The sequence below is a fragment of the Oncorhynchus tshawytscha genome, linkage group LG23, assembly GCF_018296145.1.
Source record: "Oncorhynchus tshawytscha isolate Ot180627B linkage group LG23, Otsh_v2.0, whole genome shotgun sequence".
In the NCBI taxonomy this organism is placed as follows: Eukaryota; Metazoa; Chordata; class Actinopteri; order Salmoniformes; family Salmonidae; genus Oncorhynchus; species Oncorhynchus tshawytscha.
Window position 1 is genome coordinate 4567044 of NC_056451.1, and position 144179 is coordinate 4711222.

At 44.2% G+C, this 144179-nt stretch overlaps 1 protein-coding gene across 1 annotated transcript; it reads left to right on the forward strand.

Moving 5' to 3' along the window:
• The first annotated feature begins 5475 nt into the window (after positions 1-5475).
• LOC112223128 (zinc finger protein 516) lies at positions 5476-72697 on the forward strand. The gene is made up of 6 exons (XM_042304466.1): positions 5476-5656; positions 50853-53202; positions 62090-63445; positions 66622-66726; positions 68065-68132; positions 69533-72697. Exons 2-6 carry the CDS (start codon positions 51408-51410, stop codon positions 69590-69592), a joined length of 3384 nt encoding a protein of 1127 aa, XP_042160400.1. The 5' UTR covers positions 5476-5656; positions 50853-51407; the 3' UTR covers positions 69593-72697.
• Positions 72698-144179: the final 71482 nt, after the last annotated feature.

Here is a 144179-nt window from a genome sequence, read left to right on the forward strand (position 1 = left end):
TGTCCTCAGCCACATACGATGAGGCCATCATCGAAAGAGAAACCATGCATGGCAAGGAATGAGAAAGTACTTCCTGCCTCTGTGCTCCAAAACAGGATATGTATACCATGTATTCAATAAGCTGTAAAGGTAGGGTACGATGACAATGTGCAGTTCACCTCCTCAGCTCAGGAATCATATTACCCTCTTTGTATCTTTGTATAAAACACATACATTCACGTCATAGACTCCTGATGTTTCGTTTTTGTTGTTTGTTCTTGCGGCACCTGGTCTGTGTGCATGCTTCTCTTGCTTTGAATGGTCTCGTTCCTATACGTGCGGCAGCCGGGACTGCATGTGTGAGTGAGATAGGGGGGATACAGTGGTTTTGCAGAAGGGAGTATAGTGTGTGTGTGCATGTGTGTGTGTCTGCATGTGTGTTTGTGCCTGCGTACGTGCATGTGTGTGTGTGCCTGTATGCGTGCGTGCGTGCATATCTGCATGAGTGAGTGTGTGCCTGCATGCAAGTTGGCGTGCAGATGTATGTCGAGGAGAGTGGGTTTTAGACAGTGATAATTCTGGTGAAGAGAGGCAGAGGAGGGGTAGGTGGGTGGAGAAAGGAGAGCTGAAGAAGACAATGTCAGCGCTGCAGTGGCATCACTGTGTGCCATATCCATCAGGCTCCCTCCTCCTCCTCCTCCTCCTGCAGTCACTGCTGTTAAAATGCACTGCCAGAGACACACACACTCACACACTCACACACAGCCCCCACAGGAAATGGGTTCACTTCCTGGGTTGGCTGCTGGCTGCGCAGGAGTCCACTTTCTCATCCAAGATAGGATTAGCATGATATTACATGATTACACCACATGATTATATTAGCGGAGGAGGATGCAACCTGGGACTTCCCAATCAATTGCCTTATTCCCTATCTGAGGCAGTACTTGTCAACACAATCACACACCCAATGAACAATGACGGGCATCTATTCATATTACACAATAATGTGGACCTGCATCAATATCCACTTCAATAGTAAAATGCAGACGAGACCAATGTGCAATGCCTAGATGTCAAGTATCGTCACCTTTTTATTAATGGTGCATAACACATTTTTACAAAAGAACAGCATTTTAATGTCTGTGTGACGCCGTATGGTGTTCACTACCAACCCCGGTTGGTTGCCTGTTCTGTTGGCATTGATAACAGGGGTTGTTGTGATGTAATGCTTTGTGTTGCATGTCAAGGCCTGTGGTCGGATGTGTTCCCCGTTCCTGAACGACGTGGCTAAAATAGCATGATCAATGATGGGGGCGGATCCCCTCTCTAAGGCCACAGTGGAACTTGATAAGAGGGAAAATCAAACAGTGCTTTAAAAAGACAGCGAGGTGGAGGAGAGATACAGAGAGAAAGGGGGTGGAGAAAGAGAGGGGGGGGCAGAGAGAGAGAGAGAGAGAGAGAGAGAGAGAGAGAGAGAGAGAGAGAGAGAGAGAGAGAGAGAGAAAGGGGGCGTTAAGGAAACTGATAAAAAACAACGAAGGATAAGGGATAGAAAACAGAGGGTAAATAGAGTGTTAGTTATTTGGCTCTTATTCAAAACAAGTAATCTGATATATCACATGAATATTTGATATTGTATAGCCTTATGGTGGGGATTGCGTGTGCTCATGATGTGGTCATTGGCCGTGAGGTAACAAAGCCCTCCCCTTCAATCCCTGTGGAAAGGCAGTAAGGTTATCGGTGCACACCAAACAGCTGACAATTAGCAAGGTGTCAATATTGCACTGGGAGCTAATTGAGCACAAGGGGCTGTGGTGTCAGTCAGTTGTGTAACACACCTTCACTGTTACTACAAACTAACTCAACTGAAGGGCTTTAACAAATATAGTCTCTGTCGCGTTCCTGTATGAGTGGAATATTACATAGCGTATGGCATTGTGGTGAATACAAGTAAAAGCTATAAAAAGCCTGTCCTGAGGTTAGGACCAGCATGTGATTGTGTGTGTGTGTGTGTGTGTGTGTGTGTGTGTGTGTGTGTGTGTATGTGTGTGTGAGTGTGTGCGTGTGCACTACCCTAGTTACTTGTGTGTGAGTATGAATGAAGCCTAGAAGGCTAGGGTGACATTGCTTCGAATGACTCGTTGAAGTTTTGTTTACAACCCTGAAAGCAGCGTTATTGCAGTGTGAATAAATAACCTGCAACAGGACGTTTGACAAATGACAGGGAAGCCTCTTGAATGAGTGGCTTACAGAGGACACCTTGTCTCTTGACCCTCCCTGCCTCTCAGATGGTAGAGATAGAGGGAGCATGGAGTACGACCCCTCTATTGTGACAAGATGCATCTCAGAGCACTAGTCTAAGTCACTGCAGAAAAACTTAAAGAGGAAGGGAGCTCTACAGCCATGGTGTTATTATATGATATTGTGTGTACTGTACACATGTACAGTGCATACACATTTTTTTAAAGGGTAAGTACCTCTCCCAAAATAATGGTTTATTCGCTTGTCTTTGTGTATGTGTGTGTGTGTGTGTGTGTGTGCGTGTGTGTGAATATACAGTGCCTTCAGAAAATATTCAGACCCCTTGACTTTTTTCACATTTTGTTACGTTACAGCCTTATTCTAAAATTGATTAAATCGTTTTTCTCCCTCATCAATCTACACACAATAACCCATAATGACGAAGCAAAAACAGGTTTTTAGAATATTTTGCAAATGTATAATTTAAAAATTATATATACTGTATATTACATGTACATAAGTATTCAGACCCTTTACTCCGTACTTTGTTGAAGTACCTTTGTCAGCGATTACAGCATTGTGTATATTTGGGTATGATGCTACAAGCTTGGCACACCTCTGCAGATTCTCTCCAGCTCTGTCAGGTTGGATGGGGAGCATTGCTGCACAACTATTTTCAGGTCTCTCCAGAGATGTTCGATTGGGTTCAAGTCCGGGATCTGGCTGGGCTACTCGAGGACATTCAGAGACTTGTCCCGAAGCCACTTCTGTCTTGTCTTGGGCTGTGTGCTTAGGGTTGTTGTCCTGTTGGAAGGTGAACCTTCGCCCCAGTCTGAGGTTATGAGCGCTCTGGAGCAGGTTTTTTTCAAGGTTTTTATGATCTCTCTGTACTTTGCTCCATTCATCTTTGCCTCGAACCGACTAGTCTCCCAGTCCCAAATGCTGAAAAATATCCCCACAGCATGATGCTACTACCACCATGCTTCACCGTAGGGTTGGTGCCAGGTTTCCTCCAGACGTGACGCTTGGCATTCAGGCCAAAGGCTTCAATTTTGTTTTCCTCAGTCCAGAGAATCTTGTTTCTCATGGTCTGAGAGTCTTTAGGTTCCTTTTGGCAAACTCCAAGAGGGCTGCCTTTTACTGAGGAGTGGCTTCCGTCTGGCCACTCTACCATAAAGGCCTGATTGGTTTAGTGCTGCAGAGAAGGTTGTCCTTCTGGAATGTTCTCCCATCTCCACAGAGGAACTCTTTAGCTCTGTCAGAGTGACCATAGAGTTCTTGGTCACCTCCCTGACCAAGGCCCGATTGCTCAGTTTGGCCAGGCAGCCAGGTCTAGGAAGAGTCTTGGTGGTTCCAAACTTCTTCCATTTAAGAATGATGGAGGCCAGTGTGTTCTTTGGGACCTTCAATGATTCAGAAATGTTTTGGTACTGTTCCCCAGATCTGTGCCTCGACACAATCCTCTCGGCACTCTGCGGACAATTCCGTCGGCCTCATGGCTTGGTCTTTGCTCTGACATGCACTGTAAACTGTGGGACCTTACATAGACAGATGTGTGCCTTTCCAAATCATGTCCAATCAATTTAATTTACCACAGGTGGACTCCAATCAAGTTGTAGACATATCTCAAAAAATTGTCAAAACGTTGTCGCTTTGTCATTATGGGGTATTGTGTGTAGACTGCTGAAAAAAAATATTTGATCAATTTTAGAATAAAGCTGTAAACTAACAAAATGTGGGAAAAGTAAAGGGGTCTGAACATTTTCCAAAGGCACTGTATATGTGCATGCCCATGGAAGCCATTGTGAGCTGGAGGGTGGTGTGTCAGTGCATACCGATTCAAGGGCTTGTGGTTGATAAGATGTGTCAGTGACTTAAATCACTGGTACATCAGAAGTTAGGAAGAAGGCTTCTTCCCTATGCATGCTAAGAAAACACCCCTATCCATGGCTTACTCACTGCAATGCAGATGTGAATCTACCCACAATCTAAATTTAACTCAAAGTGTAACAATTTAAATGTATTATCAAATTATCTAGGCCTCTTAGTTTAAATTCAACCTACCATAGACTAAAGTCAATTTAGGCTGTTCAAGAAATAACCCTCAATTTATATTTCAAATCGGTGTGCTTATACATCCTTCCTATGCTAGTGAGTCTACAAAAACCGGCCAACGCAGATATTTTTTTCACTGAAAAAATATAGTATTATTTTGACCTCATAACACCACAAGTTGATTCCACTGTATCAAAAATAATAAATTAGGTTACAACATATCCTGTATTAATGCAATTGACAAATTAATACACTTTGCTTTTAGCAATTTTTACAGAATAAAAATGTAATTACACCTTTGTAAAGGTTTTAATATAGCTAATGCATGTTTAATGAAAGATATTTTAATACAATGCCATGGTGTTGCAGCGAACGGAGGGACCGGGAAGCTTACTGGGTCTCTGGAAAGGCAAACACCGTATGCACAGTACCAATAGGGTTAACTCACTTTGTGGAATTGTAATGTGGCTCAAATAACGAGGGCTTCACTGCCCCGTCCGAGCAGGAAGGTACGTCCCCATGCAACACCCATACTTCGACTAACTTCAGTCTCACGATGCAATCCGATGGCCCCACTGCCCCCATCCCATTTCTGACACCGATATAGCTAACGAGGGGCGTGGGAAGCGAACCAGGGCCTCTGTGATAGGCATACAACCAACGCATCTTGCCAATATGTTAACTCGATGGGAATTGAAACGTGGCTCATATAGCGTGGGTCGCTACAGTATATTACTTATAATTACCTAGGCCAATTAGAAGTTAGGCTAGTTCAACTAGACTATCTGTTTGGGATTTATCTGATTCCTCTGTCTGTAACTGCGTGCATTCCAAACGGCTGTTGTCTATGACGTCCGTAAGCAGGTTTGAGAACCTGTCTGAATTGAATCCAAATGATAACACATTGATACTCAATATTTTGGCGAATATACAAGTGTTAGGCCTACATGTCATGTCGTCATGTATGTCAACCGAACACTTTATTTAGTATAGTATCAATAACTTTGTGCTGATGGAGACAATAGTAAATAGTTCATTTAATGCGGGAGAGACCATCCACAGCACTGAAAGGTGTTTCTATGAAACGATCGAGGCGCAAACGTCTTGGTTTTGCTCATAATGTAACACAGTCCAGGAAATAGGCTATACTTAGGATTTAAAGAAGCAATTGGAGACTTTGCTTATCTTCATTGCTCGAGAGGAATCAAGCTCTTAGTACATTGAATGCTTGGAGACCGATGACTATCCCTATGTCACAGTGGTTTCGACTCACTCAATCATATGCACTTCAACATACAGCGCATGCTGCTTTCGCCTTTGCTTTTGCCTATTCTTTGGGAGTGCTTGCAGGATATGTTTCGAGACACACACTTGCACACAGGTACGTAACTATATTAGATTACATTGATGTTTCGCTTCCGTGTGTTTTGGTGAGGGTTTTGAATGGCAGCCGAGTCGAGGAGTATGAGTAGGAATATGAGCGAATACGAACCTATTAACGCACTCGAGACTATATCAAACAAACCAACAAACATAATACACGTTCCATTAGCAATAGTCTGTATCGGTATCAATGACGACATTAGTACGTGGTTATATCATATGGTTTTGATAGAGCTGCCCTAATATAGGCTACCTTTGCTTTGTCATATTCTTGAAAATGTGAAGTTGAAAACGTTGCTCTGTTATCATGCAACATCAAAACCCAATGGATGAATCAGTTTGGAGGAACGTTATTGGAAGAGCTTGGTTGACTAGATGCATGACTGTTGTTATATAATCATAGTCAATTGTTAAATGGCTATTTAATAGACTTTGTTGTTTGTTCCTTAAAACAGGCAGAGACAGAGGAAAACATCCATATTAGGAAGTCAAATGTCCTACACATAGGCCTAATGGACATGCCATAGCTGTCATTTAGTTAGAGGAACATGGCACAAATGTCATGCGTTCATAATAGCTGATTTTGAGATCGCCGACTCAAAAGTCCCCAACATCTTAAATAGCCTACCATCAAAATTAGTTGGAGCTCATTAACATGTGGCGGGGGTGGGGAGTCGAAAGATGCGGGCTGAGTGGGGGTGTCGGGAAACAGCACAACTTTTGAACCACATGGTATTCATGTTTTATTGTCCTTCATAAACTTCAATAAACCATTGTGGACGTATGTCCTATGCTCTATATGGGGAAGCCTAAATCTCCTATACATGGAGATGTGTGTGACATTGTGGAAGGAAGAAAAGCAGGAGGGCTGTGCCTTAACAATCGCAAAGTAGTGTCCACGTAGCGCAAGGGAGAATATCACAAGTCTGCGCACAGATTTCCGGCAATTAGGCTAAGCGTAGCCTATTCAAACCTCATATATAAAAAAAACATGTATTTACATATTTGACTTGTTTTATTTACTGGCACAAAGGCTATAGGCACAGTACCCAAATCTGTTGCCGTATAGGCTAACAATGAAAGACGAAGGCCTAAACAATTTAAGCCAGCTGCGGGTTAGTATACAATGAATCATGTTGATAAAACTTTTCTGTTTCCCTTTTTTCAACCTCGAGCTGCCTGTCCTCGGTTCTAGTTGCAGGGACGTCACGCGGGTGCTCTACATTCTTAGCGCAAGTGACACGAGAGAGAGAGAGAGAGAGCGGGTGACAGACAGGGAGACAGACAGACAAACAGACAGGGAGAGAGCGAGCGAGAGAGAGAGCGAGCGAGCGAGAGCATGGAACCTGTACAGTCCTACGGCAACAAGAGAGCAGCGCGAGGAAAGTACGCTAGAAACGTGTCATGCAATGGAACTAATAATGCATAGAATAAAAATATGATAGTGGAACCGGCACTCTCGAAATAGTGCCCCAAGTCGTCTAGGCCTATCTTGAGTAATTCCCTCATACTGCATAACCATATCTCTCCTAAGGGAAAACGGTTGTCCACTGTCATACCTGGAAGGAAGTAGCTAAATACATATTATTGGTCCTGGTTGCAGGTCGGAATGGTATTATAGCCTCAGACAGACTTCTTTGACTAGCCAAAGATTCAAAGCATTCATTTCCTTGCCCCTGTGAATAAATACAGTGTTACAGTGTTAGTTTTACTTGATGAGGAATGGGAGTGGTCATTAAATTAGGCTACTATTTAGTTTTATTTTTCTTGTGCCCTGATTTGAAGAATGTCATAACATCAAAACATGGCTGTTTTGTTTCGAGGACATTGCAACAATGTATCAGTATAGCAGTGTACTTGTCTGGCTCCATTTCGGGCAACAATGTAGTGTACAATCAGTGAGTGTTTTGAATGACCCTGCATGCTGAAAAAAGTTATGATGTAGTCCTACAACAAGACAAAACTTGAAAGATGGAAAAATAACCTGACATGTTTGATACAAAGCAGACTTTAGCAGGCTTATAACAGTGCAGCGGTCAGCATTGGGGACAGTTTCCTTAGCCTTGCACACCTGTTTCACAGGATGCAGTTGTTATCTCTGGTGGAGTCAGGTTTCAGATTTATAGGAAAATTGTATTCACCTTTCAAAAGTCCGCTGATGAAAACAGTTTTTTTTGCGACCCACAATCTCTTCCGTGACATTTGGACACGATTGCAACACATGACGTAGCCTAATTGTATTCTCCCTCAGAACTGAGTAGCCAATGAAATTAGAATGATAATCCACTGGAGAGCCGCCGCCTGATGTAATAGGACTACATATTATCTTCAAATTCATTACAGTGAAAAGGTATCCATCCAACCTTTTTATGAGAGTAAATCACGTCGCATAAAAAAAATGTCATGACAGGCCTGATGGAAACGTCAAATATGTCGGTAAACTTTCCAAATGTCAACTAAACAAATAGGCTATGCAAGGTGGGATCTTTTTGTGTTGGTAAAATGTATTATGCGAGAAATTGCTCTGGAAATGCTTTTGTGCGCAAATATTGATATAATAACCGTTATATCAATTTGGAGTCACCAAATGAGATGTTATTTAGTCCTCCCACTACGACTCGGGAAAGCATGCAGTTTAGTAGGCTACAGGTGAAAAAACAGGCTGGTGAAAGTGCAAGGTGGCAAAGCAACATCCAATAACAACATTCACCTTTCCAATAAACATCAAAGTGATTATTCTGGTGACATGGTGATCAATGCTTGGCTGCAGTTTGACAAATAATCATAATCTCGCTCTTTGGTCCTTAATAATCTCATCATGTAGGCTATACCTGCGCTGTAGGCCTTGTACGCAGTCTGTTGGTTAGAGCAAATGTGCATGTGCTAATACCGGATTGGGCACATTAGCTAAATGAAGCTTCTTTTTTTGCTTGTGACAAAACCATTAGTAGAGTTGAAAATGCGTCGGAAATTCTTTTCATTTGTATTTTTATCAGGTACATGGGAATTTAACCCTCTATGGAATTACTTTTTTTGTCGTCGGGGAAAATGATATGCTACGAGGGTACTGAAACTCCAAGGTTTTCTATAATACATATAAGTGGAATAAGGAAAACAAGCAATATATGCATTAGAAAAAGTTTTATTTTGACAAACATCAACCACAAATGGTTCCGACCAATCACATTTAGAAGCTTTAAAAGTCAAAACATCAAACAATCAAATCAACAAACCACTACAAATTACAACTAACACCTCATGTATAAATGCTTCTCACATTTCATATGAGCATATAAACCAACATCCAAATGTCTGTGTGTGTTTGTGTGTGTGGAGGGGTTAGCCTGTGTGTGCGGGTATATGTGCGAGTGTGTTTCAGTGTGTCTGAATGTGTGTTTGTGTGTGTGGAGGGGTTATCCTGTGTGTGCGGGTATATGTGCGAGTGTGTTTCAGTGTGTCTGAATGTGTGTTTGTGTGGGTGGAGGGGTTAGCCTGTGTGTGCGGGTATATGTGCGAGTGTGTTTCAGCGTGTCTGAATGTGTGTTTGTGTGGGTGGAGGGGTTAGCCTGTGTGTGCGGGTATATGTGCGAGTGTGTTTCAGCGTGTCTGAACGTGTGTTTGTGTGGGTGGAGGGGTTTGCCTGTGTGTGCGGGTATATGTGCGAGTGTGTTTCAGTGTGTCTGAACGTGTGTTTGTGTGTGTGGAGGGGTTAGCCTGTGTGTGCGGGTATATGTGTGAGTGTGTTTCAGTGTGTCTGAATGTGTGTTTGTGTGTGTGGAGGGGTTTGCCTGTGTGTGCGGGTATATGTGCGAGTGTGTTTCAGCGTGTCTGAATGTGTGTTTGTGTGTGTGGAGGGGTTAGCCTGTGTGTGCGGGTATATGTGCGAGTGTGTTTCAGCGTGTCTGAATGTGTGTTTGTGTGGGTGGAGGGGTTAGCCTGTGTGTGCGGGTATATGTGCGAGTGTGTTTCAGTGTGTCTGAATGTGTGTTTGTGTGGGTGGAGGGGTTAGCCTGTGTGTGCGGGTATATGTGCGAGTGTGTTTCAGCGTGTCTGAACGTGTGTTTGTGTGGGTGGAGGGGTTAGCCTGTGTGTGCGGGTATATGTGCGAGTGTGTTTCAGTGTGTCTGAACGTGTGTTTGTGTGTGGGGGTTAGCCTGTGTGTGCGGGTATATGTGCGAGTGTGTTTCAGTGTGTCTGAACGTGTGTTTGTGTGTGTGGAGGGGTTAGCCTGTGTGTGCGGGTATATGTGCGAGTGTGTTTCAGTGTGTCTGAACGTGTGTTTGTGTGTGTGGAGGGGTTAGCCTGTGTGTGCGGGTATATGTGCGAGTGTGTTTCAGTGTGTCTGAACGTGTGTTTGTGTGGGTGATTGTTTGAATCAGTGTTTCTCTTTTTGACAAAGCATACTTTGATTTCCTATTCTGTGTGGATCCTCAGGAAGCAGTTGCTGGTGGATGTGAAACAGAGGTGGACATCACATTTCCAGGCACTTGGCTTTTGGTGTACATGTGCACCCTGGCACCTTGCATCTCCCCTTTCTTTCAGCCATAATCATCCAGTAGGCTGTGGCATCCAGGCACACATCAGGGACTAGAATTGGAGCAGCGGGCCCTTTTCTCCTCCTCTCCTCATACTCACCGGCAATTGTGGAACCTCGACGACCTATATTGCGCTCCCGACTCTTTCCACTTTGGCATAGGCCTTCAGCAATGTATAACTTGAAGGTTTGCAGCTTCATTTGTTCCTTCTTTCTCATGCCAGTGCCTTCACAATCTCTTTCGGTAGAGCCGCCAGGTGGTCACAATGATCATATCCAAGAAGTGGAACACCAGCCGGTGGTACCACTTCTTTGATCCAATTTTGTTCCGGTACAGTGCAATCAGTGAGTCAAGCAGATCCACCCCACCCATATTCTTGTTGTATTCTTTCACCACAGCAGGACAGGGGACTTTGGTGATCATCTTTTGAAGACAACGTTGCCACTTGCTCCCACATCTGCTAGCTCAGGGTTGTACAACTCTCCCTGTGCAGATTTCTAAGTTGTGCGGGACGCCATCAGAGCCAGCCAAGACGAGTATCTTGTAGCCCCATTTCTTTGGTTTTGATGGCAGGTATTGCTTCAATCTATTTCTTCCCTTGAATGCGACCATCTGCTCGTCAACAGCCAGCTAGATAGACGTCAGTTTTGAGGTTAGATGAGTGACCAGTGGTCGGATTTTGTGGAGTGGATCATCATTTTCCTCCTGTCTCTCTTCATTGTTACTGAAGTGCAGGGAATTTTTTGATGGCCTCCCATCTATTCAGTATCATGGTGCCAGCTACTTGGGACACTCGGCAGGCTTTGTTCCAAAACATGAAGGTGCCTGGTAAACCAAACAATGACACGTACACCACAATACTCAGGAACTGCTCCAATTATTTTGTAGTGAGGTTAAGGGGCTTGTTTGCATTACATTGTATCACATATAGATTTGACTGCCCTACAATAACTTCCAGAATGTCTTCAGATAAAAACTGCTTGAAGTACTGGAGGGGGAACATGATATCATCAGATCTTGAAAGCAGTTCCTGCCATTCTGAGTAAGCATTGAAGTACGCATTGTGGGGTGTTCTCCACCAGGGTAGGCGTGGAACATCAATCTCTGCTAAATCTTCATCCTCAGACTCAGTCTCATTGTCAACAGACATATACCCATCTTCATCCACTGACATGCATACAGACACACACACACACACACGTTACTTTGCTGACTGACCCCTAACTGACCCCTGACCTCCTAACTGTCTCTCAAACCTGATTCGGGGATCCACTCTTCCTGACTCTCCTCAAGCTCTGTCCTCACTGTCAGAGGGAATGACCCTAACTGCTTGATCATGTTACTTCCGCCCATAAAATGTTCTTGTGTCCATTTCCTGTAAGTATCAGTAGATATTAAAGTAAATACATTGACTATTGACTATGGTCAAGCACATCTCCACACTTTAGCATGATATTGCCAGAACAAAAGTGGTCTAACTGCACATTGTTGCCCTGTGGCAATGAACCAAAAAAGAGTTTTAGTATATAAATAAAAACGAAATAAGTCTTTAAACAATCAAACATACTTCTATACATACTCATGCACATATATATATTTTTTTATATACAGTTATTTCAATTTAAACATGTTAAAATTGATTTTATCTTACCAATTGGTGGCTCTGTGTCCCATGCGGCTTTGCTTCCTGAAAGGACTGCTCCACCCCCAGACAAAAGGCCAAACCAACTTCAGCCCCTTATTTCATTGGACACAGACATGTCAGGTGATATTATATATATACATATATACATATATATTTAAATAAAGGGGTGGTGTGAGGTCCAAAAAGGTAGTTTGTTACCTGAGGGCAACACCATGCCATTGAGGGTGAACTGCAAAAGTAATTTTATGTGCACTAGAAAGGCTTTTATGCACAATTTTCAATTTGATGGAAACACATCTCTGATGAGGAAATGTGTGTTTTATGCAGATTTTAGAATATTAACTGTTGCAATTGGATGGAAACCTAGCTACTAACCATGTTTCCATCCACTGTTGTTATGCGAGTAAAGTCATACCATTTGAAAAAATTAATATTGACAGCTGTGATTTTCTAAATGTTGACAGATAATTTTTCATTTGACAATGGTGGTGGAAAAGCCTTTATGCAATATTTTGATATGATAACCATCATATTCAATGTAAACTTGAAGTCACGCGATGATATGGTGTCTGGTCCTCCCACTATGACTTGAGAAACCATGCAGTTTATTAGGCTACAGATTAAATAAGTTATGCACTTCACAGGGTGTTGAAAGTGCACAGTGATTTTGATGCTTTTCTATAAATACCGAGGGTCTTATTCTGGTGACATGATGATTGAGGCTTGACTGCCATTTGACAAATACAAATATTCTCGTTCTTATCCATAATCATCTCATCATGTAGGCTAGCCTACCCGCACAACCAATCTGCGAGCTGTCGGCTAAAGCTCACATGCCAAGACCACAGTAGCCACATTTGCTATTTAACTCAACAGCCTTTGTGACAAACTCTCAGTAGAGTTGAAAATGCAATGGAAACACATTGAACTTTCAATTTGTTTTCGGTACATGAAAACGTAAGTGACAAAGTACATTTTGCGTGCACTATGTCATCACGGACTGACTTTTTTTCCGCAACAAGTCTGTTTGGTCGGAACACGTCAATGGTGTTCTTTATGTGGAATTTAGAATATTCACATTCAAATCTGTCGCCAATTTAATGGAAACCAAGCTTGTGACTCAATGCGATAGATTTGTATGGCTTTGTGAGAATGACACTTGATAGGCACATTTACTAGTCTTTTTTACAAGAGTAGGGGATGTTATTGTTGTTGTTGTGTAAGTTGAATTAAAGTCTGACATGAATTGAAATATTATGGTCATAATAGTCTAAAACTAAAGTACAGTACCAGTCAGAAGTTTGGACACACCTACTCATTCAAGGGTTTTTCTTCATTTTTACTACTTTCTACATTGTTGAATAATAGTGAGGACATCAAAACTATGAAATAACACGTGATGGTGCTTTCCTTGTGACACTGTCTGTGATTTATTTAGAATTCAAGGCACACTTAACCAGCATGGCTACCACAGCATTCTGCAGCGATATGCCATCCCATCTGGTTTGCGCTTTGGAGAAAAAAAAAGATTTCACCTTTATTTAACCACGTAGGCTAGTTGAGAACAAGTTCTCATTTACAACTGCGACCTGGCCAAGATAAAGCAAAGCAGTGCGACACAAACAACAACACAGAGTTACACATGGAATAAACAAACATACATTCAATGATACAATAGAAAAAAGTCTATATACAGTGTGTGCAAATGAGGTAGGATAAGGGAGGTAAAGGCAATAAATAGGCTATAGTGGTGAAATTATTACCATATAGCAATTAAATACTGGAGTGATAGATGTGCAGAAGATGAGTGCAAGTGGAGATACTGGGGTGCAAAGGAGCAAATTAAATGGGGATGAGGTAGTTGGATGGGCTATTTACAGATGGGCTATGTACAGGTGCAGTTATCTGTGAGCTGCTCTGACAGCTGGTGCTTAAAGTTAGTAGGGAGATATGAGTCTCCAGCTTCAGTGATTTTTGCAGTTTGTTCCAGTCATTGGCAGCAGAGAACTGGAAGGAAAGGCAGCCAAATGAGGAATTGGCTTTGGGGGTGACCAGTGAAATATAACCTGCTGGAGCCCTACGGGTGGGTCCTGCGGGTGGGTGCTGCTATGGTGACCAGTGAGCTGAGATAAGGTGGGGCTTTACCTAGCAAAGACTTATAGATGACCTGGAGCCAGTGGGTTTGGCGACGAATATGAAGCGAGGGCCAGCTAACGAAAGCATACAGGTCGCAGTGGTGGGTAGAATATGGGGCTTTGGTGACAAAACAGATGGCACTGTGATAGACAGCATCCAATTAGCTGAGTAAAGTGTTGGAAGCTATTTTGTAAATGACATCGCCGAGGTCAAGGATCTGTAGGATAGTCAGTTTTCTGAGGGTATGTTTGGAACATGAGTGAAGGAGGCTTTGTTTTGAAATAGGAAGCCGCATTCTAGATTTAATTTTGGATTGGAGATGCTTAATATGAGTCTGGAAGGAGAGTTTAGTCTAACCAGACACCTAGGTATTTGTAGTTGTCCACATATTCTAAGTCAGAACCGTCCAGAGTAGTGATGCTGGACGGGTGGGCAGGTGTGGACAGAGATCGGTTGAAGAGCATAGTTAACACAGTATCCAAAGAAGGGCCAGAAGTATACAGAATGGTGTCGTCTGCATAGAGGTGGATCAGAGAATCACCAGCAGGAAGAGTAACATCATTGATGTATACAGAGAAGAGAGTCGGCACGAGAATTGAACCTTGTGGCACCCCCATAGAGACTGCCAGAGGTTTGGACAACAGGCCCTCCGATTTGACACACTGAACTCTGTCTGAGAAGTAGTTGGTGAACCAGGCGAGGCAGTCGTTTGAGAAACCAAGGCTGTTGAGACTGCTAATAAGAATGTGGTGATTGACAGAGTCGAAAGCCTTGGCCAGGTCGATGAATACAGCCGCACAGTATTGTCTCTTAATGATGGCGGTTATGGTATCGTTTAGGACCTTGAGCATGGCTGTAGTGCACCCATGACCAGCTCGGAAATCAGATTGCATAGCGAAGAAGGTAAGGTGGGATTCGAAATGGTCGGTGATCTGTTTGTTAACTTGGCTTTCGAAGACCTTAGAAAGGCAGGGTAGGATGGATATAGGTCTGTAGCAGTTTGGGTCTAGAGTGTCTCCCCCTTTGAAGAGATCGATGACCGTGGCAGCTTTCCAATCTTTGGGGATCTCAGACGATGCGAAAGAGAGGTTGAACAGGCAAGTAATAGGGGTTGCAACAATTTTGGCGGCTAATTTTAGAAAGAGAGTGTCCAGATTGTATAGCCCGGCTGATTTATAGGGGTCCAGAATTTGCAGCTCTTTCAGAACATAAGCAATTTGGATTTGGGTGATGGAGAAATGGGGGAGGCATGGGCAAGTTGCTGTGGGAGGTGCAGGGCTGTTGACTGGGGTGTGGGTATCCAGGTGGAAAGCATGGCCAGCCGTAGAAAAATGCTTATGAGAAATTCTCAATTATCGTGGATTTATCGGTGGTGACAGTGTTTCCTAGCCTCAGTGCAGTGGGCAGCTGGGAGGAGGTGCTCTTATTCTCCATGGACTTCATAATGTCCCAGAACTTTTTGGAGTTTGTGCTACAGGATGCAAATGTATGTTTGAAAAAGCTAGTCTTTGCTTTCCTAACTGCCTGTGTATATTGGTTCCTAACTTCCCTGAAAAGTTGCATATTGCGGGGGCTATTCGATGCTAATGCAGTACGCCACAGGATGTTTTTGTGCTGGTCAAGGGCAGTCAGGTCTGGAGTGAACCAAGGGCTATATCTGTTCCTGGTTCAAAATGTTTTGAATGGGGCATGCATATTTAAGATGGTGAGGAAAGCACTTTTAAAGAATAACCAGGCATCCTCTACTGACGGAATGAGGTCAATATCCTCGCAGGATACCCGGGCCAGGTCGTTTAGACAGGCCTGCTTGCTGAAGTGGGAGGGAGCGTTTGACATTGATGAGGGGTGGTCGTTTGACCGCAGACCCATTACGGACGCAGACAATGAGGCAGTGATCGCTGAGATCCTGGTTGAAAACAGCAGAGGTGTATTTGGATTACAGGTTGTTTAGGATGTAATCTATGAGGGTTCCCATGTTTATGGATTTGAGGTTGTACCTGGTCGGTTCATTGATCATTTGTGTGAGATTAAGGGCATCAAGCTTAGATTGTAGGATGGCCGGGGTGCTAAGCATGTCCTAGTTTAGGTCACCTAATTGCACGAGCTGATGGGGGCAATCAATTCACATATGGTGTCCAGGGCACAGCTGGGGGCAGAAGGTGGTCTATAGCAAGTGGCAATGGTGAGAGACTTGTTTTTGGAAAGGTGGATTTTTAAAAGTAGAAGCTCATTGTTTGGGCACAGACCTGGATAATAAGACAGAACCCTGCAGGCTATTTCTGCTGTAGATTGCAACTCCACCCCTTTTGGCAGTTCTATCTTGTCTGAAAATGTTATAGTTAGTGGTGGAAATTTCAGGGTTTTTGGTGGTCCTTCCTAAGCCAGGATTCAGACACGGCTAGGACATCCGGGTTGGCAGAGTGTGCTAAAGCAGTGAATAAAGCAAACTTAGGGAGGAGGCTTTTAATGTTAACATGCATGAACCCAAGGCTTTTACAGTTACAGAAGTCAACAAATGAGAGCGCCTGGGGAATGGGAGTGGAGCTAGGCACTGCAGGGCCTGGATTAACCTCTACATCACAAGAGGAACGGAGGAGTAGGATAAGGGTACGGCTAAAGACAATAAGAACTGGTTGTCTAGTACTTTTGGAACAGTGAGTAAACGGAGCAGGTTTCTGGGCACTGTAGAATAGGTTCAAGGCATAATGTACAGACAAAGATATGGCAGGATGTGAATACAGTGGAGTTACATCTATGCATTGAGTGACGATGAGAGACATGAGGTCACCCCATGTGTGGGAGGTGGAACTAAAGGGTTAACTAAGGCAGATTGAGCAGGGCTAGAGGCTGAGCAGGGCTCGAGGCTCTACAGTGAAATAAAGCAATACTCCCTAACCAAAACAGCAATGGACAAGGCATATTGACATTAGGGAGAGGCATGCGTAGCCGAGTGATCATAAGGGTCCAGTGAGTAGTTACACGGTGATTCAGACAGCTAGCAGGCCGGGGCTAGCAAGCTAGCAGAAGGGCCTGAGTGGGACGTCGTGACCGAAGATGTCTGTTGTGTAGCCCCCTCGTGCGGTTACGTCGGCAGACCAGTCGTGATGGATCAGCAGGGCTCCGTGTAGCAAAAGGGTCCAGGCCAATTGGCAAAATAGGTATAGTGGCCCAAGAAATTGGCCAATGGGCCGCTTCAGCTAACAGTCCGATATGCTCTAGACAGCTAGCAGGCCGCGGCTAGCAAGCTAACAGATGGGCATTCAGGGGACGTCGCGACGGAGGAAAAGTTTGAAAAAAACCCTTGGGCAGATTACGTCGGTAGTCCAGTCGTGATGGATCGGCGTGGCTCTGTATCGGCAGTTAAAGGGGTCCAGGCCAAATGGCAAAATAGGTATTGTAGCCCAAGGAGTGGCTGATGGACCTCTTCAACTAGCCGGGAGATGGGACTAGCATAGACTAGCTCCAGGGAAATTGGTGCTTGCCTCGGGACAGAGATGTTAGCCAGGAGTGGCCACTCGGGTACTCCTGAGTGGCCACTCGGGTAGCCACTCGGGTAGCAGCTAGCTAGCTGAGATGATCCAGGTGAAAAGTTTCAGAGCTTGCGATAGGAATCCAGAGAAAAATAAGTCCGATATGCTCTGGTTTGAATCGCGCTCTGCGGACTGGCAAGAGTTGTCCGGGCTAAAGGTTAGCCGATGACTGCTAGCAGTGGCTAGCTGACTACTATCTAGTAGCTAGTTAGCTGGCTATCTCTTGTTTGGGGTTCCGGTTCTAAAGTAAAGAATATCGCAGATCCATACCAGATTGGGTGTGAGGCGGATTGCAGGAGAGTATGTTGAAGTTGAGATTAAGAGAAATATAACAAAAAAAGATATGCGAAGAAAAAAGATATATGAAGATATATACACAGGACACGACAAGACGAAGACAAAGACGTCTGACTGATTACGCCATCTTGGAAATCCAAATCCATTTAAGGATCAACATTGTAGCAACATACCATGATCCACAGCTGATCCTGTTGGAGCTCCAAAAATGCAGAGCTTCACAAAAGAAAGCCACTGGTGGAAAAGCCTGTTGCAATGTTTTATATTCATGAATTCACACAGTGGCTCATACAGTACATGACCGAACAGAGATTTTATTTGATTGGGAAAGGGGGATACCTAGTCAGTTGCTCAACTGAATGCATTCGACCAAAATGTGCCTTCCACATTTAACCCAACCCCTCTGAATCAGAGATATGCAGGGGGCTGCCTTAATAAACACCCACATTATCGGCACCCAGGGAGCAGTTGTTGTTTGGGGACAATTGCCTTGCTCAAGGGCGGAATGGCAGATTTTTCCACCTTGCTGGCTCAGGGATTTGAACCAGCGACCTTTCAGTTACTGGCCCAACGCTTTTAACCACCAGGCGACCTGCCTTTTACCAGCATGTGTTTTTTGACTCCAAATGAATGATGAATAAAATAAATCAATTGAAACATTGGTTTTTCTGCACAACTTTACTTTCCATCTCTTGGCTTATCACACTTAAACTTTACACACTGTACCACGAAATGTCTTTCAAAGATGTTTTGTTATAGTTCCCCCTCCCTTTCTCTATTTGTAGGAGTCAAATTAGCGATTTCATTTTTTTTGACCCGAACGTGTTTTATCGGCCTATGTGAAACAATGAGGACAAGGAAGGCCTTTGTGGTGGCTGCAATGCATTTTGAACTCATGTGAATGGTGCCTCACATTCCACAGCAGCAGGCCCTAGCTGAATGACACCAGTAACTCCCTCTGCTGTTTTCATTGCTGATTACTCTGTTGGGCTTTTTGATCAACACACACACACGCGCGCACACACACACACACACACACACACACACACACACACACACACACACACACACACACACACACACACACACACACACACACACACACAGGAGTCATACACGTCTTAATATATCTTATATCAAGTCATTATGGAAGATCCATAGAACCCCATTTGGAGACGCTGGTTATGCATCTTCATTTCCTGTGTATCCAGTCTCTTTGTCCAGATAAAAGACACACAGCTGGTGTGTCTTTTGTTTCCTCCATTTTTGTCTACCATGGCGACACCTTTATGGGCTAGTCCGATGTGGTAAACACACCACACCTACAGTCTAGGATATATAAGATACGTAATGTTGTTGCATAACCTGTATCCAGAGTAGAAAATACTTCCTATCGTCTTTTATCCATACACACAGTGTTGACTCTTTTCTTTGTGGCTCACTTGGTTTGGGTAAAACAGCTACAACAGCTATTTGTTTTTATTAAATTCATTTACTGTAATGGAATCTCTACCTGATGGCTATCGACAGACAATCCCATAATTAGTTTATCGTCAGACTGATAGGAAGTGGTACCGGGCTGTGTTAAGTTTGGGGCCATGGCATTGATTTCAGCTGCACAGTGGGACTCCTCATGTGAAAGGGCAGTCTCTCTCTGCCAGCTCAGAAAGACTGTGGCTCCTGGATTAAATTATAAATGAGCCCCTCCATAGGAAACTCATTGCTTATGTCCTCAGTATAATCAAAAGGAATGTATTTGGCAAAAGACTGACTGCAGTCCCTTTAAGGCACTGCTGTATCTTCTCTCATCATCACTACACACACACACACACACACGTGTGTTTTCTCCAAATTCTGAGCAAGGGGCAACAGCTGGGTGTGTAATCCCCATATTTGGGTCACACCTGTAACTCCATGGCTGGATCAATAAAATGCCATGCTTCGTAAGCATGGGCTTGATAGTAAGCTATCTAGCAAGATATCTGGCCAAACTGGACCGAAGAAAATGATTTAGTCACCGGGGGATTAGGGGTTAGAGGAAAGGGGTTGGAATGAGGTTGGGGGGAGGCTGTGGCCAAGGGATTTAACGTGGCACATTTGAGACTGCATGGTTAGGTAGTGAAGAGGCTGTGCTGTTGTGATGGGGGCTCAGTTAATATGGTGTATTGGTAACACTTGATAACACACATTCATGAATAAGCATAAAAAAATAAACATTAGAAGCATTATATTTTGTAAACATTAGAAGCATTATATAAAAAAATGTGTTACTGTTGTTTTTCAGGGACTGTTGTTGCGAGACTGATTTTGTAATGATGCATCTGAGACTGAGTGAGGAGTTTCAATGGAAGGTTTGATTGGGGGATTCCGAGACTGCCTGGTGTGTGTTAGATTTATCTTCTTACACATATAAATGATTCCTTTCCAATTAACACATCATGCCTATTATTGGTCATTCATCTCACATGAGAGAGCGAGAGAGAACGATTGAACACCATGTTGATTATGCATCTGTCCCACTCCTGGTGAGTCAACATCTTACCCCCACAGCAGATCACAAATACATTCTTAAAACACTACTTTGATTAATACTTACAGTAATTATTTGAATCTCCATCGGTTGTGGTATGCTATAATAAAAAGAACATAAATCTAATAGATTTTTTGCCTGCTCTGTGAACCAATGGTGGCATTGTTTCTCTGATTGCTAAGGGATTAAAGAAGAGAAATACGATTAGGGAGAAGTAGCCCTGAGCCACGTGGATGCAATCGGGGATTGGAAAGAGACTCCGTGTGTGTGTGTGTGTGTGTGTGCGCGCGCTGGGGCGAGCTCATTGTCCAGCCCAGATGTCACTAGTGACTAGCTCACTGGTATTATTGATCCTCTTTTTATAGACCCACTGCTCAATAGAATAATGACATTATAAGCAGACAGTGTGTTGAATAGGACCGACATGATACAGTAAAAATTACTGTTGGTAAACGCTCGCTAATAGAATCATATTTTCTCTTTGATCAGTTACCTTCTTCCATTGCCTTTTTATTCAAATGACAAAGGTCATCAAATGAAATGGATTCAATTATAGGCCTTTCGCTTTTGAACATGACTTTTCCGTAAACAAAGAAAACCTTTTGGTAAAATGTACCAGTCGATCAAATGATAATCATTAAATCAATAATAAGTGGGACTTGAAGGAGGCCATTGCTCCTGTTTTGTCTACATTAGCAGGTAATATGTCCTCAATATATTTGTTTTACCCTTTGTGGTATCTCTCTATGCAGACACAGATAAAAACAGGTTATCTATCATCCTGTCCGGTGGTGACTGTCTTGACTGCATCAAACCAATGTAAAGAAGCTTGCTAAACTAGCTACCTAGGCTACTTGAAGCTATTCTGTTGCGCTTTCCATCCTTGTCCACAACAGCTCCATTGAGATTAAACAACAGCCTACCTGATGGTTGCTCATTGTAGCCTACTCCTTCTCATTTAACTAACTTAATTCTAAAATTTTAACTCCATTTTGCATCGATTAGAGATCTCTCACGTTGGTTGCTACACATGGAGCCACTGACAGTGCCACTTTGATTTGCCAACAATAGCAACAAACGCGTGAAACCTGTGTAGGTTTCGCAAATAGTCAAACACTAACATCCGTTCGGATATTCGAATAACCGTGCCCATTCCTACCTAACACTACTAGTGCCCTAACACTATTCCCCCAACACTATGCCTTCCACTGGCCATGCCTCTGTGTCTGTCTCTGCTGTGTGACTGAGGCCGTGGCCTTCCTCACGACCTTGTTCATATTTGATGAGCCACGCGAGTCGCTAAGCCCCAGCGAGCTCTAAACACCCACTGTCAGGCCTGAAGAGAGGAGAGGTGGAGGATGGGAGGGGTGCAAGGGTGCAGGGGTAAAGGGGAAGAGAGGTGGAGGGATTGGGGTGAAGAACTTAATCCAAACTCTGTGTTCTAAAGGGAAACAAAGTGGGGTGGGGGTTGGGGCAACGATTCTCAAAGGAACCTCCTCTGTCCATGGTTTTGGCCTATATCGCACTCAAATCTCGAGAGGTGACCACAGTTTTTAATGACAACCCTTGTTTAAAAATACATACTACTGTTTTTCTGCCACGGAAGTGGTGCTTCGAATTCCTTTGAATCCCAGTCGGATACAGAGCTCTTATACTTGTAAACAAACACGTCATTTAGCTGAGATTTATGTAGAGTGGGACAACTAGCTGGCATGTTATTTTTGCTGGTCCATGAAGTGAACAACAGGAGATGTGATCCTGCTGTGAGTGAGGCTGCTTGATGGTGGTTAGTGAATGTTCTTATTAGATGAGATTAGCACTGCATCGTAGGCTGGACAGGCTCACACAAAGACCACACCCAACAGTCACAGTCATACATACAAATAGCACAGCAGACTCATTGAAGCATATTTAAAGTGGCTATACAGAACTTTTGCCTCTGGGTTGCACTTGAGCCAAAAGGGGTCCCGTAAAATAGACTGAACTATTGTCAAGAAAATACCTAATTGGAATGAAAGGGGCATATATTTCCATACCCGTGAGCCAAAACATATATTGTTTCCCCAAAACAAAGGATCTGTTTGGTCATCCCTAATATTTGTGGATGACAAATGTATTTCATATATTTTATTTAACCTTTATTTAACTAGGCAAGTCAGTTAAGAACAAATTCTTATTTACAATGGTGGCCTACCAAAAAAGCAAAAGGCCTCCTGCGGGGACGGGGGCCTGGGATTAACAATAAAAAATAAATACGATATAAATATAGGACAAAACACACATCACAACAAGAGACAGCACAACACTACATAAAGAGAGACCTATGACAACAACATAGCAGGGAAGCAACACATGGCAACACAGCATGGTAGCAACACAACACAACAACAACATGATAGCAACACAACATGGTAGCAGCACAAAACATGGTACAAACATTATTGGGCACAGACAACAGCACAAAGGTCAAGAAGGTAGAGACAACAATACATCACACAAAGCAGCCACAAATGTCAGTAAGAGTGTCCATGATTGAGCCTTTGAATGAAGAGATTGAGATAAAACTGTCCAGTTTGTGTTTTGTTGCAGCTCGTTCCAGTCGCTAGCTGCAGCAAACTGAAAAGAGGAGCGACCCAGGGATGTGCATGCTTTGGGGACCTTTAACAGAATGTGACTGGCAGAACGGGTGTTGTATGTGGAGGATGAGGACTGCAGTAGATATCTCAGATAGGGGAGAGTGAGGCCTAAGAAGGTTTTATAAATAAGCACCAACCAGTGGCTCTTGCGACGGGTATAAAGAAATGACCAGTTTACAGAGGAGTATAGAGTGCAGTGATGTGTCCTATAAGGAGCATTGGTGGCAAATCTGATGGCGAATGGTAAAGAACATCTAGCCGCTCGAGAGCACCCTTACCTGCCGATCTATAAATGATGTCTCCAAAATCTAGCATGGGTAGGATGGTCATCTGAATCAGGGTTAGTTTGGCAGCTGTGGTGAAAGAGGAGCGATTACGATAGAGGAAACCAAGTCTAGATGTAACTTTAGCCTGCAGCTTTGATATGTGCTGAGAGAAGGACAGTGCACTGTCTAGCCATACTCCCAAGTACTTGTATGAGGTGACTACCTGTAATAACACCTGTGGTAAGAGGGGCATTATTCTTACCAAACCACATGACCTTTGCTTTGGGGGTGTTCAGAACAAGGTTAAGGGTAGAGAAAGCTTGTTGGACACAAAAAATGCTTTGTTGTAAAGCATTTAACACAAAATCCGGGGAGGGGCCAGCTGAGTATAAGACTGCATCATCTGCATATAAATGGATGAGAGAGCTTCCTACTGCCTGAGCTATGTTGTTGATGTAAATTGAGAAGAGGATAGGATCGAGCCTTGGGGTACTCCCTTGGTGACAGACAGTGGCTGAGAGCAGATTTTCTGACTTTATACACTGCACTCTTTGAGGTAATTAGCAAATCAGGCCAAAGACCCTTCAGAGACACCAATACTCCTTAGCAGGCCCACAATAATGGAATTGTCTACCATATCAAAAGCTTTGGCCAAGTCAATAAAAATAGCAGCACAACATTGCTTAGAATCAAGGGCAATGGTGACATCATTGAGGACCTTTAAGGTTGCAGTGACACATACATAACCTGAGCGGAAACCAGATTGCATACCCAAGAGAACACTATAGACAGAAAAGAAAGCCAGTCAGTTGATTATTGATAATTTTTTCCAACGCTTTTGATAAACAGGGCAAAATAGAAATAGGCCTATAACAGTTAGGATCAGCTTGATCTCCCCATTTAAATAAAGGACGAACCGTGGCTGCCTTCCAAGCAATGGGAACCTCCCCAGAAAGGAGAGACAGGTTAAACCAGTTGGAGATAGGCTTGGCGATGATATGGGGCAGCAACCTTAAAGAAGAAAGGGTCTAAACCATCTGACCCAGATGGGTTTTTGGGGTCAAGTTTAAGGAGCTCCTTTAGCACCTCGGACTCAGTGACTGCCTGCAGGGAGAAACTTTAAAGAATAACTCGAAAACAAAATAGGACAGAAGTTATGTTTCTGCTTTCCACTTAACTTGAATTCTATGATGATGATCTAGTTTCTAGATAAAGACACTGAGTAGATGTGGGCTTTGAGAGTGGAACAGGATGGATGTAGGCCTAGTTATTGTGCTCTTTGAAGCCTGGTGATGTTAGATGTCTGAATGACTTAGGGAAACAAGCTGGAAATGTCTCTGGGCTACAGCTAATCATTCACCACAGAGGAACTGATCGTTAGCCACTGATGTCAACCTAACCTTGCCATGATGGAGGGGGATATTTCTGTTCCTATTTGTATGGGTGTGTATTGGGTTGTGTGTGTGTGTACATGCGTGTGTGTGTGTGTGCATTCGTGCTTGCGTGTGTGTGTGGGTGTGTGAGGGAGGGGCCTTCCCCAGTAGCCAGGCCCAGCTTTTGTTAAACACACTACTTCACTAGAATTGTGTTTCTGTGTGTGAGTGTGTGCCTACGTGCGTACATATGTCCCAGTAGTACAGAACAGTAGTTCTGCTTTTACTTACTGTAATAAAGTGCTTTCATTATAGTCCCCCAAAAAAAAAAAAAAAAAATGAAATGTTCGTTGTGGTTGTGTTCTCTCTTAGTTAGCATCTCTCTCACAAAGCTACTCATGTGGAAAGCCAGACGGAGGGAGGGATAGTCTAGGATGGTTATTTTATTTCTCTGTTTCTGTCAGTAGCTGTGTCTGCATTCTCAGAATGAGGGAGAGAGATTGAGACAGAGAAAGGGAGAAGGAGGGAGTGAGAGTGAGAGAGGGAGAGAGATAATCCATATTTATGTTTATTTAGGTTGTACTTTAACATTTTCTACATCATTACAACACTGTATATAGACATAATATGACATTTGAACATATGTTTCCCATGCCAATAAAGCCCCTTAATTAAATTGAAATTCAGAGAGAGAGAGAGAGAGCGAGCTGTGGAAAAGGGAGACAGCGGCAGACTGGTTTTGAGGTCACTGAGGATGGGGGTGAGGATGATGACTGCCAGGGGCTAATGAACTTGCCCCATAGCCACGTGTGGAGCTGAATGTAAAGCTGGACAGAGGTAGCTACCACATTATCCACTGACTATGCTGGCCTCTCTCCACTACATCAGCCAAGGCAATGAAACATCACTGCTTCCTGAGTGGCATTTCTCACTTCCACCCACCCCTCATCCTCTCTCTTTGCCTCCCCCCATCCTCTCTGCTGAAAGGCTCCACTATTGTCCCAAACTAGGCTTTTTATTTTTTTATTTAACTAGGCAAGTCAGTTAAGAACAAATTCTTATTTACAACGATGGCCTACTGGGGAACAGTGGGTTAACTCTCTTGTTCAGGGGCAGAACAACAGATTTTTACCTTGTCAGCTCGGGGATTCAATCCAGCAACCTTACAGTTACTGGACCAATGCTCTAGCCACTAGGCTACCTGCCGTCCCTGCTGCTACTTGCCACACTCGGCTTAATCTGAGTCTGGGAACCCGACCCTCTATGATTTCCACCTTCCTCTAGTCCAGATTCTGTCTTCTACCTTCTGTCTTCGATGGGCTACTGCTGCCAGCGACCAGTGTTTTCCGCTGGGGTTGCACGTTTCCCAGCTGCTGCCTCTGTACCTCTCGCCCTGTGGCTTGGTGGTGTAGTAGAGGTTCAGAGAGGGGAAACCAACGTCAGAGAGCTCTTAGCAATGACCCCCGACCCCTCCACTCACCCCTCCTCATTGGTCCATTGGTGTTTTTTTAAAGATCTAGATCTCCTTGCACTCCCCCCGTATACTCCCCTACTCCGCTGACCTCGGTGTCCTATTCCCACATTATATCCAGATGTGTGTGTGTGTCCTGTATATGTATGTGTGTGTGTGAGGGAGGGAGGGGCCCCCCAGTAGCCAGGCCCAGACTCAGATGATCTGAAGCTGCTGTTAAACACACTCATTCACTAGACTTCTCTGTTTACCCTACTACTGAGAGAAAGGAAGTCAGATTTCATCACGATGAACTGACTACCATGCCCTCTTACAACTCTTTCAATTTACATGTATTTCCATATAAATAAACATTTGACATTTTCCAGGGTCGAGCAGGAACCTGCCAGTAAGCATTTCGCTGGACATTGTATACCATGTGTATCCTGTACATACGACTACTATTTTTTTTTAAAAGCATGCTTCCTTCCCCCCTTCCTTGAAGCAATCACTTATCTGGCATGACAATAGGTGAATGGAACTCTTGCTGTCACAGTTAATGTCAGAACACTGATAACTTCAAGGATGGTAGAAAGGGTACTTTAAGTATTCAAACAGGGCCCTAGAGATATCTAACCTAGCTTCTCTTAGCGCTACTGGGTTATAACGCTTTGGGAATCACAACAAACTCTTTGTCGTGGTCTCGTTTTTGTTTCCGTGATTCACTGTAATTCAACTAATTTCAAATCACATTTTATTTGTCACTTGGCTATATACACGGGGTACGAGGTAATTGAGGTAGATATGTACATACATATAAATCAAATCAAATTTATTTGTCACATACACATGGTTAGCAGATGTTAATGCGAGTGTAGCGAAATGCTTGTGCTTCTAGTTCCGACAATGCAGTAATAACCAACGAGTAATCTAACCTAACAATACCACAACTACTACCACAACTACTAAAGAATATGTACATAAAGATATATGCATCAGTGATGGTACAGAACGGCATAGGCACGATGCAGTAGATGGTATTGAGTACAGTATATAGATATGAGATGAGTAATGTAGGGTATGTAAACAAAGTGGGATAGTTTAAAGTGGCTAGTGATACATGTATTACATAAAGATGCAGTAGATGATATAGAGTACAGTATATACATATACATATGAGATGAGTAATGTAGGGTATGTAAACATTATATTAAGTAGCATTGTTTAAAGTGGCTAGTGATATATTTTACATCAATTCCCATTATTAAAGTGGCTGGAGTTGAGTCAGTGTGTTGGCAGCAGCCACTCAATGTTAGTGGTGGCTGTTTAACAGTCTGATGGCCTTGAGATAGAAGCTGTTTTTCAGTCTCTCGGTCCCTGCTTTGATGCACCTGTACTGACCTCGCCTTCTGGATGATAGCGGGGTGAACAGGCAGTGGCTCGGGTGGTTGTTGTCCTTGATGATCTTTATGGCCTTCCTGTGACATATAGGTAGTGATAAAGTGACTAGGCATTGGGAAAGATAATAAACAGTAGCAGCAGTGTATGTGATGAGACAAAAGAGATTAGTGCAAAAAGAGTCACTGCAAATATTCTGGGTAGTTTATTGGTTAACTATTTAAGAAACTATTTAGCAGTCTTATAGCTTGGGGGTAGACACTCTTCATGGTCCTGTTGGTTCCAGAGAACACTATGACTTGGTTGACTGGATTATTTGACCATTTTTAGGGCCTTCCTCTGACACCGCCTGGTATAGAGGTCCTGGATGCCAGGGAGCCCGGCCACAGTGATGTACTGGGCCATAAGCACTACCCTCTGCAGCACCTTGCGGTCAGATGACAAACAGTTGCCATACCAAGCGGCGATGCAGCCAGTCAGGATGCTCTCAATGGAGCAGCTGTAGAACTTTTTGAGGATCTGAGGGCCTATGCTGAATCTTTTCAGCCTCCTGAGGGGGAACAGTCTGTCGTGCCCTCTTCATGACTGTGTTGATGTGTGTGGACCATGATAGTTCCTTAATAATGTGGACGCCGAAGAAATTGAAGCTCTCGCCCTGTTCCACAAAAGCTCCATCGATGTGGATGGGGGGTGTGCTCGGCCCTCCGATTCCTGTAGTCCACGATCAGCTGCATAGTCTTGCTGACGTTGAAAGAGAGGTTGTTGTCCTGGCATCACACTGCCGGGTATCTGACATCCGCCCTGTAGGCTGTCTCCTCGTAGTTGGTGATCAGGCCTACCACCGTTGTGTCTTCTGAAATCTTAATGATAAGAATAGTTTGCAAGCCCTTTCACATCCGATGAGTTTTGGAGTCGGTGTAGTATGACTCGATCTTGGTCCTGTATTGACACTTTGCCTTTTTGATGGTTTGTTGGAGGGCATAGCGGGATTTCTTCTAAGTGTCCGGATTAGTGTCGCGCTCATTGAAAGCGGCAGATCTAGCCTTTAGCTCAGTGAGGATGTCGCCTGTAATCCATGGCTTCTGGTTGGGATATGTTCTATGTCTCCGGTCACTGTGGGGACGACGTCGTCGATGCAGTTATTAATGAAGCCGGTGACTGATGCGGTAAACTCCTTAATGCTATCGGATGAATCCCGGAACATGTTCCAGTCTGTGCTAGCGATACAGTCCTGTAGTTTAGCGTCCACTTCATCAGACCACGTCCGTATTGAGCGTGGTACTTCCTTACAGGTTTTTGCTTGTAAGCATGAATCAGGAGGATAGAGTTATGATCATATTTGCTAAAAGGGAGGGTGAGGGAGAGCTTGTGTGTGTCTTTGTGTGTACAGTAAAGGTGATCTAGAGTTTTTTCGCCTCTAATTGCACAGGTCACGTGCTGGGGAAATGAGGTAAAACAGTTTTCCTGCATTAAAGTCACCAGCCACTAGGAGCACCTCCTCTGGGTGAGGATTTTCTTGTTTTCTTACTGCCCTATAAGGCTCGTTGAGTGCGGTCTTAGTGCCAGCATTGGTTTGTGGTGGTAAATAGACAGGTACGCAAAATATTACCATGAGGGCCTCCTTTGTGTCGCAGTGGTCTAAGGCACTCTATCGCAGTGCTAACTGTGCCACTGGAGATTCTGGGTTCGAGTCCAGGCTCTGTCGCAGCCGGCCACGACCGGGAGGCCCATGGGGCGGCGCACAATTGGCCTAGCGTCGTCCGGGTTAGGGAGGGTTTGGCCGGCAGGGATATCCTTGTCTTATCGCGCACTAGCGACTCCTGTGGCGGGCCAGGCACAGTGCACGCTGACACGGTCGTCAGGTGTACGGTGTTTCCTCCAACACATTGGTGCGGCTGGCTTCCGGGTTGGATGGGCATTGTGTCAAGAAGCAGTGCGGCTTGGTTGGGTTGTGTTTCGGAGGATGCATGGCTCTCGACCTTCACCTCTCCCGAGTCCGTACAGGAGTTGCAGCGATGAGACAAGACTGTAACCACTACCAATTGGATACCATGAAATTGAGGAGAAAAAAGGGAAAAATATATATATATATTTCCATGAGAATTGCAGAAGTTGTTTGGTCTCTAGCATTGCTTCAAGTTTGACCTGTGTCACCATAGGAAAACCTTGCCATGCAAAAAACTACACTTGTTTTTGCTGAGCCCACATATGAATGGTAATCTAATAGACCTCGGAGAGTCAGAGCTCATTGTCAGAATATTATTGATTAGAGGTGACACACACACAGAGACCTTCTCGAATAACACTATCTTGCTCGGAATGATTGTTGTCATGGTATTCCCATAACAAAGTCAACGAGACAGAGGCTCTTTTGATCTTGAGGCTCTTGGCTGGGATAATCTAATCTCTGGCCACAGAACTCTATTTAAAGAGCAAACTAATCTCATTAGATTATACCTGGCCGACTACCACAAAATCACCCAGTTCATGCCCTGTGGCCATGGGTGGAAAATTCTGTTCGCCGACGTAACCGATGGAATATACAGGAGGGCTGTGTTCATTTGAGCATGACGCATAAAATGTTTAAAAACATTTAGTAACAGAAAACAAAAATGTCTGTTCCTTATTGGACAAGTCGAGGTAGTCCCCCCCCCCTGGTTCAGTCTGTCTTGTCCTGTTTGGTGCCTAATGAACACGACCCTTGCTATTAAGGCAGAAAGGGAGTCAGTTTACAGGGGGCTGCAGGCAGGTGTCATTGGCCCAGATAATGCTAGCGGACAATTGTGAAGTGAACACTTGTGTTGTCTGCAGCCTGTTCCGTTGTGCTGCTATGTTACAGTGGTCCTTTGTCTCTGTGGATCTTTACAGTCAGTGTACCGCCACTACCTTATACTGTATGTCTTCAACTGTCTTCAGCTGTGCCAATATGTTTTTCTCTCCTCTCCTCGGTGCTCGTCTATTCTGGTCTAAACCACCTCATTCTGTGCAGTGCAGACATCTGTGTATTTTACTCCCTTTTTTTCTCCCTAATTCATGATCTCCAATTGCGATCCAATTACAATCTTGTCTCATAGTTGCAACTCCCGAACGGGCTCGGGAGAGGCGAAGGTCGAGTCATACGTCCTCCATACCGCCATACCGCGCTGTAGCGACAAGGAGTTGCCAAGTAAAGCTACCCCGGCCAAACCCTCCCCTAACCCGGATGACGCAGGGCCAATTGTGCACCGCCCTATGGGCCACGGCCGGTTGTGGAAATTGCAAACTTTAGAAACCTTTTTAAACCTTGCATAAACCTACACCCCTCAAATGCAAATATGGTCCTCGAAGCCAGTGCCATTGCGTTTTTTCATTATTCCATTGTAATCAGGGATTGATTTAGACCTGGGACACCAGGTGGATGCAATTCATTTTCAGATACAACAGAAAACCAGAATTCTCCAGACCTCATAGGGTAATAGTTGAATACCCCTCACTACATGTTTGCATTTCCTGCAACAACTGGGGAATCAAATTAAGAGCGTACACCTGTGCCGGTCTTGTTGATGTTTCCATCAGTAATGCATCCTCACACAGCTACAGTATATACGAGAAACCATGCAAGACATCTAGCCTAAATGCTGCAAAAGCACACTCTCACTCTCACACACATATACACACAGACAAAGTGTGTTGTGTAAGGAAGGGCAGTAGCTTGGCCTGATGTGAAAAGAACTACATGAGTAGTAATCCTTTGCTTATTTGTTGTGCAACAGGGCTGAGGGTTTAGCATCGCTTGGGCAGACAGAGAGAGACGCGCACAGCCCAGGTCTCTGTCGTCACGGCAACCTGGCGGGCCCGCCTGGCAGGTGAATCCCGTTGGAATCATTGAGCTCCGTCACTGACTGTCTTGAGTTCTCCAGAGACCTGTAGACATGCTGTAATCGCCACTGTTTACAGTATGGTTATGTTCAGCTGTGTGTGTGTTCAGCTTAGCCGTGCATATTAGACCACGCAAACCCTCTGATGACATCATTGTCTATGCTACTTTACCTTACTCATCGTTTACCTCACATTACTGTACTGTCTAAAACCAGTGCAGAAATGTCATTATCTCACCCCAGGTTAATATGCCCCACCGGGACACTAACATTATGTTGTAAGTGACTGGTACACTGTTAAAATGGAGTGTTTTGTAACACTAAAACTAGTAGCAAATAAGCTGCCACCATCGTTAAGGAGACAAAACCTTAACTTTCCTCGAGTTTTAAAACACATGGGTGTAAGGGTGTACTGAAACATTCATCCTGAGGTGTTCTGTAACATGGAATAGTGTGTCGTAACACCACTTGATCAAGAGTCGGGCAACACCTTGCAAGAGACTGGTAGTGCTAACCCGGAAAAGGTTGAGTACACTGTTATGTCGTTTCGAGTCCTGTCTAATGCAGAGTTTGATCCCTTATCTTTTGGTGCCGTTTCCTCTCTCTTAAGCTCCTAAACACCGTTATATGGTGTGTCGAATCCTGTCTAGTGCAAAAAAAAGTTCCCTTCTTCTGGACTTTCCAAATACTGTAAATGGGAGTCCCTCCTCTTGTTGTATATTCCTTGCTTTTATATGGTGTGCTGATAAACGCCTCATTGGTTATTCCCAAAGGTTAAATACTGTATACAGTATTATGCTCAAACAAAGGGTAAAAGAAAATATCGTTTTGTGAAAGTACAAATTAATACGTTTGTCCAGGATAATAATTCATGAGCACAAAATGTACTTTTCAAGAAATGATTTTGAAGCTTCAAATGCTTTCTTTTCTTTGCAAATGTATTTGTTCTGTTTTACCTCATTTGACCTCTGCAGCTATAACTCACATAGCCCTAAATATTGTGATTGTAACATCATTTATAATCTCACAATGGGCTTGGCAACTGTAGCCTGTAATTAGTGTCATTGCCTAACCTAGGAAAAGCATTCAACTCCCACTGTCTTCTTTAAAATGTTAATTAAAGAATCAATATGTACGCTATAAACTATTGGCATTTCAAAATCATTGAAATGATTGTATGATTGTATGAGATGCACAGTTTTCTGAAATCAGCTTTTTTTGTGTTTTGATGTTGCCTTTTACATGCACTGAAACACCAACAATGGTTTTCACAAGACTCTCTTAAAAACATGAATATTTCTCTTTTTCAGAGTACTTCCATTCTGTTTTTTAGATACATTCGTTGTATTATAACACTTACATTGGGTTTACATTCAAACACCGCCCACAGATTTACAGCCATGTGCCTTATCTCAAATTGACCCCTTGCCCCTACGTCAGCGTTTCCCAAACTCGGTCCTGGGGACCCCAAGAGGTACACGTTTAGTTTTTTGCCCTATCACTACGTAGCTGATTCCTTTAATGAACTAATCATCAAGCTTGGATTATTTGAATCCACTGTGTAGTGCTAGAGCAAAACAACAAAAGGTGCTTCTCTTGGGGTCCGCCACGACCCAAGTTTGGAAAATGCTGACGTATGTCTAAGCAATGTAGTGAACGTTTCACCTAGCTTATCAAAGGGCGAGGTAGATTTAGAACCATATCAATCAAATTCTCTCCGATCGTCACTGTTAATTGTACCTTTAATTCTACAGGGAGTCCCATTGAGACCAAGGTCTTTTTCACAAGGGAGCCCAACATTTGACAATTTCACACATTTTACAAAATAGAAGAGAATAAATAAAAAAAAATACAAGTGCATAGAGCATGGGACATAGGGTCTAGAGGTCGATTTTGGATTGGGCGACGGTATTTCAGAGGCACTGGTAGTCATTGTAGGAGACGATATGGCTCTAGTGTTCTCTGACGCTGGCAGGTTGTGACTCCCGACTCAAGTCAATCCTGGTCATCAGTAACTAATTAACAGACCAGCCCAGGTTCCTCTCTCTCTCTCAGAGAAAGAACAAAGCAGAGTGGAGACCTCGAGGAACTTGAGGCAGACCAACGTACTGTGCTGGTCCTTCTGGGTAAGACACGTCCATTGAGACCACCTGTGTCAGACATCACTACGTCCTTACTACTACTTGTTTTTAACCTCATGTATCTGAACTTTGACTTTTTAGCATTTCAAATGGAAGGGGACTCTATAAATCAGACCATTTGAATGTATCTGTATTAACAAATCCCATGCAACATGAGGATCCATTTGGCTAGATGCAGTATGAAACTATGTCGAGTCATGATGCTATGCTAACACACAGTGACTGTGGCGTTATACTGTGTTGCCTTTGGGATGCAGAAAGAAACTCCTGTCTTCAACATGCATGTAGCATCCATAAGCTATAAACTGACAGAAAGAGGAAGCTTCTGAAATACTAATCCTATCAGATTCTCCCCCATAGGAGCTTTCTTGGCTAGGAGTGTTTGGAGATTGGAGAGCATGTAGCATTTCCTTGGTGTGGTTTGAGCCAGCGGTTTACCCTCTCTCTGTATCTCTCTTTCAATCATTCACACAATATCTTTTGTTTTCTCTTTATCTTGCTTTCTCATACTCTTTATATCTCGCTTTCTCTTACTCTTTATATCTCTCTATCTCTCTCTCAACCTTCCTCCCCTCTCCCTCCGCCATGCTCTTTTCAGAGGGAGCTTTCACTACTGCTTTCATTCTTAGTTTATACTTTCCACTTGGTGAGATAACAAGCAAGGCTGATGTTCACCAGCGGGAATCAGTCAGCCCTGTAAAGACATGACCCAGATGTCCATGGTTCTGCTATCAATCACATCATTAAGCTCATTGTAATGTCTCAGAGGCAGTTTGAAGGAACTATTTTACATGTAGCTTCCTTGTAAACAGACCTGGGTTCAAATGCAATTTTAAATCATGTCAAATACTTTGTCTGAGCTTGATTGATCTTGTCTGGCTCAATAAACCAATATAATAGTTCCAAAACACCAAACCGTGCCATTCTGGCACTCCCGACTGGCTAGAGCAAACTCTCATGGTATTCAAAAGATTTCAAGTACTATTTGAACCAAGGTCTGCTCGTGAACTCCTTGTATAGTCTTGTGTGAAACTGAAATATCAAACACCTAAAGTAGTGGTTTTCCTGTGTGCTGTTTCTGACTTATTGTTGTTGGCTCCGAGGCCTCGAGCAGATGTTTCTTTCTGTTCCCAGTCCAATAGTGAAGTGGACTCCGTGACACAATAACAAAGTGTTTGTGGCGAAGAAATTGGATTTCACCCACTGGTTATTTTATTTAGGTTGCACCTCTTTGTGTTATTGTATTTGATTTGAACAGCTTGAGCCAAGTTAGTGTTTGAGCATCCACAGTCTCCATTGAGCTGAGGAGTTCTCTGTGAAAACACATATCCTTGAGAGAGAGAGAGAGATATTTTCTCCATATAAAGTTTTCCATTCTCTCCATCCCTATTTGTCGTGCCTCTTCATCTCATCCTCCTATGCACTTCATTTTCTATAATGTACACATGCTATGTTATCATTAGGTTTTACCTCAAGTTAGACCGCAAGATTAAAAAGGATTAGAATGGAATAGACCAAAAAGACAGAGGAGAAACCCTGGCACAGCTATACATTGATAATGTCCTTCTTTCCATCCATTATTTTTGTTCCTGATTTGTTTGTGGCCACGTGTGTGTGTTGCTGTGGGGCTGGCTGGAAGTGTCTCTCGTGGGCCTGCGCTGCAGAGGGGGAATGCACGGGGAGTTCAGTGGCCTAATTGCATTCCAGAGAGGCTCATTTAAGTTGCTGTTCCAGGGTTTATTCTGGGCTGCCTACACAGGTGGGCATAGCGAGAGAAGACCCTGGGACAGAGCCTGGGATGGAGGTTCCATATGGGAGTCTCATCCCAGCCTACTACGCTCTCCCTCACCTCAGTCACACCAAGTCCATAAGAAACCTGTTAGAACTGGTTTGGCAAAGAGCTCAACATGAAATGACCAAAAACAAACAAATGCATCTTATCACTGTCCAAGTGTGTTTATAGTTCCAACAACATCAACTGAACACTAAATACAACAAGTAACAAAAGAACAACTGAAACAGCCCCGTCAGGTGCAAACCACACTAAACAGAAAATAACTACCCCCACCACACAGATGGGAAAAGGCTACCTAAGTATGGTTCTCAATCAGAGACAACGATAGACAGCTGCCTCTGATTGAGAACCACACCCGGCCAAACAACACAGAAATCCAAAACATAGAAAATGAACATAGAATGCCCACCCTAGTCACACCCTGGCCTAACCAAAATAGAGAATTAAAGCCTCTCTATGGCCAGGGTGTGACACATCTACTATTCTTGTTTTAATTTATCTGTTAAACCAGATGTCTTGTCTTGGGACCTTAAACCGGATTTCTTGTTTTATTAGTAAGACAAATCCTATATTCACACTAGCTCTAGCGATCTCTCATTTAGGGCTGGGAATTGCCAGGGACCTCACAATATGATATTACCACGATACATAGGTGCTGATATGATATGTATTGCTATTCTCACGATTGCGACTCGATATTGTGATTGTATTGCGATTCGATGTTCCTAACATATTGTTCACTATATCTGCTGCAGAGAGACGAGATCGAATGAGAACTAGTTTTGATCAGTCAGGGAAATAGAAGTACTGAAAACATGTTGGCTCACTATTTATAAGGAAGATGTAGAACAAGCTATAGGATGGACCAGAGTTTGGCGCAAGTGCAGTCGACTAGCGCTAGCTAAAAATAGCAAAAACAAAAAAAATGACCGCAGTCTCAGTACTAACCATGCGATTAGCAAAAAAAAAAGTATAGATACAAATGTTTTCCTCCACTCCTGACTGCATGTGCTGCCATTCAAGTCCATGGTGGCGTAATGAGTGGACTGGTGGCCATTGTGAGTGTATCCATAGGGGCAAAGCAGGAAGTGTACCCATCAATATTTGCTGTGATTTGTTGATTCAACTCAGCTGACATTACAAAAATACATTTGATTGCGTGAGCCATATCAGTTTACGGGCGCGTTCGTAAGTGTTCTTACATTTGCTCTTCTATCTACTCCGATTTCAGAGCACTCTCATCTGAGTGAGTTGTTCTCTCATTTATGTCTGGAAGTAGCTAGCAAGCTAACCAGTTAGCTTGGGTGCTTGACTGCCATTGTGTGGTCCGAACACTCTGATCAACCCTACTCCTCGGCCAGAGCATCCAGTGTGCACTCTTAACGCTCAGAGGGCCTTGTTTGTGTGTCTGTCTGTGCTTTCCTCTCCCTCCCTCCCTCCCCCCACCGGCCCTGTCTGTTTTTCTCACACTACTCATTAACCCCGAGACGCTCTCACAATTTAAAAAATTAAAAAACTTGGTTTAAACTGAGTTTAAATGTATTTGGCTCAGGTGTATGTAAACTTCCGACTTCAACTGTATATATATGCAGATACATATATACAAATACATTTAAACTCAGTTTAAACCAAGCTAATTAATTTATACAATTAATTTTATATATAGACTGTATATACAGTTGAAGTCGGAAGTTTACATACACCTGAGACAAATACATTTAAACTTTGTTTTAATCATAGACATTTAATCCTAGTAAAAATTCCCTGTTTTTGGTCAGTTAGGATCACCACTTTATTTTAAGAATGTGAAATGTCAGAATAATTGCAGAGAGAATGTTTTATTTCAGCTTATATTTTTTTCAGCACATTCCCAGTGGGTCAGAAGTTTACATACACTTAATTAGTATTTGGTAGCATTGCCTTTAAATTGTTTAACTTCGGTCAAACGTTTCAAGTAGCCTTCCACAAGCTTCCCAAAATAAGTTAGGTGAATTTTGGGCCATTCCTCCTGACAGAGCTGGTGTAAGTGAGTTAGTTTGTAGGCCTCCTTGCTCGCACACACTTTTTCAGTTCTGCCCACAAATGTTCTATAGGATTGAGGTCAGGGCTTTGTGATGGCCACTCCAATACCTTGACTTTCTTGTCCTTAAGCCATTTTGCCACAACTTTGGAAGTATGCTTGGGGTCATTGTCCACTTGGAAGACCTATTTGCGACCAAGCTTTAACTTCCTGACTGATGTCTTGAGATGTTGCTTCAATATATCCACATAATATTCCTTTCTCATGATGCCATCTATTTTGTGAAGTGCACCAGTCCCTCCTGCAGCAAAGCACCCCCACAACATGATGCTGCCACCCCTGTGCTTCACGGTTGGGATGGTTTTCTTCGGCTTGCAAGCCTCCCCCTTTTTCCTCCATACTTAACAATGGTCATTATGGCCAAACAGTTCTATTTTTGTTTCATCAGCCCAGAGGACATTTCTCCTTAAAGTACGATATTTGTCCCCATGTGCAGCTGCAAACCGTAGTCTGGCTTTTTTATGGCGGTTTTGGAGCAGTGGCTTCTTCCTTGCTGAGCGGCCTTTCAGGTTATGCCGATATAGGACTCGTTTTTACTGTGGATATAGATACTTTTGTACCTGTTTCCTCCAGCATCTTCACAAGGTCCTTTGCTCTTGTTCTGGGATTGATTTTCACTTTTCGCACCAAAGTATGTTCATCTCTAGGAGACAGAACGTGTCTCCTTCCTGAGCGGTATGACGGCTGCGTGGTCCCATGGTGTTTATACTTGCATACTATTGTTTGTACAGATGAACGTGGTACCTTCAGGCGTTTGGAAATTGCTCCCAAGGATGAACCAGACTTGTAGTGGTCTTGGGTGATTTCTTTTGATTTTCCCATGATGTCACTGAGTTCGAAGGTGGGTCTTGAAATACATCCACAGGTACACCTCCAATTGACTCAAATTATGTCAATTAGCCTATCAGAAGCTTCTAAAGCCATGATGTAATTTTCTGGAATTTTCCAAGCTGTTTAAAGGCACAGTCAACATAGTGTATGTAAACTTCTGACCCACTGGAATTGTGATACAGTGAATTATAAGTGAAATAATCTGTCTGTAAACAATTGTAGGAAAAATGTCTTGTGTCATGCACAAAGTAGATGTCCTAACCGACTTATTATAGATATAGTTATAATTATAGTTTGTTAACAATAAATTTGTGGAGTGGTTGAAAAACAGGTTTTAATGACTCCAAGCTAAGTATATGTAAACTTCCAACTTCAACTGTATTTACACTACTGTTCAATAGTTTGTGGTCACTTAGAAATGCCCAGAAATAAAGTGTAGACATTGTTGATGTTGAATATGACTGTTGTAGCTGGCTACGGCTGTTTCTTTTATGGAATATCTACATAGGCGTACAGAGGCCCATTATCAACAACCATCACTCCTGTGTTCAAATGGCACGTTGTGTTAGCTGAACCAAGTTTATCATTTTAAAAGGCTAATTGATCATTAGAAAACCATTTTGCAAATATGTTAGCACAGCTGAAAACTGTTGTTCTTATTAAAGAAGCAATAAAACTGCCTTCTTCAGACTAGTTGAGTATCTGGAGCATCAGCATTTTGTGGGTTCGATTACAGGCTCAAAATGGCAAGAAACAAAGTACTTTCTTCTGAAACTCGTCAGTCTATTCTTGTTCTGAGAAATGAAGGCTATTCCATGTGAGAAATTGCCAAGAAATTGAAGATCTCATTGTGTACTACTCCCTTCACAGAACAGCGCCAACTGGCTTTAACCAAAATAGAAATAGGAGTGGGAGGCCCCCACTCAGCAGTAAAGAGGCAACTCCAGGATGCTGGCCTTCCAGGCAGAGTTGCAAAGAAATAGCCATATCCCAGACTGGCCAATAAAAATAAAAGATTAGGATGGGCAAAGGAACACAGACACTGGACAGAGGAATTCTGCCTAGAAGGCCAGCATCCCGGAGTCGCCTCTTCACTGTTGACATTGAGACTGGTGTTTTGCGGGTACTATTTATTGAAGTTGCCAGTTGATGTCTTGAGGACTTGTGTCTTTCTCAAACTAGACACTCTAATGTACATGTCCTCTTGCTCAATTGTGCACCGGGGCCTCCCACTCCTATTTCTATTCTGGTTAGAGCCATTAACAATGTCTACACCGTATTTCTGATCAATCTGATGTTTTTTTAGTGGACAATAAAATGTGATTTTTTTTTTCTCCTAAAACAAGGACATTCGTAAGTGACCCCAAACGTTTGAATGGTAGTGTGTGTTAGAGGTCGACCGATTTATCGGAATGGCAGATTAATTAGGGCCGATTTCATGTTTTCATAACAATTTTTGGACACCGATTTGGCCATTATTTTTTAAATTATTATTATTATTATATATTTTTTTTACACCTTTTATTTAACTAGGCAAGTCAGGTAAGAACACATTCTTATTTTCAATGACGGCCTAGGAACGGTGGGTTAACTGCCTTGTTCAGGGGCAGAACGACAGATTTTTACCTTGTCAGTTCGGGATTTGTTTTTGCAACCTTCCGGTTACTAGTCCAACGCTCTAACCACCTGCCTTACATTGAACTCCACGAGGAGCCTGCATGGCAGGCTGACTACCTGTTACGCGAGGGCAGCAAGAAGCCACAGTAAGTTGCTAGCTAGCATTAAACTTATAAAAAATAATCAATCTTCACATAATCACTAGTTAACTACACATGGTTGTTGATATTTCTAGTTTTTATAGCGTGTTCTGCGTTGCATATAATCGATGCGGTGCCTGTTAATTTCTCATCGAATCACAGCCTACTTCACCAAACGTATGATGATTTAGCACTGTCGTTGCACCAAACCTAACCATAAACATCAATGCCTTTCTTTAAAATCAATACACAAGTATATATTTTTAAACCTGCATATTTAGTTAATATTGCCCGCTAACATGAATTTCTTATCATTAGGGAAATTGTGTAACTTCTTTTGCACTCCGTGCAAGCAGTCAGGGTATATGCAGCAGTTTGGGCCGCCTGGCTCGTTGCGAACTGTGTGAAGTCCATTTATTCCTAACAAGGACTGTAATTAATTTGCCAGAATTGTACATAATTATGACATAACATTGAAGGTTGTACAATGTAACAGCAATATTTAGACTGATGGATGCCACCCGTTTCCGTATTTCACTGAAAGAATAAACGTTTTGTTTTCGAAATGATAGTTTCCGGATTCGACCATATTAATGACTAAAGGCTTGTATTTCTGTGTGTTATGTTATAATTAAGTCTATGATTTGATATAGCAGTCTGACTGAGCGATTTGTAATTGTCATTATTACAAATAAAATAAAATAAACGGCCGATTAATCGTATCGGATTTTTTGGTCCTCCAATTATCGGTATCGGCGTTGAAAAATCATAATCGGACGACCTCTATATATATATATGTATATATAATGTGTGTGTGTGTATGTATGTATGTATGTATGTATGTATGTATGTATGTATGTATGTATGTATGTGTATGTTTGCATATGTTGTTTTTTATCTAACAGCTGACAGAAGAAGGGACAGCTGGGTGTTCATGTGATTTAGGTAGTTTATGCAGACTCTTAACGTGATAAAACTTTGCTGATCCTTGTTACAACAAACAAGGTGTTGTAGCAAACTATTCTTCAGTTGCCTAGGCAATGCCCCCTACAATGCAGCAGCATACATTAAAATATAATTATTACAACAGACTTGGAACCTCTAACCCTGGAAATTTGAATAGTAAAAAAAAAAAAAAGTTTCAATTTTATTTTCATCCTTAACCGTCAGTTTACGCGGTTATATATTAATTGTGCCATCCTTAATCACTACTTTCAATGTAAAGCCACTGCTGTATCTCTCAATCTCTCTGGGTGGTTTAGCTCAGTAGTAGTTAGTTTGGTTAAGTTAAGTGGCCAACTCTGCATCTTTGTGTGGAATGCTATCATGAGTAGAAGAGGTCATTCAGATTTATACAAACAGGGCGTTCCTGTGGGAGCAGCTAGGGGTTAACGAGTGGTGTGAGAAAACAGACAGGGGTGGTGGGGGGAGGGAGAGTGAAGCATTCACACAAACGGCCCTCTGGAGTTAACCCTGTAGATGTGAGGGCCAGTTGGGGGACAGCCTCAGTGTGTTTCCCTTTTTCTCACATTTGGATTAGACAGCGCAACATACAGGCAACAAGTATACAGTACACTACACTCTTAGAAATGAAAGGGTTATCAGCTGTCCCCATAGGAGAACCCTTTTACGTTCCAGGTAAAACCCTTTTTGGTTCCAGGTAGAACCCTTTGGGGTTCCATGTAGAACCTTCTGTGGAAAGGATTTGACATCAAACCCAAAAGGGTTCTAACTGGAACCAAAACGGGTTCTTCAAAGGGTTCTCCTTTAGGTTCTAGATTGCACCTTTATTTCTAAGAGTGTACTGTTGTTTTAAGTTGTTTTGTTTGGTAATTGGTATGGTTTCTTACTAGAAATGAGTAAGCTGCTGCCAGTAAAGCACATAGAATCAATTAGCAAAGTAGACAATGTGAGAACAACTCAAACAGATTCCAAGGTGTCCAGAACAATTCAATTGAATTTAAGGGGCTTTATTGGCATGGGAAACATGTTTGCATTGCCAAAACAAGTGAAATAGATCATTAACAAAAGTGGCTGCAAGCGCTACTCACAAAAGTTCCAAAAGAATGAAGACATTTCAAATGTCATATTATGTCTATATACAGTGTTGCAATGATGTGCTAATAGTTAAAGTACAAAAGGGAAAATAAATAAACATAAATATAGGTTGTATTTACAATGGTGTTTGTTCTTCACTTGTTGCCCTTTTCTTGTGGCAACAGGTCACACATCTTGCTGCTGTGATGGAAGTTACCTGTGGCGCCGATGTTTAGGTTCGAGGTATGTATTGTTTTTTTTTGTGTGCCCTAAGGCAACGGTGTCTAGATGGAATTTGTATTCGTGGTCCTGGGAACTGGACCTTTTTTGCAACACCATTATTTTTGTCTTACTGAGATTTGCTGTCAGGGCCCAGGTCTGACAGAATCTGTGCAGAAGATCTAGGTGCTGCTGTAGGCCCTCCTTTGTTGGTGACAGAAGCACCAGATTATCAGCAAACAGTAGACATTTGACTTCAGATTCTAGTGGTGGGAGGCCGGGTGCTGCAGAACAACAGATTTTTTGTTGTTGAAAACCCCTCCCTCTTATCCTTGACCATGGAGTAAATCCAGCAGCACGGCCCACTCTCCGAAATCTAACATGACATTGTTGACCCAAACACCTGCTCTGGCCCCTGTTCTCTCCTACAGCCCTGCTATATACACCCAAGCAGGGATCCAGTGGGTGCTTTTCATTTGTAAGACCCTTCTCACGTAAATAGAGACCCCCACCCTCGTCTTCCACCCACCACCCACCACCCTCCTCCCATCCCACTTATCAAAGGTCTGGAGACAACCAGAGACAGAAAGAGAGAGAGAGGGAGAGAGACGATCCCTCCATTGTTTTGTCTATGCTGACACATTAATGGTGGGTTTCTGTTGGGGCTGTGGCTGGGGTTGGGTGGGGGGTATGATTGGTATGGGTATAGGGGACGGAGAATGGGGGGGTGGGGGGTGGGGATAATGGACGCCGTGAGCCCCCCGCTGGTCTCCCTGTCTGTGAGCTTGACCTGCTTTGACAGTCCTAGACCCAGACCTTGGCCCAGGCAGTCCACAGGGTGCTGGGCTATGGGACTCTGCTGCCCTTCACCCAAACGCTACATGGGCCTGTCCCACGCACACACCACAGTGCTCATGCACAAATGCATGCATGCGCACACACACACATACAGTAGGACTGGGACTGCACTAGAACGCAAAGCCTCATTATTGTCATTGAAGATAATACATTCAGCAATATGAACAGGGAGCATGACAAGAAGAGTTAAACAACAAAGCAAGCTACAGAGAATCAAATTGATTTGATTTGTATTTGTATGCTACAGGCGACACCAATTGGTCATACGCACATGTACATTAACATGCATTGCATACGTACAAAAGTCATTAGATAACATAACTCCACTGTGTCTAAAAAGTTGTATGCAGAAGTAGTAGCCTATGCTTTTCCAAACTGGGCATGCCATGGGTCGTCTACTGCCCTGTCCTCCTGTCGTTGTTTATCCCTCTCTTCTTCTGGTTCTCTCCATCACACAGCTTACAGCAGGGCTCTTTGTCGGCCTGCCGGGAGTGGGGAGGCAAAGCAGAGTTTGTTCATAATGGATTATTGATTGGTCTGAGAATCCGCTGGCTTGGGGTTGATGGAGGGAGAGGCGAGGGGACGGGGGCTCTGTCCACACCACTGCTGTCCCGCTCTGAGCACTGAATGTCCACTTTATGAGCCCCTGTCTCTGTACTGTGTGTGTGTGTGTGTGTGTGTGTGTGTGTGTGTGTGTGTGTGTGTGTGTGATTTTAAAGAGTTCTCTGTGTCTAATGCCCAAAGCACACATGTGACTGACTGCAGCTCTCAGTATGTACCAGTCACTTTCAAAGCTTACTCTCTCTCTCTCTCTCTTTGTGTGGAGCAGTGTTAGAAGCTCACAGTGTGCGTGGACCTCGTCGAAATCTGGGTGGATAACTTTTGTAAAGCACCCCTCTGTTTGGCAATTTCATTTCTGTGTGCGTGTTTCTGTGTGCGTGTTTCTGTGTGCGTGTTTCTGTGTGCGTGTTTCTGTGTGCGTGTTTCTGTGTGCGTGTGCAGGCATGTGTATGTGCGTGTTTGTGCATTTGTTCAAGCATGTGTGTGGGAATAAGAAGTCCACTTTTCATTTTTTTTTTACATTTCACCTTTATTTAACCAGGTAGGCCAGTTGAGAACAAGCTCTCATTTACAACTGTGACCTGGCCAAGATAAAGCAAAGCAGTGTGACAAAAACAACAACACAGAGTTACACATAAACAAGGTAGGCAGTAAATAGGCCCTAGAGGCGAAAATAATTACAATTTAGCATTAATACTGGAGTAATAGATGTGCAGACGATGATGTGCAAGTAGAGATACTGGGGTGCAGAAGAGCAAGAGGGTAAGTAATAATATGGGGATGAGGTAGTCAAGTGTGCTATTTACAGACTCGCTTTGTACAGGTACAGTGATCGGTAAGCTGCTCAGACAGCTGATGCCTAAAGTTAGAGAGGGAGATATAAGACTCCAGCTTCAGAGATTTTTGCAATTTGTTCCAGTCATTGGCATCAGAGAACTGGAAGGAAAGGTGGCCAAAAGAAGTGTTGGCTTTGGGGATGACCAGTGCAATACACCTGCTGGTGTTGCTATGGTGACAAGTGAGCTGAGATAAGGTGGGGCTTTACCGAGCAAAGACTTATAGATGACCTGGAGCCAATGAGTTTGGCGACGGATATGTATTGAGGGCCAGCCAACGAGAGCATACCATGCTGTGCTCTGTGTAACCAATGAGGCTACAACATGCCCCACACTGAAATGGCCACTGAAATGGCCCTGAGCCATTTGCTTTTATAAAGCGTATAGTGAGTGAGAAGGAGAGAGAGAAAGTGTGTTTTTAAAGGCCAAATCACCCCCCTCTCCTCTGTGTTTGGAGATGTGTGCTGCATCTCCGTCTCTCTTTGCGCTGTTTGTTGTGATTGAGAGCCCTCCCTCTGGCTGACAGTGTCGTCCATCACAGCGATGAGAGTAAAGCTCTGGCCCTCCGCTCTCCTCACCCTCTTGCCCCTCCTTCCTTGTCTCTCTCCCTGCCTGACACACAGATGAATGTGCTGCAAGACCAGCTCCAGATGTCCTAAGAACCTCCCTGAGATCTGAGATGGAAATAGGCCCCCTTCTTTGAAGGGCTCTGGACCGATGGGAAAATTAAGATCGGATTTCCTTGTTTCACACAGCAGCTAGACCTTCAGCTGTCTGAGTTCAACATTTTGTGGGGGGGGGGAGTGTGTTTGTCTTCCTCTCCACTAACACCCCCCTTATCTCAGCTGATAACGGTTATTTGGGTTTTAAACTCATGGTACGATACATTTATAGAGCTACAGTGTAATAGACTTAGCCTTTCTCAAACCATCGCGTCTGCATCAGGGTTGGGATCAACGCTAGCAAGATGGAGTGGGCTACATGACAGCCAAGGCAGTCATTTCAAGGTTGGGCTTATCATGTATATGAGGATCTTTTTGGATTAGTGAGGTGGGGAGAATGGGGGTGGACATGTTGAAATCATGTCTTTGATTCATCACAGAAGTCATAATAATGAATGGTAACATTGTCCCTCTGGACACACACACACACACACACACACACACACACACACAAAGTATTGTACAGCTAACCTCGTGGAGACACACAATTTAGTCCCAATCAATATCCTATTTTCCCTAACCCCTAAACCTAACCCTAACCCGTACTCTTACCTAACCTTAACCCAAAAACCTAACCTTAATCCTGACCCTAGCTCCTAACCCTAAAACTAACCCTAGCTCCTAACCCTGGCCCTAAACCTAATTCTAACAATAATTCTAACCTTAACCGGAAACCCCCTAGAAATAGCATTTGACCTTGTGGGGATAAACAAAATTACCTCAGTCGGTCAGATTTTTGTTTGTTTACTATTCTGGTGGGGACTTCTGGTCCCCACCAGAATAGTTAAACACGTCCACAGAGACACACATACACTATTAGCCAATTTGTCCTTTTTTTCTTACTTTGTGTTGAGGGGAACACATTGTTTCTCCTTCAGCTAGGCTAATCTCATTACAGTTTAATTTGGACATGTGATCGTCTGGTGGATGACAGGCTTAATGCTCGCTGAATACTTACCCAATCAGCAAACCCCATTTAATAACAAATAAGATAATTATCCTCTTTTTTTCCGATTAAACAGTAAGAAATAAACCAGGAAGTATTTATTAAAGGGGCAATCTGCAGTTCGAACAATAACGAAGTGAACTCCCCGCCACTGATTTGGTTAACAGCTGAGTAATGGGGCTGGAGAAATGTAACCACTCTCAGACTAAATGGGGTACGAGACAGATGGGAGGGAAGAAAAAGGGGGAGAATTAAGATCTGTTCAGATCAAGGTGTTTACTTGTCAATCTTTTCCAGCAATGTGAATTCCTTATGGGCGATTCCAAGGTATTTACGCTTTGACTTTAAAATGGATGCCAAACAAAAACCATTGATTTCAAAGTATAACTCTATGCACAAGGAATAGTTTTAACAGAGTTTTGGTAACAGAGTTATGGTAAAATCTCCCTCAGGTTTTTATGCGACCACTTTTTCCAAAAGCTTTGTTAAATATATGCTCCGAATTATGATTCAAAGATGTCTGCGGAAGAATGGGGTGTCAGCTATGACATGGTACCTTGAATTTGAAAAAAATCTCTTGGTTATTGAACTACAGTAACTGAAGTGGATTTACACCTGGTAACGGAATTACATGATCTGTACTACACAGAAATGCATAATTATGGATCTGAATCTCATTCTCCTCATGTTTCACAAGTTTGGACATCACAATGCAGCACAGCAGAGTACAGTGCAGTACAAAACAGCACAGCAGGACAGGGTGGAGTAGTAGGGCCGAGTAATGTAGGGTAGAGTACAGTGCAGTAGAGCACAGTAGAGTTCAGTACATGACAGTAAAGTAGAGTATAGTACAGTACAATAAAAATAATCTCTACTGTGCTGTGAATCATATGTTTATGATAGGTTCCGATTTGTCCCAGTGTAACGGTTTTCTTCCTCTTCTGACGAGGAGTATGAAGGATCGGACCAGTGCGCAGCGTGGTAAGTGTTCATGTTATTTTATTGGAACAGAAACACTAAACAAAATAACAAAGTGAATGAAAGAAACGAAACAGTCCTGTAAGGTGCAGCAACACAAAACAGAAAACAACTACCCACAACCCATAGTGGGAAAACAGGCTGCCTAAGTATGGTTCTCAATCAGAGACAACGATTGACAGCTGCCTCTGATTGGGAACCATACCAGGCCAAAACCAGAAATACAAAACATAGAACACAAAACATAGAATGCCCACCCCAACTCACGCCCTGACCAAACTAAAATGGAGACATAAAAAAGGAACTAAGGTCAGGACGTGACACCCAGTCCAGTCTGTCTGTGGACGTTAACATCAACGCCAGTGTGGACTGACCAAATTTCAACTACTTTTCAACGTCCATGGACGTCCAGTGCTTAGTGGGTGAAAATGCTGGTTACAGTAAATGGAAAGAGAGGGTGCTTATGGGTAGGTGTCAGTAAGAGCTGGGAGAGGTGACTTGGAGAGGGAGAGAGATCGAGGGAGGGGTTGTCTAGACTCAGACTGTATTATATGTCAGCAAAATAACTATAGCTAATTGATGGGTCTACCTTTACTTGTTACTTCTGTGAGCTTTCATTATCCTCCTTCCTCGCGAGGGAGAGATATTTGAAAAAATCTTAAAGATATGTGGGTTTTTGGTTACGGAATTACAAGGCACAAGGCCATATTGCTTAAACCTACAGAAGGTCAACAAAAACTAAATATAAGTGTTGATATTAGTTGGCAGGGTCTGTACATCAACATTATTGTGTTTGATGTATTTTTGATACCTTTTAAGACCTTTTCTGATAGATGTTTTCTCAGACCCCTTCTCGACCGGTTTATTAAAAAACCAAAGCTTTTACTTATGCCTCGGTTTTTTTTATTTTTATGGAAAATGGTTGATTTTTTAAAATCTATGCCTTAGTTTCCACCAACGAAAGACTCCTAGCTTTCATTTACATGCTCCTATGAACTTCACATGTTGGTGCTCATGGGTCCTTTTCCATAGGAAAAGCCCTTGTGTAATTTGCTTAAGGCTTGTTTTAGTGTGATTCATTGAAGTCTCTTTTCGTTTCGTTTTTTAACGATTACTACTATCTGTGTCTTGAGGCTCAATGCTCTGCCAGTAAAATCATTCTTAGACTTGACTTTGATCAAATCAAATCACGGTGTATTGGTCGCGAACACGGATTTGTAGATTTTATCGCAGATGCAGCGAAATCGTTATGTTTCTAGCTCCAACAGTGCACTAATATCTAGCAATACAATAGCAATCCATACATAATCCAACAAGTAGAAAAAGAATAACAAGAAGTTGAGAAATATCCAAACGAGCTATGTCAGAGACCGGAATACAAAAGGAGTAGGAGCACCTGCTCTTTTCATGACACAGGCTGACCAGGTGAATTCAGGTGAAAGCTATGATCCCTTACTTATGTCACCTTTTATAAACCACCGCAATCAGTGTAGATGAAGATTAAATAAGGATTGTTAAGCCTCGAGACAATCGAGACATGGATTGTGTACGTGTGCCATTCAGAGGGTGAACGGGCAAGACAACATATTTAAGTGTCTTTGAACAGGGTCTGGTAGAAGGTGTCAGGCGCACCGGTTTGAGTGTGTCAAGAACTGCAACGCTGCTGGGTTTTTCACGCTCAACAGTTTCCCGTGTGCATCAAGAATGGTCCACCACCCAAAGGACATCCAGCCAACTTGACACAACTGTGGGAAGCATTGGAGTCAACATGGGCCGGCATCCCTGTGGAACGCTTTCGACACCCTTGTAGAGTTCATGCTCCAACGAATTTAGGGTGTTCTGAGGGCAAAAGGGGGTGCAACTCAATATTATAAATGTGTTCCTAATGTTTTGTACACTCAGTGTATATAAATGGTGTGCATAGACAGTGTGGACAGTATATGAATGGAAACGTTGTGTACAGCACTAGTTATATAGTATAATCCATGACTAGAATACAGTATATACATATATAAAATTAGTAAAAACCGTATGCAAACGTTATTGAAGTGACCAGTGTTCAGTGACTTTATGTACATAGGGCAGCAGTCTCTGCAGGGTAGAGTACTTTGATGCACCTGTACTGTCTCACTTATTTAACAGTGACTGTTTAGCATTCAGGGTTGTGGCTGGCAGTCAGACCTTGAATCTTTCAGTGATTCTCAATAGAATATATTGTCTTCAGCACCTTTGAGAACAGCAACGCTAGCGCTTAGTTTTTTTTTGTGTGTGGGGGGGGGGGGGATGCGGAATTGAGGCCCGAAACCAAAGTGTTCCAACTGGTTTTTAACTTTAAGCGGCTTAGATTGTAACATGTGGACCAGTGAAATCTTAACGTCTGAGATATTCACTCTCTCTGATACAATACAATGGGCTTCTGTCATAGGCATTAAGCAGTCATGCTCCCAACAATGTAGGCACAATACCTATTGCGTTTATGCCTGACTTGCTGTTGACATATTGCTCAATCCGTATGATGTCCATGTTTAGCAGATGATAACTGCTTTGTGATAACTTACATAGGCACGGTTAAACTGACATTTAGTGCTGTACTCTCCCCATGTAAAAGCAACACCATTTACTCACTGGGATGGCTGTGTGTGTGTGTGTGTGTGTGTGTGTGCGTGTGTGTGAATCTTGCACGCGTGTGTGTTTTGATAGCCCCTCATTTCCCACCTCATCCTCTTGTGATCATGGTCAATTATCCACTTATAACGATAGTCAGTCACTCAGCCTGGTGAGCTATGAGCTGTGAGTTATGTAATAACCTGTAATCGTGCTGTCAAACAACCTTCCTCATAACTCCAACTCACTCCTCTATTATTCTTCCTTTCTATATATTTATCATCCCTTTTAGTCTCTTCTGGTATCTTGTCAAATTGAAATGAATCTGAATACAGTAAGGGGCTTTTCGAGGTAAAAAGTAAAATTAGTTGGTGCCTTTGTCCTTTGTTGGTATGTGTCCTGCACTTCAATTGGGCTTTTGTTGAGCCCACATTCAGAATTGTGGAACTTGCAACAGTGAGATTGAGACATGAGAGAGAGTGTAAAGCAACTCATAAATGATCTCTCTCTCTCTCTCTCTCTCTCTTTACTCTGGAAGAGTAAAGAGAGCCACTTCCTGTTGTGTGCTTAAGATCCCTACCATGTGATAGTGTCAGTTGAAGTGGGCGTGGGGAATATGTTGGCTAGGCTCAGGCTACTGGTGCTGATCTTGCTGATGTGAATGAACGTTGCTCTGCGGTGCGATTGTGTTCAAAGTGTCGACTCAGCTGGAGTGGCGTCAGTGGCAACGCCATGCACAATCACACACAGTGTGGCCCTCTCTGTCTGACACTTCAACAGACTAACATATGATATCACCCCATACACACGCTGACGTGCTTACTTACATAGAAACGTACACACGTGCTGCATGCTCTGACACATACCTGGAGATATGAATATGCAAATGTGTAACGGATCACTGTAGGTGAAGTGGCATGCTTTGGCTATGCTAACGCTGTCTCTTTGTTCTGTCTCTCTCTCTCTCACTCTCTCTCTTTCTTTCTCTCTCTCTCTCTCTCTCTCTCTCTCTCTCTCTCTCTCCATTTGTGTATTGCCAAAATAAGCATGTTGAACAAGATATAAAATACATTTAGAAACATTTATCATAATTAGTGAGTACTCGGTTTCATTTGATCTCTCGCTCTCTCTCTCTCTCTCTCTCTCTCTCTCTCTCTCTCTCTCTCTCTCTCTCAGGGTGAGGACCTGCACAGGCTGCACAGAGAGCTCACAGAGAGTGATGCAACCTGGGAGCTGCTGATGTGATGAAAAATAAAGCCAAAGAAAAGCCAGCCAGTGAACTGAACAGGAGTGGGGACATGGAGTAACAGTGTCTGACTATACACAGCCACAGATAGAGCTCAATGTGTTGGCATATACCATGGCGGATTCTGTCTGACACAGTGTAAGGTACCCGGAGATGTGCGATTCCAGATAGCGCTGTGTAAGCCATTTCACAAAGGGCCCTATAGCAGGTGCATCGACAGTGTTGGATTCACTGACTGTCACTGCATGGATGAAGACCGATAGATGGCATTGGATTCACAAAGCAAAGAGTGTCAGATGAACACGTCCTAAATAGCACTGGATGCACCCTTACAGTTGGCAGTGGATGAGCACGGACAGATAGAATTGGGATCGGCTGATACAGACGGAGAACGCTAGAGCTAGATGAGCTACTGCAGATAGCAGTGTAGATCCACTGTTAGCGAGCTAGCGCAGGCAGGGAGTTGGAGTGGGAGGCATAGCACCATGAACCCCAGAGAGAGCGGAGGAGGAGTGGAGGACATGGAGACCCAGGCGGGAGGGTTGGCGTTGGGGGAAGAGGGTGGCAAGGCCAGCCATGGAGGAGATGGAGAAGAGGGGGAAGAAGACAAGGCCTCAGCCTACGACTGCAACGTGTGTGGCCGCAGCTTCCCCTTCCAGAGCTCTCTGTCGCAGCACATGCGGCGCCACACAGGTGCACGCCCCTACAAGTGTCCCTACTGCGACCACCGCGCCTCCCAGAAGGGCAACCTCAAGGTCCACATCCGCAGCCACAAACTGCGCACACTCACTAGCCACCACCCCGAGGAGGAGGAGGGGCCAGAGGAGGAAGAGGAGGGTGAAGTGGGTGTGTCCGAGGGCCTGGACGGTGGAACCAGTCCGACGAAGAGCAGCTCGGCCTGTAACAGGGTCGTCAACGGAGACGCTAACACAGAAGAGGGCATAGGGAAGACGGCGGTGAGGAGCGTCAAAAGGGAGAAGTCCAGCTCTGAGCAGCGGCCATATTGCTGCCGTCTGTGCGGGTACCAGACCCAGCGCGAGGACCAACTCCTCAGTCACATCGAGAAGGTCCACATCACAGCCGACATGGAGGACGAGACTAACCCAGTGAGTCAGGAGGCAGTGGTGACGGAGGGAGAAGCAGGGACTCAGGTCACTGATGGTGCCTTCCCCTGTGAGACGTGTGGCCAGGTGTTCACACAGGCCTGGTTCCTTAAGTCCCACATGAAGAAACACGCAGGCCTCCTTGAGCACTGTTGTCGGGTGTGTGGCCGTCGCTTCAGGGAAGCCTGGTTCCTCAAGAGCCACATGAAGACCCACAATGGTTCCAAGGCCTCCGGCCGGGGGAAACCCAAGGCAGACTCTCAAGAGGCCGCGGCCACCATCAACGACGTGACCCAAGACCCAGAGACCAATGTGACCTCCACAAGCCTTTACCAGGTTTGCTCCAAGTGTGGCAACCTGTTTCATGACCGAGAGAGCCTGAGGGCCCACGAGAAGGTCCACAACCAGGCTAAGCAGCCGACACAGGGCCAGAGACCTAGTGACGACGGGGACTCTCCCAGTGCCAAAAGGCGCCTCTTGGACTACCTCAGCCTCCGCCCAGCTGCCGAAGAAAAGCCCCAGGAAGAGAAGAGGCGCTTGGGCCAGAGAATCCCCGAGCTGGACCCAGTTTGTAGCTACCAGGCCTGGCAGCTGGCTACTCGGGGCAGGGTTCTGGAGCCTGTGGAGTCATACAGTATAAAGGCTACGGTAGGTGGAGAAGGGGACGAGGCCCTGGCTGGAGGGACCGTGGTGTACGAGAAGGAGAGCAGCCGCTACATCCTGGAGGGCCAGCAGAGGGAGAGACGCTCAGGGAGACGCAGCAGTGCCAGCGGGGGAGGGGGTAGTAGCCACCACACCTCCACGGGGGAGCGCACCCCCGAGAGCCTGAGCGACTCGGAGTACCGTCCCTCCTCCCGCCAGGGCCGACGTCCCTCGTCCTTCCAGCAAAGCCAGGCCAAGTCCACCGAGTGCTTCGAGTGCGGAAAGGTGTTCCGCAGCCACCACCAGATGATTGTGCACCAGCGGGTCCACCAGAGGCGAGACGGGGGCAGGGGTTCCGGGTCCGGAGGGGACAACAGGGCAGGGCAAGGAGTGGACCGCTGGGGATCCACCAGTGACCCCGAATCAGGCTCCCCCAGCAGGCCCAGCACCCCAGGGTACGAGAACTCACCACCAGCCTCCACCCTGGGAGAGGACGCCCCTGAGATGAGCACCGCCAATGCAGTCCAACTGGCAGGTTAGTGAACATACCTCGACTGTTAATATAAGCCTTCTGTCGGGTGACCTTAGTTGGACTAGTGAGGGGGGAATTGGGCAATATTTGAGAGGAAATAGAATGTAAACAAAACCTTTTCTCTGACAACAGGAAGATATTTAGCTCTGTCCTCAACACGCAGATGTTGTATGTAGATTTAGAATGACAACAGCCAAGAGATAAGCTTCAATATAAGGACTATGTTAAAGCATGCTGTAGGAGCTCATTCCTTTTCAAGCTCTTTCAAGACCCCTGATCTTGACACTCTCACTAGCAAACATCTGTTGGTGAGATCCCTATCATTGTGATTCCATCTCATCAACTCAGTCCCATATAGAGTGGGGACATGAGCCACCCTGTGGCGATAGTCGGAACTGCTCAGGATCTGTTTTTGAGTGTGCTTTACAAAAACAACATGATAGACTGTATCATGTCGGGTCATTATATTCTCATTTGTGTTCAAGCCACTGTTGAAAACAACAAGACTGTTGACAAAAGCAGACCATGATGAAAAGTCAATGGGTGGTTTGATGAAAGCTTGTGCTTTGAAAGTGGCATTACAATGGAGTTGGAATTTTTGGAATGCCTGTCATTTATTTCTTCACCGTCATAAACACGGTCAAGAAAATCTTGAGCTATAAACACTGTGGGGGAAAAAATCATGATAAACACATACATCTGGGATAATTTAAGATTCAAGATTGCTTGGTATGTATGTTTTGTTCTTCCGCAGGGTACAGACAGGTATTTGAGTGGGTGTCAGTGTTGGCACTAACTTGTTGAAAATATGTCTCTGCTTATCATGTTTTCCTACACAGTTAAGAATCAGAGCTTAGTCTTTCACTCTCTTCCCTGGCGGTTTAGAATGTCAGAAATAGAAGTAGCTTTTCTTCGGACTCGAGCAGTCTGCTATTTCAGCTTTTCCTGTCTCAGGAAACCCCCCCTTTTATCTGTGTGAATATGTTTTTGCTCTCCTTTTTCAATTATTTACAGTGAAAAATCTGTAATCTTTTCTCCCCCTCAGCTGTCATCATGAGAATGTTTGAAAATTGAGCAGAGAGAAACAGAGAAATAGCATGAGAACAACCAACCATAGAAGTTCAGTCGACTAAAGAAAGAAAAGAGTACTTGTTGCTTTTTTAGTCGACGTTGTGTCACACACAAGAAAAAAAAAGAAAACACGTCTGTCACCACGTCTGTTGTGAACTTCCTGTTTTGTCATTCATGTACTAAATCCTCAGACAGAAACATGTATTTATTCAGTTAGCATGCAGAGAAAGGATCTTACTTATGATATCCCTTAGGCTACTGCATATAACATCCTATGTACGAGAACATTAAGAATATTAGCGCGTGCAGTCAGAGCCATGAGTGAGTAGCCTGGCTCCAGAACTGTTAGTGCCGTATAGACAACTCAACATGTTTGTCATCACAATGACCATAGGAGTCCGCACAAACAGATCTGGGACCAGGCTAATGAGAGATTGAGGAGAGTTTAAGATCACAGCAATGGATTTCTTAAGATACGCTTTGAAGAGGTCGAGTTTCACATGTTTTCGCAATATGGGGCAGGGATGCTGCTGTCCTAGTGGGAGGGTCAAGAGACCAGAGGTAGCAGAATGGAGCGCTCGGGTGTAGGGTGTAGGGTTTGAGTACAGCCTGAAGGGAGGGAGGGGCAGTTCCTCTTGCTGTTCTGTAGGTAAGCACCATGGTCTTGTCGTGGATCCAAGCTTCGACTGGAAGCCAGTGGGGTGTCCAGAGGAGCGAGGTGACATGGGAGAACTTGGGAAGGTTAAACACCAGGTGGGCTGCAGCATTATGGATAAGTTGCAGGGGTTTGATGGCACAAGTGGGGAGCCCAGCCAAGAGCGTAGTGCAGACAGGAGATGACAAGTGCCTGGATTAGGACCTGCGCTGCTTCCTGTGTGAGGTAGGGTCGCTCTCTACAGATGTTGTAGCGTATGAACCTGCAGGAGCAAGTCACTACTTTGACGTCTGCAGAGAACGACAGGGTGTTGTCCAGGGTCTCGTCAAGGTTCTTTGCACTCTCGTAGGGGGACACCGTGGAGTTGTCAACTGTGATGGAAGAGGTCTTGGAGCGGGAAGGCCTTCCCCGGGAGGAAGAGCAGCTGCGTCTTGTCAATGTTGAGCTTGAGGTGGGGGGCCAACTTCTAAGTTAAGATATCTGCCAGGCACGCAGAGATGTGTTTCGCCACCTGGGCATCAGAAGGGGGGAATGAGAAAAGTAATTGAGTGTCATCCGCATAGCAATGATAGGAAAAATCATGTGAGGTTATTTCGGAGCTGAGTGACTTGGTGTATTGAGAGAAGGGGAGAGGGCCTAGAACCGATCCCTGGGGGACACCAGTAGTGAGAGTACGTGGCGCAGATACAGATCCTCTCCACGTCACCTGGTAGGAGCGGCTTGCCAGGTAAGATGCAATCCAAGAGTGTGCAGAGCCTGAGACGCCCAGCCCTGAGAGGGTGAAGAGGAGGATCTGATGGTTCACAGTGTCGACGGTAGCGGATAGATCTAGGAGGATGAGAACAGAGGAGAGAGTCAGCTTTGGCAGTGTGCAGAGCCTCTGTGACACAGAGAAGAGCGGTCTCGGTTGAGTGAACTGTCGTGAAGCCTGACTGGTTGGTGTCAAGAAGATTGTTCAGAGATAGATAGTGAGAGAGTTGGTTAGAGACAGCATACTCAAGCGTTTTGGAAAGAAAAGAAAGAAGGATACTGGTCTGTAGTTTTTGACGTCAGAGGAGGGGAGTGACTTCGGACCGTTTTGAAGTCAGAGGGGACACAGCCAGTGGTCAGGGATGAGTTGATGAGGGTAGTTACGAATGGGAGAAGGCCTCCAGAGATGGTCTAGAGAAGGGAGGAGGGGATGTGGTCGAGCGGGCAGGTTGTTGGGCAGCCGGGCCTCACTGGCCGCAGGATTTCATCTGGAGAGAGAAGGGAGGAAGCGGTCAAGGTGTAGGGTAGTTCTGTGGGACTACTGGACTCAATAGGCTGAGCGAATGAGAAGCGGATGTCGTCAGTCTTCTTTTCAAAGTGGTTGTCAAAGTCGTCTGCAGAGAGGGAGGAGGGAGGCGGAGAGGGTGGAGGATTAAGTAGGGAGGAGAAGGTGGAAAGAGCCATCTCAGATCCCCTGTCAGACAGTCAGGTAACAGGGCCTAGTAGGGCGTCCTCTGCCCTACCTATACCCTCTATGTTCCACTGGCTGGTTACCTAATCCCCGCTGACGCCATCCAGTCACCCTGATCCCTCTCCTGCTCCCCACGTCTCAGGGATTTGTTATTTATAGAGACACTCCTAATGGACACACATACTCTCAGAGGACACACCTAGCATGCACCAGCAGCATACCCCCCTGCATCCCACTGCTGGCTTGCCTCTGAAGCTAAACAGGGTTGCTCCTGGGTGGGAGACCAGATGCTGCTGGAAGTGGTGTTGGAGGGCCAGTAGGAGGCACTCTTTCCTGTGGTCTAAAACAAAAGATCCCAATGCCCCAGTAGCAGTGATTGGGAACATTGCCCTGTGTAGGGTGCCGTCTTTCAGAAGGGAGGTTAAACGGGTGCCCTGACTCTCTGTGGTCACTAAAGATTCCATGGCACTTTATTATAAGAGTAGGGGTGTTAACACTGGGGTCCTGGCTAAATTCCCAATCTGGCCTTCATACCATCATGGCCACCTAATCCTCCCCAGTTTCCAATATTGGCCCATTCATCCCATTCCTCTCCTCTAACTATTCCCCAGGTCGTTGCTGTAAATGAGAATGTATTGTGAGTCAACACACCTGGTAAAATAAGGGTAAAATACAAAATAAATGCATGTGCACACTCAGTTATACACACACACACACACACACACACACACACACACACACACACGAACAGCCACTCACTCCGAGACTTCACTCGAGCGTGCTGACAGACAGGTGATCTGGTTGGCAGGTGGGCAGACTAAGGCCTAGATTCAATCAGATCAAGCGTTGTACGGCAATATCCGGCCAAACCGCATAGCCAATGTTTTGGCGGTGTCGGAGGTGGAACTGCGTTGGAGCTGTCAAATGTGATCATTATCACGAAGCCACACCAGTCCCACTCGCCTTAGAAGTTCAGAGCGAGAAAGTCCAGGCTATATCAAAAATAATCATACTCCAAATTAAAATCATTCAACAAAATAATAAGGATTTATATCAGCCTAATCAGGGTGTAGATTACATCTCACATTCCAGTTAACAAGGCTGCATGGCTGCAAGATTTCTCTTAATGCGACTCCGTGCAGCCAATGGCAATGTCCGCTTTGGGTATACCGAGAGCCTCTTGTGGATTTGACGGCTCTTACGTCGTTCCACCTCCGACACGTCAAGACATCAGCTGTGTGGATGTTGGTTAAAGCGGAAGTGATTGAATCGGTCCCCAAGTCATTCAAATCAGGGGTTCATTCAAGGTTTGCACTGTTGACAATGTTGTTTATAGTTTGGAAATGCCAATGAGCATGACTGCATGTCTGCAGGCGTGTGCTGCTCAGGTGATCAGGTCCATGGAGGTGAGGTGATACAATGCTGAGGAGTTGGCAGGTTGCCACCCTGTCCATCACTCTTATCGATCCCAGACAGACAGAGTTTAAAGTCCTTTTTTTTACCTATTTACTATTTACAGTACAGGAGAACATGATCATTTTCAGGCCGTTACTTATGAAGTGTGGATAGGCTTTCTAAATGGCTGAGTAATGTAGGTTTAGAATGTTTGTATGGTTACTGTAGGCAGTGGAAATGGCGAGGGCAAGCAAGATCTGGTTCTGGGTTCCAGGATTCCCTGCATGGCTGCACTACACGTGGAGGAGAGGGGCATCGCTGCAGTGTCAGTCTCGATTGCCTTGACTCCCACAGAGTGCCGAGTGGGGGGGAATGAGGGAGGGAGGGAGCGAGGGGGCAAGCGAAGGAGGGAGGGAGCGAGCGAGGGAGGTGTGCAGTTAATGGCAGACATCCCACCCAGTGTTTGTTTATGTCAGATGGATGTTATTTCCCCCCGTGGTTTCCCCTTGGCAGCGAGGCAGGTTATGGCACTGACAGCTCTATGGGAACCAGGGCTTTCCCCTCCTCAAACACAGACATGCACGCATGCACCACCTACGAGCACAGACTTTTCTGATAGTACATTTTTACTCAATAAAGTAGCTACATATGACTAAGAGATGTGGTTGTCTCACATAGCTATCTTAAGATGAATGCATTAACTATAAGTAGCTCTGGATAAGAGCTAAATGACTAAAATGTCAAATGTAAAACATACTCCACACACACACACACACACCACACACACACACACACACAGAGAGAGATTAGCCTCCAGCCCAACCCTGGCTGGGTGCTAGCCACTGCAGTATGTGGATAATAGGGAAGCCAAAATGAAAAGCAGATGGCAGTGGCATGTTCTAATTGAGGAGTGGAAACACAGTGGTGTGTGTGTGTGTGTGTGCCCATTTGTTTCAGTGGGTAAGGGAGGTCTTGTACATCACAAGGCACTGAGTGTGTGGACATGTCCTTCTTAATTAAAGGGGCAATCTGGAGTTGCTACATCCCATTTTTGTAATGATAAATGAAGGGTATGTACCCATTTGATTCTTGAAGACTATATCTTAGAAATGCCTCATGAGCTTAGTTCAACTCCGGTACCCCAGCATAACCCAACATATAAGCTTGTTTGACCCTGATGTTTGTAGTAAACATCCATTGCTCTGTCTATGAATCAGAGAGCGGTTACATATCGCCAGTCCCGGGGGGCGAGGAGCATGCTTTGTTATTGTTTCAACTGCTGATTGCCGCCTTAAGGGGCCTCAAGAAGTGTTACTGGACATTGGTGTGTGTTTTGTGTTTCTTCTGGTGTGAGGGAGAGAGAGTGAGAGGTGTGTGAATAGTGCTCTGGAGTAGTGTGGGTGTGTGAGTGTTTTTGTATTCATGTTTATGTGTGATAGATTGCGTGGGGTTCTGTTTATGTGTGTGTGCAGGGGGAACTCAGTATATATGCCACCATGTGGCGAACATTGACAACTGCACTCTACAAACAGTAGAAATATACACTGAACAAAAATATAAACGCAACATGCAACAATTTCAAAGATTTGACTGAGTTACAGTTCAGATAAGGAAGTCAGTCAATTGAAATCAATTCATTAGGCCCTAATCTATGTATTTTACATGACTGAGAATACAGATATGCATCTGTTGATCACAAATACCTTAAATACAGGAGGGGCGTCGATCAGAAAACCAGTCGGTATCTGGTGTGACCACCATTTGGCACATGCAGAGCGACCTCTCCAGCGTGCCAGGGCCATCGAAGGTGAGCATTTGCCCACTGAAGTTGGTTACGACGCCAAACTGCAGTCAGGTCAAGACCCTGGTAAGGATGACGAGCCGGGTGTCCGGGTGACCTGGTCTCAAGACGATTCCGCAGGCGAAGAAGCCTGATGCGGAGGTCCTGGCCTGGTGTGGTTACACGTGGTCTGCGCTTGTGAGCCCGGTTGGATGTATTGCCAAATTCTTTTAAACAACTTTGGAGGCGGCTTTTGGTAGAAAAATTAACATTCAATTTTCTGCCAACAGCTCTGGTGGACATTCCTGCAGTCAACATGCCAATTGCATGCGCCCTTAAAACATGTGGCAATGTGTTGTGTGAGAAAACTACACATTTTAGAGTGGGATTTTGCCTACAGCACAAGGTGCACCTGTGTAATGATCATGTTGTTTAATCAGCTTCTTGTTATGCCACACCTGTTAGGTGGATGGATTATCTTGGCAAAGGAGAAATGCTCACTAACAGGGATCTAAACAAATTTGTTTTAAGAGAGTTGAGCATTTTGTGACTATGAAACATTTTTGGTATCTTTTACTTCAGTTTATGAAACATGGGACCAACACTTTACATGTTGCGTTTGTATTTTTGTTCAGTGTAGTAATGCAGCCAATTAAATACATTAATCAGGGTATCAAAAGGCAGGAAGACTATTTTCCCTTCAGTTATTCTTGTCGTGATATCAGAAACCATGATCATACTCATCATTAGGCCTACGAATACTTCTCGCATCAGAGTGAATTTCTACACGTTGTTCATTTCCCGATACATACTCATATGTCGGAATAATCTGGAATGACACGATTTTGTGACATGTACAGATGCACTGAATCAGATGCGAATGCCATACATTTTAGCCTGTGTGAGAATCTCAGTTGCATTTCCTTGACCCTTGTCCTTTCTCCTGGCCTCCTTCTCCAAACCCATTGTATAAGAAAATCAGAATTCCCACCCCTCTGACCTGCTCCTATTGGTTTTGAGAAGGAGGTCGAGGAGAGGGGACATGAGGTATCCATTCAGATTCTCTCCATATATTCTTATGGTTTGGTATTTAGGCCAACACTGTCACCAAGTGGTCAAGAGGAAGCACAACACCCCCTTTTTCATGGAACATGACTCAATTAAACCTGTCAGCTACTATTTCAAGGCAGATCAATGTTTTGTCGAATGTTTCATAGACGTTAGTAAGACAGAATGTTCATATAATGCTTGAAGAATGCAGTGGTGTACATTAACTAAGTAAAAAAATACAGAAAGTTCAGAAAAGAAACACCAAGTAGAGATATGTTTAACCATTTATTAAAGAATGGATAATGCCAGTCTTGCCGATATCGGCTCGGCTCCTTCAGGGTAGCTCACTGCCCAAGCAAAGCGTCAAAATATAAAATGACCTACAAGCAGTGAGCGCGGTAAGCTATACCAATCCCCCAGCAGGAAAACAGAACCTAACAGGTGGAGGCAAAAGAAGCAAACGCATACTATCAGTGGCAGCAAGTGGTAGCAGGATATGTGAGCAGTACCAGTCAGCTTAAATACAATCACGCTGCCAAATAAGGCAGGCGTGATTGTTACTAGCGTCTAATTGGTGCAATCTCAGCTCATGCGTCTGCTGAGGCAGGGACTCAGGTTCTGTTTCTGAACTGGCTTCTCTTTATGTGTTTTTTTGGGGTACCCGGACTTTACCTTCCCACTTAGTTTTTTGACAACTTTGACTTTTACTCCACTAGATTCCTAAAGAAAATATGTGCGTTCTACTCATACCATACATTTTCCCCGACATCCAAAAGTGCTCGTTACATTTGGAATGCTCAGGCAGGAGAGCGATATGGTCCAATTCACGCACCTTCATCCCTACTACCTCTGATCTGGCGGACTCACTAATGTATTTAGTATTTTATTAGGATCCCCGTTAGCTGCTGCCAAGTCAGCCTCTACTCTTCCTGGGGTCCATACAGGAATAAAACAACAGATTGCAACAAAAACATTGACCACGTCATTAATAAAACACTGCATCACACAAGACGTTGTATGAAAATGTACACTGCTCCACAATCACACATTTACAATGTACTGTAGTGTGTGTCTCTTTGTGTCACAAGGTGTTGTTTTATCTGTTTTAAAATAAATCAGATTTGAATGCTACCTGACGTGAAAGAGTTCCATGTAGTCGTGGCTCTATTTTCTACTGTTTGTAATAATGTCTGAGAGTGTGGCCCTGTCTGTCCATAAATAAATACATCTGGTTTGCTTAATATAATATAAAGAATTTGATGCAATTAATTTTTACTCAAGTATGAACATTTTGTACTTTTTCCACCAGATACTTTAAAACCAGATACTTTTAGACTTTTACTCAAGTAGTATTTTACTGGGTGACTTTCACTTTTACTTGAGTCATTGTGTATTAATTACTTTCACTCAAGTATGACAATTAAGTACTTTTCCCACCACTGGGTGAATGTTTCAGAGTGGTGACCAAACCATCTCTGTTCTGTTTTTCCTTCCACAGATGAGAAGCCTTACGTCTGCAGCCTGTGTGACTTTGTCAGCACAGAGTCCTCTGCCTTCCTGTCCCATCTACGTCTCCAGCACACCTGTGACGGCCGCCCCATTCCAATTCCCAACCCCAGCTCCAGCTCTGAGAGAGGCACCCCCAGTAGCTTCCCCAAGCTGAAGAGGGCCCTCCTCGATGGGCTTGCTCAATCCTCTGCCCCCCACCCTTACCTCTCTGCCCGGCCGTCAAGAGACAAATGCACCGCCGAGAGCAGTTCACCCACTGACCCTCACCATGTTGCTCCTCTGGACCTGTGTGTGAGAGCCGAGGGCCACAGGGGCCCAGCCTCCTCAGTCCTTCAGCAGAAGGGCCTGCCCAGTCATAAGTGCTCCTACTGCTCCCACTCCACCCACTACCTGGAGGTGCTGTGGATGCACCAGACTGTCGCCCATCGTATCAACAGCAGCGCCCTGGCCCCCAAATGGGCCCTCCTGAAGAATGGCTTCAAGGGCCCCCGAGAGGGTTCGTCCTCCAGGAGACGCACGGGCCCTCCTCCTGCTCTGGATGGGAGGGAGTGTCCCCCGTTGCCCCCTGTGGTGCGCACCCCCCGCACACGCCCCCCATCGTTGAATGGGGGCCAGAAGAAAGACGGCAGGGACAGGGCAGCCAGTCAACCCAGCACCTCTTCCTCCTCCACACAAGGATCCTCTGCCTCAGGCTCCCAGAGTGTGCGGCCTCCCAGGGCAGGCAGCAGACAGAGAAGCGAGGCTGTGCCAGATCAGGGCCAGCGCTCTCGCTCCAACTCCAGGCCCAGGGTGGAGATCTACCCACGGGGAGGCTCCTCGACTGGCTCCCTGGAGAAGAGCACTGCGGCCGGGGCTCCCCAGCGACCCTCAGCCCCTAGCCCCAGTGTTGGAGGAACCACCAGGCTGGTGGATAGGTACATGTTGCCTCAGGAAGGCCTTGGATTCATGCTGTCCAGCAAACATGGCCTGGCAGAGTACAGCAGAGCCAGGAGCTCGCCTCAGCCCCAGCCCAAGTCCAGCAGCTCCCAGTCCCACACCCAGTCTCACCCCCAGTCCCAGGGCAGACCCAGGGCAGAGCGCCCAGCCCACAACACCACCACGGCAGGCCAGGGCTACGGAGCCTCCCACTCCCAGACACATGGGAGCGCCGTCCAGGTATCCTCCGCCTCTTCCTCCTCCTCCTCCTCAGCCCAGCGTGCAGAGGTGAAACAGGAGGAGGCACGGAGGGTGGAGACACCAGAGCTGCCCATGGACATCTTGAGCTTCCTGAAGAACTGCAACTCCAATGACCTGGCGACACTCTACCACCGCTGGGGCGCCGCGAACCCCCTACTGGACCCCACAGGTAAGAGCCAGGGCAGAGCTGTCAAACAACCTTAGGTCCTTTAAATAGATGGGAAAGTATGTTTAGCCAACTTGGCACATGACCTGGACACAAAATAACATCAAGTAAACAGAGGGAACGTCCACTCATTGTTTGCCACTCTCACAAGAGATCTTTAATGACGGTAATGTCACCCTCTGGCACAAAACTCACCCTTCTCACAAACGATGAGGGGAAAAATGATGTTTTTTTCTACATTTAGGCCTACTCTAATACTCAGATCCTCAGACATGTTTTTCATCTATGTTATGAGGGCAGCCTGTCAGTGCCGTGATGAGAAGGGGAGACATTGAGGAGGGTAGTAGGGATGATGATAAACATGCCTTAGGATTATGTGTTTAGAGGAAAGGCCAAATGTGAGGAGATGTTGAGCAGACCTTTTTTGGCTCGCTGATTGACAGCTCATGTCACATGTGGCGGGGAGATTCACTGGACTGGATCTGCCAGCAGGAATGGCCCCTAAGGTGGTCAACACAAACACACAGGCTCAGTTGTGTACACACACACACATGTATGCAGGCATGCACACACACCGCGCACGCACGCACACAAACACCATCTGGCCGAAGATGATTGATAGACAGGCCGACTGGCCAGTCTGACAGGAGCATAAATAATGAAAGGGAGATGCATTAAAGTAGCTGTGTGTGTGCGTGTGTGTGCTGACCGTGTCAGAATACATGTGTGTGTGTGTGTGTGTGTGTGTGTAGGAGCACACAAGGTACTCTATATTGTAAAAAGGCTGTATCTGGGGCAGTGTGTGTTCTGTAGGGAGCAATGGCGGCTGGTGGAGCTATAGGAGGACGGGCTCATAGTAACCGTGACAATGGAATACATGGAATGGTATGAAACACATCAAACATATGGGAACCACACATTTGAATCCGTTCCATTGATTCCATTCCAGCCGTTACAATGATCCCGTCCTCCTATAACGCCTCCCACCAGCCTCCACTGGTAGGGAGTGATGTTATAACAGTGAAAGATGTGGCAGGACCTTCGTGGGTCTCTGTTCTGCAAGGCATATCTCCGCTCTCCCGGTGACCTGTCGCCAACTGTTTGGTTCAGGACTCCGGTTGATGATACTCTCACAGACGGGGGGGTAGAGACATAATAATTAACCCAGCAGCAGCTGCTTTAGAAATGGTGATTACCAAAACATCCTGAATCTCCCCCGTATTCTGCTGCTGCTTTCCTAAGGTCAAGTGGGCCTCTGCTTAAGACACCCAGCTGCCAGGCTTCTATTCCTCCCCATGTTCCAGAGAGAGAAAACAGCCTGGGAGGCAGACGTATGACATCGCTGTCACCCGTCCAGGCAGATACCGTCACGCGCCGCCTTAGCCCTTTGAGTCAGATGCTATAAAGTGACCTTTTTTTGAGAAAGCCAGGATGTGTGTTGTTTGTGTGTGTGTGTGTGTGTGTGTGTGTGTGTGTGTGTGTGTGTGTGTGTGTGTGTGTGTGTGTGCGTGTGTGTGTGTGTGTGCATATTAGTGTGTTTAGTCCAGCTCACTTGTCTTTCATTGGTGCCTCAGAGGGAGAGAGAGAGGGGCTTGTGGGTCTGGCTGGATGTTTTCTGGGGCCAGGCAGGGTTAGATCTGCCAGAGACACTCTCAGTCACCTCCCCTCCCCTGTCACCCATACCACCAGCGGGTACCACGAGCCCAGGTACATGCCAAGGCAGGGCTGGGAACTCACCCCCTCACTCACTGCACACACCCCAAGGGCTTTTTGGCTGGCAGGGGAAGAGGTCATAGGAGGGGTTGGTAGTGGCGGTGGTGGGGAGGACAGGGGATATGTGACGATGGACGGACCAAGTTGGTCTCTCTCGTCTTCCTGCTGCCTCCTTGCATCCTGCATCACCGGATGACACGCCGAAGATCTTTTATATTCCCCTTCTGCACATGTACACACACGTACAAATAAACAGAACACTCTCTCTCTCTCTCTCTCTCTCTCTCTCTCTCTCTCTCTCTCAAACACACACACACACACACACACACACCTGACATGTGACACGCGGGCCGGGCAGCGGAGCGGGCACATCACAGCCGGGGCGTTTTAATTGGCTGTAATTTATGCGGCGGCCGTGTAGCTGTGTGTGTCTGCCTGTCAGAGCCTGAGATGATGCTGTGTGACAGCTGCAGTCCAACCCCTGGAGCTAGCCTCCCATAATGACACATTAGACATACTAATGATGCTTCCCTCTCTATACTCTACTCTCCTCTACTAGAGTCGAGGCTAGCTCTCACCAGCCAGAGACGAGAGACTCGTCTGACCATGTCTGTCGGTGTCTACTCCTTTATGGCCCTGTGTTCCATTCATATACTTCCAATCAATCAATTACATGTGATTATAAAGTCCTTTTTACATCAGCAGATGTCACAAAGTGCTTATATAGAAACCCAGCCTAAAGCCCCGAAGAGCAAGCAATGTAGATGTAGAAGCATGGTTGCTAAGAAAAACTCCTTTGAAAGGCAGGAACCTAGGAAGAAACCTAGAGAGGAACCAGGCTCTGAGGGGGTGCCAGCCGTCTTCTGGCTGTGCTGGTGGAGATTATAAGAGTACATAGTTTACGTCATTTTATGTATTGTTCGTCGTATTAAATGACTCCCAAATGAAATCGCTCAAGGGGAGAGTTCTGCCACCACGTGTCCTCTCTGGAAGGTCACGCCATCTCTGCCTTGACCTGTGCCGGTGGATATTATAAGAGTACATCGCCATTAAGGGAGATCGTTCTTCAAGATGTTCAAATGGTCATAGATGACCAGCCGGGCCACATAATAATCACAGTGGTTACAGAGTGTGCAACAGGTCAACACCTCAGGGGTAAATGCCAGTTGGCTTTTCATAGCAGAGAATTCAGAGGTCGAGGCAGCAGGTGCCGCCCTTCATTTAGTCCTTCCCTTCTACCTCTCCTTCTTTCTTTCCATCCTCCTATCCATCTCCACGTCTTCATTTTGGTCGTCGGGACTTTTGTGTGGATTTTCATATTTTTTTTCTCTCAATTCCCCATTCCCCGTACTTGTTCCCTGTTACCTATCTTTCTCTCTTCCCGTGTCCCTCTCTCTGTGTCGTCACAGAGGACGTGTGTTTTAAGATGACATTTTAGCCCGTGTTCCTCTCTGTCTGTGTTGTAGGGATGCTGAGGTCTCTGGTTCGACAAGGGGAATACGGCTGCCAAGAGTGTGGGAAGAGCTTCAGTCAGCCCAGTCACCTCCGCACACACATGAGATCCCACACAGGTAAATGGAGATTAACACACACGCGCACACACACACACACACATGAGATCCCACACAGGTAAATGGAGATTAACGCACACGCAGGCACACACACACACACACACACACACACGAGATCCCACACAGGTAAATGGAGATTAACACACACACACACACACACACACGAGATCCCACACAGGTAAATGGAGATTAACACACACGCGCGCACACACACACACACACACACGCACAGACGCACACACGCAAGCACATACATACGCAGGTGTGTGAATACACATGCACAAGTGCACATGTATGTGCGCACAAACACATATGCCTGTACACACACACACACACACACGTGTACACACACACACACATACACATACAATCACATATCCAACACTGAACATCAGAAACATTCAACTAGATTATTTGTTCATTTGCGCTCCTCGGCCTGTGGGTTCATTCTTTGCCCTCGACCAGAATAGCTGTCTGTAGGTTGTAAACTAATATGATTTGCTGACCTGTGACAAATATTCTACATTATTAATCACGTGTCAGTTAGAGGGAAGGAATTGTGCACGCTAGTGAACCATAGGATTTGTCCATCATGCCCACATATGTCTCCATTATCACTCATCCTTGTTCAGCCGCCAAGCCAGTTGTTGTGCCTCCTTTCTTATCTCTTCCTCTCGTCTGCTCCTCCTCTCCTTTGTCCTCTTTCTCCTCTCCTCTCTGGTCATGTCCATCAGTGGGGGCCAGCTGTAATAGTGGTAGACAGTGAGATAAGTAACTTCTTTATGGAGAGTGTGAATGATTTGTGGCACAGCCAGTGATGCTAAGTGACAGGAGCCAAACGGTAAGTGATGCAGAGGGAGTCCTCTTCCCCCTCAGCATCCACTGTAAACACACACGAGCGTGTGCAGGCATGCACACACACACACACTTTACCCCCTACACACACACCGCACAAACACACACTCACTGCACAAACACACACACACACACTTTACCCCCTACACACACACACAGAGAGAGAGAGAGAGTGAGCTGTAATTAATGTTGTCACCGATGGTTTTATTCAGCATGGACGTCATCCTCACGCGAAAGGCCAGTCACCCCGAGGCCTCCCATTAGCATGTCTGTGTCATATTAAATCACTGGCTTCACTCCACCAGGTCTCATCATCATCATCATCATCATCATCTAGCTCCACTCTGCTCTGCTGTTGTTGTGTTGTCTCTCTCTAACTAACTGGTCGTTGCTGTGGTGATGCTGGTGAATGGAGACTATGAGCTTCTTTTTTTTAACAAGCCCCCCCCCCCATCCCTCCCCCACCCTCCTTCTTCCCCACAGTCGTGTTTGATTATAACGGACTCCGAGGTGCTGACGCTCAAACCAACCCCTCGGAAGCTCCCAAACAAGTATGTTGTTCCCATCGATTCACGTTGGGTTGCTGCTTCCCATTGCTTGTGCACGTTAGTTTTGTGTGCATGTGTTTGTCTGTGTATGTTTGCTGGTGCTCATGTCCTTATTGTTTTATATTCATTCTGTCTTTTTCACTATGAGTAATGTGTCCTTCTGGAATCATCCGCTTTCAGACTGTCCCTTTTTCTTGTTGTCATTATGTCTCCAAGTGTCTAGAGTCATAGACTGCAACAATACAGTTCTGGTAGTCTGTCCCTGTGTGAAGGATTGGCCCTGAGAACACACAAAATGTCTCTTTTCTCTCTGCATCAGATGAAAGTTTTCTGAGAGAGAGAGAGAGAGAGAGGGGGGAGAGAGAGAGGGTTAGGTGAGGTAAATCTCCTCTGCTTTGACATTCGGAAAGAGCCAGGTCTGCAAGCCGCACCTCCATCTTAATGAATCACCCATCCGCAAATTTATCGCAACGCTATGAATGATGGAAGCAGAAACAGCGTCGGGGTCCAATTAGATGTAGTGTTGGCGGTGCTTTACAGTGACGATAACCTTTAGTGTAATTTAGTGCACCACTCCCATCCAGCCTGCCTCCCCGCCTCTCTTCCTAACAGGACGACGGTGTCCTAGAGGTGCTCGCTTTCCGCTCACGTCTCAACCTGCCCGCCTGATCGCCTGGCTCTGCTTTTAGAATCCGCGTGATTAATTGTGTATTTTTGTGGTTTTATTTCCCCCACCGCAATATAATGATGTATGATAACACACATATTTTCCTATTTCTTCTTCAGGTAACAGAGAGGGAATGAGAGGTTGAGGGCAGAAGGAGTCATTTGTTTTCCCCCCATTTTATATTCTTCCATTTATCATAATGATAATTAGGCGCAATTAAACGGCACTGTCATTTGTTTAGTTCAGGTGTGCCTGCTGCCTATTTATGTGATGGCGTCAGAGCCGTTGTAGGTCAGTCTAATTAGCAAAGCGAGTGGGTGGGGCCGGCTGATTGAGGGAAAGAGAGAGAGAGAAATGAAGCAGGACTTCACTGACATCAGGGTTGTGTGGCCCTTTTCCACACGCGTCAGGCTTCTCTCACAGGAGACGAGGGCAGGTTCATTTCGGTTAGAAAAGAGGAAAGTGAACATGTCGTTTTTTGTGCCTGTTTTGTGTTATAACTGTGTGTGTGTGTTCATGTCTTCTTCATTGTGCTGTTTAACTACAGTCAGTCCCAGTATGGTGTACGTCATTTTATGTATTGTTCCTCGTATTAGATCCCACGCAAATGAAATCGTTCCAGGGGAGATTTCTGCCGCCGCCTGTACTCTCTGAAAAGTTAGGCCATGTCTGCCCTCTGTGTGACCTTTGAACTCTATGTGTGACCTCTGTGTGTGTTGTTGTGTGTGTCCCAAAGGGGAGAGACCGTTCCGGTGCCGCCTCTGCCCGTACCGAGCCTCTCAGAAAGGGAACCTAAAGACCCATGTCCAGAGTGTCCACCACGTGCATTTCGACAACGCCCAGTACCCTGATTACAGACCACCGGCACTGGGCCCCGAGCAGGAGGAGGAGCAGGTTCGGGGTGGTGGTTCTCATCCACCACCCCGACCTAATAACAGACCCACCAACGTGACATCCCCAGGGCCTAAGATAGAGACTCCATCCATATTCCCAGCCCCTCCCCAAAGACAGCAGAGAGACCTGAGAGATGTGTCAGAGACACCACCTGACAGAGTGACATCAGAATGAACTCACCCCTATTGCCCTTTTAGATGAAATATTACCAGGACTATTTGAAATGTGTTTAAAAATAAGAAATAAAAGGATTTCTTGGAAAGAGAAGAAAAATCGGACACAACCAAATGCTGTTTTGTTTCCTCTGTGGACCCATGGGCAAGGATGGCATGGTGGCATAGTGACGTTCCTATAGCTTTCCATTTTCCTATTTTTCCCCATTTGATTTAGATTGTGATTAAATGGTTTTGTTTATTCCTCAGGACACTGATCCCTTAATAACACACGGCAGAATGGAGCAGCCAAGTTGGTGATGTTTACACTGACTGAACTGAACTCACTTAACTAACCCTCCGATTGCAGCTAACTTGACAGACAAGCTCAAGACTGTGTGTGTGTGTGTGTGTGTGTGTGTGTGTGTGTGTGTGTGTGTGTGTGTGTGTGTGTGTGTGTGTGTGTGTGTGTGTGTGTGTGTGTGTGTGTGTGTGTGTGTGTGTGTGTGTTCTATCCTCTCGAGCACCACTATGATGAGTCCAGTATGAGTGGCTGTAGTGAGGTGACCACTACACGATCTGACTCCGAGGCTGTTTGGCCGGTCATTAAAGAGAGAGAACAAGAGAGAGTGAGAGAGAGAGAGTGAGAGAGTGAGAGAGGGCTAATGACAGTGTGAGAGGAGGTGCCTGCTTTGCTGCTCATTAAAAAGAGTCTGTGCTTTTAATGGGGGGTATAAACGAGCGTGCGGTTTTAAGTCGTTCAATTATTGGGAGGAGAAGAAGAGGCCGTTTTCTGATCCCTCTGATCCGAGCGTAGTCCTCCTCCCACACCCACACCTCCAACCTCAAATTAGACCCACTTACTGAAACCTCTTAGCAGGAATAAAGTGGTCGGACTTTTTAGTTCAAGTTGCCCGTAGTCTCTTTCCTACTTGAGTAAGAGTACACTCCTAAAAGCTAGTCCTCACAACAGTAGCTTTTTTTTTGGGGGGTTGAGAGGTCAGGCGTCTAGAGCTTTCAGGGAGCGTTGTTGGAGACAGTGTTTTGTTTCTGATGGCTGCGGAGCCGTCGCAGGGTTGGTGTGTGTGTGTGCGGCTTGTGTGTGTGCGTGTGTGTGTTTTGCCCCTCCTTGATTACCTCTGTGTATTAGAATCCCTTTAGACGCTTTGCATACTACCTCCTTTGCAATAAAAGCTTGTTTTGGTTTTTGTACAGCCAGGTATGAAGTGAGGACCAAAGCCATGCTTGTATACTGTATATACGATATAAGGAGAGGCTTTACTGTAACCACACGTGTGAAGTTTTTCTCAAAGTTGCATTCACCCTCATAAAACGCCTCCTGGATTCATAGCCATGCCTATGACTATTGGATTACCTGTTTGTTAGGGCAGACACCAAAAAACACACATTTTGCAACGGAAAACAAAAATGAGCATTTCTGATTGGACAAATCCAGAAGTGCCCTCCCTGTTTCAGTCCACCTTCTTCCGTTGGGTGCCTAATGAACACCACCCAGGTGAGGTGAAGCTCTAATAAGTTAGTAATTCTTGTTTTGGTGGGATGGGATGTCAACATGTTTGTTCACAGACAAGCAGACTATTGGTCAGACAGTCTTTTTGAGCAAACGTTGTATACACGCAAGGCCACGTGCACTGTACAAGACACTGCAAATGGCAAAGTGTGAGACCGATAGAAGTGAATAATTATCAGCTGTTTAGAATTAAAACAAAACATTTTTTTGGTGGAGATTCAAAGATATGGAATTATTGTCATGGGATATAATACTGTCTACTTTGAGACCTCGGAAGTAGTTTTTACATGAACACAAGGTGAAACCATTTCTGTGTCAGTTACTTTATATGGTTGGTTGAATATGCATACAACAGTGTGCTTGCGTATACCTACACATACTGTACGTGTATATTAAAGATGAGAATAGTCAAATACTTGAAACGGATAATATAGCCTATCAAGTAGTGTCCTTAATAATTAGTGCCCTTAAATACTGTTGTACAGAATGACCCTTTAAGATGAACTCCTAAAATACACATTTGTACTCCCAAGTGTGACTTAGCAGATATGAGCAGACCACGCGGGAGTGAGAGAGTGAGCATTTGTGCGTGTGTGTGTGTGTGTGTGTATGTAAAGTGTGTGTCTGTATTATAATCGTACCGAACCCGTTACAGCGTTAGATACCAAATGGCATTTCCGGTGCACTTAGTCTAGGTTACTGCTTTAACCCGTTATAACTATCTTCTGTCTTGTTCTATTATTATAGACATCCATGATTCATTTAATATCATTTGCTATGTGTTTTTTTTGGGGGGCGTTTGTTTATTTTATTACACTGCTCAGTTCAGTTTTCGAATGGAGAACGATAGGCGCATAAATATGTTTCATAAAGAGCGTGTTTTTAGTCTCTCTCTTTGCTAAAAAAAAAGTAGAACTTCTTCAGTAGATAGCCATGGTTACCCTCCCAAAGAACGTGGTGGAAATCATTATTTCTATTTGGTTGGGGTTTTAACAATGTCTCCAAGTTGTGTGTGTGTGTGTGTGTGTGTGTTGGCTTTTTATTTGTAATGAACTACATTGTAATTGGTCCGTAGATGACATTATTTGGAATGTATTTGGTTGACATCTGTATTTATTAGTTACAATGATCAGAGGAGAAGCAGACAGGAGACGTTTAATTTGATTATTTTCAGATGTGTTTTTATACTTTGTTTTCACTGTCCCCGATGTGAAAGCTCTACCTCGTCTGAGACCTTCTCGGTTCTGTTAAAGTTTTGTACATCGTTGCAGAAAATGTAAAGTCATCATGTCCACATTAAATACACAAATATGGCACCATTCAACCGGTTTCATCAGTCTCCCTTGCTTGCATGTGATAGAATGAGCAGCATCCTGTTGGGATCTGATGGAATACTGTCTGCTCCTGATGCAGTAGGGGAGGGTGGGATAAGTTGTGCCATTTTTTGTTGTTGAATATTCAGGATCACTCCGTCAAGGGAAATGTAGTATTCTTTCTAACAAAGATATCTACATATATGTCAGGATGTTGTGTATCTCTGGAAATAATCTGAATTCATGTTACCATTACAGTTTTGAAAATATAGCTCGTCCAATAAAGTGGCACAATTGACTTAAGTTAAAGGTACCTAGACATTTTTAGACTGAATTAAATATTCCCACTACCTTTTTAAAACCGTGTCTATGTTAATTTCCCAAATTCAGTTCAACAACACTTTTTTTGTATTTTAATAATTTAAAGCATATTTTAACACAGGCTTAACACCTGACCGACACTTTTTTTAAAACACTTTGAACATCGTTCCGGGGACAATTCCTTGCATTACACCTGGGGAAAAAAACACTTCAATTTGCTCAACTTGCCATTGGCTCAACTTAGCCCAAGGCAAACATTTTGGGGCGGCAGGTAGCCTAGTGGTTAGGCTACCTGCCGAGGCAGTTTACCCACTGTTCCTAGGCCGTCATTGTAAATAAAAATGTGTTCTTAACTGACTAAAAACATTTTGACTATATTAGCCCACACAGCTACAAGGATGCACTTTCATGCTAGATTTAGGACCTCATACTGAAGCTTATAGAGACTCCCAACTGAACAATCTTAAAATGATCTACTTTGGTTTAGTTACAAGCATCATGAAACCTCTAACACAATCAATTCATTTCACATGGTGAAAATTGTTTTTTTGGACCAAACTTGTTTACCACTTTTTCCATGTGGTTGCTTCCTTTACCAATTCCATGAAAGAAATTATTACCTCTAACCACAATTGTTGGTCAAATCATACATGTTTTGTATGGTTTCTTTGAAACAAGGGCCGCTCAACTTACCCCTTTAGCTCAATTTATCCCACTCTCCCCCTACAGGTCCAGAGAAGTACTGGGTCATGTTCATTAGGCACCAAATGGAATGGGGAAGGACTAACTGAACTTGTCCAATAACAAACACTTGTTTGTGTTTACTGTTGCATAAGGTTCTAAAACATTTTTTGTTGTTGTTTAGTGCCTTAATGAACACGACCTTGATCTACACTATTCTACTATCCTTATAATTCAGAGATCTGACTTTCAACTTGTTGTAACATGCCATTTTCATTAGGCATAAACCATTTTCAGATGCAAGTATGGTAGACCAGGAGGGACAAAAATACATTTTTAGGGGTTGACCATCATTTATTATGAACCACGTGACACTTGAAATGAGATGCTTACTGACACCTATATGATTAAAGGCCCAGTCCAGTCAAAATTCATTTTCCCTGTGTTTTGTATCATATTGTATAACAGCTGATGAAACTAACTAAAAGTGTGAAAAAAATGTTGATCAGTGTTATTTCTTGATAGTTCCTGTTTGAAAATTCAATGTACTCAGGACCTTCTAATGAGCAGGTTTGCTTGGGCGGAAGTTTCAGCTTGCCAGGGGACATCACCAGGTGGTAAATTGGGGTTTCAAACTTCTCTGCTAGTAACAGCTAGTTTTTCCCTGCCCACTCAGACCACTCCCAGAAATGTTTTTTGCTAAAAAGCTATTTTTGGCAATTCTAATCAAAAACTAATACAGTAGAGGTACTTAATACCCAGAAATGATTTGATTTAAAATATGGCTACAATGGGCCTTTAATGTGGAAAAAATAGCTTGAGCTTGTTTCTATTTCTGTTCTGCCTAGTTAGGGCCAAAGTCCACTTGAGGCAATGTTGAAAAATGGACTCCCAGTCTTCCACCCACCTATTGCAGAGACACACTGACTGCCTGGGACTTGACAGTACCGCTGCTCACTTTACTAGTCCTTTTCATGTACTAGCCTGTGACTGTGTGCTTTGAGACCTGACTGACAGAAGGACTGACTGGCTGAGTGGTGAGTGACAGGTTTTCCCGGAGAACATGGCACATGACGTTAATGCCAGTGAGGCCTGCAGGCCGGTGGACAGACAGAGAGACAGCAGCTGCCTGTCACTCTCCCCCTCATCAGTCACTGAGAGCGGCCGCCCAACATGACGACCATGCAGGCAGCACTCACTGAGAAACCTGTTCCCTGACATCTCTGCTTTCTGTCTTACTGACGGGAGAGAGAGAGAGAGAGAGGAAAGAGGATCAACCTTCAGGCAGCAGACTCCATTTTGATGACTGATATGATGTGTGCCTTCTGAATAGATTTATCCATTTGAACTTGAATAAACTTGTGAAATGCAGTTTTTGCAGAGTACTTCAGGGGATCATCAACTAGATTCAGCCGCTGGGAGATTTTCCCTTGAGTGGATAGATGGGGGGCCGAAACATCATTACAAATCATTTGTAGACTGAAAATTGACCTCAAGAAGCCCAAACAGATAATATTTGACCAGAACATAATCATTTCAAACCCTGCTTACATTGTTTACGATCACGTGTCTCTATTATGTGTTAAAAATGTAAGGTCTTTTATGTCCAACCATGAAAAATAAATAAAAACTTGAGGGGCCAAATAAAACCCGCTGTGGATAAAAATCATTAGGACTATATTTTATAAATGTTTGTGATCATACATCTGTTTTCACCCCGCAGAGAGACACAAAATATCACACGTCCTTTTACAATACACAGCTCAGACCTTAGTGGTAGTATTACTGTATGTACAGTATGCTTCACAGCCACAGGACATATCTTCAGTGCTCTTTGCTGTTGTTCTACTGCGTAAACATGTCTGTATCTATCGTCTCTTCAGACTTGCTCTCCTACGTGCCTCTTGTCTCTGTACGGCCCTCTGTTGTGTCTGTGTCAGGGGGCATGATCTGAGCCTGCCACCAGAGTGCAGCATTCTGCTCTAATAGTCACTAAACTACCATCTTCGGGAGGACAAGGGCCACATCAAACACCAACCCTGACCAAATGGCACTTGTACCGTGTGGCGGTGTGTGAGTGGGGAGGGGGCCTAAATAAACTTAAAAACACACACACTCGCGTACACAGAACAGTAGAGCTCTGCTCGGCAAATCCAGGCAAAAGGCCAAACACATTTACAACACTTCAAGTGTCGGCGACACGAGAATGCCCTCTCCACCGAGAAATATGTAAATATTGCACTAATCAAAGGGTTCCGGAATCGCCAAATGCCACAGAAAAGGTTATGACCTGGAGCCTGTGGTAATAGGAGAGTGAAGGCGGGTTGGGGGGAGGTCGAGAAGGAGAGGGTGTCAGAGTGACAGCTTCCACAGGCACTCCTCCTGCCTGAGGAGGACCTTCACATGGTGACCTCTGCCTCCTGTGCCTCACCGCGCCTCCTGCACTCCACCAACGCTGACAGTAATGAATAGAAAGGGGCTGTGTATGAACCACAAGAAGAAAGGGAAAGAAATAGAGAGATCGAGAGAGATGCAGAGCCCTCTGTGCACAACGCATAGGAGGACTGTGTGGACTTTGCTTTGAGTGGAGGTCATCTGTCACTCATTTAAAATAACATGTCACGTTTGTTGTTTTATCTTTCATGGACGGATGTTTAAGGGTTCATTCATCAAGCACACAAATACGGAATTGTGAATAGAGATGATAAGTAATTATTTTTTAAAGATATATCAGTCTGTTTAATAGTTTTACCCTAAACCAAAGCAAACCAAACCATAAGCAACAACTATTTATGGCCCTGCTGTAAAACACTGAAAGGTACTAAATACTGAGACAGAATCAGGAAATACATACATTCCAGTCATGTAATTTATTTTAGGTGGGATTAATTATTTTTTACATTGACGTGATTGGTCTTCAATACCCCTGGAAACTTAAAGCCCAAAAAGGAAGAGAAGCCTGAGTGGAATTATTTAAGGGAATGATATTCTCGTGATGACACGCTGAAGAAAATAACCTTGAGCCAGCGAACAATGAGCAATCAGCTGCCAAAAAAACCGTATGTGCTTTTTAACACTTCCTGTCAACATCAACGGTTTTACCGCTCTGGTTCGTTTTATATCACTCCTTGCAAGAATTAAGTTGGATCTTAAGTATGCAAATGGGAACCTATTCTGTGCCCCCAAACTCCCACCACCACCACCCTCTGTATGATTCCCTGGACAGACCATGGCATTTAACATCTCCTTCACTAATTTGTGCTTAATAGCCAAAAAGTGATTAGAATTAACATGAATGACATTTCATATGTCTTCCCCTCCACATTCATGTCCCCCTATTCTGCTGATACTTAACCAGCTAATGCTTGTGGCTGCTTCCTCTTACAGCTTAAATGTAATGGAACACTTTTGGCAGAAATACTTCAGTCGCTTTGACTTTCTCTCTCTTTCCCTAACAGCCACCCTGCTTCTCTTGAGGAGTAACAACAAGGAAGGAGAAGAGAATGACTTAAAGCGAGAGATTGTGGATTGTAGTAAAACCCCTTTAAGTTTAGAATCTATTCTACAGGTCACAAACTCTTTACCAATTGACATCCGCATCACTAGAGATTAAGAGAGGGGGGTCGCTTTCTCTTGTCTCTTCTGTGCACGTCTCTAATTTTAGCTCCCGCTCCCCCTCTTTAAACAAATGCTGTCCGATACCCTTCATCTTCAAACTCCAACCCTGTGGCATGCCTATAGTCTTCCTCTCAACGCCAAATCACAGGAAGGACAACGTGGATATAATATAAGAGGAGGAATGCTACCATGTGTTCCCACTCATTCCTAGGACTGCACAGAAAGAAGAGAAACATGGACATTGAGCACTGAACAGCCAGTCCCTTCCTGTGGCTTGGCAGCCCCATGTGTTCTTTGTGTGTAAACCAAACGTGCAGATGAACACATCAGCATTGCTCGGTGACTGAGTGTCAGAGAAGGAGACAGCGAGGACAGCAGCTGAGCTCATCTCCTCTTGTTCCATCTAATCGCTCTAACTGGTCACTTTCCCCTGGGGGAGAGAGAAGAGGAGAGGTGGAGGGGTAATACGGGGGGGACGGGGGAGAGGTGGTGGTGGGTGCTCATGGGTAATGGCAGGGGCACTGGCGCTGACGGACAGCCCAATCTCCCGCCTGGACAGGCTCAAGAGAGACGTGTCACTCTCCTTAGGCACCCCAGGCCGGCCGAACCGCTACAGTGCTAAATGCATATTGGCAAACTGTCCGTGCCAATGCCATTAGCCAGCAGACTTAAATTCCCCTGTAATTTTCCATGGGCCCCTCGTTATTGGCACCTGTGATGGGTTAAGTATTTGAGTCCAGGTTCAGCTTTAATGGATGACTGCATGGTGGTGGGGAGCAGGGGAGCGGCTCACGATTTCACCCCAACCACTCTCTGTCTGCACGTCCCAATGAGACAATCACTGACGCTACCCAGCATCCTTCATTACACCAACAGGAGAGATCTAATGGAGGAAACCATGGGAGAAACAGAGGAGATCCGGAATGGACAAACCCCTGTTTCTTCTTGACTTTCTGGAACCAACTGTCTCCTCTCAAAACTAACTACACTGAATAAAAATACCAACGCAAAATGTAAAGTGATCATCCCATGTTTCTTGAGCTAAAATAAAACATCACAGAAATATTCCATAAGCACAAAATGCTTATTTCTCTCAAATGGTGTTCACAAATTTGTTTGCATCTCTGTTAGTGGATATTTTTCATTTGCCAAGATAATCCATCCACCTGACAGGTGTGGCATATCAAGAAGCTGATTAAACAGCCTGATCCTTACACAGGTGCACCTTGTGCTGGGGACAATAAAAGGCCACTCTAAAATGTGCAGTTTTTTCAAACAACACAACGCCACAGATGTCTCAAGTTTTGAGAGAGTGTGCAATTAGCATGCTGACTGCTGGAATATCCATCAAAACTGTTGCCATATATTTGAATGTTGTTTTTCTCTACCATAAGCCACCTCCAACATCAATTTAGAGAACTTGGCAATACGTCCAACCGGCCTCACAACCACAGAGCACAAGTATAGTGTCGTGTGGGTGAGCAGTTTGCTGATGTCAACGTTGTGAACAGAGTGCCCCATTGTGGCAGTGGGGTTATGGAATGGGCAGGCATAAGCTACGGACACTGAACACAATTGCATTTTATCGATGGCAATTTCAATGCAGAGATACTGTGAGATACCCATTGTCGTGCCATTCATCCGCCATGACCTCATGTTTCAGCATGATAATGCGCGGCCCCGGTTTGCAAGGATCTGTACACAATTCCTGGAGGCTGAAAATGCCCCAGTTCATCCACGGCCTGCATACTCACCAGACATTTCACCCATTGAGCAAGTTTGGGATGCTCTGGATCAATGTGTACGACAGCACACTCCAGTTCCCGACAATATCCAGAAACTTTGTACAGCCTTTGAAGAGGAATGGGACAACATTCCACAGGCCACAATCAACAGCCTGATTAACTCTATGTGAATGATATGTGTCGCGCTGCATGAGGCAAATGGTGGTCACATCAGATACTGACTGGTTTTCTGATCCACGCCTCTACCTTTTTGTGAAATCCATGGATTAGGGCCTAATGAATTCACTGATTTCCTTATATGAACTGTAACTCGGTCAAATCTTTGAAATTGTTGCTTGTTGCGTTTATATTTCTATTTGTATATTTGTATATTTGTTTGTTCAGTGTATTACCAATACCAAGTAGGCAAAACTGGTTGCAAAGCATCAATTTGGTGTCTTTTGTGTCGCTATGGCCAAGTTGAATGCTATCTTCACATGCTGAGCAAAACTTCATCACTGTCAGATAAACGTGTCTGTTTCTGGTCTGCTTGTGTTGATGTCCTACAGTATCTAGCTTGCTAAATCAGCCCTTGCCTAAGCCATGGATGGAGATGTGCATTTGGATTTGTGGTTTTGACGTTCTCTGTACAGGCCAATGATTACGACAGCGATTCTGATCTAACCATAAATGCATATGTTGTGCCCCTGGCCTGAGATGATTTAAGTTCAATATGTAGCCTAGATGTAGCCTAGATGTAGCCTAGATGTAGTCAAAACAATTGTTTTACTTTCAAGCATGCACAAGCATGCACACACGCACACACACGCTGGCACGTATGCGCAAACACACATACACACACATACAGATAGACAAAGACACACACACACACACACACACACACACAGATAGACACACACACACACACAGAGATCAGTACCATGGACAGCCACATGCTACTTAGCAACATTGATTGGACTAAATTGTTTTTGGTATTATTAAACGAAGCATATACTGTATAGCATTGTTCATTTGATGATGTTTAAATGTTTAAACTGAAATGGTGCTGGAATTTCGGAGGATTACTCCTGATGTCTTTGTGCTGACTTGCGGTTACTACGTGGTTCTAAATCACTAGTTGTTTAGTAAAGTGTGGAAAACATGAACTCCTTGACCGTGCTGCAGGTCACATAACTGTTAGTTACTTGGAATGTTTGCTTTGTGGACTTTGCTCTCCGGTTTTGTGATGAAACAAATGTAATGTGCGGTTGAATTTATCCCGCCACTGTGTGACTGTTGTCTTTTTGTTGTCACGGCCTTATTGTACAGTGGCTTGCGAAAGTATTCACCCCCTTGGCATTTTTCCTATTTTGTTGCCTTACAACCTGGAATTAAAATGGATTTTTGGAGGGTTTGTACCATTTGATTTACACAACATGCCTAACCACTTTGAAGATGCAAAATATGTTTTATTGTGAAACAAACAAGAAATAAGACAAAAAACTGAAAACTTGAGCGTGCATAACTATTCACCCCCCCCCAAAGTCAATCATTTGTAGGGCCACCTTTTGCAGAAATTACAGCTGCAAGTCTCTTGGGGTATGTCTCTATAAGCTTGGCACATCTAGCCACTGGGATTTTTGCCCATTCTTCAAGGCAAAACTGCTCCAGCTCCTTCAAGTCGGATGGTTTCTGCTGGTGTACAGCAATCTTTAAGTCATACAACAGATTCTCAATTGGATTGAGGTCTGGGCTTTGAATAGGCCATTCCGAGACATTTAAATGTTTCCCCTTAAACCACTCGAGTGTTGCTTTAGCAGTATGCTAAAGGTCGTTGTCCTGCTGGAAGGTGAACCTCCGTCCCAGTCTTAAATCTCTGGAAGACTAAAACAGGTTTCCCTCAAGAATGTCCCTGTATTTTGCGCCATCCATCACTTCTTCAATTCTGACCAGTATCCCAGTCCCTGTCGATGAAAGACATCCCTACAGCATGATGCTGCCACCACCATGCTTCACTGTGGGAATGGTGTTCTCTGGGTTTTCCTTGATGGCCAAAAAGCTCAATTTTAGTCTCATCTGACCAGAGTACCTTCTTCCATATGTCTAGAGAGTCTCCCACACGCCTTTTGGCGAACACCAAATGTGTTTGCTTATTTTTTTTCTTTAAGCAATGGCTTTTTTCTGGCCACTCTGACGTAAAGCCCAGCTCTGTGGAGTGCACGGCTTAAAGTGGTCCTAATGGACAGATACTCCAAGCTGTGGAGGTTTGCAGCTCCTTCAAGATTATCTTTGGTCTCTTTTTTGCCTCTCTGATTAATCTCCTCCTTGCCTGGTCTGTGAGATTTGGTGGGCGGCCCTCTCTTGGCAGGTTTGTTGTGGTGCCATATTCTTTCTATTTTTTAATAATGGATTTAATGGCTGTTCAAAGTTTCTGATATTTTTTTTTATAACCCAACCCTGATCTGTACTTCTCCACAACTTTGTCCCTGACCTGTTTGGAGAGCTCCTTGGAGGGCTCCTCCGAGCTGCTTGCTCGGTGGTGCCACTTGCTTAGTGGTGTTGCAGACTCTGGGGCCTTTCAGAACAGGTGTATATATACTGAGATCATATGAGAGATAATGTGACACTTGGATTGCACACAGGTGGACTTTATTGAACTAATTATGTGACTTCTGGAGGTAATTGGTTTACACCAGATCTTATTCAGGGTCTTCATAGCAGAGGGGGGAATACATATCCACGCACCACTTTTCCGTTTCATTTGTATTTTTTGAAACAAGTAATTTTTCTCATTTCACTTCACCAATTTGGACTATTTTGTGTATGTCCATTACATGAAATCCAAATAAAAATACATTTAAATTACAGGTTGTATTGCAACAAATTAGGAAAAATGCCAAGTGGGATGAATACTTTTGCAAGGCACTGTATATCACGGTGGCGTATGAACGAATGGGTTATAGAGCAACATAAGTTGTAGTATGGCTTTTCTATTGGCTTGGATTCACCGGTGATTTGACAAAATGCAACGTCTTTCCTATGAGTTGTCTTTACCTGCTTAACAGAGACCAATTGGTTATAATCTGGTTACAAGATGTCTTCATAACCTGAAATCCAGTTCACATCCATGTTGCCTGCTGTGTAGGGACTAGGAATAGAACTGTCCCTGGGTTAGTGATTAGTGAAAGATCAAATACACTCCCACCATTGATTGCCTGGCAATAGAGACAATATGAAATCATTATTTACAGAGTATTATCAAAGGCTAAAATACATATTGAGTGGCATATCATCAACTATAAGGCAGGTCTATTGTGAGTTGTGGTTCTATAGAAGTTTGAAACTAAACAGATTTAACTCCCCCCCCCCCACTTCCTCTCTCTCTGCCCCATTCCTATGACATTGCCCACAGTGTGCTGCTTTGCGCCAGGGGAGTAGGCTTTGTCAGGGCTAAGATAAACAAACCACAGAGGTAAATAAATATATAAATAAACAAGAGCAATTTAGGTCTATTGTAATTTGTATAGCATTTGACAACCTTGCTGGAAAGTTTCACCCCAGAAATGCTAAGTACTCCCAGCAGGAGTCAGTCAGGGAGAAGGGGCTCTTTGGTTTTAATGTATTCCTAGGCTGCCGAGAGGCCTCCAAACGGCAGAGATGTGGAGAAGACATACACACGCATATCTAAAGCTAGGCACTGAAGGAGTGTTGCTAATGGGCCTGTTTTTAATGAGCCAAGGAAGAGGAAGGGAGGAGTGACCCGACGAAGGTGAAACTCTCTCTCTCTCTCTCTCTCTCTCTCTCTCTCTCTCACACGCTTATGCTCACACACACACACACACACACACACACACACACACACACACACACACACACACACACACACACACACACACACACACACACACACACACACACAAGCGTGCTAACAGGCATGTATGCACGCTTGCAGACAGACACACACACACTGTATACATAGATCTATCTCTGCACTGAAAATGATACTTTGCTAGTGTGGATATTTTATATGTATTTGGTCGGCAACAGAACTGTGTATGTCATATTCGAATGTTTTTGTTCCCAGGACTGTGTCAATGACTGTAAGGTTTATTGAAGGCCCATCTGTTGAATATCCATTCTGTGAGAAAACAGAAAAGAGAAACATTACAAACTACTCCAAAATACATTGTGGTATTGTATTTCAAAATATTCCACCTTCATCATCACCAGCCAGCAAGATCTCATAGTTTCCCTTTGAAACTCATTGTATTATGAAAGAACGTCTATTAATTCCACGTGGTTACAGGGTTAAAACCTAAACAACTCAAAGGTTTACCCTTTAGGCATTAATTCCAAGTGGTTAAGGTTATAGTTTGGGGAAGGCTTAAAACAAAATAATCAAAAACGATACGCTATTACCATCAAGTATCATCAAGTATTCTGGCGGCTTGCTAAAATGTGGTGGCGCAGTGTTCTAAGCAGCTCACTCTGGCGCTGAGCGTCACCAGTTCGCCCCCAGTGCTGGGTGATGTTTTTTGTTGTTGTCTTTTTTGTGAGAGCCGAGAGAATATATCTTTTCAAACGTCTGAAATCGAAGTCTATTTCTGGTGATCAGGCTGCACTGTTGGCACAGCACTGCAATTCAAGCTACAAGTTGCAGAAGATGCTTCTATTTCTTTCAACTTACCATTCCCATGAGTCCAACACATATCCCAAGATGATGACACCCATTTCACTGGTGTTCAGTCATTTTAGTTCATTTTCCAGGCAAGAGAGAGATGAGCTCAACAAGGTGCAGTTCCTCAGATGACCAAAAGATGGCACACTATGGAAAGCGAATAGCCTGTAACATACAGTATACTACTGGTAGGGCTGAGCCATGTGCTACTGTTGCTGTTACTGCTCTATAGTTACAACAGAGGGACTGGAAAAAACCTTCTCTGTTTCCTCTACTGAGAAATTACTGGGGTCTGTTCAGAATGGTGCAACACTACAGCACGTAAAGATAGAAATGTATTATGCAGAAACAACCCGATTGCCTGCCATGTAGAATGAGGGAATCATGTCAGCTCTATTCATTCCATTTCTATCTGCAACATTCTGACAACTTTCGGATGGACATGTGTTGTGTTGAACAAAACCGATTGTATGCCATGTAGAATAGGGGGGGTGTGTGTGTGTGTGTGTGGGGGGGGTCATGTCAGTTCTATTCGTTCCATTTCTATCTGCAACATTCTGAATGTTTCACCTTTTTGAACACACCGCTGTTTAGGTTTCATAGAGGAAGAGCAAGAGAAGCACTTGATGTGAATAGATGTAATGTGTACATGTAATATCCTTGCCCCTATTGTTGAACAAGCTTGGCCGTTTACACAGTGATGGACTGGAGGATATACTACCACGGCATTTAGGGTACTCGTCATCTAGACTCTGGCACATACACTAGTGCATTTCATCTAGAGATAATATAGTGTCATGTTAGGGGAGTATAAATGTTCTAATTTTGAGTTTTGACTGCACACATGTCACTATCTTATTCATCATTCATTTCAGTGAATTGTCAGTGTCACTAATTTAGTTAGTCTAATCCACCCCAAACAGAAGAAAATGTCATTCTTTCATTTCAGGTAATATTTTACAGTGCTAGTATCTTGTAATTCTGATGTACTGTTTGTATCACATGATACATAACATTGTTTTATTATTATACATGTATCAAAAAGCACATTCTCCTTTTAAATGGCTTTTTCTTCCACTGTCCAATTTATTTTGTTGTCTAAGCACGGCTTCTGTTGATTGCAGTTGATTCTTTTTCCTTTTTAGACAGCCACTGGTACTTGCAGATAGAATGATTGGAATGTCTCCATTAAGTTGGGTTAATTGCATACGGACTTGGGATTTGGGAAATATTACATTATCATTGACAGAAATATAATCTGTGGAATGTGCTCTCCTTTTGCTGTGTCGGTACGTCCTCTGTAAAGATTTACAACAGTGGTGCTATCTTCTTAACACATCAGTTAGCAATAGAACCAGTGCAAAAACATCTCATTTTTATTATATTCCTATAATTCAATCTGATTTCATCATTTGAATGAACCTTCATTTCTAGAATTAACCGATGTTGGCTATAATTATACAGTACTATCCTTTATAAACCTTTGTAAATGAAGCCTCTCTTATTTTGTGTTTTTGAATGCTGCCACAGTGTATCTAAGCAATGGGTTTGAGGTGGGTACGCTGATCGTGTCCCACAGCCTGACTACAGCTATTCTGTCCCCAGTACACCTCCATAGCTCAGGTCCCTGCCTTAACTTACTCTACTCAAATACACAGCTCTCCTTTCCAGACTGACACACACATAAGCACGCAAGCACGCACGCACACACACACAAACATGAGACTGCTGAAAATCAATGTGACAGGTTTCAGTCTTCCCTCAGCATCTCCCAGATTCTCTTCTGACATCTGATCCATTACCTCCCCCCTCTACACACGCACATGCACTGAAACACACAAGCGTACATGCACACTCACACACACATACACGCATGCATGCACACCTACACAAACACAAATGCACACGTATAAACACACACACACACACACACACACACACACAGACACACACACACCCTCCCCTGGCCGTTCTAAGCCCCTATGAGCCATGTGAAATGTACTCTGTGCAGGAGAAACCAGATACTGCTCGCTATGTCACATCGCGTTTGCCAGAAAGCGTCAGGGCCAGGCCTGTTTGACTGCCAGGCATTCTGACAGTGTCAGTCATCTGCTCAGAGAACCCAGTGTGTACCCACAAGCAGTACAGAGACTGAGAGACAGGGAGCTGAGAGCCCTTCACTAGCTACATGGATAGTGTGTGTGTGTGTGTGTGTGTGTGTGTGTGTGTGTGTGTGTGTGTGTGTGTGTGTGTGTGTGTGTGTGTGTGTGTGTGTGTGTGTGTGTGTGTGTGTGTGTGCGTGTGCCAGTGTTCGTATGTGCATGTGCAGTACTAGTCAAAAGTTGGGATTATTTTTACTACTTTTTACAATGTAAAATAAAAGTGAAGACATCAAAACTATGAAATAACACATATGGAATCATGTACTAACCAAAAAATGTTCATCAAAGTAGCCACCCTTTTCCTTGATGACAGCTTTTCACACGCTTGGCATTCTCTCAACCAGCTTCACCTGGAATGCTTTTCCAACAGTCTTGAAGGAGTTCACACATATGCTGAGCACTTGTTGGCTGCTTTTACTTCACTCTGCGGTCCAACTCATCCCAAACCATCTCAATTGGGTTGAGGTCGGGTGAGTGTGGAGGCCAGGTCATCTGATGCAGCACTCCATCACTCTCCTTTTTGGTCAAATAGCCCGTACACAGTGTGGAGGTGTAATTTGGGTCATTGTCCTGTAGAATAACAAATGATAGTCCCACTAAGTGCAAACCAGATGGGATGGCGTATCGCTGCAGAATTCTGTGGAAGCCATGCTGGTTAAGTGTTGCTTGAATTCTACATAAATCACCAACAGTGTCACCAGCAAAGCACCTCCACACCATCACACCTCCTCCATGCTTCACGGTGGGGACCACACATGCGGAGATCATCTGTTCACCTAAAATCTCAAATTTGGACTCATGTTCTAGCTGTGTCTGAATCCTGGCTTAGGAAGACCACCAAACATTCTGAAATGTTCATCCCTAACTACAACATTTTCAGACAAGATAGAACTGCCAAAGGGAGCGGTGTTGCAATCTACTGCAAAGATAGCCTGCAGAGTTCTGTCCTACTATCCAGGTCTGTACCCAAACAATTTGAACTTCTACTTTTAAAAATCCACCTCTCTAAAAACAAGTCTCTCACCATTGCCGCCTCCTATAGACCACCCTCTGCCCCCAGCTGTGCTCTGGACACCATATGTGAACTGATTGCCCCCCATCTATCTTCAGAGCTCGTGCTGCTAGGCGACCTAAACTGGAACATGCTTAACACCCCAGCCATCCTACAATCTAAGCTTGATCCCCTCAATCTCACACAAATTATCAATGAACCTACCAGGCACCTCCCCAAAGGCACCCTCATAGATATCATCCTAACCAACTTGCCCTCTAAATACACCTCTGCTGTCTTCAACCAAGATCTCAGCGATCACTGCCTCATTGCCTGCATTCGTAATGGGTCAGCGGTCAAACAACCTCCACTCATCACTGTCAAACGCTCCCTGAAACACTTCAGCGAGCAGGCCTTTCTAATCAACCTGGCCGCGGTATCCTGGAAGGATATTGATCTCATCCCGTCAGTAGAGGATGCCTGGTTATTCTTTAAAAATGCCTTCCTAACCATCTTAAATAAGCATGCCCCGTTCAAGAAATTTAGAACCAGGAACAGATATAGCCCTTGGTTCTCCCCAGACCTGACTCCCCTTAACCAACACAAAAACATCCTATGGCGTTCTGCATTAGCATCAAACAGCCCCCGTGATATGCAGCTTTTCAGGGAAGCTAGAAACTTGCTTCCTGCAACACTAACTCCAAAAAGTTCTGGGACACTGTAAAGTCCATGGAGATTAAGAACACCTCCTCCCAGCTACCCACTGCACTGAAGATAGGAAACACTGTCACCACTGACAAATCCACTATAAATGAGAATTTCAATAAGCATTTTTCTACGGCTAGCCATGCTTTCCACCTGGCTACCCCTACCCCGGTCAACAGCACTGCACCCCCCACAGCAACTCGCCCAAGCCTTCCCCATTTCTCCTTCTCCCAAATCCAGTCAGCTGATGTTCTGAAAGAGCTGCAAAATCTGGACCCCTACAAATCAGCCGGGCTAGACAATCTGGACCCTTTCTTTCTAATATTATCTGCCGAAATCGTTGCCACCCCTATTACTAGCCTATTCAACCTCTCTTTTGTGTCGTCTGAGATTCCCATAGATTGGAAAGCAGCTGCGGTCATCCCCCTCTTCAAAGGGGGGGACACTCTTGACCCAAACTGCTACAGACCTATATCTATCCTACCCTGCCTTTCTAAGGTCTTCGAAAGCCAAGTCAACAAACAGATTACCGACCATTTCGAATCTCACCATACCCTCTCTGCTATGCAATCTGGTTTCAGAGCTGGTCATGGGTGCACCTCAGCCACGCTCAAGGTCCTAAACGATATCTTAACGGCCATCGATAAGAAACATTACTGTGCAGCCGTATTCATTGATTTGGCCAAGGCTTTCGACTCTGTCAATCATCACATCCTCATCGGCAGACTCGACAGCCTTGGATTCTCAAATTATTGCCTCGCCTGGTTCACCAACTACTTCTCTGATAGAGTTCAGTGTGTCAAATTGGAGGGTCTGTTGTCCGGACCTCTGGCAGTCTCTATGGGGGTGCCACAGGGTTCAATTATTGGACCGAGTCTCTTCTCTGTATACATCAATGATGTCGCTCTTGCTGCTGGTGAGTCTCTGATCCACCTCTACGCAGACAAAACCATTCTGTATACTTCTGGCCCTTCTTTGGACACTGTTAACAACCCTCCAGGCAAGCTTCAATGCCATACAACTCTCCAACCGTGGCCTTCAATTGCTCTTAAAAACAAGTAAAACTAAATGCATGTTCTTCAACCGATCGCTGCCTGCACCTGCCCGCCTGTTCAACATCACTACTCTGGACGGCTCTGACTTAGAATACGTGGACAACTACAAACACCTAGGTGTCTGGATAGACTGTAAACTCTCCTTCCATACCCACATCAAACATCTCCAATCCAAAGTTAAATCTAGAATTGGCTTCCTATTTCGCAACAAAGCATCCTTCACTCATGCTGCCAAACATACCCTTGTAAAACTGACCATCCTACCAATCCTCGACTTCAGCGATGTCATTTACAAAATAGCCTCCAATACCCTACTCAACAAATTGGATGCAGTCAATCACAGTGCCATCCGTTTTGTCACCAAAGCCCCATATACTACCCACCATTGCGACCTGTACGCTCTCATTGGCTGGCCCTCGCTTCATACTCGTCGCCAAACCCACTGTTTCCATGTCATCTACAAGACCCTGCTAGATAAAGTCCCCTCTTATCTCAGCTCGCTGGTCACCATAGCATCACCCACCTGTAGCATGCGCTCCAGCAGGTATATCTCTCTGGTCACCCCCAAAACCAATTCTTTCTTTGGCCACCTCTCCTTCCAGTTCTCTGCTGCCAATGACTGGAACAAACTACAAAAATCTCTGAAACTGGAAACACTTATCTCCCTCACTAGCTTTAAGCACCAGCTGTCAGAGCAGCTCACAGATTACTGCACCTGTACATAGCCCATCTATAATTTAGCCCAAACAACTACCTCTTTCCCTATTGTATTTATTTTATTTTATTTATTTATTTATTTTGCTCCTTTATATCCCATTATTTTTATTTCTACTTCGCACATTCTTCCACTGCAAATCTACCATTCCAGTGTTTTACTTGTTATATTGTATATACTTTGCCACCATGGCCTTTTTTTGCCTTTACCTCCCTTATCTCACCTCATTTGCTCACATTGTATATAGACTTGTTTCTACTGTATTATTGACTGTATGTTTGTTTTACTCCATGTGTAACTCTGTGTTGTTGTATATGTCGAACTGCTTTGCTTTATCTTGGCCAGGTCGCAATTGTAAATGAGAACTTGTTCTCAACTTGCCTACCTGGTTAAATAAAGGTGAAATAAAAAATAAATAAATAAATGTCTGTGAGTATAACAGAACACATATAGCAGGCAAAAACCTGAGAAGAAATCCAAACAGGAAGTGGGAAATCTGAGGTTGGTCGATTTTCAACCCAGCCCCTATTGAATACACAGTGGGATATTGGTTATGTTGCACTTTCTAGGGCTTCCAATAGATGTGAACCGTCTTTAGAAACTTGAATGAGGTTTCTACTGTATTGTGGGGCCGGCTGGGAGCTGTTTGAGTCAGTGGTCTGGCAGAGAGCCAGGTCCTGGTCACGCGCATTTCACATGATAGCGACCTGCGTTCCATGGTATTTCTACAGACAATGGAATTCTCCGGTTGGAACATTATTGAAGAGTTATGATAACAACATCCTAAAGATTGATTCTATACTTAGTTTGACAAGTTTCTTCGACCTGTAATATAACTTTTTGAAGTTTTCATCCGACGTTCGGCTGGACCTGCACGAGCGTTTGGATTTGTGTACTAAACGCGCTAACAAAAGTAGCTACTTGGAAATAAATAATGGACATTAGCGAACAAAACAAACATTTATTGTGGAACTAGGATTCCTGGGAGTGCATTCTGATGAAGATCATCAAAGGTAAGGGAATATTTATAATGTTATATCTGATTTCTGTTGACTACAACATGGCAGATTTTTAAAAAACAACTGAGCACCGTACTCAGATTATTGCATGATTTGCTTTTTCTGTAAAGTTTTTTTGAAATCTGACACAGCGGTTGCATTAAGGAGAGGTATATCTATATTTCCATGTCTAACAATTGCATTTATCGACATTTATCATGAGTATTTCTGTAAAATGATGTAGCTCTCTGCAATATCACTGGATGTTTTTGGAACTAGTGAATGTAACGCGCCAATGTATACTGAGATTTTTTAAATATAAATATGAACTTTATCAAACAAAACTAAATATATTGCGTAACATGAAGTCCTATGAGTGTCATCTGATGAAGATCATCAAAGGTTAGTGATTAATTTTATCTCTATTTGTGCTTTTTGTGACTCCTCTCTTTGGCTGGAAAAATATCTGAATCTTTCTGTGAGTTGGTGATGATCTAACATAATCGTTTGTGGTGCTTTTGCTGTAAAGCCTATTTGAAATCGGACACTGTGGTGGGATTAACAACAAGATTACCTTTAAAACGGTATAAGATACATGTATGTTTGAGGAATTTTAATTGTGAGATTTCTGTTGTTTTTAATTTGGCGCCCTGCACTTTCACTGGCTGTTGTCATATTGATCCCGTTAACGGGATTGCAGCCCTAAGAAGTTGTAAGGCACACCTGTTAATTGAAATGCGTTCCATGTGACTATCTCATGAAGCTGGTTGAAAGAATGCCAAGAGTATGCAAAGCTGTCATCAAGGCAAAGGGTAGCTACTTTGAAGAATTTCAAATATATAACATATTTAACTTTGCTTTACACTTTTTTTGGTTACTACATGATTCCATATGTGTTATTTCAAGGTTGTGATGTCTTCACTATTATTCTACAATGTAGAAAAATATTAAAAATAAAGAAAAACCCTTGTAACTGTAATTTGCTGTGATAGTCTGTATGTGTGTGCGTGTGTGTGTGTGTGTGTGTGTGTGTTTGTGTGTGCGTGCGTCTGTGTGTGTGTGTGTAAGGGGTGGGGACTTTTACAGATGAAGGCTGATTGAGGTGCTTATCCTGTCAAGTTTGATGGGTAGACGCTCATTTTTATTTAATTGTATGTTTCTTTATTTATTTCTGAAGCTCAGATGGAGAGCGAGTGCAATATGTTGGCCCAGAGAAGTAGAGAGTATGACACAAACATACACAAACACACACAAACACACACACACACACCAAATGTGATGGCAACCTGGTTTGTCACCCTTTCAGACAGCACTCAGCAAGGTGAGGTCCCATGTGGCCCTGCAGATATCGGAGACAGGGGGACAGGATACCTGGATACCTCCTGGCCTGAATCCTCACCCCATGCAAGCTTCTTACACGCAGAACAGCCAGCCTCTGAAGGGCCTGTCGGACTGAAGGTGATGGACAGAGTATCTCCAGTGTGAACTTGAGAAGAGAAGAGTGACCCTACGATCTCTCTCTCTCTCTCTCTCTCTCTCTCTCTCTCTCTCTCTCTCTCTCTCTCTCTCTCTCTCTCTCTCTCTGGGAATTATTACATTGAAACTGGAAACACTTATCTCCCTCACTAGCTTTAAGCACCAACTGTCAGAGCAGCTCACAGATTACTGCACCTGTACATAGCCCACCTATAATTTAGCCCAAACAACTACCTCTTTCCCAACTGTATTTAATTTTTATTTATTTATTTATTTTGCTCTTTTGCACCCCATTATTTTTATTTCTACTTTGCACATTCTTCCATTGCAAAACTACCATTCCAGTGTTTTACTTGCTATATTGTATTTACTTTGCCACCATGGCCTTTTTTGCCTTTACCTCCCTTCTCACCTCATTTGCTCACATTGTATATAGACTTGTTTATACTGTATTATTGACTGTATGTTTGTTTTACTCCATGTGTAACTCTGTGTCGTTCTATCTGTCGAACTGCTTTGCTTTATCTTGGCCAGGTCGCAATTGTAAATGAGAACTTGTTCTCAACTTGCCTACCTGGTTAAATAAAGGTAAAATAAATAAATAAAATAAACATTATTATTGACAGAAATATAATCTGTGGAATGTGCGCTCCTTTTGCTGTGTGGGTACGTCCTCTTACAACAGTGGTGCTATCTTCTTAACACATTAGTTAGCAATAGAACCAATGTAAAAACATCTCATTTTTAATCTAATTTCATAATTTGAATTAACCTTTTTTTTTTATATAATTAACTGATGTTGGCTATAATTATACAGTACTTTCCTTTATAAACCTTTGTAAATGAAGACTATCTAATTTTGTGTTTTTGAATGCTGCCACAGTGTATCTAAGCAATGGGTTTGAGGTGGGTACACTGATCGTTTCCCACAGCCTGACTACAGCTATTCTGTCCCCAGTACACCTCCACGCACGTAAGCACGCACGCACGCACACACACAAACATGAGACTGCTGAAAATCAATGTGACAGGTTTCAGTCTTCCCTCAGCATACACATCCTCTCCCAGATGCTCTCTCAGGGCGAAGTCTTCCTGCCTGCCTGCCTGTCTGTCTGTCTGTCTGTCTGTCTAAGCACCAAGGGGGGTTCTTCTGACTTCTATCTATCTGTTGAAGAAACAGGTCCTAGCTTTTTACGAATGATTAATAAACAAATCTATTAACATTGCAGCAGACATTTTACAAAAAGGTTCATTTTAGGAATCACAATCTCCCTTTTGTTAATAATGTCCATTAATCACGGGAGGATGTCACTTAACGCAAGGATAATGAAACATTGTAAATGCCTCGCTAATCTATTCCGAGTCAGAAAACCCTTAGAACTGTAATTCGTGACCCCTAAACTATTTCCTGGAGAATTTTAAGTGGCTGATTGATGGGTGTAGGACAGGGGATGTCCATTATTTTTAAGTGGAAACACAAAGGCAGCATGTGGGGGTCAACCTGGGCAGAACTCAGAATGCTTTACCTGTCCAAGGCTGTAATGAACCAATGCAAAGATATATGAGAAACACTTTGGAGAAGAATTTAAGTAGGACATAACAGCTTCGTAATGGATTTACTGTGGCATTCACAACCATTCATTAACAATCAGCGATAATATCCACAGCCACCTTCCATAATGCTCTGCTTTGAGACAGTATATTCCATCATGCTGATAGTCTGTGACTTATACATGACCTACATGACTGAAACCAGGATTCAATCCAGACGACGGAAGAACTGCATTGTACACGGTTGCATTGCCTTTAATTGGTGAATAGCCCGAAAAGGAGCAACAGGATCGAATCCCGGCCTAAGGGGAAGGAATGGATCGGGTTGGCATGTGATATAGTCTGTGATTAGGCCTCAGAGATATGACAACAGTCAAATTAACCTGTGTTTGGGGCATAAGCCCTTTACTCCAATAATTGTTCTTCTGCTACCGAGCCCATATATATTCACAAAGATTCTCAGAGTATTGCTGATCTAGGATCAGTTTTGCCTTTTAGATCATATTGATTAGGATTATATGGATAGGGGAAACCTGATCCTAGATCAGCACTACTTTGAGATGCTCTGTGAATATGGGCCCTGAACTCAAACCCATACTTCGACTTAGACAGAGTATTGTCACAGTTTGTGTGACATGGTGTTAGCATGTAGTGCTAACTGCTTAGTGTTACATTAGGGGGGACGTTTGTTGTAATCTGGCTTGCTGTCTGGTTGCAGCTCAGCTGCTCAGCTCCAAGGCGTTTGGAGAAGCGGATGACTGTTTGTTTGATTGTTTGATGACAATGTGAGGCTTGCATCTCTATCCCTTTCGTCTGCGTCTCTGAAGAGCCGTGACATTAGATGTTTGATGTAGGTGTGTCGATCTGATGTACAAACACAAACCCTACCAGAGAGACCAGACAGCTTTTTTTACACAGCGTTTGTTGTTTTTTTCTGTTGTTTTCGAAAATCTGGTCGAGTTTTCCCTTCCGTTCTTTGAACGTTTGCATTGTTTTTTAATCAGATATTTGCCAAAATTGAATTGTTTAAAAAAATAATAATAATTTGGGGTGAATAACTTTTTTGTAATAAATGTGTGTGTGTGTGTGTGTGTGTGTGTGTGTGTGTGTGTGTGTGTGTGTGTGTGTGTGTGTGTGTGTGTGTGTGTGTGTGTGTGTGTGTGTGATACAGAGGGGACGAGGTAGAACAGATTCTGGTCAATATGAGCTCTAATAAACCAGGAGTTCATTTCCACCCTGCTCTCCCCCTGGCCAGGGGCCACTCCATATACAAGTCAAATCGGCTTTTTGCCTCCCAAAGCTCTGTGATTTATGACCCGCTTCCATTGACCAGACCAGCTAGTTTTCATTTTTGTTAAATCATGCTGGCCCCTAAATGAAACTATCGATTTTACAGTCAACTTACTGAGGATTTAATTTGTATTTGGAAAATTAAAGCAGGTAAAGCGTTATAATTTCACACTACAATGGAAATACCAGCATAATCCCCCACCAGCTCGGCATCCGCATACGCTGAAGCATCACACTGCTACACTGCCTCCCCCTCTCTCCTCTCTTGTTCTCTTTGTGTAGCCATTAATGAAATTTGGATTGAGAGACGAGGGATTTATTGGCCTGGGAGTCATAGTTGGACTGTCCCAGAGTTATTGGCCTCTGTCCAGACCTGTGGAGAGCTGTGGCGCATGAGCATTGGACCGTCGCCGCTCACCCTTAGTCCCTCTTTGACCTTGACTTGCACTGCCGCCTCCACCGCCCCCCTCCTCGTCCCCGGGAATCTTCCCTGGAATCCCCACCTCTTCCCTGGGATGAGACGGACAGTGTGGCAGCCTCACCTCCCCTCATCCTGGCCCCGCTGAACACTCTCTTCACCAAGCCCTTCATTAACTCCCCACCCTCAACCCTCCTCTCACTGGCATTGAAAAGGCACTGTCTTTAAACCTGTCCTCATCCAGCGCCTTAGCATTGAGGTTTCAATAGGGGCCCTGGGGGGTGTGGGAGGGTGGATCGTTCTCTCGCCCCCTCGCTGGCGGTTTATATTATATTTAGTCATAATAATCACAGCTATCTGTGGCCCGGCTCCCCCCACTCCTCTCCCTTTTTTTTGTCTCCCACTCGCAGGCTGGTAGGATGGGAGTGCTGTCTCCGTCGCCTCCACACCTCAGCAGGGCTGTGTGGTGTCGCTCACCGGCCCATAAAGGAGAGGGAGGAGCGGAAGGACGTGAAGCTCTAGGGTGTCATTAACTCCTTTCTCCTGCCCAGGAGGAAACAGCGGGTTGACTAGCATGAGCCTGACCCCCCCCTCCTCAACCCTTTCTCACCCCTCACACAAAGCCCCCTCGCGACCCTCACCCCTAAGCTCCTCCATAAGTGTTTATTAACATGCCGTCGACTTCCCCAGGGCCTTTAAGCTAAAGCTGCTAATGCTATCCCCTCCACCCAGATACCCACCATCCTCACTCACACAGTTTACGCTTGTACTGTTATCAGCATAGACCTGCAAAATGTTGGACACGTCACCTTTTCCCTGCTTCTTCCCTTTCTTTTTGTTTTCTTGTGTTCAGTGGTGATAACTCAGCTGACACCAACACATTTAAATGGCTAACTTAAAGGCAAATGTCACTGTGCACTATTTAAAAGACCTGTCTCGCTTACCCTTTTTGAGAAATGTATCTGTGAGGAAGACATTTTTTAAAATAAACAGCTTTTTTTCTGTTACATCAAAAGCTGCAGCAGCCTCATCCCAAAAATAGAGTGGAGGTCTCCGGTCAGCGTCTTGAGAAGTGGGGGAAAGTTTTCTGAGAGGTTTTGTAGTGCAGTGGGGACAAGAGGCAGCTGGCGGCAAGGGAATGGTGGATGGATTCTGGATGGTCTGGGACAGCTCAGTTCTTGACTGTGTGGAGGTCCCTGAGGGAGGGGCGGAAAAGGTTGGGGGTGGGGGGGACCGTGGAGCACCATGTCTTTCTCCTCCCATAAACATCATGAGGGGTGATGGGTTTAAAAGGCGCTGAATGACATCTGTGAATGGAGGAACGCTAGTGATTAATCACCACGGTGATTCTCATGGAAATCAACCCTGTCGAGAGAGAGAGAGAGAATGAGAGAGAGAGAGAGAGAGAGAGAGAGAGAGGGGGAGAGAGGTGGGGAGAGAGGGGGTTCACAACCGTGTGAAACCCATCTCTGGCAAATACTGGGGAGCCTGATTGCTCACAAGGGGATTTTTATGTTATTCAAAAAAATAAGTTCTGTGAGCACAATGGTCTCCTCCCCTGCAAATGCATTACAGTGTATTTTCAATCTATAGCTTATAGATTAGAGAGACAATTCTGATCGTTCCGTATATTAATGTCACACTCAGAGCGTGAGCAAATTATGTGGTTTGGCTCAGTTACTAATCGTATGCCATTCATGGAGCCAACACTATAGAATTAGAAAAGCAGAGAAAATGAGTCACAGGCTCATATACTGGTATCATGCTGCGGTCCTTTGTGGCTCAGATGGTTAGCACGTGGGGCCAGCAACATGAAGGCTGTGGGTTTGATTCCTGCATGGATCACACACTTAAACTAAACAGTTAGCATTTACTGTAAGTGCAAATAAATATTTCACTGTACTGTAAGTGCTTTTGGATAAAAGTATCCGCTAAAGCATATGTTTACTAAATATATATTCTGTATATATTTAGTATAGGCAGAAATATGGAACATTTGAGACCCTTACTGTCTCTCCATGTTCCCATCAGATGAATTAGCTGATGTGTTGCTGCGGTTAGGGGGGATACAGGCTGCAAGTGGGATGGAGGTGTTTGGATGTAGTGTCACTGCCTCAGATTTCCCTGTGGGGTGGTTCTGCCTGCTATGCTTCTGGTTCCGTATTGTCCTCTAACAGGTCATTCAGATAGACTGATCCCAATGACAAATATTGTTTTTCCACAGACAGAGATGGATCTGCGAGCAGAAATCTTCAAATATATCTCCGGCTGCCGTTCCTGAGCAATGTCGGAATTCATACCGCTACCTCTTCGTGACAATGCCTCCAAAAGTTACGGCTGACACAGTGAAATGAATGAAAGTTAAATAGAATTCGGAGTGTTTGTCAGAGGTTGAGTTTATGCAGTTCCGTGTTACGGCCTTCCTGAACCAATAAGTCTATGCCAGCATTAAAAGCAAATAGCCAAACAGAAAAATATGGTTGGAGGAAATTTGCCAAAGTGAGAAATTGATTTTGTCTGGCTCTGGAGAGTACTTCATTCTTGGTCACAGCAGTAGGAGGGTTTAGAGACATGTTTTACTAACGGGAAGAGCAAAAGCACCGAAGCAAAACTATTTTTTTAACTGTGCCTGGAAAAATCGACTTCTCCTGTACTTCAACATTTTGTGTGGATACGCAGAGGACGAGGACACAATACTTTCCAGTCACACGTCACATACAGGAGCATCTCATGGCCACCTTTCTGATTTAAAGCTACAGCAGAGCATCATGCTACGCATGTCATTATCAAAGTAGTATGGGCCACAGAGAGAGATGGTTTACGGGATGTTGGATTGGCTGGTACTGTGGTACATTTACCAAAATCATTTGAACCATCATTGAAGTGTCAACAACGCACAGGTCCTTAATCCCTAACTGGACTAACTACAAATACCTAGGCATCTGGTTAGACTGTAACCTCTCCTTCCAGACTCACATCAAACATCTCCAATCCAAAGTTAAATCTAGAAATGGCTTCCTATTTCGCAACAAAGCATCCTTCACTCATGCTGCCAAACATACCCTTACTGAACATCCTACCAATCCTCGACTTCGGCGATGTCATTTACAAAATAGCCTCCAATACCCTACTCAACAAATTGGATGCAGTCTATCACAGTGCCATCCGTTTTGTCACCAAAGCCCCATATACTACCCACCACTGGGACCTGTACGCTCTCGTTGGCTGGCCCTCACTTCATTCGCGTCGCCAAACCCACTGGCTCCAGGTCATCTACAAGACCCTGCTAGGTAAAGTCCCCCCTTATCTCAGCTCGCTGGTCACTATAACAGCACCCACCTGTAGCACGCGCTCCAGCAGGTATATTTCTCTGGTCATCCCCAAAACCAATTCTTCCTTTGGCCGCCTCTCCTTCCAGTTCTCTGCGGCCAATGACTGGAACAAACTACAAAAATCTCTGAAACTGGAAACGCTTATCTCCCTCACTAGCTTAAAGCACCAGCTGTCAGAGCAGCTCACAGATTACTGCACCTGTACATAGCCCATCTATAATTTAGCCCAAACAACTACCCCTTCTCCTACTGTATTTATTTATTTTGCTCCTTTCCACCCCATCATTTCTATTTCAACTTCGCACATTCTTCCACTGCAAATCTACCATTCCAGTGTTTTACTTGCTATATTGTATTTACTTTGCCACCATGGCCTTTTTTTTGCCTTTACCTCCCTTATTTCACCTCACTTGCTCACATCGTATATAGACTTATTTTTCTACTGTCTTATTGACTGTATGTTTGTTTTACTCCATGTGTAACTCTGTGTCGTTGTATGTGTCGAACTGCTTTGCTTTGCTTTAAACCTAATCATTTGTTAACATGTCTAAACGTCAACTTACCCTACCAAATACTCTTACTCAGAGCATGATGATGATGATGCGGGTGATGACGATGATGTTGTGGAGCAGGAGGAGGAGGAGGAGAAGGAGGAGGAGGAGGAGAAGGAGGAGGAGCAAGATTACGATAACGACATATGCAACTACGAAGGAGAGGACAATGAAAGCGATGAGGGTGGTGATAGTGACACCAATCACAAGGATCATAATTATTCTGATTAGTGTAACGATGTTATCATCTGAGACATTACCACAACACGCTGAGAACGATACTGCTTTCACTTGAGCTGTCACAGTTTCTGTCCGCCTCGGCAACAACCTCAGTTTTATGAGGGAATAAAGGAGAGGAAAATGGGAATAATGGAATTTGGAAAGCCTGACTCCTCATCTGTACTAATTTAGTGTGTGAGCTAAGTGCCTGCGTTTTATGTGAACATCATTGTGTTCCTAACTATGCAGCAAACAATCGCTGTTCGGAGGCAAACAATGACACAGTGTGAACAATGGAACAATGAAGGCCTTTTTTCTCGGTTGCTGCCTGGAGGAAAAGATCCCAACAAAACAAAACTGGGCTGGTATAATTGTTTTCTAAGGCTTTTGATTCAGGGATGTTAAATATGGCTGGAAAAAAAAAACAGACGAGACAAGATGCTAGAACATACAAAAGAATGGTCTGTGTGCCTGTCAAAAGCGTACCCTCGGAAAACAGGCTTCTTCAACCTCAAACAGAGGTGGAATGAATCTGAGTTCACATGCATACGCACAAACACACACACGCACACAAACACATGCATACACACACCGACATGCACACAATGCACGCATACACACATAAACATGAATGTGCACACACACATGCACGTGTACGCACATACACACACACACACACACACACACACACACACACACACACACACACACACACACACACACACACACACACACACACACACACACACACACACACGCACGCGCACACACACACACACACAGGGTACCACACATTTCATACATTCCTGGGTGATGCCATGTGTGTTAGTGTGTATGTTGACAGGGATCAGTGATGTGTGGGAAACCTTTCAGCCCTCCTCCCCATCCACAGCCATGCCATTGACAGTGTGAGACCTGCCACTGTGCTCCCTAACCACTATCTATCACTGGGAGCATGCAAAAGTCAATGCTACAGTGGACACACATACACACTCACACACGTGTGTGTAAACATACACACACATGTGCGTCGTAAACATACACACACTCACACACACAAACACAGCCATAGAAAGCAGACACACCTTATACAATTAAACAAGCAACTTGCAATTTATGTAGATAATGTGATGCTCATACAAACCAGTGAGCACACCTTAAATCTCACCCATCATACAGTGACTTCAGAAAGCATTCATACCCCTTGACTTAATCCACATTTTGTTGTGAACTCAAAATTGATTAAATATATTTTTTTGGTAAGCAACTCCAGTGTAGATTTGGCCTATTTTAGATTGTTGTCCTGCTGAAAGGTGAATTCGTCTCCCAATGTCTGTTGGAAAAGAGACTGAACCAGGTTTTTTCCTCTATGTTTTGTTCCATTCCAATTTTAGCCCGATTCCATAAATTGTTTATCCTGAAAAACTCCCCAGTCTTTAATCTGTAAATGAACCGATGATATCAAGCCACACCCGGCCATGATTACAGACACCTGTGTGTCCTTTGAAACTATATAAACTAGTGACCCGCAGTGCTTGTCATTACACCCTGATGAAGACCGCTTGTCTGTCGAAACGTTGGATATTACATTTTTGCATCTGAGTTCCTTGTGTGTGTGGGGCTCTCCTTTTCTTTTTTAAGTGTTGTACTCCGCTAGCTAGCACCTCGTCTAAACAGGTGTGCGTTTTTTCCCAACTCCAGATACAACCATACCCATAACATGATGCAGCCAGCCACCACTATGCTTGAAAATATGGAGAGTGGTACTCAGTAATGGATTGGATTGGATTTGCCCCAAACACAACACTTTGTATTCAGGACAAAAAGTTAATTGTTTTACCACATTTTTTGCAGTATCGCTGTAGTGCCTTACTGCAAACAGGATGCATGTTTTGGAATATTTTTATTCTATACAGGCTCTCTTCTTTTCACTCTGTCATTTAAGTTAATGTTGTGGAGTAACTACAACGCTGTTCATCCATCCTCAGTTTTCTCTTATCACAGCCATTAAAGTCTGCACAGTAACTGTTTTAAAGTCACCATTGGCCTCATGGTGAAATCCCTGAGCAGTTTCCTTCCTCTCTGGCAACTGAGTTAGGAAGGGCACCTGTATATCTTTGCAGTGACAGAGTCCATGCAACTTATTATGTTACTTGTTTTGCAAATTGTTACTCCTGAACTTAATTTAGGCTCGTCATAACAAAAGGGTTGAAAACTTATTGACTTAAGCTTCTAATTTGTATTAATTTGACAAAATAAAATTCCACTTTGTCATTATGGGGTATTGTGCGTTGGCCAGTGAAACATAACCTCAATTTAACCCATTTTAAATTCAGGCACACAGCAAAATTTGGAAAAAGGCACTGTACATCCTCCATCACATGTCCATCGTAGATCAAACACAGTTCCTCCCTAGTATCTGCCCACTGGGTACTTACTGGTTGAAACAACGGAATGACGTTGAATTGACATCTGTGCCCAGTGGGTGGGTCTGGTGTCCACCTACTAGCATGTCTCTCTCTCTCTCTCTCTCGCTCTCTCTTTCTCTCTCTCTCTAGCTCTCTTGGATGATCCTACAATCGCTCTCTCAGCCAATCATAAACAGCGAGCACTCTAGGGTGTTGTTACACATACACATGATATACACACACACACACACATACACACACACACACACACACACACACATACACACACACACACACACATACACACACACACACACATACACACACACACACATACACACACACACACATACACACACACATACACACACACACATACACACACACACACACATACACACACACACACACACACACACACACACACACACACACACACACACACACAACAACACATCACATACACACACACACACACACACACACACACACACACACACACACACACACACACACACACACACACACACACACACACACACATACACACACACAATCGCCTTCAAACACTATTTCAAAAACATCCTTTTGTTGTTCTTGTCATGTCTATTTGTGATATACAGTACAGTACAACACAATATCTGAGACACACACCCTGACATCCTATACAATAACAGTACACAGAGTAATTGACACCCTGTACTTTTCCATTAGGGTCTTGCTCTAAATGGCCCCACTACGCATTTCAACCCTTATAACACATACAGCTGATAATAGCAGACATGAATCTGTGTCTCTCTGCACTAAACAGATGCTGGCTGTCCATAAATCAAATCACCTCCATTTTGTTTGAGAACAAAAAAGCAGTGTGTTTCAGCGGGCCTGGTAGGAATCCCATTGCCTCGCGTTGTGTTTTGTCCCTCTCCTCTTTCCTCTTCTCTCTTTCCTCTCTTCTCTCTGTCACGCTCCCACTATTCCAGACGCAGTACAATGGGGGCAGCGAGGTGATGAATATTTGTGTCCGGCCTGGCGTTAAGATTTCATTAATCACGCAAAAGACTACTGAGAAGCAGCATACCTGGTCCTAGCTAGCAGGCCTTGCACCAAGCTCTGGGTATACATCAGCCTTAAAGACCATTTGCAGACCAACCATATGCTTTTTTTGTGTCGTTGTCTTTCTCCAGTCGTTCTCTCTCTCTCTCGCCCCCTTTCTATCTGTCCTTCTCTGTCGTGGCATGATGGAGTGACAGATGAAAAGAGACAGAAAGGAGGGGATGATAAGGAGATCAAATGTGCAACATTTACTCATTCTTTTCATTATTGTCTTTCGCCCCGGGAGAAAAAGGGAAGGAAGGAAGGAGGGAGGGAGGAAGAGAGGGAAGGAGTGAAAACAAACGGGTGAGGTACAAGGACACCTGGGCCGCCTGGGCCTCGTTCACAAACCATTCAGCCTTGATAGGATTCACCAGCTGCCATGGATACATACCAGTCGTTCACTCTCTCTCTCCCTCTCCTTCTCTCTCTCTCTCCCGCCCTTACTCTCCCTCACACTCGCTTTCTGTCTGTCGCTCAACTTCATCTCTCTTTCTCTGTCTGTGTGTACCCCCCCCTCTCTTTCTCCCTGTCTGTAGCCCAGAGCGGTGATGGATAGACATGTGCTGGCATGCAGAAGAACCTATTTGGACTGGTGTGTCAGCCCATCTTTATCAAATGTTGTACAGGTATATTCTCTTGTTATGCTTCATTACTCTGGAATGGCGTGCCTGAAATGTTTGCCTGCTCTGTCTTCTTCTCAGACCCCTCTGCCTCACCACTCCCTCTTTCTCTATCTCTCTTGCTCTCTGTGCTCCTCCTCAGTGGCGGTTCTGGGGGCCCAGGGGGGGGCCAGTGCCCCAACAATTTTGGACCCCCTTGTGGCCCCCCTAAATGTAGAGTATGAAATCATTTTTACACAACCAATTTTTGCTATCGTTCTTTTTTTACACCCGTTATTAGACAGTGGCAACGATGATGATTACGAAAATGGTCTTTTGCCTGCTAATGCCTGCATTGCAGTGAAGAAAACGATGACAGCAATAACATCTAATGTAACTGGCCCCTCTAACAGTACAACTGGCCCCAGCTTGCCCCCCCCCCTCCCCCCAGTTGAAATGGTCTAGAACCGCCACTGCTCCTCCTCGCTTCTCCCGTTCTCATTTAGCTGCTGTGGTTCCCTCTGCCTGAGCTATGCTGGAGCTACGTTGCCCTCTCTCCATGGTTAAAGGAACATGGCACTGCCTGGGGGACAGATATTGATTCCACTGCCTGGCTAACAATGCTCACAATGCCTAGCCCTCCCCTGCCAAACAGCTGCCATGCCACTCTGTCATTGGCTGCTGGTCAATGTAGGCCCTGCCAATCAGAACTCCTGAGAGGGCCTTGTTCCCTGACAATGACCTCAAGATGAGACATGTCAGGGCACATTGTAGGACAAAAATGTGTGTCACCTTACGAGACAGATTCAATGACCATTCAGCATATAACCGATCAAGTGAGCTAGGTATTTTTTTTATTTTTACCATGTGTAGTTCCAAGATTGTAGAATTGTTGCATATCTTATTTTTCACCCAAGATTGAACCTTTGGTCACCTTTTATGAAGTGTGTCTCAGAAAACGACTCTGTGTCTGTCCAGTTTCCTTTTACAGTATATCTGGGCTTCACACCTTGACTGCAAAGCCCCAGTGTGGATGTGTGGATGAATGTACCAAGCCAGAGGAAGTGGAGATCAATAGTAAATCCTCTTGAGCTGGTGGATATTTCTCCAGATAGGAGGGGAGTAGAGGGGATGGTCTTAACCAATCAGTGGGGAGTCCAGACACACATCCCTTGGACTTGATGGACGTTTTGACTGGTTTGAGATATGACTCAGGCAGGTGCTATACACCAACTGGAGTAAGTAAGAGTGTAGACAACAGCTTAAATATAGAAAAAACAAACATAAAACAAATGTACACGTGTGTCACTGTAGCCTACTCTACATGGGTCATCACATACTGTGGGTTGAGTCATCGTTTTTTCAGCCTCTTATTAAAGACATACTCCGGAACTTTGGCAACTAGTAAGTATTTATAAAACCTCCCGCTTTGGGATGGATGTGTCAATGTTTTCGGTCATTCGTGTGTAATCTATGAGAAGAATGATTGTGTTACCTCAATTGGCCACAAAATCCCTAGTTCTAAAGTGAATGTTTACCGGAAGCTGTGAAGTGCCATTTCCCCTACATTTTCCCTACATTTCCCCTACATTTTCCCTCACGTGGGCCAGTCCTCCAGCAACTCAAGTTCCAGGCAATTAGCTTCCCTACAGGACTCCAATAGGACTGGTTCCAAAATCTGATATTATTTTTTTATTGGATTCTTGTATTGGAATTCCATAGGAGTCCAATGCGTTTCTTTTCCATTTTGGAGACCTCCAAATCAAAATGCATCGCTCCAAAATGTAGCTGGTTGTCCTCTAATGAGTGATGTAAAAATATGTCCAGTTTCCATGTGGTTTTTGACTTGTCCCTAGTAAAAAAAACGAACAATCCTATTAGAAACTATTGGAACCTATCCTTTATGATTGTATCCTATAAGACCTATTTTGATCTATAGGAGTGGTCCCCAAATCTCATTTTCTGTATTATTTTTTTTTGGAGGGGGGAGGGGGATTCTTGCATTGGAATCCTACAGGATCCTATAGGTTAGAATCCTGTAGGAGTCCAATAGAACTGGTTCCAAAATCTGATAGGGTTTTTCTATTGGATTCTTGTATTGGAATCCTATAGGATCCTATAGGACACAATCCTATAAGTTAGAAACCCATGGGAGTCCAGCAGGACTGGTCCCAAAGTCTGAAAACATGGTAAGATGGCATAGGAGAAGAAGGCAGATGTTTTACGTGCCCCCAACTGATTGTGTTTTGTGTTTGCATTGTTTGTAGCTTATTTTTTAACTTATTTTGTACATAATATTCCTGCTACTGTCTATTATGACCGAAAATAACTTCTGGACATCAGGACTGTGATTACTCACTACCTGGCAGATTCCTTTTTTTCCTTTAACGAGTCAGACGAGACCGACGCGAACAATATACTGCTTTCTCGGGAACAGGCCTAGATCACCTGTGATTTGCGTGAAGAGGAGGCGGAGAAAAAGGGGCCGGAGGGCGGGCTGTCTTCTGAGAATTCGTAGGCCATCGAATAAACCCCCACTTCCTTCCATTCCGCTAGCAAACGTGCAATCGCTGGACAATAAAATAGATGACCTACGCAGAATACTAAACTACAAACGGGACATTCAAAACTGTAATATTTTATGTTTCACAGAGACTAGGCTGAACTATGACACTATCAACATACAGCTGGCTGGTTATATATGCTGCACCGGCAGGATAAAACAGTGGCATCTGGTAAGACAAGGGGCGGCAGACTATGTATTTTTGTTAACAACAGCTGGTGCATGATATCTAAGGAAGTCTCGAGCTATTGCTCGCCTGAGGTAGAGTATCTTATGATAAACTGTAGACCACACTACCTACCAAGAGAGTTTTCATCTGTATTTTTTGTAGCTGTTCACATACCATCACAGTCAGGGGCTGGCACTAAGACAGCATTGAATGAGCTGTTTTCCACCATAACTTAACAAGAAAACACCCACCCCTAGAGGCGGCCTTCCTAGTAGCCGGGGACTTTAATGCAGGGAAACTTAAATCCGTTTTACCAAATTTCTATCAGCATGTTAAATGTGCAACCAGTGGGAAAAAAAACTCTGGACAACCTTTACTCCACACACAAAGACGCATACAAAGCTCTCCCTCCATTTTGCAAATCTGACCATAATTACATCCTCCTGATTCCTGCTTACAAGCACAAATTAAAGCAGGAAGCAACAGTGACTAGATCAATAAAATTGTGGTCAGATGAAGCAGATGCTAAGCTACAGGATTGTTTTGCTAGCTAGCACAGACTGGAATATGTTCCGGGATTCCTCCGATGGCATTGAGGAGTACACCACATCAGTCATTGGCTTCATCAATAAGTGCATCGAGGACGTCTTCCCCACAGTGACTGTACGTACATACCCCAACCAGAAGCCAAGGATTACAGGCAACATCCGCACTGAGCTAAAAGCTAGAGCTGTTGCTTTCAAGGAGCGGGACTCTAACACGGAAGCTTATAAGAAATCCCGCTATGCCCTCCGACGAACCATCAAACAGGCAAAGAGTCAATACAGGACTAAGATCGAATCGTACTACACCGGCTCTGACGCTCGTCTGTTGAGGGGCTTGCAAACTATTCCGGTCTACAAGGGGAAGCACAGTCGAGAGCTGCCCAGTGACACAAGCCTACTAGATGAGCTAAACTAATTCTATACTTGCTTTGAAGCAAATAACACTGACACATGCACAAGAGAACCAGCTGTTCTGGAAGACTGTGTGATCACGCTCTCCACAGCCGATGTGAGTAAGAACATTAAACAGGTCAACATTCAAAAGGCCGCAGGGCCAGATGGATTACCAGGGAGCATGTGAGCATGAGCGCTGATCAACTGGCAAGTGTCTTCAATTACAATTTTAACCTCTTCGTGACCGAGTCTGTAATATATAGGAACACCTATGTGTTCTACCTATGTATAAAAGGAACGTGAGAATGCGAGAATGCTGTTCATTGACTACAGCTCAGCATTCAACACCATAGAGCCCACAAAGCTCATCACTAGGCTAAGGACCCTGGGACTAAACATCTCCATCTGCAACTGGATCCTGGACTTCCTGATGGGCCAGCCCCAGGTGGTAATGGTAGGCAACAACACATCTGCCACGCTGATCGTCAACACTGGGATCCCTCAGGGGTGCGTGATTAGTCCCCTCCTGTACTCCCTGTTCACCCACGACTGCGTGGTGAAGCACGACTCCAACATCAACATTAAGTTTGCTGACGACACAACAGTGGTAGGCCTGATCACTGACAACGATGAGACAGCCTATAGGTAGGAGGTCAGAGACCTGGCAGTGTGGTGCCAGGACACAAACTCTCTATCAATGTAAGCAAGACAAAGGAGATGATCGTGGACTACAGGAAAAGCAGGGCTGAACAGCGGGTCGAGAGTTTCACGACAACACCTTGTCCCCCTCAGTGATACATTGGGCCGTACACATTACCCTCTGTAGGACATTAAGGTCCGACGCCAAGCAGTTGCCATACCAGGCGGTGATGCAACCGGTCAGGATGCTCTCGATGGTGCAGCTGTAGAACTGTACCGGAGCTCCAAGTCTAGGTCCAAAAGGCTCCTTAACAAGGCTCCTTAACAACTTCAACCCCATGGTATAAGACTGCTGAACAATTAATCAAATGGCCACCCAGACTATTTACATTGACGCCCCGCTGTTTATTATCTGTTCATAGTCACTTTACCCTTACCTACATGTACAAATGACCTCAACTTGCCTGTACCCCTGCATACTGACTCGGTACCGGTATCCCCTGTCTATAGCCCCATTATTGTTATGTAATTTTATTGTGTTATTATTTATTTTTTACTTTAGTTATTTAGTAAATCTTTTCTTAACTCTATTTCTTCAACTGCATTGTTGGTTAAGGCTTGAAAGTAAGCATTTCACGGTAAGGTCTATACCTTTTGTATTCTGCAAATGTGATGAATAACATTTGATATGATTTGATTTTGACTAGGGTTCAGCCCCTTGCTATTTGTGACTGCTAGTAAGATGCACACACAGCAGAGCAAGAGAGAGAGCAATGACTTGTGCACATATAGTGCATTCGGAAAGGATTCACACCCCTTCCCTTTTTCCTACATTTTGTTACGTTACAGCCTTATTCTAGAATGGATTAAATTAAATAAAACCCTCAACAATCTACACACGATACCCCATAATGACAAAGTGACAACTGTTTTTTCAAAATGTTTGCTAATTGAACAATAAAACAGAAATACCTTATTTTACATAAGTATTCAGACCATTTGCTATGAGACTCGAAATTGAGCTCAGGTGCATCCTGTTTCCGTTGATCATCCTTGAGATGTTTCCACAACGTGATTGGAGTCCACCTGTGGTAAATTCAATTTATTGGACATGAGTAAAAGGTCTGAATATTTATGTAAATGTAATATTTCTGTTGTTTTTTTTAACATTTGCAAACATTTCTTAACCTGTTTTTGCTTTGTCATTATGGGGTATATTGTGTAGATTGATGAGGGAAAATAGCAATTTAATCAATTTCAGAATAAGGCTGTAACGTAACAAAATGTGAAATAAGTCGAAGGGTCTGAATACTTCCCGAATGCACTGTATTTGACGTAGTAAGCAAGACCTCCCTGGGAGAATCTCAAATTAATTTCCTTGACTCCTTGCGTCCACTCTCCTCGCCTCCTTCTCAAAACTCATTGGAGGAGAAGGTCAGAGGGGAGGGACCTCTAACTTTTTTTATCCAATAGGTTTTGAGAAGGACGCGAGGAGAGAGGATGTGAGGAGTCTGGGAAATGGAATTGAGATTCTCCCACTATTATGTTCCTATTTCGCTCCATTTGGATCTGTATGTATGGTAACGTCATGGGCAGTGCCTTTTCAAAAGGAGCCAGAATGGCCCTATAATCTATGACAGAAGGGGGCACTATGGGATTCAAAGCGAAACTATGGAAAACATAGCAACCATAACTTTCTGGGTTAATTATGTTTGGAGTAAATGTCAGTGCACCCCAGACGTCTGGGACTCAACGGCCTCCTCGTAATACCAACTTTTGTCATTCTATCAAACAAAATCACATTTGGACCAAAATATTTAGAGAACGAGCATGTTGGGGATTCGCTCCATGCTGTGCAGTAAATTAGCAGAGAAATGTAAACTCGGAACTCCTTTATGACATGCGCAGTAAACATGCTGTAAATTGGATTGTCAAATGGTTGAATTCTTTTTCATGGTTGAGATGTTCTAGAGATGAGTGTAGGGCGTTTAAAGGGAGTGGTTGAGTTGATGGTTGTGGTAGAGGAGTTTCTGAATCGAAGGGAAACCAAAAGGATGGTCCATGCGTCTGTGATAATTATGATTACGCTCTGTTTTGCATAATCACCCTAAAGATAAAAAATAGAGGACAGAGCTTTATCAAAATGACGCAATCTTCAAGGGAGGATGTTATCAACATATCTATTTCACGTCCAGATTTCCTTTTCATGTTTAGCACATTTAACCTTCTTTGTCTGTTTCTCAAATGAAATTGCAGTGTGAAAAATACAGACTCGTATTAGCATGAAAAGATGGCTATTTTCTGGAACAAATAGCAGTCCTTGAACTCGACATCATTAAAGGGAACGCCATCATTTCCTTTTATTAGGATGACTGTGTGCAGACACATATTGCAGTTGTAAGGTGTAGCAGCAGCAGCATCGACAGCAGCAGGAGACTCATTTAAAACCTCCCTAATCTACAAGATGATAGCCGTAGCATTTAGAGAGTTTCGACTGACTCCCTCTCTCTGAAAATGCCTGTTAGGAGGTTTTGTCATTCAACTATGAGAACAATATTTTTAGACTATACATGTCGCAAAAAAAGGTATGATTTCCCCCAATTTCCCGCAGAATCTAGCTATTTGGTAACATTACACCTGAGACATGTCCTGTTCCATCATATATCCTCTATATGCCTCAACAAGTCCGAAAATGGCCTTCCTGTTTTGTAATGTGTATCGGCCTACTGTATGGAGAGAATATATCTATGCTCTGCTCTCCTATATCCATGGTCCATGGGCAGGAGTCTGAAAGACTATTGTAGGAAGAACGGACATGGACATAAAATCCTCACAAGGTGCTTTGTAATAAAAAAGAACAATGTTATGAAACGCAGTGAGACATAGAGAAAGGAAATATCCATCAAATGAACACATCAGTGGCTTTGATTGTAATCTTTTCCGGCCCTGTCGCGGCCCTGAAGCAGGCAAACGCGATTTATCAATGCAAACCTAATAGCATCAATATGAATCTAACTAAAAATCAATATTTCATTACCAAATTGTTAGCGAGAATGAAGAGAAATGGCCACCGTCAGTGCGTTCTCCAGGGTAGGAGCATCTGGAGTTCAATGTGACAAGATGAGCGATGCGTGACTCGGGGCTCCAGGAAGGACACCACGAGGACAGGACTCAGTCTGTGCACACTTTGAACTCTCTTTTTCTCTCTTCTTCCTCCCTCTCTCTCTCTCTCTCTCTCTCTCTCTCTATTCCTCCTCCTCTCTCTCTCTCTGCCCCTTTCTGTTTCTCGCTCTCCCACAGTTTCATTATTCTCTGACAATTTCATTGTTTTCAATGCAATTTTCCATCCTTTCCTATCTCACTCTCTCGCCATTTCCTCTGTCAATCTGTGTGTGTCAGTTTGGTTTCAGTCTAGGACCACACAGTTTTTCAACACTCTTCTTCACTTAATGGAAAACTCAAACATGGAGGCACTCAATCTCCCACCACCTATTTCAATTATTTTTTCTCCTTTGAAGACAAGTCAGTAGATTTTTATTAAAATATCTCCCTCTCTCTCTCTCTCTCTCCCAGTAGATATTTCTCCCAAGGCTCATCATGCTTTCCCCTAAGCAGCTCAGCACGGCTTCCTCGGTAATGAGAGAGAGATGGGTTGCTGTGGTGAGGATATATCTACCTGGACTAGATCACACCTCCCACAGACCTTCACTTTATTTGTATTCGCTGTGTATTTATTAGCAGGAGTTGTGATTGTGGCACTTTTCCAGGTAAGTAATGATGTACCCCTCTTGCTTGTGCAGCAGCTCCCATTCGCAATTAGGAACAAACACTTTTTCCCCTTCTCTGCATCAATAAACACTCCAGCTCCTAGCTACCTTTTCCTTTTTGTCTCCACCCGCTCAACCAGACGTAAAATACAGTAAATGTAAACCTTGGCTACTCCAATTGGTACGTTACATTTCATATGGTATATATTAATTTATGGATGTCGATCATCCATTTCGTATGATATGTTACGAATTACAATTTGTATGATATGTTACGAATTGCAATTCGTGCAATATATTACAAATTTGCTAAATATATAATAATGTAATGTTACGAATTCCAATTTCTTGTAGCTAATGTTAGCTAGGTGGCTAATATTAGCTCAGCTAGGGGCTAGGGGTTAAGGTTAGGGTTAAGGGAAGTGTTAGCTAATTTAAAAGTAGTAAGTAGTTGCTAATTAGCTAAAATGCTAAAGTTGTCCGGGATGAGATTCGAACACGCAACAGGAGCATGTTATACGCCCACCAATCCACCCCGACCAACTACCCTACTTTAATTTTTGCCTTAAGTAAACTTGTGTCTTATGTAACCCACCACATCTAGTCTATGAGACCGGGCTTCCCACTGGACATTTGGTCTCCTCAATGTCACTCTCTCATTTACGTCTCCCCCTTGGCATGCGGCGGTAATTTCTGAGAAGCTCATTTCTCGGGCTGGAGTAGACAGGTCCACCCCTCAGAATGAAAAGGAGAAGGGGTGATTGTAAAACGTATCATTACGGTGTCAAAACAGCACACCACACAATGACTCCATCCTTTGATGATGTTTCGGGGAGAAGGGATTCATCCTGTAATTTATGACTAGTGAGATAAGTATGCTGAGAAGTGTTTCGTGTGCTTCGAACCGCAATGAAGGATACCATACATGGGGAGAAGAGAACCGCCGATACTTATGCTAATACCACTTGTGACATACAGCAAATCAACCCTGTGTGTGAAACACATACTGCTCTGGATAAAATGTTTCCTTTGCTTGATGATTTAACCCGTGATGTTCTTTTATTGATATTTACTTATTCCCGAGCGTGAGTGTGGGAACAAACATGGGTGGGGGAGATGTTCTCACACAAACACGTTGTACGTGACAAAACACTACACCCTCTACTTGGTGTCAGGTACACTTTTTCACAGTTCCCAACACAAAGCAGATGAAAAGTTTGTCTCTGTATTCAGTGGAAGCAAAAACCGGGTCTGGAAAATGAGGCTAACAAGACTTTCGTTTTGTCTTGATGAATCAATTAGACCAGGTAATGCATCATGCATAGGTAATCCTGTGTTGGATGGAGTGATAGATAATGCATATCATTATTTATTTATTTAATGACATTAACTTGGTCGGAGGTTTTGGAGCCAGGAGTCCAGTTTTAAAGAGCATGATGAGAATAGCGATTATCTGGTTGATTCTGTCCAATACGACCGGTCCACTGCCAATTACAAAAGTACGGGAGAATTGGTGTAAAACTGCACTTTCGAGATATAATGTAAGTCAAATAACTACTGCCTGCAGAGAACAGGCAATCTTATCCAATTCATGTGTAGTGAAAATGTCTGGGGCACTTATCTGTGGGTCTACTTGAAAAGGGTGAAGTATCTTTATCATCCGGCGATAACATACTTACAATGTTCTGGTCCTAACTCTTTTTTCCACTTGACACCCTCATCAGGTTGGGTGATCAGACCATAGAAATCTACATAGCTACTCAGTAAAAATATTATGGCCCACATCTACAAGGTTACTGCTTTCCACTTGGTCCAAATACCACTTCTGGTACACTATTACAGGTCATTCGTACCGTATTCAGACCCCTTGACTTATTCTAAAATCGTTTTTTCCCCCTCATCAATCTCCACACAACACCCCATAATGACAAAGCAAAAACAGGTTTTTAGAAACAATATTTTTTTACTGAAATATAGCATTTACATAAGTATTCAGACTCTTTACTCAGTACCTTGGTGAAGCACCTTTGAAAGCGATTCCAGCCTCGAGCCTTCTTGGCACTATTGTATTTGGGGAGTTTCTTCCATTCTTCTCTGCAGATCCTCTCAAGCTCCGTCAGGTTGGATGGGGAGCGTAGCTGCACAGCTATTTTCAGGTCACTCCAGAGATGTTCGATCGGGTTCAAGTCTGGACTCTGGCTGAACCACTCAAGGACATTCAGAGACTTGTCCCAAAGCCACTCCCGCGTTGTCTTGGCTGTGTGTTTTGGGTCGTTGTCCTGTTGAAAGGTAAACCTTTACCCCAGTCTGAGGTCCTGAGCACTCTGGAGCCAGTTTTCATCAAGGATCTCTCTGTACTTTGCTCCATTCATCTTTCCCTTCGATCCTGACTAGTCTTCCAGTCCCTGCCACTGAAAAACATCCCCACAGCAGGATGCTACCACCACCATGCTTCACCGTAGAGATGGAGCCAGGTTTCCTCCAGACGTGATGCTTGGCATTCAGGCCAAGGAGTTCAATCTTGGTTTCATCAGACCAGAGAATCTTGTTTCTCATAGTCTGAGAGTCTTTAGGTGCCTGTTGGCAAACTCCAAGCGGGCTGTATTTGTATTTGTCACATGCGCCGAATACAACAAGTGCAGACCTTTCAGTGAAATGTTTACTTACAAGCCCTTAACCAACAATGCAGTTTTAACAAAAATACCTACAACTAAAAGTAAGAGACAAAAATAATAAATAATTAAAGAGCAGCAGTAAATAACAATAGCAGGGCTATATACAGAGGGTACCGGTACAGAGTCAATGTGCAGGGCCACCGGTGTCGAGGTAATGGCAGGAAGCTAGGCCCAGTGATGTACTGGGCTGTACGCATTACCCTCTGTAGTGCCACCCGGTCGGAGGCCGAGCAGTTGCCATACCAGGCAGTGATGCAACCCGTCAGGATTCTCTCGATGGTGCAGCTGTTAAACCTTTTGAGGATCTGAGGACCCATGCCAAATCTTTTCAGTCTCCTGAGGGGGAATAGGGTTTGTCCTCTTCATGACTATCTTGGTGTGTTTGGACCATGACAGTTTGTTGGTGATGTGGACACCAAGGAACTTGAAGCTCTCAACCTGCTCCACTACAGCCCCGTCGATGAGAATGGGGGCATGCTCGGGCCTTTTTTTCCTGTAGTCCACAATCATCTCCTTTGTCTTTATCATGTTGATGGAGAGGTTGTTGTCCTTGCACCACACGATCAGGTCTCTGACCTCCTCCCTATGTGTAATCAGCAAACTTAATGATGGACTGTTGTGTAATCAGCAAACTTAATGATGGTGTTCGAGTCGTGCCTGGCCATGCAGTCTTGAGTGAACAGAAAGTACAGGAGTCGACTGAGCATGCACCCATGAGGGGTCCCCATGTTGAGGATCAACGTGGCGGATGTGTTGTTACCTACCCTTACCACCTGGGGGTGGCCCATCAGGAGGTCTAGGATTCAGTTGCAGATGGATGTGTTTAGTCCCAGGTTCCTTAGCTTAATGATGAGCTTTGAGGGCACTATGATGTTGAACGCTGAGCTGTAGTCAATGAATAGCATTCTCACATAGGTGTTCCTTTTGTCCAGGTGGGGAAGGACATTGTTGAGTGCAATAGAGATTGCATCATCTGTGGATCTGTTGGGGTGGTATGCAAATTGGAGTGGGTCTAGGGTTTCTGGGATAATGGTGTTGATGTGAGTCATGACCAGCCTTTCATGGCTACCGACATGAGTGCTGCAGGTCGGTAGTCATTTAGGCAGGTTACCTTAGTGTTCTTGGGCACAGGGACAATGGTGGTCTGCTTGAAAAATGTTGGTATTACAGACTCAGACAGGGAGAAGTTGAAAATGTCAGTGAAGACACTTGCCAGTTGGCACGAGCATGCTCGGGTACACGTCCTGGTAATCCGCCTGGCCCTGCGGCCTTGTGAATGTTGAACTGTTTTAAAGGTCTTACTCACATCGGCTGCGGAGAGTGTGATCACACAGTAGCCCGAAACAGCTGATGCTCTCAGAGATGTTTCATGGGTTACTTGCCTCGATTCGAGCATAGAAGTTATTTAGCTCGTCTGGTATGCTCGTGTCACTGGGCAGCTCTCTAGTCCTGTATTGACGCTTTGCCTGTTTGATGGTTCGTCGGTGGGCATAATGGGATTTCTTATAAACTTCCGGGTTAGAGTCCCGCTCCTTGAAAGCAGCAGCTCTACCATTAGGCTCAGTGCGGATGTTGCCTGTAATCCATGGCTTCTGGTTGTGGTATGTACGTACAGTCACTGTGGGGAAGACGTTATTGATGCACTTATTGATGTAGCCAATGACTGATGTACTGCTCATTGCCATCGGAAGAATCCCAGAACATATTCAAATCTGTGCAATAAAACAGTCCTGCAGCTTAGCATCTGCTTCATCTGACCACATTTTTATTGACCGAGTCTCTGGTGCTTCCTGCTTTCATTTTTGCTTGTAAGCAGTAATCAGAAGGATAGAATTATGATCAGATTTGCCAAATGGAGGGTGAGGGAGAGCTTTGTACGCGTCTCTGTGTGTGGAGTAAAAGTGGTCTAGAGCTGTTTTCCCTCTGGTTGTACATTTAACAAGCTGATAGAAATTAGGCCACTAGGAGCGGCGCCTCTGGATGAGCGTGTTCCTGTTTGCTTATGGCAGTATACAGCTATTTGAGTGCGGGTTTAGTGCCAGCATCGGTCTGTGATGGTATGTAGACATCTTCAAAAAATACAGATGAAAACTCTCCAGGTAGATAGAGTATCTCATGATAGGCTGTAGACCACACTATCTCGGGCGAGCAAAACCTTGAGACTTCCTTAGATATCGTGCACCAGCTGTTGTTTACAAATATGTGTAGGTATGAGGTTAAATATGTAACAGAAATACTTACAAATCCATTATGACTGATACTCTACTAAACTGTTCTCTACTAGCCAAGTCTACTCAAATATATGCAACACGGAAGCAGTGTAACCTCACTGGACATGGAACATCTAATTGAGTCATTCCACTAGCAGCAGTATCCCCAGCCCCTTTTCTCATTTTATTTCCCACGTAACCGATTTGCAAGTTTTAATCAGGAGTACAGCAAGAGACCAATTAATCGTGAAAGAAATTAGCGAACATAGTCACGACCTGAACACTCAATGGAAATACCGGCTCAGATCTGGGGACTGATGGCGGACGGTGTGACATGGGTAATGTACTGTATGTACTGTACGTGGCTGGGGGGTCCGTCAAATCAAGTGGTATTGGTACACATACACATATTTAGCAGATGTTATTGCGGGTGTAGCGAAATGCTTTTGTTCCTAGCTCCATTAGTGCAATAATATCTAACAATACACAGGGATCTAAAAGTAAAAGATGATCCGTACAAAGGTCCATACTTAGGCATTGATCGGTGAAAAGTAAAGACAATTGGACCTGATTGAAATCCTGGCTGTTTTTACATGGGTATGATAAATCAAACTACCTCCTACTGTATGTGAAAGACAGAAATCATGTTCCTTTTCAAGTAATCATAGAACGATTCATATTTCGGTATTTGGTTGCTTCATCTCATTGTAACAATATTCAAACAAATCCATGTCTTTATTGGCATTTCCCAGTTTCAAGACAGAGCTGTCAACCACCATATCAGCATAAAATGAATTTTAAAATCTCACCATTTACCTGCGGTGTCCAACCAGTCAAGCACTGGTGTGCCTATACACTTTAGGCCCCGAGGGGGTTGGGGGTCTCTTGGGTTTTTATCACCAGCACATCCAAAGGGTCTTGGGGAAAAAGGCAGGCCGTTTGATGGGCGAGGCAGAATTTAGCATAGACTAAGGCAGTATGACTAATGTGGGGAATGGGCCATTTCCATAGTCGAGAAAGGAGAGGCAGAATTTAGCATAGACTAAGACAGTATGACTAATGTGGGGAATGGGCCATTTCCATAGTCGAGAAAGGAGAGGCAGAATTTAGCATAGACTAAGACAGTATGACTAATGTGGGGAATGGGCCATTTCCATAGTCGAGAAAGGAGAGGCAGACTGCGGTCCCTCCCAAAGGTATGTTTGCCTGACGAAGGGATCTGTCGGCTGGCTGTCCTCAGGTCTCTCTCTCTCTCTCTCTCTCGCTCTCTCTCTCTCCATTTCCATGCTCCATTTTAGATCAAGGCTTTTCTAATATTTCCACATTATCCTAGAAGGCAATCTGAGATTGGAATTTGATACACTTTGAGGGACACAACGCTGTACTGTACGTAAATAGCCATCCCCACCCCCGTGTAAATTGTTTGTGCTTTATTGTTACAAGTCAACTAAACAATTCAATAAATATGAATCTATGTAATTATTAAGTAACTGTATTTCAAGACTGTATAATTTGTATGGTTTAGTTACGTCATACTATGTTGATTGATATTTTTTTCTCAATGGTGTCAACCTATAGCAAGCCTATTAAAGGGTTGGTTCAGCTAAATGACATGCATAGATATTTGTATCCTGAATCCCTTGAAAGCAGTCACTCCTTGTCCATAGTCTCCTTTCAAGGTAAATGAAACAAATCAGTAGTTGGAAACAAAATCATTTTTCTATAGATTCGAAAAGAATTCCATAATTCTTTGCTTTCCGTTCCACTCTTCCGACCAGCAAAATAAAGTTCTGAGCCGCTTCAAACCCCAAAAAGTAACGTTTTTTATTGTTCCTTCTTGTCCTTTTTTAATCCTCGGAAATCTGCATTTTTGTTACATTTTGCCCGACATTAATTTACTTCAACAATCAGTGCAATAGACCAACTTGCTATGGAGCTGGCAAGATATTTACGTACATTGGACAGGCAAGTGTAGGGCACAAGATGCGACTGAAATTTTACAAGTGGGGAGAGAGCGAGAGAGGGTGGAGGAAGAGGCTTGGTTTGAAGTGCTGGACATCTTGTTGTTATGACATGCATCGTCTGAATTAGACCCACACAATTATACTTAGGAGGAGCGGCATCTATGAAGGAACATTGAATGTCTTTGAACTTCAGAGAGTTGGCTTAACGTTGGACCGGAGCTAGCTAGCTGACAAACTTGTATGTGCATAACGGCACCAGAATGAAAATAAAAACACATCTTACCCCTTTTGTAGTTAATACATTCATAACTATAGCATCCTTGACTAGCATTGAAAAAGTTAATCAATTAAACATCTCTCTCCATAATTTCTGAATCACGCTTGTAATGTCAGTAGGATACAGTAGACTATGCTTCGGAGGGGGGACACTGCAGGCAGACACTGGAACTCTGAGTGACAGAGTGAGGGCTTTGCATATTCGCTTAGTTGAGTTTTCTGTGGGACTGTAAAAATATGCCTGGAATGTAAAATAACGTTATTGCCAGTTCACATGCTTTCTTTACTGTTCTGGAACAGTATAGATCACTTTCGATCTCGGTCCTGATTCTGTTCCTCTAAATGTTTTGTTATTTTCCGTTTCCAACCCCTGAAACAAATATGTAATTTCGCTGAACTGTTCCTTTTAATAGATCAAAGAATAATGTAATGATATAGACTTAAACAGAGGGAATGGACAATCCTTTGCAAGGATAATAAAAAATGAACAAGAACAACAGTACTTATTTTGAACAACTTAGAGAGAGAGAGAGAGAGAGAGAGAGAGAGAGAGAGAGAGAGAGAGAGAGAGAGAGAGAGAGAGAGAGAGAGAGAGAGAGAGAGAGAGAGAGAGAGAGAGAGAAAGGAGAGAGAGAGAGAGAGAGCAAGGGAGAGAGAGAGAGAGAGAGCAAGGGAGAGAGAGAGAGAGAGACCATTGGAAAACAAGAGGAAAGGACAACAATAAGACAATAAAACTCCTTTCTGCTGTTGTTTTAATGAGATGTGGGCATGGGAGGAAGGGTACAGGAGTTGTTTTAATGGGAGGAAGGGTACAGGAGTTGTTTTAATGGGAGGAAGGGTACAGGAGAGATGGATGAGGAGTGAGATGTACTGTAGGTATGTCTGTGGCAGCAGGCAGACAGTAGCTGCAAGCAGACGGCAGATTGAGAAGCTTACACAGATCCTTGTGAGTTTGTCAAGCCACACTGAGAGGGAAGTGTCGGAAGCCATCTCAATCTGACCGAACTGCACCGCTTTCCCACAGCTAGAGGTTGAATGGGAACAGGAAGATGTCTTCGCATGAGCTATTCTTGCAGATTATGACACAAGACTAGAAAAGTCAACACAACACCATGTAAAAGGCAGGGGAATTGGGGTAAAGGAGAGTATGAACAATCTATAGAATTACATATAGATCTCTATGGTGTATAATAGGATCTCTATGATACAATCCACCACTGAAGTGTACTTCCTGTATGGTGAGAAGGCTAGGGTTGGCAGACTGTGTGGGGTAGAGGTGTGGGTTGTTGAGAGGCAGGCAGGGGCTATGTGGCGACAGGAGGCTATGCTTGGCAGAGAGGAAATGGAAGCGCGGGTGAAGCCTCCTTGACCTGCCACGCTGAGTACGTAAGTGTAAGGGCGGCCCAGGCTGGGCTTGGGGGCTCTCTCCTTGTCCAGACATGGCAGCTCAATTGGCAGGGGCCTCACCCCAGGGTTGGAGGGCCCCCACTCTACACTGGCACAGGAGTTCTAGGGTACATCCTGATTTGCAGAGTGTGCATGTGTGTGTGTGTGTGTGTGTGTGTGTGTGTGTGTGTGTGTGTGTGTGTGTGTGTGTGTTGTGTGTGTGTGTGTATATGTTTATGTGTGTTTGCACACTTCTGTGTGTGTGTTTGTTTAGTGCTCAAATGACGAACACGGTACTAATGCCTGTTGGCAGATGGAGACCTCCACCACCCCTCCCTAACAGTGGAGAAACATGGAGATGAGTGTTTCAGGAGAGGCTCAACACACTGACCCTACTGCCATATCCCAGAGGCCCTCTCACCCCACTGTCGTATCAGAGGGGCCTTACCAACCCCCTGGGGTGGCCTCCACCAGTAGAAAGGCCATGAGGGGCCCCTCTCTTCTGCCCCCAAGGGACACCTCTCTTTTACCTGGCATGTGTGTGACAAAGGGGGGCACCGGGAGTCACCAGAAAGCAGTGTGGCTGGACAGGATAGAAGAGTGAACAGGCTAGGCTACATGCTCATGTTCCCCAGACTGACATGAAAAACGCTGTTCCTGAGAGCTTCTTTGACCTCTTTTCAGTGAAAGCAAGAAATCCCTACATCCCAGTAACATGTTTGATATTTTAATGTGCACATGTAACGCCCATCCCGCCACATTAAAAATGAATGACCTTGTCTTTAGAAGAACTACAGCGAAGCAATTTGTACCTCTGATTTCCTTCTTCGGTTTTCCCAAAGCCCTGTACTTTTCCGTTCGCATCTCGGTACACACGACGTCCATGACACGTTTATAATTGTAACTCTAAGTCAGTATTTTTATGTGGAGGCAGAGGAGGGTACAGAATTGGCATGCCTCACCTCTGTGTGCCAGCTAGCTTTCCTCTCCTCTGTCAAGTGAGAGTTTGACAAAAGCAGGAGAATAGAGCCAAGCGTTCTTTTTCCAATCCCACATCCCTCACTTAGCCCTGGTCTCTGATGAGGAGAAGGCGTGATGTGTGTTTTGGATTAGTGTGCCACAGCACAATACATCTTTGCTGAACCAATGCAAAGCAGATGGCACTGTGTGTCTCCGCGAGGAGACGGAGAGAAAGGAAAAACACGCCCACTCCAACATTCTCATCCTCCAGCATGCACGCTCACTCCCGAGGTGAACGTACATTACATGACATGCACTGTAGTGTGTCTGGAATGACGGACCTCACTCATGTAAGGCAGGAGAATAGCAGAAGGAAGAAGGAAGTGACAAGTAAATATTGATGGAAAGTCAATTCAATTCCACGCAGAGAGAGAGAGAGAGAGAGAGAGAGAGAGAGAGAGAGAGAGAGCGAGAGAGAGAGAGAGAGAATGTCTGTCATGTGTATTTGATGATTTAAAGGCATGCCCGACATTCTTTTGCTCAAGCACATCAAAAAGAGGGGTCACGGTAGGAGTACAAGGAGGTGAAGGGATTATATTCTGCCTTTACCTTTTCATGTCTAACTGGCCTCTCTCTGTAAGGCCAGCCTGCTCTGGCCCTGGCTGTCTTGGGTAGTTATGGATCCTTTTCAAACGCTTGCGTGTTCTCCACCATGAAGAACGAAAATAGCCAGGGGCTAGCTATTCTGCACAGCACAACATTACCAAGATGGCCGGAGACGATCCCGCTGTGAGACTGATTTGATCTTCAGGAAGAGACGTGTAGAAATCCACAGTGACCATCGTGGAGATCAGACAACTCTTTGAGACAGCAGGGGTCTAGCTATTGGATTCAGGGCAAATACACACAATTCTGTTTCTATTTCTCGATGAGTTATTTTTTGCTCATTATAATATTCAACCTGACATCATGTCCAGTCGGCCTTGCTTAACCCCAGTGAGGAATCATGGGATACACGTTTAAAAATAACAAGAAGAGAGGCCGCATCCATAATTATGATGATAGGTGACAGAGGTAGCGAGCCAGACGTCATTGCAAATGACAGTGGCCTGTGTGTTTACGTTTGTGTACAGCAGCAAAATACTGCGGGAAGTAAAAAGTGCTCCTTTAAAGCACAATAAATATTTACCAGAGACATAAATCTTCCCTGACACTAACTAGTTCCCTTTACATCTAATATATTTTCCGCTCATTTGACTGTGTCTTGTGATTAATGAACTTAAAGTCTCTTATACTCCCGAGACTTGATTACTCGCAGCATCTCGGGAAGCCGAGATTCCGTTCTGAAGAGCCTTTAGCGGCGATAATATCAACATCAAGTCGCACTTCTCTTATCACCGTACCTCCAAACGTTTCAGTCCCACCACGCTGCATTTAGAATCTGCAACACAACGGATCGTGAGGCCGAATTGAACCACACGCACTTCAGCACTCACTCTCTTCTCCTTTCATCTTGCCTGCAAATGGAGGGAAAGCATCACTGAACATTGCAGCTCACCAGACAATTACCTGAGTACCTGTTCGCACTGCAATTACAAGCCCAAGACAAATAATTAGTCTGACAAATGACTGCCGGGCACGTCGCCCTTGTTGTGGTTGAGCCGTGTAATTTGGAGCCCGAGCAGAGGATGCTGGCTCTGTGGCGGTAATTAGCGATTGGCGCACTGTAACTTTACACCTGCAGTGTGTAAAGTGGAGTGTGTGTGTTTGTGAGAATGTGCCCATGTTTGTTTGTGCCTGTGTGTGTTCTTGTGAGAATATACGCTGTGTGTACAAAACATTAAGAACACATCAAGAAAGCTATGATCCCTTATTAATGTCACCTGTTAAATCCACTTCAATCAGTGTAGATGAAGGGGGGAGACAGGTTAAAGAAGGATTTTTAAGCCTTCAGACAAATGAGACATGGATTGTGTATGTGTGCCATTCAGAGGGTGAATGGGCAAGACAACATATTTAAGTGCCTTTGAACGGGGTATGGTAGGTGCCAGGCTCGCCGGTTTGTGTCAAAAACTGCTCAACAACGTGTGTATCAAGAATGGTCCACCACCCAAAGGACATCCAGCCAACTTGACACAACTGTGGGAAACATTGGAGTCAACATGGGCCAGCATCCCTGTGGAACGCTTTCAAAACCTTGTAGAGTCCGTGCCCCGATTAACTGAGGCTGATCTGAGGGGAAAAGGCAGTGCAACTCAATATCAGTAAGGTGTTCTTAATGTTTTGTACACTCTGTGCACATGTAAATGGAAGTGTGTGTGTGTGTGTGTGTGTGTGTGTGTGTGTGTGTGTGTGTGTGTGTGTGTGTGTGTGTGTGTGTGTGTGTGTGTGTGTGTGTGTGTGTGTGTGTGTGTGTGTGTGTGTGTGTGTGTGTGTGTGTGTGTGTGTGTGTGTGTGTGTGTGTGTGTGTGTAGGGGCGGGAGTGGGCATGTGGAGCTGACGACATATCTGAACTATCCTTCCCTCATTTCTGATTGCCAGTGCTGACAGTGGATTGTCAAGTGGGGCCATACCTTCAGGTACATCCAGCATTATACAGGTGCCATAACTGGAGAGGAGAACTAGCTTGTACTGAGCATTATTTTCTCTTTTCTCTGACTTACCGTAGCAGAGTAATGCAGCCTGACATAAAAGATAAGGGAGGATTTAGACTAACAGAACTGGTACAGATGATATACAATATAGTCTAGACCATGGCAATGTTAACTAGTATCTCATGAAACATACTGTACCCACAGCATTCCTCCGAACTAAACATGATTTATTTTGTTGTCTTTCATTGACATTCACACGCACGCAACCACTCAAACACACTCAAACACACACACACACTAAAACACACACGGCTCAGCATTCCTATTATGTATATACACATAAAGACAGTAAACAAACAGTTTCTCCACATGTTTTGGGGGGTTCCCCTGGGTCCTCTTTAAGAACATTGGCTCTCTGTAGTAAATCAAGCGCAGGTGTTCCTCCCCCACCAGGGAGAACGGAGTTTCTCCAGGAGCAGGGAAGAGACCTGACCTCTCTGTTGGGGATTAAGTGCAGGTAAAGCCTGTGTGTGTGTGTGTGTGTGTGTGTGTGTGTGTGTGTGTGTGTGTGTGTGTGTGTGTGTGTGTGTGTGTGTGTGTGTGTGTGTGTGTGTGTGTGTGTGTGTGTGTGTGTGTGTGTGTGTGTGTGTGTGTGCGTGCGTCTGTGTGCGTGCGTGCGTCTGTGTGTGTGCTGTATGCGTGTGTGTGCGTGCGCGCGCATGTGTGTGACCTCCCTGTGGGTTCCCCAGTTTGGGAGGCTGTGTCTGACTCCCCACAGTGAGTCACGGAGGGCCCGCGGTCCTAGAGCACAGACCACCAACCTCTACCTCGGGGAGCAACACACAGCAGCACGCAGCAACAGCTCCAGACGACAAGCCTTCCATCCCTCCCTCCCTGAGACTGTTACACAGATGTGGAACCAAGCAAAACAACAATATTCCTTAATTAGGTTACTTTTTTTTATCTCACTCAAGAAATTATCTCATTATCTGAGGTGTAAATACAGTGGTTGCATATGTTCTGATTATAATGAGATCACGTTATGTTCTACAATAAGGTAAAACAGCGATGGAGATAATGGCAAAATATGAATTAATTCAATCAAATGGACAGAATTCTGTTCAATGAAAGCCTTTCAGTCATTTATTTATTTACCAATGGAGGACACACATTAGGAAATAATAATAATAATAATAATAACAATAACAATATAATACCCTTGATGACACTTTATAATGACGTTCATGAATAAACATTATAAATACGTATAAATGTTTACAAACAATTACATACTTATTTATTAATAGTTTATTTAAGCAAAAGGGCATGAGGGGGTGTGGTATATGGCCAATATACCATGGCTAAGGGCTGTTCTTATGCACAACGCAAGGCGGAGTGCCTGGATTCAGCCCTTAGCCAGGGTATATTGGCCATATACCACAAACCCCTGAGGTGCCTTATTGCAATTATAAACTGGTTACCAAGGTAATTTGAGCAGTAAAAATAAATGTTTTGTCATACCTGTGTCATATCTGTGGGGCAGCAGGGTAGCCTAGTGGTTAGAGCATTGGACTAGTAACCGGAAGATTGCAAGTTCAAATCCCTGAGCTGACAAGGTACAAATCTGTTGTTCTGCTCCTGAACAGGCAGTTAACCCACTGTTCCTAGGCCGTCATTGAAAATAAGAATTTGTTCCTAACTGACTTGCCTAGTTAAATAAAGGTCAAATATATAGGGTCTGATATACCACAGCTGTCAGCACTCAGGACTCAAACCACCCAGTTTATAATAGTATTTCATGAAAGTTGTTATAGATAATAGTTTAAATGCATAATAGTTATTATGTTATTGCTTACCAATTAAGATGTTTTTGTAAAGTGTTACAAGAAGCTTTTATTGGATATTAGTACCTTGTTATCAGATCAGTCTATTTCTGTCTCTCAACAGCTATGATCTCACACTTCAAAGTTGTGCAAATGAAACGTTTTGGACTTCTGACAAAATCACACCGGTTTCTCATCAACTCCTCTACTTGTTTCACACAACAGAAAATAACACACCCACATATGAAAAAGTCCACCCACATCCATCAAAACTCGCTCCAATCTACCAACAGTATTGTGTAATAGAATTGAGTCTCCTATTGGAGTGTGGGCATGACAGCATCGATCATTTCACACAAGGACAATGAGTGAGTTTGGAAGCGTATAGATGAAAGTAATCGGTTAAGTTTACTTTTACATTACTATAGTAGGTTTCCCTATCAGTTACCTATCTTAATATCGTTATAAAACGTATATATGTGACACCACTGTTGATAAATGCATTGGCGATGTCTACAACACTAAAAACACATGCAATGTATCAACAATGGTGATGCCATCGATGCCATCGATTGCTAAAACCTCCAAATGTGACGCATATAAGCTGCTACCAGGCCGGACAGCCCTTAAACAACCCACAATAGAGTAGAGACCTAGCAGTCCTCCGCATGACATTATTGAACATCTGGCATGATAAAATACAACCCCATACTGCCGTGACCGGTCTCTATCGTAATGGTGCTATCTCGTTGCACGCAGGAGGATGAGAAAATGCTGTGGTCAACCCTAAAACAACGTCAAATAAACATCCTGGTCAGCTTCAGGTAGATGAAGAGAGAGAGAGAGGAGTTACATTAGAAACCCAACTCAACCAATTCACCTCCATCACCTTTTCCTAAGCAGGAGTATTTTTTAAATAAACATTTCACACCATTAGATGCAGCTCGGGGTGAGATGCAGGTGATCAAGGGGAAGAAACAAAGGCACAAATAATCCAATGAGAGGAGAAGGTAAAAACACACGAGGAAAGAGAGAGGAGAAGGTAAAAACACACGAGGAAAGAGAGAGAAGGTAAAAACACACGAGGAAAGAGAGAGGAGAAGGTAAAAACACACGAGGAAAGAGAGAGGAGAAGGTAAAAACACACGAGGAAAGAGAGAGGAGAAGGTAAAAACACACGAGGAAAAGAGAGGAGAAGGTAAAAACACACGAGGAAAGAGAGAGGAGAAGGTAAAAACACACGAGGAAAGAGAAAGGAGAAGGTAAAAACACACGAGGAAAGAGGGAGGAGAAGGTAAAAACACACGAGGAAAGAGGGAGGAGAAGGTAAAAACACACGAGGAAAGAGAGAGGAGAAGGTAAAAACACACGAGGAAAGAGAGAGGAGAAGGTAAAAACACACGAGGAAAGAGAGAGGAGAAGGTAAAAACACACGAGGAAAGAGAAAGGAGAAGGTAAAAACACACGAGGAAAGAGAAAGGAGAAGGTAAAAACACACGAGGAAAGAGGGAGGAGAAGGTAAAAACACACGAGGAAAGAGAGAGGAGAAGGTAAAAACACACGAGGAAAGAGAGAGGAGAAGGTAAAAACACACGAGGAAAAGAGAGGAGAAGGTAAAAACACACGAGGAAAGAGAGAGGAGAAGGTAAAAACACACGAGGAAAGAGGGAGGAGAAGGTAAAAACACACGAGGAAAAAGAGGTAAAAACACACGAGGAGAAGGTAAAAACACACGAGGAAAGAGAGAGGAGAAGGTAAAAACACACGAGGAAAGAGGGAGGAGAAGGTAAAAACACACGAGGAAAGAGAGAGGAGAAGGTAAAAACACACGAGGAAAAGAGAGGAGAAGGTAAAAACACACGAGGAAAGAGAGAGGAGAAGGTAAAAACACACGAGGAAAGAGAGAGGAGAAGGTAAAAACACACGAGGAAAGAGAGAGGAGAAGGTAAAAACACACGAGGAAAGAGAGAGGAGAAGGTAAAAACACACGAGGAAAAGAGAGGAGAAGGTAAAAACACACGAGGAAAGAGAGAGGAGAAGGTAAAACACACGAGGAAAGAGAGAGGAGGACGAGGAAAGAGAGAGAGAAGGTAAAAACACACGAGGAAAGAGAGAGGAGAAGGTAAAAACACACGAGGAAAGAGAGAGGAGAAGGTAAAAACACACGAGGAAAGAGAGAGGAGAAGGTAAAAACACACGAGGAAAGAGAGAGGAGAAGGTAAAAACACACGAGGAAAGAGAGGAGAAGGTAAAAACACACGAGGAAAGAGAGAGGAGAAGGTAAAAACACACGAGGAAAGAGAGAGGAGAAGGTAAAAACACACGAGGAAAGAGGGAGGAGAAGGTAAAAACACACGAGGAAAGAGAGAGGAGAAGGTAAAAACACACGAGGAAAGAGAGAGGAGAAGGTAAAAACACACGAGGAAAGAGAGAGGAGAAGGTAAAAACACACGAGGAAAGAGAGAGGAGAAGGTAAAAACACACGAGGAAAGAAGAGGAGAAGGAGGAAAGGAGAAAACACACGAGGAAAGAGAGAGGAGAAGGTAAAAACACACGAGGAAAGAGAGAGGAGAAGGTAAAAACACACGAGGAAAGAGAGAGGAGAAGGTAAAAACACACGAGGAAGAGAGAGGAGAAGGTAAAAACACACGAGGAAAGAGAGAGGAGAAGGTAAAAACACACGAGGAAAGAGAGAGGAGAAGGTAAAAACACACGAGGAAAGAGAGAGGAGAAGGTAAAAACACACGAGGAAAGAGAGAGGAGAAGGTAAAAACACACGAGGAAAGAGAGAGGAGAAGGTAAAAACACACGAGGAAAGAGAGAGGAGAAGGTAAAAACACACGAGGAAAGAGAGAGGAGAAGGTAAAAACACACGAGGAAAGAGAGAGGAGAAGGTAAAAACACACGAGGAAAGAGAGAGGAGAAGGTAAAAACACACGAGGAAAGAGAGAGGAGAAGGTAAAAACACACGAGGAAAGAGAGAGGAGAAGGTAAAAACACACGAGGAAAGAGAGAGGAGAAGGTAAAAACACACGAGGAAAAGAGAGAGGAGAAGGAGAAAAAACACACGAGGAAAGAGAGAGGAGAAGGAAAACACACGAGGAAAGAGGGAGGAGAAGGTAAAAACACACGAGGAAAGAGAGAGGAGAAGGTAAAAACACACGAGGAAAGAGAGAGGAGAAGGTAAAAACACACGAGGAAAGAGAGAGGAGAAGGTAAAAACACACGAGGAAAGAGAGAGGAGAAGGTAAAAACACACGAGGAAAGAGAGAGGAGAAGGTAAAAACACACGAGGAAAGAGAGAGGAGAAGGTAAAAAACACAGAGGAGAAGGTAAAAACACACGAGGAAAAGAGAGAGGAGAAGGTAAAAACACACGAGGAAAGAGAGAGGAGAAGGTAAAAACACACGAGGAAAGAGAGAGGAGAAGGTAAAAACACACGAGGAAAGAGAGAGGAGAAGGTAAAAACACACGAGGAAAGAGGGAGGAGAAGGTAAAAACACACGAGGAAAGAGAGAGGAGAAGGTAAAAACACACGAGGAAAGAGAGAGGAGAAGGTAAAAACACACGAGGAAAGAGAGAGGAGAAGGTAAAAACACACGAGGAAAGAGAGAGGAGAAGGTAAAAACACACGAGGAAAGAGGGAGGAGAAGGTAAAAACACACGAGGAAAGAGAGAGGAGAAGGTAAAAACACACGAGGAAAGAGAGAGGAGAAGGTAAAAACACACGAGGAAAGAGGGAGGAGAAGGTAAAAACACACGAGGAAAGAGAGAGGAGAAGGTAAAAACACACGAGGAAAGAAGAGAGAAGGTAAAAACACACGAGGAAAGAGAGGAGAAGGTAAAACACACGAGGAAAGAGAGAGGAGAAGGTAAAAACACACGAGGAAAGAGAGAGGAGAAGGTAAAAACACACGAGGAAAGAGAGAGGAGAAGGTAAAAACACACGAGGAAAGAGAGAGGAGAAGGTAAAAACACACGAGGAAAGAGGGAGGAGAAGGTAAAACACACGAGGAAAGAGAGAGGAGAAGGTAAAAACACACGAGGAAAGAGAGAGGAGAAGGTAAAAACACACGAGGAAAGAGAGAGGAGAAGGTAAAAACACACGAGGAAAGAGAGAGGAGAAGGTAAAAACACACGAGGAAAGAGAGAGGAGAAGGTAAAAACACACGAGGAAAGAGAGAGGAGAAGGTAAAAACACACGAGGAAAGAGAGAGGAGAAGGTAAAAACACACGAGGAAAGAGAGAGGAGAAGGAAATAAAGGTCAAGGTAAAATGGAGGAGAGATTTAAAATGGTCATCCAATCAGGTATGGCCATCAGCTATTAAGCGTCCTGCAGTAGACATCCACACAAATCCAGGTCGGACGGGGTCTCACAAAACCTCCTTATCGCACCTGTCCACCTGTCCCATCTTCCGGCCGGCGTGGCGGGTGATTACATCTTAAGTGTTGCTGCCCAACCGACAGCACTGGTGCAAAAGCAACATAAAAGTCAGCCATTAAAAAGTCCATTTATTGTTTGTGAAACAGAAGGCGACAGCAACGAGGATTGCTACTTCATTGGCCCTGTATGGACATGGGAGCTCAGGTGAGTGATGCAGGGGAGATCAGAGAAGGTCACTGATTCAGGTTGGAACAGATTCCAACGAGAGATCCTGAATTATATGTCAATGTGGATAGAGTCAATCACAACAAACACTTACACCCTTACGCACCCTTATGCCTGAGCCATTCTTCGCTGTTCAGTATCGATGTTGCCTCTAGAATGCAAAGGTATGTAAGAACGACATTCATGTTTTTCACATCATGCAAGTGAATGGATTTTTTTTTCCCTCCAACATATAATTGGATAACTTTAGAGGTGTAAACATGCTGTAATAATGGACAGATTATTTGCTGCAACATAAAGATGTTCCCGCTCCACTGTTTTATTTTCCGTTGCGTACAACCGCAGCACACTATTCTGAGGCCACACACAATGTTGTTCTTCCTTTCTCGCGTCCCTCAAAGTGTCTGTATGGGCCTCGCCTTGCTGAGCGCCGTGGGGGTTAAAGGGCGCTGAAGTCAACGGGTGTCGTGCTACTTTAGCCACCCGTCCCTGAGCCCTCGCACGACCCTCTCACGCTTTACACAACTTATCGACGGAGGAAGTGGTTTCCACGTGTTTCACCAGACGAGCCTCGTCCTCCTCCTCCCCTCTCCTCTACAGTGGAGGGAGTCCATGGGAGCAGAACAAGGTCAAGCCTACATAATGACCCTAACGAGTCAAGATGCGCTGGATTGGATTATTTCAAACAGTTTGCAGAGCTTCCGTTTTGACAAAAAATATCCCCGAGCAAGAGAGTGATGGTCATTCCGTGGCTGCTTCTGACATGGCAAAAACAATGTGTTGATTTGGATTTCACGTTCAGCCGCTCGCCACGTCCACACGGCTTACTCAGAGAGATATGTCATTCCGGGGGTTAGGCTAATTTCATCCGGGCCATTTTAGATGATGTCAGGGGAAGTGGGAGAAAATGGAGCTGACCTCCCATGCCCTGCGCTGCTACAGTGTGTTAGAGATGCACCGCACCAAATCAGAGCCAATCTGCCACGGATTATTCCCCCAACGTCCACTTCATTACGAGGCGTCTCAGAATCCGGGTGCACCGTCCCATGACACATCACCAGCAGCCCCTTCTCTATCCACCAGCAGCTAACTCTGCTGCATTCCCCCTAATGCAAGGCGATGGGAAGCAACGTGAGCGTTTGGTTCAGAAATAAAACAAATCTCTCCCACTGTCACTCCTGTCTTCAGGAACCATTTGGTTAGAATGCAGACCTAATCTGCCTTGTCTTTCCCTCTAATTATCAGCTGTGTAAGAAAACCACGTCTCTTTCTCCTCACATTGGGTCTCTTTTGTCTTTCGATTTTGCTCCTCTGTTTTTTGTTCTCTCCACTGTCTTTTGATTTCACCGGATTGAAGAAGAGCAGCCCTGATTGTCTCGCCCGAGGTAAGATTTCATAGGTATACATATCAAAGTCTATAAATAGATAAGAGCTTATGAAAAGGGAAAGTGAGAGGTGTGTGTGTGTGTGTGTGTGTGTGCGTGTGTGCGTGTGTGTGTGCGCGTGCGTGTGTGTGTGTAGGAAGAGAGAGGCTTTCCCTCTTGCATACATAGAGAGAAAGCAACCTCCATCAAAACAAAAGGGATTATGGCATTTCAAGGGTGTTGTGTTGTGTTTGACTTATTTATTAGCATAGCTCATGGGCCTGTGTTGTACCTGTTCTGAATGTCAATACCAGGGAAGGAACACGCTGCAATGAAAGATAAGTAAGAGGAACAATGAAACTACATTCAGACTTGGATAAGGTGTTCTACTGAATCCTCTCTCACGACATCAAATAACTGCTGACGTGGTCGTGCTGAAAATGTGAGGCTTGTTGCCAGGTATATCCGAGGCCTCCTGCGGTGCATGTACTGTAGTATATAGTGGCACTATCAGGATGACTTTGTATGGTACACTGGGGGCGTTTATCAACGAGAATTACAATCCAGGTCCTATTCCAAAGCCTGGTACAACACATTCACAGTGAGTGAACTGTCAAAACAATGATGACAGTGTGCCCAGCCTAACATGCTGACCAGACCGCACACGAGCGGTCATTGATGCGCCATTGATTTTGTCCCCCCACACCAGATGCGATCAGGACATGCAAGTTGAAATATCAAAACGAACTCTGAACCAATTATATTAATTTGGGGACAGGTTGAAAAGCATTAAACATTTATGCCAATTTAGCTAGCTAGCTTGCAGTTGCTAGGTCATTTTTCCTGGGATATAAACATGGGATTGTTATTTTTTCCTGAAATGCACAAGGTCCTCTACTCTGACAATGAATCCACAGGCAAAAGGGTAAACATTTATTTTCTAGTAATCTCTCCTCTTTCAGGTGTCTTCTTCTTCTTTGGACATAATATGGCGGTTGCCACCAACTTTAAAAGCTGCATTACCACAACTGACTGGAGTGTGGACCTCAGTCCCTCTTTCAATGCAATGATAGAATAACATGTATGTGTACATTTATTTTGCATCGCTCGCGCACGCGACGTGTCCGGTCTGGTCAGCATGTAAGAAGAAAACCGAGAAGAATTGTCAATGATTAAAGACAGAGGGGATTTGAATAAAGTAATTATCTCAGAGACAGAGGAGGTGCCGTGTGTACTTTGTCCGTGATGCACGTGCTGTGATCCAGGGAGAACCGACGCAATCACACTCATGCCTACTCTATCTGTGAGTAGATCCAATCAGCGTATACATACAGTCGTGTACAAGGCCAGTGTACCTTATCATTATTGTTTCCTATTTGAAAAAGTCAGCTTAAAAAAAACATATTCCAATTCTGAGATACACTATATCACTGCTATTCAACTGCTATTCAACACAGCAACTTGAACTTTAGGTTAACCAATTGTTTTTTTCTTCTCCTTTTTCTGTAATTTTTTGGGGATTTCCACATTCCTAATTACACTTTCATTCATCAATGTTGATTAATAGGCCCTGTGGCACGCTTGCCTCATTTTACTCTCAATTAAGTTGCTTGATGCATGTTCTCATCAGGCAAGATGCACTGGCCTGGTTTACTTGAGGCGCTATTAGTGGACACTGTAATTAGTGTCCCCACCACACAGACCTGCCTCCACCTCCTCTCCTTCCTCCCCAGCCCTGGCCTCTTTTAAAGTCTCCAAAATAATGAAGATAACCAAATAAATGAAGGAGGAGAAGGAAGAACGGACATTAATCATCTTACATCTTGGATTTTTCTCTTTGATTTATGGCGTGTAAAAAAAATCAAGACCTACCCAATGTCTTGACAGACCTCTATTGTGTGGTGATGGTACAACCACTCCAGCTCCTCCCCGCGCTTCCTTATCAGCCCCAGATATGTGTCGTTATCGCATTTCACACTCAAAAGAGAAAAGACATCCCGATATATTTGCCTAGCTAAATGTGGGGCTTTATCAAAAATATCAGTCTAAGTTGCCGGCATTAGCCTCGTTGCTCTTTGAGGAGACACTTTAAAGCGGGCTGATTTCACGCTTGTTGCTGTCGTTGATACCAGGCTCCAGCATATCATTGGAGCCTCTCTCTCTCTCTCTCTCTCTCTCTCTCTCTCTCACTCTCTCTCTCTCTCTCTCTCTCGCTCTCTCTCTCTCGCTCTCTCTCTCTCTCGCTCTCTCTCTCTCTCTCTCTCTCTCTCGCTCTCTCTCTCGCTCTCTCTCTCTCTCTCGCTCTCTCTCTCTCGCTCTCTCGCTCTCTCGCTCTCTCTCTCTCGTTCTCTCTCTCGCTCTCTCTCTCTCTCTCTGAGGTTTACCAGAGTGCATCCCCGACACGGACTCCATCCCTCCGTACACTTCACAAGGAGTCTCAGAGGAGGGCTCTGGGGTCCAGAGCAAAGACACTCATGCCTCAGAGAGAAAGGGAAAAGTGGATAGTGTAATAAAGTAAGAAGAGGCAGAAGACAGAAAGAAAGAAAGCAGCCACGAACAGTCTTTGTGCCTCTTGTATGCGAGAGGGAGACGGAGAGCGAGCTGCAGCCATGTCTGGTCCACATGTCTGCGTGGAGGACTCCCATGGGCCTCTGCGCAGAGCTTGTAAATGCTAATTGGTCCTGTTAGGGTCAGCAATTAGCCGGCTGCTATTGAGGGATCGTGACAGCTCAGCCTTTCATAGGGCTGTCATTCTTTTAAGGCAGGGGGAGAGAGAAAAAGAATAGACTAGCAACAGTACAGAGCAGAAAAGCCTGATGCTGCTCAAGCCAACAGACAATGAAGAGGAGGAGGTGTACTCTACAGTAGGCCTTTCTCCCAGAATGCAATGCACTGATGAGCGCCCGGGGTGTGTGACAGGAGAAGTGTGTGTGTGTGTGTGTGTGTGTGTGTGTGTGTGTGTGTATATGTGTGTGTGAGAGGCAACATGGATCCCACAGTTCAGTCAAAGCTGAGATGACTGACTAGGTCTAATGGCGGTGTGGCAAATGATGCAACTCTCTCCTGGTAGAAGTAGTATGGCTCAATCAGTGCTTTGTTTCACACTGAACTCTGTGAAATGGTATGAAATATACCAGAAAACTCTCCCTAAGTGGTGCATGATTAAGTGCATTGTTGAATGGGGCTCTGTATGTTGTATTAGAGAATGTGTTGGTGTGTTTTCTTGTGCAGTGTGACATACACATACGTCTCTCTGTCTCTAGGCTATGTATATGTGTGTGCGTGCAATTCTGTGTGCTTTCTGACACGTCTGTCTCCAGGCCGTGTGTGTGTGTGTGTGTGTGTGTGTGTGTGTGTGTGTGTGTGTGTGTGTGTGTGTGTGTGTGTGTGTGTGTGTGTGTGTGTGTGTGTGTGTGTGTGTGTGTGTGTGTGTGTGTGTGTGTGTGTGTGTGTGTGTGTGTGTGTGTGTGTGTGTGTGTGAGTGAGTTTGTGTCTGTGTGATTTCTGACACACACGTCTGTCTGTCTCCAGGCTGTGTGTATGTATGTGTGTCAGGTGTGAAGACGATGCGGTGCTTAGACATCCGGCACAGGTGCACTGAGCTGTCAGGTGTCAACGACAGGCAACAGCAGCCCCGTCACCATGACTACCTGCACAGATGTTGACGAGGCTCTCTAATTAATGTAACTCCAGGTCATTAGGAGATTTACCCCACACAACCACAGCTGTCTATTAGCATAAGCCCTTTCCAAGGGGTTTCTATATCATAAGGTTTAGTTTAGTCTATTGGAGGTTAGGTGGCGTTTCACTGAACCATGGGCCCCTGTGCAACCCAGACTAGCGCTGCATTTCTTAACCCTTAAAATGCAATATTCATAGAAATAGAATGAATAGATTGATATCAGTTGTACTGAACAGCATTTAACTAAATGAATAGCTACAATTCAGAATGAACTGTTATTAACGGGTATACTGTGCATACAACACAATAACCAGGCAAAAGGGATTGGACCATTTTGTTCCTGAAGCCCATTCTGTCACGACTCAGAGAGAGAGTTGTGAACGAGAGTGTCTCAACACAGCGAGCCCTTATGGTCATGGTGGTGCAGCGTGGTTGACTGGTTGACTAGCCTCTGATAACAAGCCCAAGGGAGAGCCACTGTGTGTCCTATTACCAGGGAGGCCATAGTTCTCAACCAGTCCATTCACTCTACACTGACAGAGGAGAGAAACAGGAGGATGAGAAAGAGAGAAATTAAACGAAGAGGGGGAGGAATGGAGAAGAAGGTAAAGAGATGGAAGAAAATGGAAGAGAATTGCCCTGTAGTTGTCGTAGCAACAAGGACTTATTTTGGCTCTTTTAATTAGGTAAAGGCTGTGGTGTTTGTGCGTGCATACATGCGTGTGTGTGTGTGTGTGTGTGTGTGTGTGTGTGTGTGTGTGTGTGTGTGTGTGTGTGTGTGTGTGTGTGTGTGTGTGTGTGTGTGTGTGTGTGTGTGTGTGTGTGTGTGTGTGTGTGTGTGTGTGTGTGTGTGTGTGTGTGTGTGTGTGTGTGTGCATGTGCACCTCTGACTGATGCGTGGGGAGTTGTGAGAGTTAGCGACAGACAGGTGAGACATGGTGACAGGTTGGCAGAGGGGCAAGTCAGGATTATAACTACCCATCCCTGGAACTAGGGAGCTGTGTCAGTCTACCAACCACTAGAGTGGAAACAAAGAGAAACACTAAGAGAAGGTGATTCCAGTAGGAGCAGTATTGCAGTTTAGTTCAGGTGTCTAGCTATTTTTTTTTACCGAAACTGGGAGAAAAGACAAGCTAGAAATGTAGATAGTGGTGCTGAATGACACCGAATGACACTGAAAGCTGGTGAGGCGAGACTTCAGAGATATTTTGGGTTTATTATTCAAGCATCCGATGTAAAACAACAAAGGATTATTGGTTCAATTACAATACAAGCCTTTATTTGCAATGTTAAAATCAGGGTTGTCTTCAACACGAATTGAAGGCAGTCAATTTGCGAAGCGCTTTGAATTCAACAATGGAAAAGCGTTTGAAATAAATAGCTTCTAATTCTTACTGAGAATTCATTGAAAATATATGTCATTTTTAAAACGACTGTATTGGACTTTCAGTTCCTCCTGAATGAACTGCCTTCATTTTCAACCCTGGTTTAAATGCCCTTCAAAAAATGTAAATGATCAGATATGATATCCAAGTAGAGGGAGAGTGCAGACCGAATGCATGAATGATCAATCTATGTTGTCCACTTCCACCATCATTAATTATTACGTCTCCATTGCCCAACGTCCATTCTTCACATTCACGTTGCATTGGAGTTAACCAGAGGCATTCCCTCCATCCTAAGAAAGGCAGCAACTTCACAACAGTTTCATCTTTCACATGGACCAAGGGAAAATGTAGCAAAGTTGAAAAGCATTTTTTTCCACAGCTCCCTCTGAGAATAAACATCAATAAACATTACTTAAAACCCTTACAACACAACCCCTCAGGGTTCGATTTAATTTAACTCATGGAGAACGCCTAAAGTGGTACTGTTCTACACCAAATTACATACTCTGAAACTTTGAGGAGGCAGATATTTTCTCCCCTTGAGAGATAAAACGAATTAGCCCGACTTAGACTGTTTTATACGGAAAAAGACCAACGCAAGGGCAGTATTTCTTGTTTTACAGTTCAAGTAGACATGTGACCCATGGTAGGTAGAGACGCAGACTCTCAGACCATAAGGAAGTTAATGCTATTAAGAAGATGGACATGCAAGTTAGGTTGCAATTACAGAGGAAATGGATAACACAATTTCGCAGTTTAGACGTATAACTGGTAGCCAGTTTCAATATTTCTGCCCTGTTCTGTTCACGTCTTTGAGATGCCTGCAGACTTTCAACACACACCGATCCTAATCAACACCCTTCACATTTCACAACATACTTAAAGATGAAGAACAGTAGGATATAGGCCTACTGATATAAAGACGGTACAAAGGATCATTTAATTACTCTTTCGACTTACTATGTAAATACAACCCTGTCTCATTTTGGGACAAAATTGCAACATTTAATTCTCTGACTGAGTGACTTGCTTCCAATGATGTATATAAACCCTGGATTGCTGATGCTACAGTATGTATTGGCCAATGAGAGGCTTTGAAGCCACCGGTCCTCCATTGGAGTGAATAGAATTCTACAGTATTTCAATGACAAAATGATATCTATTTAATTACATGTATGTAGTGGGGAAAGTAACATTAGTCATCACAAAATATATACTTTAAGGAAAACATTCATATATATTTACATTTTTTATTTTTAGCTCACATAATATAATTTAAAGTACGCATTAAGTTGTCTATAATAGAATACAAGTGGCAAAAACGAATGTAGACATTAATACATGCATTTCTATAGCTTCCCAAATATTTTTTACAACGGTGGGGAGTGCCAAGATGGCGGCACAGTGGCTTCAACACAGCGCCCCCTGTTAGTCATCTAGTATACTGTATATATCAATTACTGTTTGCTTCCAGGTGGGCAGGTTAATGGTCGGTGACTGTGATTAGTTTTGCCTTGCCTGCTGGGGGGCACTGAGGGACAAAGTTGGTGGCTGATTCACTACTCTACGACCTCTGATTAGTGGCATTCCATTGATCTTAGAATAAGACATTCATGTCCCAGTCATTTCCATGTCTGCTGAAATTACATTGTAAATAAACTACGGTGAAAATAAACTACTGTTATACAATGTGTCGTCTAATATTTAGCCGAGGACTGGTCTCCAACACAGTGTTAATTGAAAAACAACATGGTCTCATTAGAATATGTCAAATTAGTGATATTTAACCTGTTGTAGTCACCTTAACTGGCATACAGGTTATATGTCAAGAGTAAGGACATATTACTTCAATGTCTAGTCAATAAAAGCAAGTAATCGTGTATTGTGAAAAGCAAAGAAGCACACATTGTCACATGAGCAATGTAGTTGTAGAAGGCTGCCCTCACACATCTATGCTGAGCTCCATGTCATGTTTCTAAATGGTCAAAGAGGTTTTGAAATACTATAAATATGTCACTGGGAGAATACATCCTGACATTTCATTAATCAAGGCTTTCCCAGTACTGTTCACCTGTGGGAAGACTGCCACTGAGAGATAAGGAAGTCACAATAAATTCCTGGTTGTCAAATCCATCATGACTATCATCTGCTATTGCCAGTTAGGCCCAATCTTAGCAGTGTGGTCATTTTTATGGTTTTCGTCAAGGAAGCCTCGAGTGTCGTCGCCGGTGCGAATTCTAAGGCTGACAGAGAAAATCTGACGGCAATGGAATGGTATGTAAACATTGTGGCAGCAGAGCTTTTGACATCAACTGTATGCCTAAGACAAGGTATGTAAACTGAACAAAATGATAAACGTAACATGTAAAGTGTAGGTCCCATTGTTTCATGAGCTGAAATAAAAGAACCACAACAAGCTTATTTCTCTCAGGTCTTGTGCACAAATGTATTTACATCCAAATCAAAATCAAATCAAATTTATTTATATAGCCCTTCGTACATCAGCTGATATCTCAAAGTGCTGTACAGAAACCCAGCCTAAAACCCCCAAAGAGCAAGCAATGCAGGTGTAGAAGCATGGTGGCTAGGAAAAACTCCCTAGAAAGGCCAAAACCTAGGAAGAAACCTAGAGAGGAACCAGGCTATGTGGGGTGGCTAGTCCTCTTCTGGCTGTGCCGGGTGGAGATTATAACAGAACATGGCCAAGATGTTCAAATGTTCATAAATGACCAGCATGGTCGAATAATAATAAGGCAGAACAGTTGAAACTGGAGCAGCAGCACGGCCAGGTGGACTGGGGACAGCAAGGAGTCATCATGTCAGGTAGTCCTGGGGCATGGTCCTAGGGCTCAGGATCTCCGAGAGAGAGAGAGAGAGAAAGAGAGAATTAGAGAACGCACACTTAGATTCACACAGGACACCGAATAGGACAGGAGAGGTACTCCAGATATAACAAACTGACCCTAGCCCCCCGACACATTAACTACTGAAGCATAAATACTGGAGGCTGAGATAAGAGGGGTCAGGAGACACTGTGGCCCCATCCGAGGACACCCCCAGACAGGGCCAAAACATCCCTGTTAGTGAGCCTTTCTCCCTTGCCAAGATAATACATCCACCTGACAGGTTTGGCATATCAAGAAACTGATTAACCAGCATGATCATTACACAGCTGCACCTTGTGCTGGGGACAATAAAAGGCCACTCTAAAATGTGCAGCTCTGTCACACAACACAACCATGTAACCACGCCAGCCCAGGACCTCCACATCCGGCTTCTTCACTTGGGGGATCGTCCGAGACCAGCCACCCAGACAGCTGATGTTTTCTGTCAGAAATCGTCTCAGGCAAGCTCATCTGTGTGCTCATCGTCCTCACCAGGGTCTTGGCCTAATGGTAGTTTGTTGTCATGGTAGTTTGTTGTCACCCGACTTCAGAGGGCATATGCTCACCTTCGATGGCCACTGGCAAGCTGGAGAATTGTGCTCTTCACGGCTGAATCCCGGTTTCAACTGTACCGGGCAGATGGCAGACAGCATGTATTGCGTCGAGTGGGCGAGCGGTTTGCTGATGTCAACGTTGTGAACAGAGGGCCCCATGGTGGTGGAGGAGTTATGGTATGGGCAGGCATAAGTTACGGACAACGAACACAATTAACTTTTGTCGATGTCAATTTGAATGCACAGAGATACCGTGACGAGATCCTGAGGCCCATTGTCGTGCCATTCATCCACCACCATCACTTCATGTTTCACCATGATAATGCACAGACCCATGTCGCAAGGATCTGTACACAATTCCTGAAAGCTGAAAATGTCCCAGCTCTCCCATGTCGCAAGGATCTGTACACAATTCCCGAAAGCTGAAAATGTCCCAGCTCTTCCATGGCCTGGATACTCATCAGACATGTCACTCATTGAGCTGGCTTGGGATGCTCTGGATCAACATGTACGACAGCGTGTTCCAGTTCCCGCCAATATCCAGCAACTCCGCACAGCCATTGAAGAGGAATGGAACAACATTCCACAGGCCACAATCAACAGCCTGATCAACTCTATGCGAAAGAGATGTGTCGCGCTGCATGAGGTAAATGGTGGTCACACCAGATACTGACTGGTTTTCTGAAGTATTCATCCCCCTTGCCATTTTTTCCTATTTGTTGCATTACAACCTGTCATTTAAATGAATTTTTATTTGGATTCCATGTAATGGACATACACAAAATAGTCCAAATTGGTGAACTGAAATGAAGAAAAATAACTTGTTTCAAAAAATTCAAACAATAAAAAATCTGAAAAGTTGTGCGTGCATATGTATTCACCCCCTTTGCTATGGAGTCCCTAAATTATATATGGTGCAACCAATTACCTTCAGAAGTCACATAATTAGTTAAATAAAGTCCGCCTCTGTGCAATCTAACTGTCACATGATCTGTCACATGATCTGAGTATACATTCACCTGTTCTGAAAGGCCCCAGGGTCTGCAACACCACTAAGCAAGGGGAACCACCAAGCAAGCGGCACCATGTAGACCAAGGAGCTCTCCAAACAAGTCAGGGACAAAGTTATGGAGAAGAACAGATCAGGGTTGGGTTATAAAAAAATATCCAAAACTTTGAACATCCCACAGAGCACCATAAAATCCATTATTAAAAAATTGATTGAAAGAATATGGCACCACAACAAACCTGCCAAGAGAGGGCCTCCCACCAAAACTCATGGACCAGGCAAGGAGGGTATTAATCAAAGGCAACAAAGAGACCAAAGATAACCCTGAAGGAGCTGCAAAGCTCCACAGTGGTGATTGGAGTATCTGTCCATAGGCCGTACACTCCACAGCCGTGCACTCCACAGAGCTGGGCTTTACGGAAGAGTGGCCAGAAAAAAGCCATTGCTTAAAGAACAAAATAAGCAAACACGTTTGGTGTTCGCCAAGAGGCATTTGGGAGACTCCCAAAACATGGTACTCTGGACTAAATTGGAGCTTTTTGGCCATCAAGGAAAATACTATGTCTGGAACAAACCCAACACCTCCCATCACCTGAGAACACCATCCACAGTGAAGCATGGTGGTGGCAGCAACATGCTGTGGGATGTTTTTCATCGGCAGGGACTGGGGAAACTCATCAGAATTGAAGGAATGACGGATGGCGCTAAATACAGGGAAATTCTTAAGGGAAACCTGTTTCAGTCTTCCAGAGATTTGAGACTGGGACGGAGGTTCACCTTCCAGCAGGACAATGAGGCTAAAGCATATTGCTAAAGCAACACTCGAGTGGATTAAGGGGAAACATTTAAATGTCTTGGAATGGCCTAGTCAAAGCCCAGACCTCAATCCAATTGAGGATCTGTGGTATGACTTAAAGATTGCTGTAAACCAGCGGAACCCATCCAACTTGAAGGAGCTGGAGCAGTTTTGCCTTGAAGAATGGGCAAAAATCTCAGTGGCTAGATGTGCCAAGCTTATAGAGACATACCCCAAGAGACTTGCAGCTGTAATTTCTGCAAAAGGTGGCTCTGCAAAGTATTGACTTTGGGGGGGTGAATAGTTATGCACGCTCAAGTTTTCTGTTTTTTTTGTCTTATTTCTTGTTTGTTTCACACAAAAAAAACATTTAGCATCTTCAAAGTGGCAGGCATGTTGTGTAAATCAAGTGATACAAACCCCCCAAAAAATACATTTTAATTCCAGGTAGTAAGGCAACAAAATGCCAAGGGTGGTGAATACTTTCGCAAGCCACTGTGTCTGTATTCCCAATCATGTGAAATCCATATGTTAGGGCCTAATTCATCTTTTTAAAATTGATGGATTTTCTTACATGAACTGTAACTTTGTTGCTAGTTGGGTTCATATTTCTGTTCATTTCTGCGTAAAAACAACATATGTGACAACAATAAAACAAAACAAAATACCACGGTTCACAAAAAAAAATGGACGACTGAAAGACATGCAGACAACTACAGACTCTGTGATTGGCTTATGAGTAGCAATAAGCAATTTTGGATCACTGATGACTCTGATTGGCTTTAGATCTGAGCAGCTGATTGGCGTTTGATTTGCTCATAGGCGTAACACCTGTCCTCCCCAGCCTGCCTTCCCAGATGCCCCGGAGACGTGATGAACAAGCGGCGCTGGCCGCAGCCCAAAAGGCTCGCTATCTGATACGCTTCCCACATCCCAGCACAGCCATAAGGACAACGAAACGAAATACAGTATGTCACACACACTCAACCATGTACGAGCGCACACGCACAGACATTTGCAGGCAGGCGTGCACACACACAAACATGCATACAGTATATAGACACACGCACACGCATAATAACAAACACACAGGGGCAGGAGGAGGGCAGCATTTTTGAGGGGGCCCTACTAGGGTGGCATATCGGCCAAGACTGGGCCTGCACACGCACCCACACGCACCGGGCCCCCCTCCACACACGCACACAGAGAGAGAAGGAGAGCAAGGATGAGAATCAAATCCCTCTGCTCACTCCCCCTTCTTAATTTACTGCCCCAGCCACTCCACCAGAGAGAGATGAGGGGCTGAGGGACAAAAACAACTAATTTAATTTTAATTTTTTAAAATTGTACCTTTATTTTACTAGGCAAGTCAGTTAACAACAAATTCTTATTTTCAATGACGGCCTAGGAACAGTGGGTTAACTGCCTGTTCAGGGGCAGAACGACAGATTTGTACCTTGTCAGCTCGGAGATTCAAACTTGCAACCTTTTCGGTTACTAGTCCAATGCTCTAACCACTAGGCTACCCTGCCGGAAGTACAATATATTGTACTGTATAGTCTAGCCCTGTTCCTACTGGTAGTTACTTTGTTTTGTAACTGCTTCAGTTGAGATTCTAGCGACTGCCATTGACTTACTCAGCTTAACTAGGATACTAACTACATGTCCTATAACTTGATTCATAACGGTTAAGCAACGCTATTTTCTAAGTGTACATTTTTGCCATGACATGATTTTAGTCACGTTATGTGAGCAGCTTGACTGGCAGGCCTGGTGTGTCTAATAGAAAGCTGAAAGGGACGTGATAATGGCACCCTGGACTTACTACAGACAAGGCCTCAGAAACAGCACCAAATACACCCCCAAGTTCACACACACACACACACACACACACACACACACACACACACACACACACACACACACACACACACACACACACACACAGTTAATTTCATAAAAAGAGGGAAACGTTCAAAAAGTTATCCTTTTTAGATTCAACTATACTACATATATACACATATCGTAAGCACACTGTCTTGCAATGCCATAAAGGTCTACAGTAGCCTCAACAGCACTCTCTAGGGTAGGACCATGGTGTAGCCGGAGGACAGCTATTTTCCGTCCTCCTCTGGGTACTAAATGCTCTTGTGGCTGAATGGAAGCAAGTCCCCGCAGCAATGTTCCAACAACTAGTGCAAAGCCTTCCCAGAAGAGTGGAGGCTGTTATAGCAGCAAAGGGGGATCAACTCCATATTAATGCCCATGATTTTGGAATGAGATGTTCGACGAGCAGGTGTCCACATACGGTTGGTCATGCAGTGTAGTTTGCTTTGCTTCCACTTTCACGGGAATACGAACATGAAATACTTTGTAATCCACGGCGAAGGTTATGATGCTGAAACGTGGCAGAGTTTAAAAATCTTAAATACTTCCTTGGAATTTGCTTGAACTCTGGGGTATGTGCCACTATGGTCCACCCTCCGCTGTCTGTCTGTCTGTTTATCTCTCTCTCTCTCTCTCCCTACGTAATCTGCAGAACAATCACACATCCCAGCTCCTCTCCACCTCTCTGTATCGATCTCCCATCCAATCTAAATGACCCCGTTAACCATGCCCCCCCAAATCTCACCGCTTTGAACCCCAGTTAGCAG

Bases quoted from the DNA above. Each gene is read 5' to 3' on its own strand.
- LOC112223128 (XM_042304466.1), top strand. From the start codon at position 51,408: ATGAACCCCAGAGAGAGCGGAGGAGGAGTGGAGGACATGGAGACCCAG. The intron at 53,203-62,089 runs GTTAGTGAACAT...TTCCTTCCACAG, and splicing joins CAATGCAGTCCAACTGGCAG to ATGAGAAGCCTTACGTCTGC. The intron at 66,727-68,064 runs GTAAATGGAGAT...TCTTCCCCACAG, and splicing joins ACACATGAGATCCCACACAG to TCGTGTTTGATTATAACGGA.